The sequence below is a fragment of the Bombyx mori genome, chromosome 25 (assembly GCF_030269925.1).
Source record: "Bombyx mori chromosome 25, ASM3026992v2".
NCBI lineage: Eukaryota > Metazoa > Arthropoda > Insecta > Lepidoptera > Bombycidae > Bombyx > Bombyx mori.
Window position 1 is genome coordinate 6,763,061 of NC_085131.1, and position 144,179 is coordinate 6,907,239.

Here is a 144,179-nt window from a genome sequence, read left to right on the forward strand (position 1 = left end):
GAGTCCGCACGAGTAGGTACCACCGCCCTGCCTATTTCTGCCGTGAAGCAGTAATGTGTTTCGGTCCACCCAACTAAGCAATAAAAAAAAAGTACGCGTTCTGTTTGACGAAGCCTTAAGTTAACCCGTTGCCGTCGTATATTTTCTATCAGCAACTATTCTCATTACTTCACTACTTTATTCAACCATGTCAGTTTACGCCGAATTTAATGAACCTGAATGATCCCTAAAGTACCCATTCGCGAACTATTACAGCGCTGTGTTATTTCAATGGAAATTAATTTCGACCAGCAGGGAAACACGTTCAAAATTGATACGACCGCAAAGGGTTAAAACGTACCACGTGTTCACGAAGGACTTCCGCAATGCAGGAATAACATCGTGTATAATAAATTTAAAATCGCGTTGAATTTTCGAAATAGCCATTTATATTTTTTTTTTTTTTTTTTTTTATTGCTTAGATGGATGGACGAGCTCACAGCCCTCCTGGTGTTAAGTGGTTACTGGAGCCCATATACATCTACAACGTAAATGCGCCACCCACCTCGAGATATAAGTTCTAAGGTCTCAGTATAGTTATAACGGCTACCCCACCCTTCGAACCGAAACGCATTACTGCTTCACGGCGGAAATAGGCGGGGTGGTGGTACCTACCCGTGCGGACTCACAAGAGGTCCTACCACCAGTGATTACGCAAATTATAATTTTGCGGGCTTGGTTTTTATATCACGATGTTATTCCTTCACCGTGAAAGTCAATCGTGAACATTTGTTGAGTACGTATTTCATTAGAAAAATTGGTACCCGCCTGCGGGATTCGAACATCGGTGCATCGCTACATACGAATGCACCGGACGTCTTATCCTTTAGGCCACGACGACTTACTTATATAAGGTAATCATCAAATCTTGGTGCTTTATTACAACTGATTTCAGATTAACGCAGTGTCGGCATCCATGCCAATCAGTAGAGCCAAATATAGATGATACACAATTGAAATTTATTCCAAGAGCCATTTTTTAACATATATTTTTATGGTCAAAGTAAAAAATTGCTTACTCTTTTCGTACAAGGCAAGATGATATGTAATATTCCGTATTTGGACTAAAGATTTCGCGAGGAAGCAAAGAGCTGCATGAGAATCGCAAGCCGCGGGTTGCCGACCACTCAATTAACGTATTAAATTATTTTTAAGGCGATATTCTTGTAGATTTCGTATGTAAATCACTCAATAATTAAACATGTAAATAGAAACTATTGTAAATTTTATTATCGTAACAAATAAAAATGACTTCATTAATTAATTTTATTTTTTCATTCCTTATCCACAATGTCTTAACCTTGTAGTTGTAACACAATAGTTTTCGATATCAAATGAGACAAAGATCAAGACCTTAATGGTCACATTAGTAATTAGAGTATTATTTAGCAGCATTCATTACATTTTTTGTTGTCGTTTCGATCGATCGGCTATGTGGTTCGAACACAAACAAAAGTAGTTGACGTCATTCATAGTTATCTATAAATTTTTATGATATATAAAACGTTTTCTACGGTTTTCACGAGCCGTAGAGGTCATTGAAACTACTGTTACGGTTTAACTTTAAACATTTTTAAGCTGGGACTAAATCACGCGCAGTCATCCGGTCCCAAATTAAGATTCCCTGTGTTTTGGGCACTAAAGACTGACATACATACTTATTATACGTTTACGTAATCTTCTATTCATTTTAGACGCGAGGTATTGTCGTCATTTATATTTCAGCGGAACAAAAATTTCTTGGAAACGTTTTTCTATATTATGTCTTGAAGACGCTCAAAAGAGTTATAATAACTATAATACATTCACTACTAAGCCTCAGCGTGTTTGAAAAGATATACGATGTGAGTCAATTAATGGATTGCAAAATAAAAATACATGTTTAAGGTAATTGAATGATTTATTTAATGGAATCAATGAGGTTATGAGTTCGCGGCGTTCGGTTCATCGACTTCGTTGAGTATGTCGGTGGGGGTGAAGGCGTCCGACTCGTCGTCGCTGTCGGGCGCGGCGCCGGGGTGCGCGGGAACGTGCCCCCCCGCGCCCCGCGCACGCGCCGCCTCCCGCCCGCCTGGCGCCCGCCAGCCACTTTCCTGCAATACGTCACTCACTTTACAGACGAAGTTTCAAAGTATCTCTAAAGGTAGACAATAGGGTTTCGCATCGATGCTTTTAAGCATAATTCTATCACCGATATATCAGTTATATATCAGGCCGCCAGCGCAAAAGTGGCCCAAGCTTACCATAGCTAGTATGGAGGCAATTAAGTTTGAATTTTCATGAATTTGAATTTGAGTAGGCAAAAAACAATACACACAAAAATAATGTTTACAAAACTATCTGGTATCTATGGGTGAAACTATGGATAGGCCGGTTTTGCATCAAAATTTATTATATTTTAAATAAATTCCATTATACGTCATATAAGCTTGAATATAAAAAAATTGTGGGTTAGGCCACTTTTGCGCTGATGGCCTCATACACTAGTGTATTTTTTTAGGCTATTTATTAACATTGACATTGATCACGCGTTTTCCACACATCAATGCGCGGGATGATATCAACGGTGAGACAACATTTAAAATTGAGATCGTAAGCGCCAACAACGGCGACCTGTAATTTTATAACCTATGACTCATGCACAAACAACGTACGTAACCATAATAATATTAAAAAAATAATCAGATGCGAGTGATCACATCGTCAAATTTAACGGGCGAAGCACGCAATTATATTTAACATAAGGTCTCGCTTAATTTATTGTTCCTAATAAATTTGTTATGTATTCATTTTTAATAGGGTCACCACGTCTGCGATTCGATCTACTGTTTTTGTTAAAGTAATGAAATTAAAATTCGACTCATCCACGCTAGCTTGGAGCGATACGTGACTGACATATTATTTTGAATATTTATAACGGGTTTCGTATAGAAAAAATATAGTGTCTGCTTACTTGAGTGCTTCAATGGTAACAATATACATTTTATTGTGAAAATAAATGAAACCGTACTGTTATATTTTTATTGTACTAGATAGACTAGTTTGTGGTCACCCTACTGTAAAATTTTCTTTCTTCCTATTCGCTGTAGCGATGTAGCCTAAGGAGTTATTCCAATGAACACACGAGCTCATATTGAGGGAACTTACTAACACTAGCCGTAGCAAGAGCCGTGCTTCGCAGAATCTACCACCGGATCGGAATCGCGACTCACTGAGAAGAGTTCATCGAGAACGGCAACAAATTGATTGTGGAGGTCTACAGACATTAAAAGGAGACGCCGCCAGCCGCTTTGAGACATGAGGTCAATTCTGTTGCATAACGAATGTCTCACGCTTCAAACTGGAACGCAGGACTGTATTGCAGATAATTTTAATCAGTTTAATGATCTATATATTAATACGTGAACTTTGTACCCCTTTTTACGAAAATTGCGCTGAGGGTGGAGTATAAAATCTCCCACACTTATAAATAATATAGAGAAGGAGCGCAGAATGCTAATTAAAAATAAACATAATAAATAAATAAATAAAACATTACACATATTACCATGTATTAGACATACACACACGCATATATACTCTTTTGTCTATTGTTAAAGTCTTTGGTCAAATTGAGAATAGATTAATATTGTTTGTCTTTAATAATATTTGTCTATAGTGTTAGCAACATCGTCAGGTTTGAGCCCCGTGAGCTCACCTACTTGTTGAAATAGCCTCTCAAGACTATCAGCTTAGGTAGGAAAAAAAAACAAAAAGAAAAAGAAAATATGTAAATAGTTTTTTTTTTTGTTTCTGTTTTGGATGAATATGAATATGTTCTATCATGACGATCACAAGTTGACGCATGCGTCCGCACATCACAACGCGCGGCTCGTTGTCACCGCGTCCAGAGATACGACCTTCCGACTCTGGGATTTCCGTGAGCCTATTCACTCTGTTTCCGTGTTCCACCAGCTTAGGAAAAAAAAAAACAAAAAAAAAAAGTTCCATATTTAGGTACCGTACCTGTCGAGCGTCGGGTGCGTCGTTGACAATGTGCAGGTACATGTCGTAGACGTAGCGCGCCATGTGCGGCATGTCCCGGACGGACAGCAGCAGCTCCGGCGGCACGGCCACGCCCGCCGCGCGCTGCGCCGGGTACCGCTCGCCCGGGACTAGTTCAAGCTGCAGTGGACGCTCCACGAGCTGCCATACAAACACATTCGTCATTTCAAATAGATATAAATGCCCAGTAGTTGGATAACAAGGGATTCGGGGTTCAATAAGGGCTCATCCTTCATATCTAGTCCACTTGATACGTCTGCCCCAAGCCATTCGGGTCGTCGTGGCCCATGGATAAGATGTTCGAATCCCGCAACCAGGTACCAATTTTTTTAATGAAATACGTACTTAACAAATGTTTACGATTGACTTCCACGGTAAAGGAGTAATATGGTGTAATAAAAATCAACACCCGCAAAATTATAACTTGCGTAATTACTGATGGTAGGACCTCTCGTGAGTCCGCGCGGGTAGGTACCACCACCCTGCCTACCACTGAGTTTCTCGCCGAATCTTTTGAGTGGGTCGCGTTTCCGATCCGATGGTAGATTCTGCGAAGCCCTACTTTTGCTAGGGCCAGTGTTAGCAACACATTCGGTCTGAACCCTGTGAGCTCATCATTACGTATAATATTTTAGGTTTGAGGCTGTATGGTCTGAATATCCCTGAGCTTTATTTAGGGGCTTATTAAAAAAAATGTAAGTTCGAACCTGATTGAATGTAGGCTGTAGCTCGTAGCAGTTCCTGAAGAGGTTGGCCCTCGCGAATATGTATAGGCCGAGACGGGCTCTTGAGGCGGCGACGATGAGTCTCCGCAGGTCGCGCACGTGACCCACCGCCTTCGTACGGACCAGCGACACTAGAGCTATGTCGTTCTGCTGGCCCTGGTACTTGTCTACCGTCGTCACCTAGCGATTTTAAAACTCGTCACGTAATTATCTTCGTATTAAAGTAAATCATGATCGTATGATAAATTAATTTCTAGTGTGACGAAGAAATATAGTGTGATAGGCAAATATGAAAATTTTAAACAAAAAAACCCGTCTTCGACAAAATCAAATGAGAATATGATTAATAGTCATGACACATGAGAAGCATCAAATAAAAATAAAAAAATAGAAATCGCTTGACTTGGACAAATGAAAAACACACACACAAAAAATACATTCGAATTGATAACCTCCTCTTTTTTTAAAGTTTATTAATAAGTAAACAACAACATAGAAACAGATCATAAGACTCACCTTGTGAGGTCGACCGATGAGTGGATTATCGGCACATCGCTTATCTATGACGTCCCTGATGAGATGTTTCTGCCCGTTATATGTGGTCAGTATGGAGATGCGCTCTGCAGGCCATCCGATCAGGCGCATGTACATGAAAACCGCTACAACGTATTCTGCTTCCGCTAAATTCTGCAAACGTGAAGGGCTTCGTTATCCGGATTGCACGGAGGTATCAACGAAGGTAAGATCCACAAGAGAACGAGTAAGATTCTTTTTTTTGGCTACCTATTCTGGTAATTTCGAGGCGTTATATTAGATTCATCGAGCAAGTAGGGGACTTTTTGGCGGGAACGTGAGGAGTGAAGTTGTGTGATTTGTTTTATTTTGTCTATTTAGTGTTTCTTCAGGTTTAAATGTGTAATAACGGTGGTTTATTGACTGTTTAATATCTGTAAAAGTGCATAAATGTGGGAAACTGAAACAAAGCCGCTGGACATAGCTTCTCGGGATCCTCCAAAAAGCTCACTGAAAAAGTCTCAGTAAATAACCTGAAATTTACTGAGATTATATTTCGGGAATTTAGTTACCGGCGGCCACGATGAGAGAGGGTTCTCGTGTCGTGCCGCTATATCGAAATGTCATACTACCGGTATAAACAGCAGCGCCTCAAAATGGGCTATATACCCTTTCACTCAAATACCTTTTCCCTAGCTTCGACTCTTAGCATACCGTATTTCTCTGCCTAACATTCTTACGTACCAGTTCCAACAATAGTAGAACAGTCGTATTGACACTTTTTCGATGATATTATAAAGACTGCTGATATAACAAGAACAAGTTGGATGCATTTGGCCAAGGACAGGGAATGGTTAAAAAGCATGGAGGAGGCTTTTACCCAAGAAGGGGCAACATAACAAAGAAGAAATAAGTAGTTTATAATCTCATATACCTATATAGTTGCATTAAGTGGAAATAAAGCTATAATAATAATTGACACTTCCGTCAAATATCGCAGCAGTATGATGTTCACGGACTCAGGTAATCAAATGACATCAAGAGAGTCGTGATCTCATCTGTTCGTCGATTTAAAAATATGTGCATTTTTTAAACGCCACAGACAATGATTGCATCGCGCACAAATAAACAACAAATAAAACAGAATGTACATTAAATTATTCCCTATTTGAAATAGCTTCGCGACAGAATTACGAATAATTTACGAATAGTAATTACGCGAATCTATTAAATGGTTTTGTTAAGTCTTTAATTCGCGACCACCTGCGTGTTCGTTTGAGACAGGCGCCTTTATAAGAATTAAATTAACACGCGACCTTGGATATACAAATGAGCTTTAAACTTTCAATTTCGTTCATATAAAAACGGGTTTCATGGTAGTATGGTGTGGCGTGAGTATTCTGTGGCTATTTTTATTGTGTACAAAACAACGGAGGCAGCGTTATATTCGGAATAAATAACACGAATTTATTTGAAACGGGAGTTCTTATTAAAGACGCTATTATTTACCGGGTTCTTACCACGACATTTTTTTTAAATTGCTTATATGTTTGAACGAGCTCACGGCCCCCCTGATGTTAAATGGTCACCGGGTCCCAGAGACATCGACATCGTAAAACTCACATTGAGACATGAGTTCTAAGGTCTCCGTTTTTTACAGTACAACGGCTGCCTCATTTTTCAAACCGCAACGCGTTACTGCTTCAGGGTAGATATGGGCAGGGTGGTGGTACCTACCCGTGCGGGCTCACAAGACTCCCTACCACCAAACCGGCTTTCGCATTTTACGATTAATTTTTTTAACTGATAGAACACGTTTCTATAAGCCGTTCGAAGTATTTAATTCATTTTCTTAAAAAAATTTAGTTGACTTCCACTTTAGTTTTTAGCCACTGCAATTCTAAAGGTGCGATATTACAAACTAGTTCAGTTGATCGAATGGTAATTGCGTAATGTTTGAATAACCGCAATATGTAGACAAGCAGATAAAAATAATTTGGTGTCAATTATCGTCGTCCTTTTCTCGCGTCATTCATACAGTATAAATAAAAAAAAATATGAAACTGTAACTATGTAATGTAAAAGTTTCCATTTCAACAAAATTTAACTGACATAGCACAGTTATTCGCTTTTTACTTAGTTTTCTTTAAAAACACAGTTAGCTTATTGTTTTTTTTTACTGTTAACTTATGCTACGCCAAACAAAACGTTAGTATGTCATCTGTCTCAACAGTTTCCTATTCAATTTGAAAGTCTATTCTATATTTAGAGGTTACACAAATTCGTAAATGTTTAGAAGAATTATTTTCAGCCAGACTCGGCCGCGAGTAGGAAGAGTTTAAAGCAATCAATGTTGTTCTGCGTTCAATGTCAAGGAGGTATGCGTTCATTGACCCGTTTGTACAGTACACATACATTTATCATTGCGTTCTAACAAATTGATTCTAGGAAACGTTTTTATTTCTGCTAGAGCGTCTTGTGAGCCCGCACGCGTAGATACGACCAGAATGCCTAGATCTGCCGCATTGCGTTGTAACAAATTGATTCTAGGAAAACGTTTTTATTTCTGCTCGAGAGTCTTATGAGCCCACATGGGTAGATACGACCAGAATACCTAGATCTGCCGCGTAGCAGTAATGCGTTTTGAAGGGTCGGACAGCTGTTTTATTACAGAACTGAGACTTAGAACTAAAGGTTGAAGGTCGCTGGCGGAATTCGCGTTGTCGATATTCGTGTGCTCCGGTAACCAATCTATATTAATATTATAAAGCTGAAGAGTTTGTTTGTTTGAACGCGCTAATCTCAGGAACTATACTGGTCCGATTTGAAAAATTATTACAGTGTTAGATAGCCCATTTATCGTGGAAGGCTATAGGCTATATAACATCACACTAAGACCAATGCAGGCGGAGCACCAATAAAGAATGTTTCAAAATCGGGGCTTTTTCCCTTTTGAGGGCTTTCACTGCGTGCGCTGCTGAAACGCTTAAAGTTTCGCTAAAGTAATGTATGACAGAAATGTTCCCCTTTAAAAGATCTAAAAAAAAGTCCACGACAGCATATGTCTATATGTTAAGATTGGCTCACTATAACGTTTTGATGCTAACCAAATTTGTTCTAAAATAAAGCATTATTTGGAACTATTCCACGCGGACAAAGTCGCGGGCAAAAGCTAGTAAATCAATACAATAATAACAATAAAAAAGTCGATTGTATAACACGCATAATTTCTGATATTACGGCAATGTTTTTATATCATCAATTAAAAACTGCCAAAAAAAAGAGCGTTATCTATTTAGAATTAAACTTTTAACCCATAGAGCGGGAACAGTCGATAGATAGACTCTCTATTAAGGCGTAAAAACTGCGGAGCGCCGGAATACCGTCTATTGCGCAGTTTGATTATCTATATATTAATACGTGAAGCAAAAACTTTGTATCCCTTTTTACGAAAATTGAGCGGACGGAGGAGTATGAAATCTTCCACACTTATAAAGAATATAGAGAAGAAGTGCACAATGTTAATATTTTTTTAAAATAATGCATGAAAGATACATTAAATCAATAAAGAAAACATTACACACACTACATATCACGTATTGGACGCACACACGCATGCATACTATTTATTGTCAAACTTTTGTTCTTGACGTCTGTTGTCAAATTGAGAATAGATTAAGGTTTGTCTTTGTTAATATTTTTTATAGTGTAGTCTTGGCGAAATTTGTGATTATAGAAGTATAAATTACAATCATAATAGTGTACAAACCTACAATTCCAATTAATTATAGTCGAATTTCGACTGCTGCGGGACCTCTAGTAATAGGTTATTTAGCAATTATAATTAGGTGTGGACCTGTACGGACGTGCTTTAGTGCCCCATTTGGATAACGTTTTAATAGGTTATTAACATTTATATACAACCATTAAAAAATATTTTGCTGTGAATTTAGCATTGATTTTTGTATTTATTTTTAAGTTAAAATTTTGTATATGGTACTTTGTTTCAAATATTCTATTGTAATTTTTGCAAAATATGTAAAAATAAGCTCAGCATTAAAAGGGTTAAGCTATTGTGACGTAGTTTATAAAATATAATATATTATTTTAGATACGAAAGGTAATTAGACAATTGCGAAATTAATTGCGACATGTGTTTAACATGAAAGATTGTCAACAAATATTGAGAATGGTTTAAAATTGGTGGCGTGGTGTAGTAAAAAGTGAGGCATTTTTGTATTTATTTTTAAGTTAAAGTTTATTAAAAGTACTTTGTTTCAAATATTCTGTTTTAATTTTTGCAATATGTGAAAATAAGCTCATCACTAAAAGGGTTAAACTTTTGTTTGTGACATTTTTTTTTAATGGATTTTATGACCTGGTAACTAAGACCTTTAGGTCATGTCTTATTTTAATTTACTTTCTTATTTTTATCAAAAATAATAATATGGAATGAAATTAAATGAAGATGATTAATTTGAGACATTATTCAACTGGGATGAAATAAAATGAAATGAGATATGAGATGAAATATAATCTCAGTAAAGCGGTGGTCATTTACTGAGATTTTTTCAGTGAACTTTTTGGAGGATCTCGAGAAGTTACGTCCAGCGACTTTGTTTCATTTTCCACCATTTGTGCACTTTGACAGATATTAAATAGTTAATAAACTACCATTATTACACATTTGAACCTAAAGAAAAACTAAATAGACAAAATAAAACAAATCACACAACTTCATTTTTCGCGTTCCCGCCAAAAAGTCCTGTTTGACAGACATGTTTAACATTAAGGGTTGTCAACAAATATCGAGAACGGTTTAGAAGTTAGTAGCGTCGTGTAGTAAAAAGTGAGGTGGTCGGTAGATGCAAAGAGCCTCGCTGCCTCCTAGAGTACCTGATAGAAGTAAGGGCTGGGCTCGGTCTCGCCGACGCCGTTGAAGTCGTCCACGTTGACGAGCTGGAAGTCGTGTCGCAGGCCCGCGTTGGCGGCGCGGTACTCCGGGAGCTGCGTCACGTGGCACAGGTCGCCCAGCGCCCGGTAGCGCCAGCGGTACAGGTTGCAGATGCTGCGACGTACGGAAAGAAACCCACGTTGTATATATTGAGTATGGCAGAGCTGTGGTCGTTAGAGCCACACCGCAAAATCAAAACCGTAACGCCCCTACAGACATTATTAGGTGGCAGCTTTAAATATATCATAATAAAGTTGAGCTACCTTTCAGGCCTAAACGTATGCGCGTCAGTTTTTTTTTATTGCTTAGATGGGTGGACGAGCTCACAGCCCACCTGGTGTTAAGTGGTTACTGGAGCCCATGTACAATGCGCCACCCACCTTGAGATATAAGTTCTAAGGTCTCAGTATAGTTACAACAGCTGCCCCACCCTTCAAACCGAAACGCATTACTGCTTTACGGCAGAAATAGGCAGGATGGTGGTACTTACCCGCGCGAACTCACAAGAGGTTCTATCACCCTTTGATATTAACCATCTGAGGTCAAAAAATATCATTGTTACCAGAGAATCTGAAACTTTGAATGATTGAAATGATTTTGTTTTTATTTTGTTTAATAAATACCTGGGTCTAGCTCGACCTTGTGCGTCCAGTTCCACGTACGGAACACCCAGTCTGACCATTCTGGTGAACAGGCTCTGTTCCATGTTGCAGTACTTCTGGAACGCCATGTTCTTGACGACCGGGGGCAGCTGGTGGTGGTCGCCGATCATGATCCAACGCTTCAGCCGGGACCTGCCGTCCTGCGGGTTCTGCAGGAGCAGCGGTATGAACGTCTCGATCTCGAGGATTTGAGCTGATTCCTCCATCAGTATGTTGTCGTATTTGAAACCTAATGTGATAAAATTAAAAGTCACAATAACTGCCGGATGCCACTTCTAATCTATTTGTAAATCTGTGAAGCGAGAACTTAACGACTGTCTTCGGACTTTTTGGCGGGAACGCGAGAAGTGAAGTTGTGTGATTCGTTTTATTTTGTCTATTTAGTGTTTCTTCAGGTTTAAATGTGTAATAACCGTGGTCTATTAACTGTTTAATATCTGTGAAAGTGCACAAATGTGGGAAAATGATACAAAGCCGCTGGACATAACTTCTCGGGATCCTCGAAAAAGTCCACTGAAAAAATCTCAGTAAATAGCCTGAGATTTGCTGAGATTATATTTCATCCCATATCATCTCATTTCATTTCACTCCATATTATCATTTTTCATCAAAATAAGAATAAAAATTAAAATAAGACATGACCTAAAGGTCTTAGTTACCAGGTCATAAAATCTCAAAAAAAAAATCGACTGTCTTCAGCGATTTCGTGTGCTGTGAAAGGTCAAAAACCTTGGTTATGATTTCGCCGAAAAATTGATGTTGGAAAATTAATTATAAACTCACCCATTTGCACTAATTCGGAACGTTTGAGGGCGGCGTGCGTGCACGTCATCGCGATTATTTTCGCTTCTTTGACCAACAGGTACTTGGACCGATCCAGTCCGGACCTCAGTAGTTCGAAGGCTCGGAACTCTTCCAATTCCTCGAATATGTGATCAATATACCTGAATAGATAAAGTGAGTCGACTATTATCAAAGCCGGCAATCTGACTTTTGGACAATTATTGGTAAATCAGAAAAACGAATTATTGACTTTGTATTCCATTGGCAGTCGCAAAACTCTTCGGAACGACATTTTAGATAAATAACAGGTTAACTATTTAATGCAAGTTTTGAACCGTATTCTTTGAAGGAGACGATTATATTCAAACCAATCTGTATTGACATATCAATAACATTTTTTTTGTCCAAATGCACAGATTGCCACCTTTGATAATAGACGACTCAAGTATATTCGTTTTCGTTGCAAATAAATCGCACGCATCACAATCATCAATTGTTACGTGACATCCGGTCATGAAAAATAATAATTGGAAACCACTCACACACGGTCATCCGTTCCCGATTTAGGATTCCCGGCAAGACGACCAGTACGCTAAATAGCAACTAATTTAAAAAAGTTAGAACCCGATCCTTATTGAGCAACCGAATATCTCTTTACCGGAATACCTACGTGAGTTAAGGGTAAAACTGTTTACGAATGAAACATAAAAACAAACAGCGTACAAGTTTTGTTTATTTAACTTTAAAATTCCACGAGAGAACTTGGAAAACAGACATTTTTAACCTTGTCGACTCATACTTCCAGACTGACGCACGCGTTATGTTCTGATCTACATTAAATTCTCAGAACACAAGTCTCGGGGTAATCATCGCAATCAACGCTGTTAGCGGACCGATTGTAATTTACGTTCCACAGTTCATATCTTTGTTTGGCCACTGAGTTTCTCGCCGGATCATCTCAGTGCACGAAATGTATGCCAGTCTACAGTATATGTTTACTAATCACCACCTCATTTAAGTCCAGCCGTGAACTCGTTCCATGGAAAATAAAGACTTTTTCCCTCCTACATATGCTGAAGGCCTTGAGAGGCTTTACCCTAGCGTGTTTTTTTTTATTTGCTTAGTTCAGTGGACGGGCTCACAACCCAGCTCGTGTTAAGTGGTCATTGGAGCCCATAGACATCTACAGCGTAAATGTCGCCACCCACCTTGAGATATGAGTTTTAAGGTCCCATTATAGTTACAACGGCTGCCCCACCCTTCAAACCGAAACTCATTACTGCTTCACGGCAGAAATAGGCGGGGTGGTGGTACCTACCCGCAAGGACTCAGAAGACGTTCTACCATCAGTAATTACGCAAATTATAATTTTGCGGGTTTGATTTTTATTACACGATGCTAATTCCTTCGCCGTGGAAGTCGATCGTGAAAATTTGTCAAGTACGTATTTCATTGGAAAAATTGGTACCCGCCTGCGGGATTCGAACACCGGTGCATCGCAAGATACGAATGCACCGGACGTCTTATCCTTTAGGCCACGACGACTTCAACATACTGCTCAGTTATTCATTTAGCACGTTTATTTATATCTGTACTCATTATTGGCTGTATTAGTCACACAATAGTTCCTTCAGAGCTCCATTAACAAAGAGTCAGAAGTCAGCGTCACTGAAATGGTTACGGTCGATGGTTACAATTCAGCGTACCTGTAACAGCTTTTGGCTATTTCCATGTCCTCTTCGTGAGACTTCCTCAGGAACAAGGGTTTCGGGGCATCATCGAAGAATTCGTGGAACGGAAACTCCTTGCTGACTATCTCAATCGAGTTTGTCTGTAATTAAACTCATTTGTAGATTGACGTACATTTTAATATTCAGTAACAAAAGAAACAATTTTGAGTATCTTCGAATTTTGATCTTAATGCACTCTGATTGGTCTTTTATGTATACACGGGTGAATCTATATGAGCCCATGGACATCACAAAGTGGATGGCACCATCTACATTGAGACATGAGATCTAAGCCACAATTGTAAAGTACAACAGCTATCCCACCCTTCAAAACGAAACGCCTTGTGTGATATCTATGAGCTTCGGTAACCATTTAAGACCAGATGTGCTGTGAGCTCGTCCACCCATCTATGCAATAAAAATAATAATTGAAATTCAATTAAGTTTACTCCATTCAAATAGCTGAAAATTTTTGTCATTATGATTTATTTATTTATTTATTTATTTATACTTTAAATGGCTCTCCTGTAAAGTTGCAAAAATATCACTAAAGCAAATTGGCTTTCACCCACAACATATTTTTATGAAGCTGTAAAAATATATGTATAAAATTTCATGATATAGTCAATCATCATGTAGTATTGTGGTCTTTTGGTGTGGTTATAATATGCGACATGGTATACTATGCCAAAACAATCAAACTACAAACTACCACATCGCATGCACTGTAATCTTCGAACCGTCTAGAGCAGTGGCGGGCAAACATTTTTAATGGCGGGCCACAAAGTTTAAGAAATTCTAGAGGAGGGCCAGAATTATAGAAAAAATGTATTTTGTATTAGAGCTTTTTAATAAACAAAATACCTTTTACTTTTACCTACGCCTTATTAGGCGTGTGAGACGTGAGGCGTGTTATAGATAGGTGAAAAGAATGGTTTTTTTTTCCAATAAATAAACTAACAACTGCGGCAGACTGCCGAGGTAATTATAATGATGGCAAGCTAATTATGAGATAATGAAAGCTCAAAACACCCCTCATGAATTGGAGAAGATTTTCAATTAATCAATTCAAAGATTAGCGGTAGACAGCGGCTTGGCTCTGCATTGCTGAATTGCTGAAGTCCATGGGCGACGGTAACCACTCACCATCAGGTGGGCCGTATGCTCGTCTGCCTACAAGGGCAAAAAAAAAAACCTCGGTTGGCCGGATTAAATACTTCCGCGGGCCGTACTTTGCCTAGCACTGGTCTAGAAGGAGACGTCGGTACCAGAGGACGCATCAGAATGGTTAACGCGTGTGTAATGCTGACCTGTTGCTGGCAGTTCTCGAGGAAGGCTCGCCAGCGCGGCCGCACGTGGTAGACGTGGAAGTGGTGCGCCAGCTCGCACGTAGCGCCGGCGTCCGAGCCCGCGTCCAACGTTCGCTGCAGCCGCGACACCAGCTCGAGCAGCTCCAGACGCTTTGCCAACACATAGTTCACGCGGCCGTATCTGATTTGAAAATTTAAGCCCTCAATTTGAATTTTTTTTTGGAACGAATTTCCTTATGGAACGATGCGGAGGGGTACCCTAACCGGGAAAAAAAGTCCGTAACGTAAGATTTTTATTAGTAATGCACAGAGTGTACAACTTAACTTTGTAATAACGTATAAAAAATAACATATTTTTTATTATATATTTTTTATAAATCATTGTGAATAAAATAATGTTGATAGCTTTGTAAAGTAGTTTTTTTATCAATAAAAAATCATAATAAAAAATGTATACCCGAATAATTATTTTATTTATACCTCGAATAGAACTTAAAATTAATATTTTTATAATAAGGAACTTCGTTCCTATCCGGTGTCCCACGACACCACACATCTTTTTTTTTGCTTAGATGGATGCACGAGCTCACAGTCCACCTGGTGTTAAGTGGTTACTGGAGCCCATAGACATCTACAACGTAAATGCACCACCCACCTTGAGATATAAGTTCTAAGGTCTCGGTATAGTTACAACAGCTGCCACATCATTCAAACCGAAGCGCATTACTGCTTCACGGCAGAAATAGGCGGGGTGGTGGTACCTACCCGCGCGGACTCACAAGAGGTCCTATCACCAGTAAACGACAACTAACAACTACAAATCGACAACGACAACTAATTAGAATGTCATCAGCGATAAACTGATACAGCCCATTGGGTTTCTCGCCGGTTCTTCTCAGCGGGTCGCGATCCCCTCGTAGATTCTGCAAAGCACTGCTCTTGCTAAGGCCAGTATCAGAACATTCCCAGAATGACCCTGTTAGTTCACCTACCAGACACAGCCTGGCTAGAACAGCTACCAACCCTACCCTTAAGCAGCGAATAGTTAGGAAAGAAAGACTACAAACACTACCCTTATGCTACCAGCGAATAGTTAGGAAAGAAAGAAAAAAAAGGGTGCGTGTACTTATGTAAGCGTAAGAAGTTATTCTTTATTTGTATTAAATTTATTTCTTTTTTTTAAATATTAAATAATTAATAATAAATATTTAACGTTAAAAATTTAATAATATTTAGTATGAATTATATTAAATAATAATTTTGTCATTTATATTACTAAAAAATGAATGCTAATAACACTTTTTTTTACGAGTGTACATGCGCGAAAGTTCACCTGCGGCTATATTCAGACTCACCAGGTTACGTCGGTCGTATTGTAATGAGCGATTTAGTGGGCAACTTCACTTCTGTTAATTTTGTGTCACGGTACGCGCAAATCGTAAAATTTCACTCTCATCAATTTTTCATAACGCGCCTAAAGAAGTATAACTTCAAAAAGCATTTTTCATAACAAAAACAAACAAAACAATAACTGACGATCGATATGACCACGCACTTTTTAAATTACGTCATTTTTAATTAAAGTTCGACTCACGCAGGCCGTTGTAATTAAATAATATATTATAGATGTCAACATCCACATCAATTCTCAAGAACGATTAAGGGAGCAAGTAATTGAATGTATAGTTAGTCTAGCATTATTTACGTTGACATATTTATGTTCAATCAACATCATTGAATTAAATAAGCTAGCCGCGATCCCATTTATTCAACGTAGAGTTGAATTCGGCGCGAATTATTACGATATCATTCGATAATTTCTAAAAATACAGTTTTTGGGAAAATTAAGAATTTATCAAAAGTGAATATAATATTAGACATTGTTCCAAAACATTCCATGTTAACGTTATAACACATGTTTGATAACACTACATTACGTCCGCCTGGGAAGTTTACATTCATCGATAAGCAAACCTATTATTTTTCGTAGAAAAAATTATAAACTTAAATCTTGATAAGCATTTTTAAAGCAGCATCTTAAAATATTTTAAAGCTAGTCGAGGATCCGCACGATCCTTCGATTAAAATGCGACTGTTGAGCCAAAAAGTGGAACTGACTCTTTCCTCATTGAAATATCCCTATAGCATCTCCTGCTAGTCGTAGGGAGCGACTTGGATGTGTCCCTGGCATTGATGACCCTAAGCGACGATGACCATTTAACATGTTGACGGCGAGACCATTTGGAGGGATTTTCAGCCAGTGTGTATGAAGTATTCTCGATGCAAAAGTAGACTTCTATACGGCGCGTATGATACCTGGTAGGCCTCACTAAATTCCATTTTTTAACACGAAAGACATCTTTAGGTAAAGTTTGGTATTACAACATTGCTAAATGTCTGTAGCATCTATCAATATGTGAATAGATGACGCTATTTCATGTTTTATAACTATAGGAACGATTAAAGACAGTGTCCCACATATGAAACTTCGTGCCTTGTAAGGTTAATGCACCCTTGAACATGCGGACGTATTCGCCTCCTACATCGAGAAAAACGCGGCTTTGACTGCCGCACAATGGGACAGTTCATCATGAGGCTCTTTAAACCACATGACGCAGTCAACGTGTTAACAACAACTAAGCCGAAAGTTAGTCTCGTACATTTTAGTTTACTCATTGTGAATTAAAATAGAGAGTCTTAAATATGAGACTAAAATAGTACATAGTCTCACTAATGTGATCCCGTTAGAATCCTCTGGGCACAGTGTCTTAAAAAGGAAAAGTAATTACATGCTAAATACAGTCCATACGAGGACATTTGAAGTCAAAACGTGTCTGACCTTCATTAACAAGAGTTGGTGTACGCGAGTAGCCATAGGTGGCTAGAATATTAAGGACATCGTGTTTTTTTTAAATAGACATTTTTTATCACAATAATATGATCTCAAACAATGTTAGTCAGCAAGAACTGTTCGCGAATTTTTGCAGTTTTTATTTATTTATAGCTTAGATACCCATCTACGAGCTTAAGTGTTTACCGGAGCCCATATACATCTATAACGTAAATACCGCCACCAACCTTGAGACGATTTCTAAAGTTAGAACAATACAACGGCTGCCCCGCTCTTCAAACCGAAATTCAATACTGCTTCGCGGCCGAAATAGGCAGGGTGGTGATACCTACCACAAGACGCCCTACCACCAGTAATTTAGCACGTTTTTCAAAAACCAACGTAACTGAATTTTATAGTGGTACTAGCTGTTACGCTCGCCTTCACCTGCCGTGTTGAGGATAAGTGTCAGTATAGTTTCCCGTGGGAATTAGATAGATTTTGCGGAATAAAATGTAGCCTATCTAATTCTTCCGACCTAATATTATAACTACAAATAAGAACATGTCAATCTGTTGCTTCGTTTCGACATGAAACAAACAAACACACTTTCACATTTATAATAATAGTTTCCATTATCACTTTATAGACAATAATAACGCTGTATGTCGTAGAATGATCGCACAATTCGGATCATTGTCTAAAAATCCTGGGAGTACTGCAAATACCTTATAATCGGAATTTAAGGCAAGGTTTTCACGATCGTCGATTCCGAAAACCTGTCTTAGATTAGGTACAATTATCTTAGCAATTATGTTTGTATCCGATTTGTGTATTTATTCTGTGATATATTTACATGTTATGAATTTTTTATAGGTTTAAATAAATAAATAAATAAATATTTACTAACAATCACGTCACGTTAACTGGTCCCATGATAAGTTCGTAAAGAACTTGTGTTACAGGTACCAGATAATGGAAATAAATGTAAGATTTTTATTATACACATACATATATTTAATATACATCCATAACCCTGGAAAATACATTTATATTTATCATACAAATATCTTCCCTTGGCGGGATTCGAACCCGCAACCCCCTTGTGTAGTGACCATGTCACTTACCACTACACCAGACGGCCGTTAAATGTTGTATGTTAGTTCGTTGTCGTGCGTCAGTTATTCGATAGTTTTGTGAAGTCGTTGTGGCCTAAAGGATAAGACGTCCGGTGCATTCGTATGTAGCGATGCACCGGTGTTCGAATCCCGCAGTCGGGTACAAATTTTTCTAATGAAATACGTACTCAACAAATATTCACGATTGACTTCCACGGTGAAGGAATAACACCGTGTAATAAAAATCAAACCCGCAAAATTATAATTTGCGTAATCACTGGTAGTAGGACCTCTTGGGAGTCCACACGGGTAGGTACCACCACCCCGCCTATTTCCGCCGTGAAGCAGTAATGCGTTTCGGTTCGAAGGGTGGGGCAGCCGTTGTAACTATACTGAGATCTTAGAACTTATATCTCGAGGTGGGTGGCGCATTTACGTTGTAGATGTCTATGGGCTCCAGTAACCACTTAACACCAGGTGGGCTGTGAGCTCGTCCATCTATATAAGCAATAAAAGAAAAACTGATTTAAGCTTTGAACAAACACTTCATAGAATTTTCATATCCTGGTAACCCTAAACGTACGACAGATGCTATGCAATGCGTTTTTAACATACACGTGTGTGTTCAACATTAGCTATAGATGGATTATATCAACCGAATCTTTATTACATTTACAGACCGACGATCATACAGATAATTGAAGTTATACTTCTTTAGGCGCGTTATGATAAATTGATAAGAGTGAAATTTTACGATGCGCGCGCACCGTGACACAAAATTAACAGAAATGAAGTTGCCCACAAGTGCTCCAATACAATTGAGGTTAACCACCCGTATGTATTATTTAGTAATATAAATGACAAAATTATCTAATATATAAAATTCTCGTGTCACAGTTTTCGTTGCCATACTCCTCCGAAACGGCTTGACCGATTTTGATGAAATTTTTTGTGCTTATCCGGTATTTATGAGAATCGGCCAACATCTATTTTTCATCCCCCTAAATGTTAGGAGTAGTCCACCCCTAAATTTTTATTTTTATTTTTTATACAAAATTTTTAATTTATATTTTTTTATGATACAACATACAAAAATACATACAATCCTCAATTTTCACCCTTCTACGATCAACCCTTATTTTTTAATAGCCATTTTAGTAATTTAATCATTTTCTATCCCGCTCGATAACATCAATTATTATCACTTGGTAAGTTATCCCCTCCATGTGTCTACCGGTGTCACTTCTCACCCTGTAAACAGCACGGAGTAGGGATGTTACCTCTACAGTTTTCGGCTATTATTAGTGTTTATGCTTCAAGCGTAGTAGTTAAACATTTTTAGTTCATCGCCTTGCATGTCAGATGAAAAATGTACAAAAAATTTCCCTAAAGATTTCACTAACGATACGATCACAAATGTCAACGGATATCCAATATATCGTCGAAGGAATCCAGATAATGGCAGACAATCATTTATTAAAAACATCAGCAACACAGACATTTATATTGACAATCGTTGGGTCGTGCCATATTCGCCCCTGCTGAGCAAAACATACAATGCTCATATTAATGTTGAGTTCTGCAGTTCTGTGAAGAGCATCAAATACATTTGCAATTATGTCCATAAAGGCAGTGAGATGGCGGTGCTTAGAGTGGAAAATATGAATGTACACACACAAACATTAGCTTGAGGCGTTGAACAGGACATTGAAAGATATTAAAAACAACGACAAACTATTTGGTGGCACTCTGTTAGTCCTTTCAGGTGACTTCAGACAAACACTTCCCGTCAGTCCACATTCAACATACGCTGATGAAATCAACGCCTGTTTAAAATCATCGACATTGTGGCGTAATGTTGAAATAGTACAGCTGAAAGTAAATATGCGCGTTCAAATGCTTCAAGATCCATCCGCTGAAACATTCTCAAAACAACTCTTAGATATCGGCGATGGAAAAGTCACTATAGCTGAAACTGAATACATAAAATTAGCGAATGATTTCTGCACTATCATTGATTCGCAAGATGCTCTCATTGAACAAATATTTCCCGATGTACACACGAATTACATAAATCTCGAGTGGCTTGCAGAAAGAGCAATGTTAGCTGCAAAACATGTGGACGTTGACATTTTAAATCTGAAGATACAACAGTTATTGCCAGGGGACTTGGTATCATATAAATGTATTGATACAGTTTGCGATGACACTGAAGCTGTAAATTTTCCAACAGAGTTTTGAACTCACTGGATTTGCCAGGCATGCCACCACATAACTTACAATTAAAGGTGGTTCAATTAAATTCGAGGTGAAAATATATTGATACCACGACCAAACAATGTCTGTTTGTGGCTTAGATTTGAGCACACTATATTTTTCACACGGACAATTATGCGTTGCATGCTCTCAAGTGGGTAAACCATCAAGTTTGTTTGTATTAGCTAAAGACGGGCTAACAAAAAATATTGTTCACGCTGCAGCATTAAGAGATTAATATTATGTAATGAATTAATTATATATATAACTATTACTTTTAATAAATTAAAACAATTAATGTTTGGTGTTTTGTTATTTTTAAACAACATTCCCTCATCGTTCACAGCGCTCCAGGCCTTTTTCACTCATATTCCACATCCTTATACACTTCAAATAAGTTAGTTTTTTTTTTTCTACACTAGAAATTCTCTAGAAATCTTATATATGGTAAGACAACGTTTGCCGGGTCAGCTAGTTATTTAATATAATTCATACTAAATATTATTAAATTATTAACGTTAAATATTAATTATTAATTATTTAATATTTAAAAAAAGAAGAAGTAAATTTAATAAAAATAAAGTATAACTTCTTACGCGCGTACATAAGTACACGCACCCTTTTTTTCGATTATGAAAAGGATTTAGGTTATTAGGTAAAGGAAAAGGATTTAGGTATTGAGACTACCTTGCATTTTGATTTAATAATTAAATTCGATTGTAAGTGGTCACCGATGCTCATGATCGAAAACAAACTAATGGGCATATCCAAATCAAAACTTAAAATTGTGTCACAACCTAAGCGTCACATAGGTGTAGCGGTGACTTATATAATAGAATTTCAAAATGGTTGACTGACGTCATTTTCAAAATGAATTTTCATTTATTATATAATACAAATTCCGAGAAATATCATTCGAACCGTTGGACTATTGAGCAAAACCAGTCGCGCTGTGGAAATTCACATAAACATGTAATGTCCCACCACCTACGCAGTTCAGTTTAGGCATATGAAAACTTTTAATTGACCAAAAGCAAAATCGTCTTCTTCATATCAAGCGTTGAAATCTGCCGACGAGGTCTGTTATAAAGTGGACTAACCAAAACCGCTCGTCCATCCATCCACTCACGACCCATAGACGAAGCATGTCCCCCAGACCCAACAGACGGAGGGTCATTAAAATGTCGTATGTATTCTTCGAATTAATCATAAACGCATCCGATTTGGATTTAGGGCGTGACTCACGGTGAAGCGTGACTTGTATTCACTGGTTGAACACAAAAACGGAACTATCAAATAGATAATATCGATTTGCAAATAAAGTTTTTTGAACACGTACGTTTGCCTTTCGAAGCGATGGACGTACAGGGCGCGACCATAATACGATAAGTCTTTACACGCTACACGAATATTCAACAATTTGTCGGATTGAATCTATCTTAGGATAGACTAGGGCTCGACGAGTAAATTAACCCTCAGACACAGCCCACTGAGTTTCTTGCCGGATCTTCTCAGTGGGTCGCGTTTCCGATCCGTTGGTAGATTCTGCGAAGCACTGCTCTTGCTAGGGTTCGTGTTAGCATCGTCGTCAGGTGCGAGCCCCGTGAGCTCACCTACTAGTTAAGGTTACGCTGAAATAGCCTCTCAAGGCTCTCAGGTTAAGTAGGAAAAAAAAAGTTAGTACTGGCTTACCTCGGAATCGGGAGTGGAACAGGTTAAATATATGCTTAACGTGAACTGACCTGGAGAAGTCTTTGTCTGTCTGAAGAGCTTCCTCGCCGTGACCGAGACGCAGTAGATGCCTTTCGTCTACATCCAGCTCGGCGACCTTCTCGAATAGCTGATTCAGGGCCTGGTTGCTGTGCGTTACGACCAGGGTACGTTGCCACGGGAAGTTGTGGTATATGTTCGAAATTATTTGAACTGCCACGTCCGTTTTACCTGAAATCAAACACTCGTGGTAACGCATACCAAGACCCTGTAGGGAGGGGAGAGATTACACATCCATCTGCCGCTAAATATTATATTTAATTTTTTTATTTATATATTAGGCACATAATACACATTACAAGCTAAAAAGATACGCAAAAAATAACAACAAGCAAAAGTAAACAAATAATATGCATGCCTGTGTGTGTGTGTCAAATACATGACAGACATGTCTTTTTATTAAAAACTAACTATAATATGATATATTGTTCTTGCAAATTAATAATAATTAATAATATAATGCAAACACATTGTTTTAGTTGACCCTAAGAGCACTAAATTTAGTGTTTAATGAAATGTGTGATGGCAATTCAGGCGAATCTATCAGAGAGTGAATTATTTATTAATTATTTATTTAACGGCCGTCTGGTGTAGTGGTAAGTGACATGGTCACTACACAAGGGGGTCGCGGGTTCGAATCCCGCCAATGGAGGATATTTGTATGATCAATATAAAAACGTCTTTTCCAGAGTTATGGATGTATATTAAATATATGTATGTGTATAATAAAAATATTACATTTATTTCCGTTATCTGGTACCTGTAACAAAAGTTATTTACGAACTCACCACGGGACCAGTTAACGTGGCGTGATTGTTAGTAAATATTTATTTAAAAAGTATAAAAAAAAAAATATATATATATAAACATTTAAATTAGGCAAGACTTAGACACCACCCCCGCCCCCTCAACATAAGGCTTTGAAAACAAAAAGCGTTTTTCAAGAACATTATTTACCAGTTCCAGGTGGACCGACGACCAATGTGAGTCCAGGTTGCATTCCAGAACGTATAGCTTCCACTTGTGTCGGAGTGAATAGTATATTATTCCTGTACAAATAAAGGGATATTATTAGATCGTTTGTTTCGGAGCTGTCGAGACTTACGACAGACTACTAAAGCAGGTTGCGTCAACATCTTCATTACTGGTGGTAGGACCTCTTGTGAGTCCGCACGGATAGGTACCACCGCCCTGCCTATTTCTGCCGTGGAGTAGTAATGCGTTTCGGTTTGAAGGCTGGGGCAACCGTTGTAACTATACTGAGACCTTATTAGAACTTATATCTCAAGGTGGGTGGCGCATTTACGTCGTAGATGTCTACGGGTTCCAGTAACTATTTAGCACCAGGTGGGCTGTGAGCTGGTCCACCCATCTAAACAAAAAAAAAAGAATCATAAGGTTGGATTCTCATACTGTATTGTTTCTCTTGTGGCCTTGAGCTCTACTGTAAGCTCTTTAAAAAATATATTATAATTTACGTTTTTTTTTGTAATCCTGTAAACAGGCCTTTGTCTTTCTTTATTAGCTTAGCCATCTAAGCAATAAAAAAAAAACAAAATAAGAAAATATCGATACTCACTTCTTTGGTTCGTTGTACAAATACGGTCCCCTCTTCGGTTGTACGTGGGGTTCGACAATGATCGCTTTGCGGGGTTCGTCTTCGTCCATAGCTGCGTCCCCGACCTGCTGCTTCCGTACGACGTTTTCGAAAGTCAACCTAAACGGGTAATTTATACGAATCATTTTAATATGTACAACTTCGCCTTAGGGTCACCGCTGCACGCCGCAGTCATAACCACAAAACGCCGCCACTGGCATATTTCCTGTAATTTTCATACATTTTATATGGACTCGCCGCACACGGATGACGCCGGTGACCGCTACACGCTACATATAAAATGTGTGAAAATTACAAGAAATATTCCGGTGGCGGCTTTTTGTGATTGCGGCTGGTGGCCCGTGTGCGGCGACCCTTAATCGATCATCGTTGATTTCCATGTCCAAACACACATTAAAAGTTTAGACATAATATGACATAGTCCCCTCTGTAGAACTTGTATAGTAGCATATGGAAAAACAGTGCCATCAGAATTTCAGACTACCGGATAAAATACATTGATGCTCTAAGAACGTTGGCAACACCAACAGGCCTTAGAATCGAGATCCTACAGTGACAGATTTTAGAGTTACCCGCACGCAAGATAAACAAAAGTTAGTCAAAATGCTGAAAACAATCCATAAAGAATTTCAATAAGAATTATATTGAAACTACTTAACCGGTTTAATCATTTAGCGCGTTGTTATTATCACTAGTGGACCCCGCGGTCGTCGAAATTCTACTATAATTAATTAAAATTATAAGTTTGTACACTATTATGATTCTACTGTCAAAGACTATTTACTTCTATAATCACAGATTTCGTCAAGACTACACTTTAGACAAATATTAATAAAGACAAACAATGTTTAATCTATTCTCAATTTGACCATAGACTATGAGCAATAAGATTTTTTTTACAGTAAACAAATAATATGCATGCTTGTGTGTGTAATGTTTTTCTTATTGAGTTAATGTATTTTTATGCATAATTTAAAAAAAAATTAACATTCTACTGCACTACTTCTCTATATTCTCATATAAGTGTGGGAAAGGGGATTGCCCACTCTCCATAGTGTGCTAGGCCCAAGATGGACATCAAATATTACTATAAAAATGTACTGATTCAAATTCTTAAATGTATTGGATATCTAAAAAATATATTGAAATTGACGCCACTATTATAAAAAATACAATAAAAATAAAAACTCGTTTTGAGGTTAATTTTCTATATAAATAAGTGTCGGATTGTGAGATACTTCAAGAACTTTTCTTTTCTTAATGTTTAAGATGTTCCTAATGTATTTTTATCCAATAGGGTATAAAAACACACTTAATTCTTTAAATATCTATATTTTCTTCATCTTCATACACAATTAGTATCATCTAAAAATAGCAAAGGAGAGCATATACACGGTTTTAAATCTCGGTCAGGGTAAAACCACAATTCACACAATGTTTTTAGTCGTAGTATGAAACGTTATTGATAAAAGTATAATAAATCGAAGAAAAATCAAAACACATCCATTTTGTACGCAAGCACAACACCACAAGCAGCAAGCGAAGTGTCAGTCAGTCAGATTAAATTCAGTGTTGTCAGTATAAAGAAAAATAATTACATGAAATTCATATATCGATTATTTTTTTAAATAACCGATAATTGATTTATATCTTAATATTTTTTTTACGAGTACACATTATTTTTTATGTTTTTGTTTTAGTTGTACATATTTAAATAACAATACTAGTAAAGTTTTTTTTATTGCTTAGATGGGTGGGCGAGCTCACAGCCACCCTGGTGTTGCTAAGTGGTTACTCGAACCCACATACATCTACAACGTAAATGCGCCACCCACCTTGAGATATAAGTTCTAAGGTCTCAAGTATAGTTACAAGTTAAAGTCCAATGGGTATGTCTTAGATGTTATTTTATGTGCATAAAATCCATTAAAATCGTTTGATTAATGATAATACAGTCAAAATCTGTTATAACGACATCGAAGGGACTGCTCATATTCAGTCGTAAAAACCGATAGTCGTAACAACCGGTGATGTTTAATGTGTATCGTGCAAGTACAAACAAATCGATAGGGAATTATTGGAATAATATATTTATACAATACGCGATTTTTCTTCAATATTAATTTGTTTTATTTTTCTTTGCGCCATTTTGAAAGTTTCACGAATAACTCCACAAAGTTTTGGTGCGTCTCGTGTATAGATAAGTAACAAATAGTGAAGAGATATGAAGAAGCGGGCTTTGACTACCGCATGCACGTGTTTTGTTTCTAAGAATTAGAAAAGACCCTACACTAAACTAAATCCTATTGTTTTCTTTCCTGATTTTAAAAGCCATTGAAGACAAATGTGGATACCTATTCAAATTGTTTACAATACAGCTTAGCCGGTCGTTCTAACAGATCTAATTCTCCGAAATATTAGTTAAATGTGGTCGTTTTATGAGGTATGTCGTTATTACCAATGTCGTAGAAAGCAATATTTTTAATAAGGCGGTCATATGGCATTCAGCCGGGACCTTTGTTCTTGGTTATTATAACCGGCATGTTGTATTAAACGATGTCGCAGTAAACGGTTTTGACTGTACTTAAAATGATTTATTTATATGTTTTATTTATATACTCAAAATATTTACTTCATACGTAAAAGGATTTGAAGCTGGCAATATTTTTCCCGCAAAAATAAAAATCCTTGTTTTTTCAATAGAGTTACTTTTTTTAAACTACTTATTGTAAACTATAGTGGCGCTTATTTGCAAGAAAATAAATGCATATTTATTTATGACAAAATTAATGCACTAAGTATTTTTTCTATAATCTATTGTCCGCTTTGGGCCTAAAATGGGCCATCCCCTTTCATACTCCGTATGCGTCCGCGCAATTTTCGTAAGAAGGGGTACAAAGTTTTTGCTTCACGTACTAATATATAGATTATGTAGATATATCGTGTCTACATATTTATGTCTACGACTCTGAAAACTTAATATGCTTTTGTTAATTATTTTTATTAAATAATTTTAAAGTTATATTTCCATAGACAACTTGAGATATTAAATCTGAATTGTGTAATATGCTTCGTTGCTTCGTGGCAGAATCAGTCCAACACTCATATAAATATTAGCCTATCCATTAGGTACATGTGTTTTCTACATGGATACCAAGTTTCAAGTCAATCGGATGCACGGTTCAGTAGTTATAACGGAACAACCATAAAAACCCCGCCCCTGCCTATTTCTGCTTACTGGTGGTAGGACCTCTTGTGAGTCCGCACGGGTAGGTACCACCGCGCCTGCCTATTTCTGCCGTGAAGCAGTAATGCGTTTCGGTTTGAAGGGCGGGGCAGCCGTTGTAACTATAGTTGAGCCCTTAGAACTTATATCTCAAGGTGGGTGGCGCATTTACGTTGTGGATGTCTATGGGCTCCAGTAACCACTTAACATCAGGTGGGCTGTGAGCTCGTCCACCAATCTAAGCAATAAAAAAAAAACTTTATATATTAGTATAGATATAGATTACTTATTTGTATAGCGATAACGGAAGCATCGTGATTCCAAAAGATCAAAACGAGGTATGAAAATGAATCTCTAATGCCCATGTTTATTCTCAGTATTACAATGACGTCACGCCCGAAGAAGCACGTGACATTGACACATAACGTTTCTATTGTTTGCGGTTCAACGAATGCGCGGGACTTGAACAACGACTAGACTTTGGCCATTGCATAAACGAGTGGACGAGATCCCGACCCGTCTAGTGTTAAATAATCAAGGTCGTCAAGTCGCTAATCCCGCCACTCAAGGGCAAGGAGTAGTATCAAACTCCGGCCGCTACTCACAAAGGGACGCCAAACTGGTGGTAGGACCTCTTGTGAGTCCGCGCGGGTGGGTACCACCACCCTGCCTATTTCTGCCGTGAAGCAGTAATGCGTTTCGGTTTGAAGGGTGGGGCAGCCGTTGTAACTATACCTGAGACCTTAGAACTTATATCTCAAGGTGGGTGGCGCATTTACGTTGTGGAAGTCTATGGGCTCCAGTAACCACTAAACATCAGGTGGGCTGTGAGCTCGTCCACCCATCTAAGCAATAAAAAAAAAAAAAAATGATCCACAAAACAACTTGTAACTATACTTGAGACCTTAGAACTTATATCTCAAGGTGGGTGGCGCATTTACGGTGTAGATGTCTATGGGCTCCAGTAGCTACTTAACACCAGGTGGACTGTGAGTTCGTCGAACCATCTAAGCAACAAACAAAATATGGTGTATATATTTTTTTGTTATTCCCTTAGTCGTGTTGCATTTTATTTGCACACACAAATATTAACATAACAGATTCAAAATGATTTCTACCGACACCGTTATTACAATGAGCGGTTTCCTTATTTGATAACGAATTTTTCGCGTGCATTTATGAAAAGAACTCATAGAAAAAGTGACTTACAAGGGACACGATAAAGGTTCATTATTCATTTGTGGTTATGTGGACCCACCCGTCTTAAGTCAGAAAATCTGTTTCCTTTTTGTTTTTAAACAAAAAAAAAATATTGTGGACCGTATGAAACTACTTGAAGACATACAAACAAAAAAGGCCTATAAAAGGACTCCTCACACCCCTGGTGTGAGGAGTCCAACACTCATATAAATATTAGCCTATCCATCAGGTACATGTATTTTCTACATGGATACCAAGTTTCAAGTCAATCGGATGCGTGGTTCAGTAGTTATAACGGAACATCCGTAAAAACCACAGTAGATTTATATATTAGTATAGATATAGTTATATTAGTATAGATTTAGGATGCACTCTGCAAGTAAATTCTGAACTTACTTGAACGGCCTGACGAGCTTCCTTGGGTCGTTGGTCTGCACCTTGATTTCGTACCCCGGGAAGCTGTTCCGCAGATGATCCATGTTCAGGAATGTATCGTTGAAGTCCAGAGTAGCTATCTCGTTCGGCATCCTGTGGGAGTACACTGCGGTCACGAATTTCATACCGATAAATGGGACCAGACCTCTAGTGAGTCCGCGCGGGTAGGTACCACCACCCCGCCATGCGTTTCGGTTTGAAGGGTGGGGCAGCCGTTGTAACTATACCGAGACATTATCAGGTGGGCCGTATGCTCGTCTGCCTACATGGGCAATAAATAAAAAAGATACCAGCATTCTCTTAGTATTATACCAGCGTACTGCAATTTTAAATCAGCATATATGTATACTGATAAGGCGTATTTGAAAGCCTGCACGGTTAGGTACCAAAATTCAGGTCTTTTCTGCCACGAAGCAGTTATGCGATTGAGTCTTCGACCTCATGTCTCAAGGCGGATGGCGGCATCTTGTGATGCCTATAAGATGCCTATAGGTTGTGAGCACTCATTGAATGCTAATAGATCGTAAGATTTTCTTCTCATCTACATTAATATAATATGAAATTACATACATATTAAACGACGCATATGTACATATATTACCTACACTCAATACACGATAAAAGTAATTGTATCTAATTGACGTACATACGCTTCATCAGATCGCGTGGTTTTCTGGGAATTCAACAAGATAAATTCTGACGCATCATGACGAATTCTATTTTAAGATTTTTACTTTTAGTTTTTAACAAACAGTGCGAATGTCAATTTCTTGGACACTGTTAAATCCATTTCACAGTGTCAAAGAAATGTAGGTATCAATGTCTCAATATGAAGACATTTTAAGATAAGTTTATATAATATAGTAGATAAGTAAAGAGTGGAAAGTTATCGTTGTAAGGGGAATATATGCAGTAAGAGGATGCTCGTGTGGCCAAAAAGACCTTGGGTATAAAAGTAGACGGTAATATTCTGACGTCATCGAGTCAATAACTAGTCGGAACTATCTTACAGAGCGTTTAACGAAACAACACTCTCCTCAACGCATAAAGCAATTGTTATCACTCCTTTGGTACAAATAAAACTATTTATAAACCTAACAATTTAAAACTCAATGAAACGGAAAAGCGACACTGAAAAGAGACAAACATATATCTATACGATTTAGCATGCGAGAGAATGAGATAGAAACACTTCGGAAGGTTTCGCTTCTATGGCGCGTGAATTTTAGACGTGTTTTTTTTTTCAATCCATCTTCAGTTTGATTCGCAGACTCACGCTTCCCATGACCATGATACTACCAAGATAATAGAGATACGATTCCGATCGTGTAGTAGATTCATTCGCGAAGCTATTGCTCTTGAGTTGTTAGGTCTCCTTCGGAGGCGCTCGGGCAGTTGTTAGCAAATCCCACCCCTCCTGGCTGAGCCTTTGCTCGGCCACCTCACCTGGTGAAACTGGAAAGGCCTCCGGGCCACCAGTAATCTTTCAATCATATATAAAAAAAATATATACGAACCTCGTGTAATGAGCTTGACCGGGATCTCCGTAGCCCAAGACTATATCGTGAAGCCAGTCCGGTACAACGCATTCGGTGTTCATTAATTCTCGTATCGTTTCCAATACGGCCTTGAAGTTGTTCTCTTTCGGTTTACGACGCATAACTATATTGAAAGTCTCGTACACGTCCTGCGATAATCGTTTTAAAATAACGTCACCGATTTATTATATCGGTTTAATAAATCGGTGACGCTTTCGCGCCTTAACCAATAAATCGCGCATCACTAAGCACATACACGTACGTTGTCAGGGGTACATAAAAAGGACGCCTTTCATTCAAAAAGACAGTGCTGTTCCTGTTAGATATATGTAGACGTTACCAGATTCACGTAAAAGCTTTCATATTACTTTAAATCAATTATTTATTGGAATTTAAACGGTTACCAGTAACCAAATACATCACGCTTTGAATAATGACATCCACGATGAGTGAAGTCTCAATTATAATTGAAGACTTGAGTGGATGAAGGGGTTAAGTACCATTTTTAAGAATTTTGAGTTTTTACATTGAATGAAGGCGTTATGTGTCTATAAACCATATTAGAACTTAAAACTCCGGGTTTAGACGCTTTTTTTAGAAATTGCATGTTATGAAGGAGTTATGTTCGAATAAAAAGTACAAGTACCTAACAAAAATTTGATGCCCGTTTTCGCAAAATTATCAAATTATATCATATCCCCTTCATCCACTCATGTCCTCAATTCACGGCGGCTTTGTGGCGGAAATAGACTAGACGGTGTTACCATGCGACAATACGCCCCAACAACAGGTCAGATCCATGTGAGTTCACCTAGTCATTCGGCAAATCTAGTATGACCCCTCGGGGTCACTAGAGTATAAAAAAAAAACGCCACAACATTATCGTGCATTTTTTTAATTGATTTCATTTTATTAGCCCCGTTATTCTTTCATCTTGTATTCATTAGCGAACATGTAGTAAGTGCGTATTTCGTTAGAAAAATTAGTACCTACATGCGGGATTTGAACACCGGTATTATCGCATCGCTCGATACGAGTACACTAGGCGCCTTATCTTTTAGGCTACGACCACTATTTACTTGCGATCATCCGTCTCTTCTAGAAGGTCCCCACGATTGGGTCCCAGTAGATGCGAACAGGAGTTTGGTACAAAACCCAAAATAGAGTCCTGAACAATAATTGTTATAGTTACCTCATTCCCTTTACTAGCTCTGTCCAAGTCAAGTCTGTATTGGTTAGGATCGAGTAAGAGCCTGAAGGTCCTGGAATCTCCCTCTAACTCCGGCCGCGGTTCCGGCCCGTCCTCAATGACTCTGCCGGATGCGTCCAGCATACCTTCAACTTCGCAACCCCTCACGTACACTATCCCCGCCTGATCCACCATACTCTTTCTGTAGTCATACTTTGTACCTATAAGAATTTTCAAATCTGAAGCTGAATATGTCTATATAGTAGAGAGAACTATCTTATAACAATATGATATCAACGACTGATGTAATTTCAAATCAATCGGACGAATAATACGCAAACAGAAAAAAACGTGTTTTATTCTTTCTTCTTCTTCCTTTCCTTGTCCTACTTTAGGTGGGGTTGGGTCTTCTAATTCGTCTACACTGGGAATTTCTATCCTGTGTTGTCATGCTGTCAAGTCGGACCTCATTCAGAGGTCGGGATATATTGTTCCGCAATGTCCCCTTGCCTTTTTCAGACAGCTCCATTGCTTGGTGAACGGCATAGTCATTATGCGTACGCATCACTTATCCTTACTATCTATGACGAATCTCTGAGAGTTTTTGAGCAATTGGAGCAACAATTTCCTCGTATGTGCTTCACGTTTTATTTCACGTGTATTACTCAGTGAGATAATTTAAATTTTATTTCTTACAACGAATCGGATCGATTCTAGGAATGTCGATGGTCGGGACGTAAAAAACAGAAGCGCACTTGAATTTCAAAAACAGATGCCTCGAATTTATTATGGGAAAGACCTTGATTCCGTTCTAAGTCGGTGAGTCCCGACACCACATCATAGAAATTGGGGAAACCCAAACGTCGGGGCGCCGTGATAGTCGTCTAAATATTTCGGAGAGCATTTCTTGGCACAAATAGACAACATAAATACAATTATATCACAACAGCATAAAAAACAAATTTAAAAGTAACGTAAGCAGTCTATCAGAACACGATATTTTCTCAAAATCATCTATACTATAATATTCTAAAGCTGAAGAGTTTGTTTGTTTGAACGCGCTAATCTCAGAAACTACTGGTCCGATTTGAAAAACTATTTCAGTAATAGATAACTCATTTATTGAGGAAGGCTAGGCTATATAACATCACGGCAAGACAAGTGGCGCACCAATAAATAATGTTTCAAAATAGGGGTTTAAATAGCTCCTTAACATTCTATAATTCAAAAATATTTTCACTTTCTACGTAAATGAAGTGGGGGTAGAATTTAGCGTTATGCCAAAGTAACTATTCCACGCGGACGGAGTCGCGGGCAAAAGCTAGTATACGATAAAATCTTGACAAAAATGAACTAAATAAATTGCAGACGAATTTATTGTATTCGCAAACTTAATGGTTCTTAAAGTTACCTTACCTATGCCTTGTGTAGGTCTGACGGTTACCAGGAAGCAAACGTCATGCTTCCTGAGGTTTTCCCATTCGTGTTTTATCTCGTTTCTGAGGCTCAACGTGACGGTGACATCGGCTCGGACCCTCGACGGGGCCTTCTCGCCGATGTTCGGTTTGGCCACTTCGACAACTGCGAAGCTCTTTATAGGATGCGCCATCCGCGCCCAGCCCCCAAAATAAACGCTTCCGTCTTCTGAATTCCTGGTAGAATAAGGAAACATTTTGAGCTTTTACGCTTATTTAGATCATGAGACTCCTCCCAACATCCTAGCCACAGTCTACCCGTGACCGGGGCCCCTTCAACGGGCTAAACGGAAATATCGATTAGGTATTCATTAAAATTAAGAACCCGCTGAATAATAAATAGTAGGTACATACAAAGCATGAGGGATTTCGGTTTTATGAAAACAATCGATCTATTTAGTTTCGTTATTGTTGTTCGTTTTAGTCAAACTGCCACACTGTGTTTCGCACCTTTACGGTAAGATCCTGGTAATAGTATTGTTTTTTCGTAAGTGACCACGATCCTAACACCTGCTCACGACATTATCGATGAAATTTTACCTTTCATCAAAATATACTAGGTATAGTAAAGTAGGATATCTGTGTTTTTTTTTATTCCTAGATAGGTGGACCTGCTCACAACCCACCTGATGTTAAGTGGTTACCAGAGCCCATAGACATAATATATATAGCGTAAATGCCGGCAGCCACCTTGAGATATGAGTTCTAAGGTCTCAGTATAGTTACGACGGCTGCCCCACCCTTCAAACTGAAACGCATTACTGCTTTACGGCAGAAAAAGGCAGTGTGCTGGTTGGTACCTACCCGTGCGGACTCACAAGACGCTCTACCATCAGTAATTACGCAAATTATAATTTTGCGGGATTTATTTGGAATGAAATCTAAACTCTATAATCACGTAGTTATCTAATAGAGTCTATAAGCGTTGTTTCGTTTTAAGGTGATGTACTTGATTGCAATAATACACAATTATTCTGCAACACACGATGGTTAAAACACAATTACGTATTCCCGTAAAATCTTTGATAATACGATCCTTTACCCGACACTGATTACGGTCAGAGTTATAAACGTCTTGGCGTGGTCACGCCTAGATATGAGTAAGCGCTTGGGTAGGTTTGGGTACTGTTTATTCGCGGGTTTAATGCATATTTCGTTCACTTGTGTATGAGTCTATTTATTTTTGCACGGCACGTGCATGTTACAATGTTTCTATTGTGTGTTCGCCAAAATAACTATGATACTATTTCTGTTTTTTTTTTATAGCAGTCCATGGGAACATAGCGTGAAAGCCGCTACTGACTTTGAAACATAGCTTCAAGTATCAGTTGTATAGTATCGGCTGCCTCACCTTACAAGCCGGAATGCCTGACGGCAGAAATTGACCGGTGGGTGCAAGGGCGGATCCAGCTTTGGCGCCAGGAGGGGGTCACATAGTCAAATTTAGATGCGTTCGTTCTCAAACGTTTGCCATTATACAAAGTAATTATATTATATTAAATTAATTAAATATTAAAGGTATGTAGTTACATAAAATCTGTATGGTGACAAAATATATAAATAAAATCATTATATTCAATTAGTGGTCCACCTAAGTCCCTGGACCCAGCTCAGGGGGTGGTCATGACCCCCATGACCCTCCCCCTGGATCCGTCATTGGGTGGGTGTTGGCAACTCCAACATTTTAGTATGGAAAATAAAATTATATGACTGGCAACATTGATGATGTCAGTCTCTTCCTTTTTTTTACTTTTCACCGCAAGCGGACGTGTTTATCATATAAATAAAATATCAAGTGTATAAACATACAAATAAACCGTATTGCAGCACAAAGCACAAATTTTCTTTATCATCAGCAACTGGTTCATACAGCCCGCAACAAAACAGTGGATGCTGTTTACTTTTTTTTTTTTTTTTTTTTTTATGATTGAAACATTACTGGTGGCCCAGAGGCCTTTCCAGCTTCACCAGGACAGGTGGGCGAGCAAAGGCTCAGCCAGGAGGGGGGGAATTTGCTAACAACTGCCCGAGCGCCTCCGAAGGAGACCTAACAACTCAAGAGCAATTGCTTCGCGAATGAATCTACTACCGGATCGGAATCGCGACCCACTGAGAAGATCCGGCGAGAAACTCAGCGGGCTGATGCATGGGTTAGGTTGCACGTCGACCTCTTTGTCGAGTTCGACGAGTACGGTTACCGGGGTTCCTCAGCCTGCTCCTAGTGTTAGAGCTGAAGGTATCTAATGCAAGAGTTATTGGATCTGATGGATCCGTAAGGACGTGTCTAGGGCGACGACGGTGACTTGCTCCTGCGTGATCAGGATTCGGGGAGTAATCAGCGGCGGCAACGATAAGGCGATTATCATGACGCATAGCCTTATCGAAGTAACGTTCCGACACTAACTTCATATGTTTGCGGATCGATTCGAGGCCCAGGTCGTCGTGAAGGTCGACGTTCCTCACGAACCACGGAGCCCCGACGGCTAACCTGCAAAAGCGGGATTGTAGGGATTGGAGGGTGTCTATGTGTGTGCGGGCCGCGTGAGCGAACACCACACTCGCGTAAGTCATGACGGGCCTTATGCAAGTTTTGTAAAGTGTCACCTTGTTCCGAAGGGACATTTTACTCCGCTTACAGATCATGGGATAGAGTCTACCGAGAATAAATGCGGCACGGTCACGGACTGTTTTTATATGCGGACGGAATGTCATGGATGCATCCAGGGTTACTCCCAGGTACTTGACCTTCCTGGTCCAGGGTATAGGTTGGCCGAAGAGGGTGATCGGGGGTGTGATATTTCTCCTCCTAATGCGGGAGGAAATAAGCGGAGAGTTTCCCCTTTGAAATAACACTGCTGTGCTTTTCGCTGGGTTGATGTCTATGCGCCATTTTCGAAACCACTGTCCGAGGGTTAACGCTGCACTCTGGAGCTTACTCGCGATTAGGGACTTGTTTCTACTTGAGTAGTAAACGGTTGTGTCGTCAGCGAATAAGGCTAGCTGGGTCGGCGGCGACTGGGGAATATCATTGACAAATAAACTAAATAGGAGCGGAGAAAGAACGGAGCCTTGCGGGACTCCAGCCGTGAGTGGTCGCGGGGAGGAGCGGGTTCCCTCTACTCGATATCGAAAAGAGCGGTTAGACAAGAAGTCCCGTATGATGAGCACGAGACTATCCGGTACGCCCATGTTGAAAAGTTTGAAAATCAAACCGTTGTGCCAGACTTTGTCGAACGCTTTTGCGACGTCGAAGAAGAGGGCTCCCGTGTAGATCGGTTTTGGTCGGTTTACTTATCTTTGTTTACGATACACTCTAACAATGCGCAATTACGCAAATTAGAAAATCTTGTGGGTTAGATTTTTATTGACACGCTCTTATTCTTTCACCGTGGAAGTCATTCGTGAGCATGCGTTAACTCTTTGACTGCTATGTAGATCACCCGTGCCCTACGCGGCGCACTGAAGTAATTATGTCGATTACTGAAATATCTAGTGGATTCTCGGAGAGACAAATCCGAAGATAGCGCGAATGAACCTATTTCTAAACGATCTAAAATACTAAAACGTCCAATAACAAACAAATTAAAGCAAAGTTAGGCAGTGCAGGCGCTCTACAAACATAAATTGATATAATAAATTCAGTGCGCCATGTAAGGCATCGATGACCTACACGGCAGTAAAATGGGTTAAGGATGTATTTAATATTAAAAAAAATATCGGTATCTGCTGTGGGATTCGAACACTGGCATAGTCACATCGATCAACAGGAGTACACCGGACGTCTTATTCGTTAGGCCACGAAGATTTCGAACATTTTCTGAGGTCGTCGTTTAGTTTCAGTAATTTTAAAGAATATTTCTTGACATTATAGTTCGAACATCTACATCAACAATCAAATGTATTACAAGCTCTGTAATGCGACAATTTCTACAACTTTATTACTAGCCACTTTCTTTACTGGTGGTAGGACATCTTGTGAGTCCGCGCGGATAGGTACCAACACCCCGCCTATTTCTGCCGTGAAGCAGTAATGCGTTTCGGTTTGAAGGGTGGGGCAGCCGTTGTAACTTTTCTGAGACCATAGAACTTACATCTCAAAGTGGGAGGCGCATTTACGTTAAAGATATCTATGAGCTCCAGTAACCATTTAATACCAGGTGGTCTGTGAGCTCGTTCACCCATCTAAGCAATAAAAAAAGCCAACAGAATCATAAGGTTGGATTCTCATAGTTTATTGTTGTGACTTCGAGTTCGACTGTAAACTCTTTAAAAAAACCTTATCATTGCCGTTTTTTTTATCTGTAATTCCCACAAACGAGCCTTTGTCTTTCACATTAAAATATTCTCAGAATGGAAGTCGTTACTTAGCAAGAAATGGGTGACAATGAGTGCGCTAGATATAGACACACAAAGAGCTGGTAAAAAAATACATAGGTATTATCATACGTACCACGGCGCCAATCTGTATACGGCGTCTTCAATGTCTTGTCTTATCTCGTCTGCAAACAAACAAACAAAAATATCACAGTGGCCTGGATCGTTAAAATAATAAAGATGTAGTAGGGTAGCGAACTTGATCGAGACGACGAAGTTCTTATTTTGAGAATATACACGTGTATATGTAACAAAATATACGTGTATTTATAAACATAACAATAAATGTGTTATTATGAACATTTAGAGCACAAAGATAAATTTTTTTTGAGTCATATGTTTATAAACGACTTTAAGATATATTAAACACATCGCAATAAGTGTTTCCTCAGAAGGAAGAGTACTAGAGCATTAGGATTTGAATCCTAGAAAATGAACAACGGATTCGCATAATTCGAATTGAGTGCAAAATTCAATAAAATATTAAAAAAGTTTTTTTTTTTCGAGTATAATAATAATATGTACAGTGGGTTGCAAAAGTGGATGTATATAACATTAAAACAATCGTATGAATTTCTTAATTAGTTACTAGAAATGATTTAATTAAAATGTATATTTGTGTAGAAATGCAGCAAATAATGTTCTATTACTGAATGTGTCGAATTCGTAAGCATGTTTGTAAAATGATTACCTGTAATATCTATATATTAATACGTGAAAAAAAACTTTGTATCCCTTTTTACGAAAATTGCGCGGACGGAGGAGTATGTAATTTTCCACACTTATAGAGAATATAGAGAAGAAATGCACAATGCTAATATTTTTTTTAAATAATGCATATAAGGTACATTAAATCAATAAAGAAAACATTACACACACTACATACCATGTATTTGACGCACACACGCATGCATACTATTTATTGTCAAACTTTTTTTCTTGACGTCTGTTGTCAAATTGAGAATAGATTAAATATTGTTTGTCTTTGTTAATATTTTTTATAGTGTAGTCTTGGCGAAATTTATGATTACAGAAGTTTAAAATACAATCATAATAGTGTACAAACTTACAATTCCAATTAATTATAGTCGAATTTCGACTACTGCGGGACCTCTAGTTTTTTTAATAACGTAATGAATTGTAATATTATTTCTTATTCTAAAGTTATTGTAAAATTAATTGAAAAATATTAGATTTTGTTTAGATAAAAATCATCAATTGAACATGTTATTATAATGGGATTAGATATAATACTCACATGTGCTCTCCAAGCGGAACAAATTGAAGTTTCGTAACAGATAGTCGTGTAATGTTAAAAATTGTAGATTCAGCTTAGGCAGGGCTAGGCAATTCTCTCCGCTGTATATCTCTGTGGGCACTACATTCTCGTCCCAGATAATCTCTTCTGTAGGATACAGGGGCATTAAGTTCAATTCTTCCAATTGTGAAATTCGCCTCTCGTGACGCGAGATCTGATTGTGAAATTGTATGACGTAAGAATTTTTTTACATTTAGAGCTGGTTGAATGTGGTAAAGGCGGATATGGAGGAGCATAACCTCACCCGGAAGGATGCCGAAGACCGGACAAAGTAGAGGAGTTTAAATAGGAAAGCGGACCCTGGAACTAGACCGGGAAAAGGCCAGGCTTTACTGGTCTAGTGAGTCTGCACGGATGGGTATCACCGTCCTTCCTATTTCTGCCGTAAAGCAGTAATGAGTTTCGGTTTGAAGGGTGGGGCAGCCGTTGTAACTATACTTGAGACCTTCGAACTTATATCTCAAGGTGGGTGGCGCATTTACATTGTGGATATCTATGGGCTCCAGTAACCACTTAACACCAGGTGGGCTGTGAGCTCGTCCACCCATCTAAGCTATAAAAAAAAGAAGAAGAAGATACCTTTCAGGGCAGGGCGTGTTGTAAAAAATGTATATATATAGTAAAAAAAACTAGCTAATAATAATTAAACTGGGAACAAATCACGCGCGCTCAATCCGGTCTCAAATTAGGATTCCCTGTGTTAATGATGTGTGACTAACAGTCAGCTCTGTCTCTGAGCTTATGGGAGCTTCCCGGTGAGCTCGAAGAGTTCGACAAGCGACCTAAGCCATAGACGCAGTTCATTGAGTCTCTCGCCAGATCTACTCAATGGGCCGTAATTCCAACCCGGTGGGCACTGCGCTTGCTAGGGCTAGTGTTAGCAAGTCAAGTTAAGCCCGGTGAGCTCATCTACCAGTACACGTGTAGTTAGAATAGTCCCTTATGCTACCAACGGTAGGGCAGGAATAAAAAGGTGGGGAAAATGCTGTGCGATGGCAAAGTGGGCTCGAGTTTGATAAACATGTTTGTGGTCAAATATTTGGATTATCAACATACCAAAAAAATAATACCCACCAGGAAAAATTATACTAACGACAATAGGGCGTTATCTATAGGGTTTTATTAATAAAGTTATTATTAAAGGCCGCTTATCAATAGTTAATGAAGTTATTATATATTTTAAAAAAAACGGTTGAATTATTAATGTTGCAATTATTCTCGGGTTTTCCTACAGTCGTGCTCCATTGGTTAAGGTCATTGTTCATTGGACTTTCGGCCCAATGAACTCAATGTTCTTATCGAAACTTATGGATTTTTTAAAATCGTTTAAGACCAACTTATTATAATACAAAAATATTAACCTTTATGTGTCCATTGAGCCCTTCTGACACTAAGATAACAATAGTATTCATCAATAGTTGCGTGGGTCTCCTACAAGACGTACCGACGACCTACTGAGGTTCGCGGGGATCCGCTGGTTGCAAGCGGGGCAGGACCGATCTTTGTGGTGAGGCTTGGGGTGGCCAGGGGGTGGCTATGTCCAACAGTGGACGTCTGTGGGCTGATAGTAGTAGCAGTAGTAGTACTCACCAATAGCTCTCTGAGGAAATCTTTGTCGAGTCGGTGCCAAGGCGTCTCGTCTTCTTTTCCTTCAGGAGGAACCAGGTTCAGGTACGTGGCGATTGCTCTTAAAGCTTTGTCACTATGAGTTTAGAGAATAAAAATAATGTTTTTTAGTTAGTTTAGTTATTACCAAAGTTCTTCATCAGTCCGGAATTCATCTCTTCAAATGATTGCGTCGAGACATTATTAGGCAATGTGTCCCACAATTTTTGAAGTCAAACTTCTTTAGACGCCTTGAGAGTAAAATTTAACTCGCGACAGATTTGTTACGGCTAGAGAAAAAAGATACAATTTAGGAAGAGCGAGAGTGAGAAAATAGACAGAGCGTCTCGTGAACCACTTGATCGTGGAGAGAAGGAAAGGACAAAGCGAGCTAGGTCGTTTCTCTTATACACGACATTTCCTGTTACAAGAGAAATTTTATTTAAGGATGAAAAATGAAGAATACCACAATATTACACACTTCAAAAGAAGTTTAACTTCTTTCGTGTGCAACAAGTTGCACGCGCACCATTTTTGTTTATTTCTAATACCTACCCGCTAAAAGTCAACCACGGTACCTATTCCGCGTAAAATTTAATAAATAAAATATGTAGTATTTTTATGCGGATAATACCAAAGACATGTATGATAAAAGAAAATATGATGAAAAGCCGATGATCGAAAATTATCTAACAAAAAAACCGACTACGGGTCAATGCGTCAATATCTTTTCAGTTTTGATGACGTCACACCCGTCGATGAATATATTAATTGACAGATATAATACGAACTCGTATGTCCAAAATTGTGGGCGGGAGATTCCTTAAATTTTAAAATAATTATGTCAACGTGGGTCCAATATATTCCGACAATGCATCAGCTGCATCTTTGACGTTATCTGTTAAATTGTATGATGCTATTTTTAGTAATTAATCTTGTGTTAAATGCTCACACATTAATTCTATAAGGGACTATCTGACCCGGCAGACTTCGTAGTGCCTCAATCGATAAATAAAAGACACATCAAGGGGACACATCAAAGGAAAAACAAAATTGTTTGTTTTTATATAATTCCGAGCTTTTTTATATTTTTTCACATTTTAAACCTTCCCTGGACTTCCACGAATAATTCAAGACCAAAATTAGCCAAATCGGTCCAGCCGTTCTCGAGTTTTAGCGAGACTAACGAACAGCAATTCATTTTTGTATATATAGATTACCTCAAATTCTTGAAGTGCTTCTGCAACGTTTCTCTGGTGTCGACACTCGCTACATTCGCGAGGGCAAATAAACGAAGATCAGGAAACTTGGAAAATGCGGCTTTCTATACACAAATTGTTTACAATATTATTATCATTATTGACTTAGTTGAGCTCACGTCAATATTTTATTAAAAAGTGTATCACGGAGGTCAGAGATTACAACTACATATATCGACTAGTGAAAGACTATTTGTTTTAAACGACATTTCGCTTAATATTTAGCGACATTTATCTTTGTAATTAAAGGTCCGTTTTATTTGGCATTAGCATTAATAACTCGATGTTTTTAATTAAACTTTATAACGAACTAAAGCTATCAATCACTTTAGTTTAATGATGTGTGAACAACCAACAATAAATGTTTATTCACTAAAAGATAAGTAATTGAGGTAAACACAATTAAAACACTTTTCTTTATCTATTTTTAAGTAGTCGTGGACTAAAAGATAAAGACGTCCGGTGCATTCGTATCTAGCGATGCACCGGTGTTCGAATCCCGCTGGTAGGATCCCGCAGGATATGGAGATTTTAAATCCAAGTTTTAACTGATTTGTTTTACAGCTGCTCCATCCATAAAGCAGCGATGTACTTAAATAATAAACCAAACTAACTTTTAATTTCATTTTTTCTTATCCTGTTGATACCGTTCAGGATATTAGAGCGAAATTAAAGAATTATTGTAATCCAAAAATTAATTGAAATATTGATATGCCAGTAATGATGTTCGAATTTCGATCATTAGGGGGATACTAGCTTTTAAAAACTTAGGAGCTGCTGAAATACTTGAAACTATAATTTAACTTATACTTACAATAAGCTTATAGTCAAAATTAAATGATTACCTGTAGTGAGGTGATTTTTGAGTAGTGCTGTAATGTCATGTCACGGTCGGTCATAGGATCTCCGGTCTGATCGCTAATCTCAAATCTTGCGTAAAACTTCAGCATTTGTAGCAGCTGTGGAAAGAAAATTAATTAAAATTCACCACATCTAAAAATATCCTTTTAATTGGTATGTGTATTTTTTTGAAAATAGGTTTTTTTTTTTTTATACGTAAAATCTATGATATCGCTTTCTTTAGAATTTTTCAAAGGCATTGAAGCTTGTTACTGTTGGTAAGGTTTATTGTAAGCTCGCAGGGATAGGTACCATCATCCCGCCTATATGTGCCGCGAAGCAGTGATGAATTCCAGTTCGAAGGCACAGTAAAAGCCCACACAGCACACAAATGAGATTTCGACGAAGTCTCGAGGTGGATGGCTGCTTTCACGTTATGACAGTATCTACGATTTATAGTGACCATATTACGTCTTTAAAGGAATTGCTAAACGCGATGAGTCAGATAATTCTCAGATCATAATATATTTGATCAGTGTGCATACTGCGAGTTTTTTAACGTTCTCGATAGCGTGAAAGTTAACTCAAACTTGTATGCAGTTGAAACAACGCCCCTAGGAGCAAACGTAGGCAAACGTTCTAACCCCATACTTACTAAGTACACTGGTTTTTTTTTTTTGGAATACATAAAAACACTTTTACACTTTCTGTTCTGTAATTAGTTCGTAATCAAAATTACTAAGTTGAATTGAATGAATGAATAATTATTTTCCATTTACTAAGCCATGAATATTTGTTTCGTCGTAAACAAGATTCTTAAAATTGTACTGTAAACTATTGCGAAAATCTTAATTTTCGATCATTTTGTTTTGAGACTAATCACGCCATCTGTTGATATTCTGACGAGAATATAGTAGATTTTGAACGTGGCCTGCGTATGCTTAACGCGCGTTAGGTCGGAATTTACAAATAGTACTACGTATTTGCAAAAGGTGGCGTTGTCTCACTAATTTATACATGAGGCTGATTGCGATTTCTTTCGCATTGAAATTAATATCTACATGTGTTAAACGACAGAAATATTGAATTGATAACCTTCTAAATGGCAACAGGAAAAGAAAAAACCGTTATTAATTATTAAAGTCCGGATCTTTTCCTTTCAAAGATTGGCGACCGTGCCCGAATTACTTTTCAGTTTTATCTTTGTATAACCGTTGAAGGTAGATTTGTCTATCGCCCCCCAGATAGACATTAGGGGGCTCAGCTAAGCCATTCGCTATCACAAGTCTTAACATTATTAGTTGACAATAATTTATTACCATAAAAAGCAAAGCATTAAGCAATCTATTCAATATTCCTTGATTATGACACTAGAGTAAATATCATTCATGAGCTATTTTTCTTAAATTAAAATTGATTAAAACAAGGGTCAATATAGTAAATTATATTTTTAGTATAATTTTATACATTAATAGTGTATTCGGTGTAGTTTTAGAAGTAACAGGGGAACTATTCTTACTTTTTTATAGTATTTTATAGGTATTTTCTGTCAGAATTTTTGTGTTCAAGAAAACATAATATTATTATGTTCAAATATATTTTAATGCTTCAGATTCCTAAATGTCCGCACTATGGCTACTCGCATATCGGATTACGCACACCTAATTCTAGTCAAGACAATAATCACAATACAAAATTAAAACCGAAACTTTTGTTATATTTTATCGTCTCTAATTTATCTAATAAATCTCTGAACTCCAAAATTCTACGCATCTTTTAGGAACTATATTTCTTTGGAAGTTTGTGTTAAATTTTTTCTGGTATTGCATGGGTGGGAGAATCAACGTGCTCACGGCCCGCTTGGCGATTGATGGTAACTGGAGGCTGTAAGCATCACAATTTGAATACCACCGCCGTAATGTGGGCTGTACCATCTTGAAAATGGAAACTCAAAATTACCCGTGCGCGCTCACAATAAACTCACAATACAGTCTGTTAGTTTTGCTAATGGACTTCGATAACTATTCAACAAAGAGACAACTCATTCAGCTCAGTAAACAAAACTTCCGAATTACACCTGCATGCGTAAAACAGCACACATACATAAAGAAATTATAAGTGTTCCATTATGTGCAGCTTGGAAATCCATTCGTCCGATATTGTTTGTTATTCTCACAAAAAAAAAGGTAATTAAAATTTATGAAGAGACCAATAATTAAGTTTCGTTCGAAAATTTTGCTGCATCGGTCAATAGGAATGACGAGCACTTAGGGATGATAAGGCATCGGTAAAATGTTAGTGTTGTCAAATATAATTAATCGATTTTCCTCGTTTTTTGTATTAATCGTGTTTGATTTTATCGATTATCCATGTAATGTTTCAGTGGGCACTACAACAGTATAAAGTATTTTGAGTTAAAGTGAAATTGCGGCTATAAAAGTCTATTAAATATGAAAGTGCTCTAAATTTCGACTTTCTGTAGCGAATATTTTCAAACAATACAACAATAAACGGTTTTTTGTTTCAATATCAAAAACCACAATAATCCAAGTACAAGTATAGTAGTATCATAATAATACCTTTTTTTTCCTTGGAATTCGTAGTACCAATTTGTTACACCTACATGTCATCGTTAAGTTTTTTAATATATATTTTTGCATATTGGTGACAAGAGTTTATGGCTAACCTGACTTAAAGCGATTACCGGAGCGCCTAATCATCTAAACGGGAACGCATAGCTGCGTCACAGTGTATGGTAGTAGGAGTTATTCGAGTGGGCTTATAGTTTAGTCTAAGTCGTCGTGGCCTAAAGGATAAGGCGTCCGGTGCATTCGTGTTGAGCGATGCACCGGTGTTCGAATCTCAGGCGGGTACCAATTTTTCTAATGAAATATGTACTTAGCAAATGTTCACGATTGACTTCCACGGTGAAGGAATAACATCGTGTAATAAAAATCAAACCCGCAAAATTATAATTTGGGTAATTACTGGTGGTAGGACCTCTTGTGAGTCCGCACGGGTAGGTACCACCACCCTGCATATTTATGACGTGAAGCAGTAATGCGTGTCAGTTTGAAGGGCGGGGCAGCCGTTGTAACTATACTGAGACCTTAGAACTTTTAACTCAAGGTGGGTGGCGCATTTACGTTGTAGATGTCTATGGGCTCCAGTAACCACTTAACACCAGGTGGGCTGTGAGCTCGTCGACCCATCTAAGCAATAAATAAATAAAGTACTCCTTCAATACAATCTCCTACAATAATCATGAGAAAATACTTGCTATTGATACTTAAATGTTGACGGTTCGCGGGAGCCGCTTACAAAATTTAGGTAAACTTATTTTTTGGAAATCAAACTAGAAAAAGGAAACTCCAAAAACTGTTTTTCACTTCTTGATGATTACTAGTATTATTTGTTCTGGTGACACACAATTCGTGATGCAAAAGCCAAGGAACATTTATCCACTAAAACAAGACGAACCTACCATAATGTTCTCCGAATCGGCATAAAAACTTAAGTTTTAATAGTGACTCGATCATTTGTTTTGTTCAAAACGATGAGTACCTACATTCGTCAACGCGCATGCAACTCGCGACCCGATCGAACGAAAATCGATTCGATATTGCTGTATCTCGTATCGATGACAATTATTACTACAGTGTCGTCGGCAATACCAGCAATACTCGGTAGATAGTTAAAGACACTCACTCCGACACGCTCGTTCAAGTCATAAGCTCATAGTCGTATTGTTCTGTTGATCTCAACCAAGTGCATGTTGCAGCATATCGCCCGACTTTGATTATCGCTCGCATTCAAACAAAAAAAACATGAAGGTATGTTCTTCTAAGCTTATTTTTAACACCCCAATTTCTTTTTTTTTTGTACCATTTAAACAAAGATATACAATAAAAATTACGGGGGAAGGTAGATATCACTGTTTTTCTATGGTTAAGTCAGAGCTGTTGAGAAAATTAACGAAACTTTAAAACGATCGCTACGTTTATAATAAAGCTACTGTAAAAGAAATTTGGTTTTAACCGCTCATTAAAATATAATTCACTATCGTGATTTTTTACTTTTTTTTTGTGGGTAAATTTAATATTAATGAAATTTATTGTTGTATCGTATCTTTTTTAAATGAAGCAAACAAAATTTCTATAGGTTGAGAATATATTTAAAATATATTATTATGATCATAAAATTGAATTAGGCACAATATCGAATGAGGGTTTCTTACTTTTTTGATGTCAAAGAATGACAACTTCATTACATTTTTTTATTTATTTATTGCATAGGCTCAACGTGCTCACAACCCGCTTGATGCTAAATGGTTATACCGCAGCCCGTGTCATTACAACGTGAATATCGGCAGCCACCTTGAGACTTGAGGTCTATGCCTCAATTGTTTAGTAATTACGTATCTTACATATCTTTCTCACCATTCTGTTTTTTTTAAAAATATAACTACTGGTAGTGGGTGTATTATGCGCATGCATGGATAGGTACCGCCATTCCTTATCGAACTCATCGAGAAAGGGTTCGACGAGCGAACTAAGCCATAGACACAGCCCACTGAGTTTCTCACCGGATCTTCTCAGTGGGTCGCGATTCCGATCCGGTGGTAGATTCTGCGAAGCACGGCTCTTGCTACGTCTAGTGTTAGCAAATTCTCTCAGGTTGAGCCCGTGAGCTCGCCTACTCGTCCGGGCGTAGCTGAAATAGCCTCTTAGGATACCAGCGAATAGGTAGGGAAAAAAGAAGTGCCACCATCGTATCTCTTTCTGCGGCTACGTGCATTTTGCATTTCGGTTGGAATGGCGGAATAGCCATTATTCAATACAATTGTGTAAAAATGATGTATTTTCGGCATATTTCGGCGGCATATTAATATTTTGTTGCTCGGTTACATCAGTGTGCTTAATGTGAGTTTTTTAACATTCTCGATAGCGTAAAAGTTAACTCAAATTTGCATGGAGTTGAAACGTTTTTTTTTTTGTCTAGATGAGTAGACGAGCTCACAGCCCACCTGGTGTTAAGTAGTTACTGGAGCCCATAGACATCTACAACGTAAATGCGCCACCCACCTTGAGACATAAGTTTTTAGACCTCAGTATAGTTAAAACGGCTACGCCACCCTTCAAACCGAAACGCATTACTGCTTCACGGCAGAAATAGGCTTGGTGGTGGTACCTACCCGTGCGGACTCACAAGAGGTTCTAGCACTAGTAATTACGAAAATTATAATTTTGCGGGTTTGATTTTTATTACACGCTGTTATTCTTTCACCGTGGAAGTCAATCGTGAACATTTGTTAAGTAGGTATTTCATTAGAAAAATTAGTACCCGCCGGCGGGATTCGAACACCATTGCATCGCTCGATATGAATGCACCGGACGTCTTATCCTTTAGGCCACGACGACTTTACGTTTGCCTACGTTTGCCGCTAGGGGCGCTGTTCCAACTACATACAAATTTAAGGCAACTTTTATATTATCGAAAACGTTAAAAAACTCGCGTTAAGCACACAGATAACGTTGGACGTCCGCCTTCATACATGATGTCTTTTATGAAATTATTAACTGCTATTGTAGGTAGATAGGCATACGTCTTGTTGGTGAGCGGTGATCGTCGGTGGTGATTAGTCAAGCCGCTGTCTAAAATATTTTATTAGGGGTTAAAGTATGAAATTGACGACATATCGTCTAAAAAGTTGAAATTCGTTTTTATTTATTTAACATATATATTTAATCAAAATATCTACCATTTTATTATCTATAAATTGCTACCATGCATCTAATATGAAGATCATTTATGTCTTTGCTATAGAAATCTAGTGATCTAGATTCTATACAAGCTGTGTGAAAGCATTTTGTACTGCCTCCTGGGAAGAAAACTTTTTATCACGTAGAAAATTGTCCATATCACGAAAAAAATGGTAGTCCGTTGGGAAAATGGTTTTTCGGGCTGTATGAGGTCTCGCGTTATCATGGAGCAACAACGGTGAAGATCGATTAATGAGTCGGGGCTGTTTCACTGCAAGTTTTGCTATCATTGTTCGGAGTAGACATCTGCTTTTATTGCTTGACCAGTTCGGAGAAAACTATAGTGAATAACACCACGCTGAGACCGCCAAGCAGTTACCATTACCTTTTTATTGGTAAGCTTTGCTGTTGCGGCGTTTGACCTTCTTTTTTTTATTGCCTTTGTAGGCAGACGAGCATACAGCCCACCTGATGGTAAGTGGTCACTGTCGCTCATGGACGTCAGCAATGTCAGGGCCAGAGCCAAGCCGCTTATTTTTCGTTTACGGTTATCGTAAAGAACCCACTTTTCATCACATGTCACAATTCGATCCAATATTCCTTCATTTCTGTATCGATTCTATAAGGCAACACAAGTTTCAACACGCGTTTCTTTCTGTAGATCAGTCAAATCATGAAGCACCCATTTTTCATATTTTTTTATTTTATTGATTTGACGCAAATGCGTCAATATTGTTGGTAAGGTAACGTTAAACCATGCTGCTAATTCCTGGGTGGTTTGGCTCGGATCGGCGTCCACATTATTCACATGTGTGGGCGGTCTTCCACGTGGTTCGTTCTTCAAATCAAACTTTCCATCACGAAAGCGTTTAAACCAAAATCGCACGGTGCGTTCATTAGCAGTCCCCTCACTCCCCTCTCCGAACGCAACATTGATATTGGGAGCTGTTTCTGCAGCGTTAGTGCCGCGTCGGAACTAGTATTAAAAAATCACTCGAATTTTCGAAGTATTCATCTTTCTTGTTTAAGCTAAATAAAAAAAACAACTGAAAGTCGATAGTCGAATGTTGCATCTTTTTTAATAAGAAGAACCTCATAGGTACCAATTGAAAAAAGTTTCACTCAAAAATATCAAACCATGAAGTTTCTATGTCAATTCGAAGTACCTATTACAATAAAACGGCAATTTCATAATTTAATCCCTATTTATTATCTATAGGTATGTAAAGAAAAACCTTCATAGTCTAAAACTCTTTAGCTTTCAGTGAAGTTTGACATTCAGTAAAAAGAAAGTTCAGTTTGTTTAAAAATAAAAATTTTATTTGATTAATGACTTTAAATGTTGTTTTCTCATTATACATATAACAAAACGCAATTTGAAGTACCTATTACAATAAAACGGCAATTTCATACTTTAACCCCTATTATAATAAGAGCCGTGCTATGGTGCAGACTAAAATACCTACCTACCGGCCAACATTACTCTTAGGTCTGTCGCACGTCTTAGGACTACAGTAAATGTATAATACACATCAAGTTTGTTTATTACACTTAGCTCCATAAAAAACGAATCACGATTCAATTTAAATTTTAATTGTAAACAACTACTTTTTCTTTATAATACGACCGATGCTCTCGACTTATCTGCTGTTTACAGTTTAACTACGCTAAATACTAATTATATTGTTATCATTATCATTATCGTTTTACATGTAGACGCCACGATCTGTTTATCTAATTTAATAGCAGTTTAATTAGTTAATAATTAAATATTTTTTCTATTTTGTTGACGATAATAACTATTAGACAAGAAGAGGATGCCCCTAAATATATCAGAATATTATAATATATTATTCATTTGTAAAACACATTCCATTGATAAATTATTTATCGCATCTCTCTTCCGGTGGACTTTTGTTCTGTAAAGCTATTAATATTTTATTCACTGGCCGCTTAATTTCCTCTCAAAAGATTTAAAAATTTTGAAAATTCCTAAAGTATCAAGGCTAAATGTTAAAAAAATCGTACCAATTTAAGAGCTCATCCTTCTTTTTCTGTGAAGTCTGTTAAAGTTTAGTCCTTATGATTGTTTTCATTTATTGATTACATGTAGGGATTGCCATCAACTTATTTCGAATTTTATTAAATGGCACTACTTCTAAATTTCAACAATCAGGTGCGCAGATTCCATTGGAAATGGCTATCGATTCCTGCCTGAGTGTCGCATAAGTTATCAGGATACCATTAGCGATTTTCGGTTCGAAAATTAAAGAAAAGCTTCTATGATGTACCTATTTCGAAATATTTTATACTCATATTTAAAACTTATCGCGTTTTCATTGTTATTATATTATAACAATAACAGTTGCTAACTGTGAACATTAAAAGAATATTTAATTACCGTATGTGTCCGACTCGCGAAAACCGAAGAAAATCTATATATTAATACGTGAAGCAAAAACTTTGTACCCCTTTTTCCGAAGATTGCGCGGATGGAGGAGTATGCAAATTTCCACACTTATAGAGAATATAAAGAAGGAGTGCAGAATGCTAATATTTTTTGTAAATTATGCATTAAAAATACATTAAATCAATAAAAAGAACATTACACACACTACCATGTATTTGACACACACACACACACACTTAAACTCTTTGTTTATTGTCAAACTTTTGTTATTGCTTAAAGTCTGTGGTCAAATTGAGAGTAGATTAAATATTGTTTGTCTTTAATAATATTTTGTCTATAGTGTTGTCTTGGCAAAATCTGTGATTATAGAAGTATAATAGTCTTTGACCATAAAACCAAAATAATGTTGAAACATATAATTTGAATTAATTATTAGTCGAATTTCGGCTACTGCGGGACCACTAGTACTATATTACTAGTACTATACTCTTCACGTCTTTCGGACGCGTCTCATCGAATGTTATGATCTACGATAATCATAATCATTCGTTGAAACATTAAAACGCCTCTTTAGTAACGAAACGAGTTCATTGTATCGAATATCATTAACAGAGGAAACAGACACCTCGTTTGTCTATTGATTAGATCTGCGTAATTGCACACGGTAAAATTTGATCGGTAGCAGGACGCATTTCAAGATACTAGCCTGCCTATTTCTATTGCAAAACATCGGTTCTTAAGCCATTGGCACTTCGATCTCACGACTCAAGTTCATGGTATTGACGTTGTCTTTGGACCCTGGCGATCATTTTAAAGCAAGGTGTACTCTGAGCTCGGTCACCTATCTAGTGCTGTAAAATAAAGTATATTATGTTCTTATTTCAACATCTGTATCAGGTATATCTGTTAAAAATATTAGAAATCTCTAAAATTTGATATATTACGACACTCCACCGGCATTTTTATTGTTATAGTTTATTTATTTCAAAATGTCTTGCACCTGCTCTCCCTATTACCAAAACATAGCTATGCTTATTATTTATTAGTTTAAGCTCGACCATAACTGAAAGCTCAGACAAGCTCTCTTTTGTTTCGTATTGAATATTTTTGTTGCTGTATTTGTTTACAAATATTTTTTTAATGCACTTCAACTCGTCAATTTGTTATTAAAAAACATAAAAACAAAATCAATCAGAAGACCATAGAAAAAAAACACATACTATATATTGATAATCATTAGGGTAGTTTAATGTCGTTTCCGCTTAGATAACGGTCTTCCCACACCGTTTAAAAATATAACAATACACATCACACATATAGGTTTCGGATATTTTTCAAATACATCGGTTTGTTTGAGAATTCACAGAATCGTCTCGGCCGATGAATAAACAAACACAAATAAGAGATATTAACGAACGTTCAACGTGTAGTTGATAACCTTTATTGTTGACCCAACGAGTGCCGGTCTTCCTTTCTCGTAAATAAATTAAAGTTTTCGGTTTAGGGTTCGTCTCGTTTAAGTGTGCTCAGAGCGAGTTTCTTAACGTTCTCGATAGCGTAAAAGTTAACTCAATTTTGTATGCATTTGGAACAGCGCCCCTAGCGGCAAACGTACGACAATCTCATTCCATACAAATATGAGCTAACTTTTACGCTATGGAAAACGTTAAAAAACTAGCACTAAGCACAAAGGGCTGCGTAATCGTAATCTGGAATAACTTGCACTCGGTCACCCGACATAATGTGGCTATTAGACTTCGCATAGGGTTTTTAAGTAGGCATTTACTAATCTCCGATCTTTTTACGCAAAATATCTATAAATAAAATATGAAAAAAAAAAAAATATTTTCATCGTAATTTGTAAATCTAAATTTTGGTATAGCGTTTATATAATAATAAACTGCAAATCTTAGAACAACAAACGGATGAAATAAAAAATAGCAAAATAAAAAACGGCAATACCGAAAGGGACTTTACATATATACTATAGGATTATAGCACGTTACAATGAATATACTACTGGAGATAGGGGGATACCCAAGGAGGGTTGGTTGATGTTAGGCAGGTGGCCGGTCGTACAGCTCATGCCAAACTCCTAGGTACCATGATAAGAGGACATAATGCACCATCACATTTTAGGGGGGGTAGGACCTCTTGTCCACACGGGTAGGTACCACCGCCCTGCCTATTTCTGCCGTGAAGCAGTAATGCGTTTCTGTTTGAAGGGTGGGGCAGCCGTTGTAACTATACTGATACCTTAGAACTTATATCTCAAGATGGGTGGCGCATTTACGTTGTAGATGTCTATGAGCTCCAGTAATCAGTTTATAAATTAACGGTAAACAGCGGCTTAGCTCTGCCCCTGTCATTGCTGACGTCTGTCGGCGACAATAATCACTCATCATCAGGTGGACCGTGCCCTCATCTGCCCACAAAGGCCAATGCCCAAAAAAGATGTTGAATCAACTCGCTTGCTATCGTCGTAAGTTCACAGTATGACAAACTTTTTCTGTAATGTGAATGGCCAATGCACTCAATCGGACAGATCGTGTCGTAGGTTATCTATCAACCATACTAACATCCATTTTTAAAGTACGTAATGAAAAATATTGTGGCGCTCAAGATCTGCATGTGTGTGTGTGTGATTTCTACATTATTATTTTTTAAATAGATTACATCGGAATTCTACTGGATTCATATTATTACACGCTTTATTTTTTTAGTATTCTTTATCTTCTGCGTTTTAAAAAATTAAGCCGGAAGTTGCCGATTATAATTATATTAATTAAATTAACCGAGTAGATAACGCACATGTTATTATTACGCGTTTCCGGAAGCCAATAAATAGTCAGACACCACCACCGGAATGTACACTTTATGAGATGTTCAGTCAATTGATTTAGTACTCGACTGCCATATCCTTACAACTGAAGGGCATTACCTAGTCTCTAATCACAGGAACCTAAACCAGTTATGTAATACACGATTTTTCAGTAGGTATTCTTTAGTCTTACTTAGACTTAGGCTTAGGTAGAAGCGAAAGTTATATATACATTTATGTGTAAGTCGAATGAATAAGTAGCTCATATAAAAGTCTTAATTGTATTAAAACTGAAAGTTTGTCTATTTGTTTGTCCTCGAAACGAAGCAGCATTTTGACATGAATTTTTTGAAGCGATATTTCAGGAGAATTATATCGGCTACATTTTATTCCGAGAACATCTCATTCCTACCGAAAACTACTGACTTTTCCTTGGCCACACGGGCGAAGCCGCGAGTAACTGCTAGTTACCTAATAAATTTGAGAAGAGTTTACCGCTGCTGCTTGGAAGTATCAACAACAATAGTTCGAGAAATCGCTAAACCAGAAAGATCACTATGACGTCCATATAAAAGCATAGTTTTATATTGAAAAGATTAGCACGTCCTGATTTGCGTAATTAGGTATCAAACAAACAACAACCCATTTATGTACGTTACAGATACCGCGGAGCATTAATTCTTGTTTATGAAGTGTGATACCAGACTGACCTACGTTGCAAATGTTTAATCAAATTACCCTCCTTGCATAACATTAGTGATCGTTGATTGACGATTGGCCTACATCTTCGATCACATTAATATCATTCAATCTAGATGACACGAAACCTTGACATTTTGCATAAGAAATCTTTATCTGTATACTTAGTGCGAGTTTTTTAACGTTCTCGATAGCGTAAAAGTTAACTAAAATTTGTATGGAGTTGGAACGTTTGCCTACGTTTACCGCTAGGGGCGCTGTTCCAACTGCATACAAAATTGAGTTAACTTTTACGCTATCGAAAACGTTAAAAGACTCGTACTAAGCACACTGGATGGGTAAATGCTACAAACTACAAACCAGGTATTAAGAAGTAAGGTGATTATCGAAGCGGTATGGAGATCTCATCGCGAATACGTCCAGCCACCTGGAGGTTTGAGATTGAAATCTCAATGGTATTGTTTCTAGGATGTTTTACCAATCAAATGCAAAAATAATCTGACGTATTTCATTCTCATTATATTAGGTTCCGATGTTTCTAATACTTAACACTTTTTGTGGGCACGGACGAATTAGGTTTTCATCGACATTCGCATATTGTACTAACTACCGTAATTTCTCCATAAAAAAATATTCTTTTACGTTTCATTTCACACAGAATCAACTAATAGTATCTTGAGGTCTGAATGATTGTTTGACTTGAATACGGAATCTAGTATGATTCGAAATCTATTGAAGGGGTCAATGACTATTTGGTTTAAGCGACATTTCGCTTAATACGCGACATTTATCTTTGAAATTAAAGCTCCGATTTATTTGGTATTACCATTAACAATTCGATGCTTTTAATTGAACTTCAATTAAGTGTACTAAATTCAAATATCTGAAGAAGTTTTTTTGTTATGATTATTTTTCCAAATATTAAACTTTAAATGGCTCTCCTGGAAAATTCCAAAAATGTCGCTTAAGTCTTTCACCCCTTGATATGTAATTTTTTAATACACCTTGCTCTTCTTTCGTGATGGCAATCATTCGTAAATACGTGTTAACCATTATAAATACTAGTAATGTGTTGATCGGCAATTTTCTAACGATCTACCTATAGCAATTTCCTAACGATCTATAAGGTTTTCCCGTATGGGCATAGTTTGCGCCTGGGCGTAGCTCCTCTCCGGATGTAGCTGGGATAGCCTCTTAGGCTACCAGCGAAGAATAAAAAACAAGGTTTCATGGGCCCATGGGATTAGGTTTTATCCTAAATTGAACTTCAGAGTTAAAGAGAATACTTTTTTCAAATTTATTTATATTTTCTGTTGTTTCAGGAAATTACTTTATTCGTGTTATTGTGTTGTGGAATCGTTGTATTCGGGAAGCAATGCTGTCCCGATGGCATAATAATTTCACCACGGGGTAAATGCGGCACAGAGCCAATGGTCAGCATGAACTGCAGCAATGGAAGATTGCTATTGAAAGATATAATCTTGAATGGAAATAAGGTGTCCACTCAGGACACTCCAGATTTTGTTTTCGCCGAAGATCCTGATGAGTAAGCCTTTTTTATTATTATTTGTAAACAATAATATTTGAACGCCCCTCACGGTTCGAAAGGAAGGATCCGTTCGTTCGAATACAGACTTGGATGTCATGTCTATAAGAATTAGCGTTGTGCTATATAAGAAGAATAATCTACAACCAAAATTCTAATGTTCCATTTTATGGAAGCTATCCGTTTGTAAAACAATAAAAATAATTTTTATTGTCAATGCACAACTAGAAAACATTCAATCGTTAAGAGAACGTTTTCATATTATCTAGCGGCCTCCATAAAAGCTTTGAAATCTTGTATTTTTCTTTTACGTCTTTTGCTTGTTGTTCTTTTAGGTATTGTCTCGGTGCGATGTACAAAAACGGTACAGACTCTAGTTCGGGAATTATCTCCATTGCGCTTGTATGCTTCGAACCATCGCTTAAGGCCAACGACATTGAGACAAGCGGAATACTAACATTAATCTCTGTAGTGTTTCTTTTAGCGACTTTCGCTGTGTACACATATTTTCCAAATTTAAGGTTAGTATTTACCCTATTATTTGAGTCGACTATTATCAAAGCCGGCAATGTGACTTTTGGACAATTATTGGTAAATCAGAAAAACGAATTGTTGACTTTGTATTCCATTGGCAGTCACAAAACTCTTCTGAACGACATCTTAGATAAATAACAGGTTAAGTATTAACCTTTATTTAATGCAGGTTTTGAACCGTATTCTTTGAAGGAGACGATTATATTCAAATTAATCTGTATTGACATATCAATAACATTTTTTTGTCCAAATGCACAGATTGCCACCTTTGATAATAGACAACTCATTTGTACTCTAACTACATAGCTTGTAGTCTTAGAATATGATATTGTGAAACCTCCTTTTGGAATACCTTATATCTGCTATACTCACACATTATTAACATATGCCGGAGACATCGTGTTTTGTCAGACTCCGTAGACCTCACAAAGTTAACGACTTTAATATCCTTTCACATCTTTGTACCACTATGTGCGAATTACGGTTTGTCAAAGTTGTATACATAACGTTTATAACTGCAATGTATTAAGTAGGTAGATTCATCAAAAAATTCTTTTCAGAGACCTCCAAGGCCTATGTTACATGTCTATGAGCATAAGTATGGCACTTGGATTCTTGTCATTGGGAGTACTGCAACTGAATACCGGGTTCCGTCAAGATTTATGTACATTGACAGGTATAATTAAAACTTTTTATTAGCTTGACCTACATATATTTAACACGACTGATTAATTTGAAAATTAGATTATCGCTGACAATACCATAATTTTATTATTTGGCTTAATATCCTGACCCGGATTATCAAGATAAAAAAGGATTATTTTCATTATTAGTTCAACTTGTTACTAAAAAGTGTTTTTTTACATACATATATTTACATATACATATACGTACATATATTTACTTTGTTGATCATATTCAATATTGGCGAGCAAACTTTACAAATTTCGACTGATTGCAATTTTATTGGGGTTAGGGCCCAAATATACCATGGGTTAACTGTTCATACATTTTTACACAAAGATTAGCTACATCTGACACCATGGAAACGAATATTATAATTCTTATATTTGGTTTGCGATTTTTAACGAGAACTCTCTGGGCAGGTTTCCAAATGAGGGAAATTTAATTTAGTTCAACTTTAATATCTTCTACGATATTAAAATAAATAACGCGATTATCAATAACTACTGAAAACTTTAAAGCTTATTCCTCATTAAACATACATGTATAATATTTTAATGTAGAATTGGTAAGAATGAACGTATGAAAAGAGTGTGAAACGGAATGTTAAGATGTGAATGAAAGAAAACAGTAAGAAAGGAAAAAGAGAATGACAGACACAATGACAGAAAAGAAAAGGAAGATGGCGAAGACGGTTAAGGCGCACTGAAGTATGAAACCTATGGAAATGAAACGTATTTTAAAGGTCTATGTTAAGGCGTGAAAATGGTGTTATATATTTTTTTTAATTAAAATAACAGAAGATCTTATGCAATGCGCTCTCTATTCTACATTAATATCTCTTTAATTGTGCAGTTAATACGTTAAAATGTTTTAGGATTCGTCGTGTACACTTGGATGATAGCAACATTCTTTTGGATGAACGTGATTTGTATAAACGTATGTCGTTCAGTGCTGTGAGTATAAAACGAAATTTTATGTTTAAAACAAACTTTGAAGAATATTGTGGCCCATATAATCATGACGTTCGAACCATAAAATTTCGCATCGATATATAACACACCATTACAATTACCAAAAATACATTAAATAACATAATAATTGAGGTATTTAAAATATTCCGAATGGGTTAGTTATGATTTATATTTATCCTGTGTCAATTATGGGCACTCCAGTTTTAGGATCATGTACTAATAATGAAGTGGGTACGTTTACTATACGGGTGGATATTGTCATAGAAACTGAATCAATATTAGCATTTGAACAAGAGACGTATTTTTGGGTAATATTTTATGGACATTACTTCCTTGGTATATATTTTCCGTATCGACACTAAATGACACAACTTATCTATATATAATACGTGAAGCAAAAACTTTGTATCCCTTTTTACGAAATTTGCGCGGACGGAGAAGTATGAAATTTTCCACACTTATAGGGAATATAGAGAAGAAGTGCACAATGCTAATATTTTTTTAAAATAATGCATAAAATATACATTAAAACAATAAAGAAAACATTACACACACTACATACCATGTATTTGACGCACACACGCATGCATACTATTTATTGTCAAATTTTGTTCTTGACGTCTGTTGTCAAATTGAGATTAAATATTGTTTGTCTTCTATACTAATATTATAAAGAGGAAAGATTTGTTTGTTTGTTTGTTTCGAATAGGCTCCGAAACTACTGGACCGATTTGAATTCTTTTTCCATTAGAAGCCGACATTGTCCCTGATGAACATAGGCTACTTTTTTTTTTTTTTTTTTTGTTGGTTTCATGTGTGTTTTAATGTTTCCGAAGCGAAGCGAGGGCGGGTCGCTAGTTGTTAATATTTTTATAGTGTAGTCTTGGCGAAATTTGTGATTATAGAAGTATAAAATACAATCATAATAGTGTACAAACTTGCGATTCCAATTATAATCGAATTTCGACCACTGCGGGACCTCTAGTTTTTTTAAATACTTAAAAGTCTGTTAAGCGGTTTTCGAATCCCGCAGATGGGTACAAATTTTTCTAATGAAATACGTACTTGACAAATGTTCTCGATTGACTTCCACGGTGAAGGAATAACATCGTATAATAAAAATGAAACCCGCAAAATTAAAATTGCGTAATTACAGGTTGTAGGACCTGTTGTGAATCCGCACGGGTAGGTACCACCACTCTGCCTATTTTTGCCGTGAAGCAATAGTGCGTTTCGGTTTAAAGGGCGGGGCACCCGTTGGTAACTATACTGAGTCCTTAGAACTCATATCTCATTTCAATAAAAAAAAACTGGGGTTCGCGCATTAAATCAATTAGAGATCTACTTTAAGGTTCGTATTCACGAATATTATACGCGTGGGGCTCCCACGTGCAGATGTTAATAATTATTCTTGTCTACATTTTAGCAACGCTTCTCGCTTGGCAAAATCGGATAGAAAGCAATTTCTGTGGTACAGTTGTTACGCGTGGGGCGGTACTTTAGCACTACTCTTTGTGGCCATCATTACGACCTTCGTCGACGGAGACCACTGGAAACCAGGTTTTGGTGAATCGAGTTGTTGGTTCAACGGTCAGTACGGGATACTTTTGTATACTTAATTATTTATTAAGAAAATTTATATAAACCAGTCACTTATAAATAATTTGTAATTCTATACGTTATTATATCTATGGTATCTGCAATTTTTTTTTGTGTGAATATTAACGGTGGAGCGTATTCAGCGGCCGCACAATATAGTAACACCGTTCTGACCATTTCAGCTAGGGTTGCCACCCATACTTTATAATAAAGTATTGTACGTTATTTCAGGTAATTGTACTTTACTATACTTTATGTGAACAATAAAGTATACACGAAAATACTTTATTTGGCATGATTTGGTTTCTTTGGGATTTTGAAATGTTTAGTTATATGTATTGTTTCGTTAAGCGAAATACATCGATTGCCCAATCGATGTCGCCACTCGCCAAAGCCACATCACCTAAGCACTCGTTTTTTTTAACAAATATTTCTGACCGCAACTTAATCTCAAATGTCAACAATGTCACTGTCATGAATTGTCACAATGTCTCATTTAATTTGTTCAATGTTAATAAAAAATGTATTTAAACATAATAATAATAAATAAATTGTCCTTAATTTTGATACTATGTACTTTTTTTTCTTACCAATAATAACCAATGTACTTTATCTGCAAAAAAAAAGGTGGCAACCCTAATTTCAGCCCGCAAAACCATCACGATTTGTACTCAAACACGATTATTCTTTTTTTTTATTGCCAGCATACGGCCCACCTGATGGTGAGTGGTTACCGTCGCCCATGGACTTCGGCAATGCCAGGGGCAGAGCCAAGCCGCTGCCTAAATTCGCCTATTCGGATATTCGGATATAATTCAAGAATTTGATCATATATTTCAAGGTTATAATATGTTGCATCAGTTTTCATTTTACTTTTATCATTACACGAACGTTTTCATGTTTACATTAACGTAGCTTCTTTCACTGACAATTATTACTTTTTTCAGGTCGCACCGAAACATGGATCTTTTTCTACGGACCGATTGCGTGTTTGATAGCGTTGAATATTGGCCTATTCTTGTTGTCATTTGTTCATTTGTGGCTGCAGACTATTAAATACGAAGTCAATAAACTGAACAACTTGAAGTATAAGTAAGGTTTTTTTTGTTGTTGTTTGAATTGTACTTTTTTCTGTTGTGACATTCGACCACTGATTAAGATGTACTGACACTATTATGTAACGGGCTCTTATCACGATTTATAAATTTAATGAGTTCACCATAATTCAGCGCCATGATAACTGGTAGACTGAATACTTAGGGTGTTAGGAATAGACAAATCTACCTCTCTCTCTCTTTCTAACCAGTTTTTGGGTGGAACTCAATAACTCGCCCAGACGATATACCCTTGCGGTAAGCCCATGGTTAAGTTATAGTGTTTATAATGATCCATCAAAAGCTACGTTAATCCAATTTACTTGTTTTGGTGGCAAATCGATTTTATTTTAGTTTAACTCTATGGCATGTTTAGTATCTATTCAATTACTTGACTAGCTTACACTGTTAATGTTAAATAAGTATGTTAAATGAGGATTTCTCATAGATTTATTACTCTCTTCTTCATCGTTCCCTCACTGCTGAGCATCGCGACCACATGTCTTCTCGCATTAAATTGTATAATCTCAGAACTTACTAATTTTACAGGAGAGTGTTTTAAATGTTTAACATGTAATATTTTTAATATTAATCATATTTGCAACATTTTATTTTTATTTTTTAGCAGTTACATTATCTGTCTTTCAAATTATGATAAAATTATGTATTAATTTGGTTAACAGTAGTCAAAACATAGGTAAATTAAAAAAAACTAACCTACGCTCTTTTGACAGTATTTATGAGAAAAATACTGGTGATAGGTACCAAATGTTTACGCATGTTAACTCAATTTCGAATATTTTTGAAAATTTTACACTTTTAATGCGAAAAGGCGACGTGACTTTCCTCCATAGTGTTCGGTTATGGGTGGCATGGACCGCATGGTATAGACTACTACCAACCGCTTTCTTAACCAGATCTGACAATCTGACTAGTGTTCTGCACACGGCGCGCTTGTCTTCTATACGACCCAAAATATGAGCTTGTGTAATTCATCTCTGGGAGACCGCATGATATGACCGAAGAAGCTCATAAACACACTCTTGGCAGATGACAGAGAGGCTTTTTGGATGTTTAGCTCTATTAAGATGGACTCGTTAGGTCTCATACGTTAACTCTCTCTCTAATGACTAAAATACGTTACTAACAATTTTTTTTATTGCTTATATGGGTGGACGAGCTCACAGCCCTGGTGTTAAGTGGTTACTGGAGCCCATAGACATCCACGACGTAAATGCGCCACCCACCTTGAGATATAAGTTCTAAGGTCTCACGTATAGTTACAGTAGGTATAGTTATAGTTATAAATCAGAACATACATGTTTAATATAGGTACGTTGTTGTGCTATTTATCTAAAAATACTGAAAATATATGTATTGCAAATTAATTAGTAATATTAACGTGCATGCAAATAATGGGCGGCCTTATCGCTTATCACTGTTCGACACCAGAGTTGATGTCGATGTTTAAATGCATTTATTTATATCTTACACGTACTTTTCCCGAGCGCGCGGCAATAATTTGCGAGTACTCAGATCATTTAAACATTAATTGGACTTATTAATGCTAACATAATAAATAATAATTAGTAAATATTTCATTCATACCTCGTTACCATTCCAATTTATTAACACATTAATTATTATAATGTACATTATAAAATTACTAGTATCCCTTGGCGGTATACACCTTAAGTCCTTTCCAGAATGTTCTTTTTCCTAAGATCGACCTTTTTGGTGTAGTATTGTATCTACTAGGAAGGCAAAGTCAAGTAAGCCTCAAACTATTACGTCTACTACTATTACACGCCTATTTCACGCCTAGAAAATGACTTGCATTAGACAAGTTCGGACTCGGGTGGAGGGGTGGGGTGGTCTCTCCTAATTAACAGCGACTTGTATTTAACTCCAAGCTGCAAAGTCGCGTTATACAGCGGTATGTCCTTGAACAAGGGTGATCGCAACCATGTGGACTGCGTCTGCCTTCTGAAGCAAAAAACAAACTGGACGGACCGATTGGTGATAATTTCATTTTTAAATTTCAGATTCCTGCTATCATTGAAACTCTTTTTGGTCATGGGGATATCCTGGATATTTGAAATCGCCAGTTTCGCTCACGGAAAGTCGCATATTATCTGGTTCGTAAAAATAAATAATTATAATCTTCGAAAATTTTACTATTCCTTTGATTTTATTTATATCATTTCAAAATAAATACTCTACTAAATACGACAAGGCAGTTTAAAATCTTTTACAATATACAATAAACAATTACCGACGGTACCCACTCACCACTCACCATCAGGTGGGCCGTATGCCCGTCTGCCTACAAAGGCAATAAAAAAAAAAAAAAAAAATTTACGTTTTTTTTTTTCTTTTTTTTTCAGGAAAATCATGGATATTTTCAACTGCCTCCAAGGCGTTATTATATTCTTATTGCTCGTAGTGCTGAGAAAGAAAGTAATCCAAAATCTAGCGAATGAAAACTGTTGTGTTTTCTTAACACGCCGGCTCTCGGATAAACTTAGCCCACATGATGATTCCGATGATCAACAGAACATACTGGGCGATGAAACCGTCGAAGTCCGATTAAATTAATTAGTTACAAACAAATAATAATCAAATTCGTAATCATTGTCTATACATAAAAGGATATGTGATCTGTAAAAATGGAAACGATAACTCATTTAAATAATTTTTTTTTTTTTAGATTATAAATACTTTGTTAATAAAAAGTAATCTCTAATGGATGTAATCTCTAATCACGGATATTTTTTATGTATTTTATTGTATAGGCAATTTTATGCATATTATTATATCTTTATGATAATAATACTCAATAAGATTTTAATTTTTAAGTCTAAAATTTGTTTATCTGTTTTGGAAGCTTCTTGCTTCTGCTCCTAAACGAACAAAAAACAAAATTTATATTCTCACTACATACAAGTTTAATTTTGATTTTTGTTTGTTAGTAATCATAATTTGTTACTAAATGATGCAATGTAGATATTTAAAGGTGTCCTTAATTTTAAAATACGTGACTTGTTTGCGTAATAGTGCCATTGTGTTAAATTACTTGGATAATATAATAATTTTACCTACAATATCCTGTTTTGTACGGTTATTAATAATATTAAAATAATAAACAATAATAAAATTAAGTTTTATTAACAATTTATAAAACTCCACATGTTTTCTTTTTACTGCATAGACTTTCTGGTTAAACGTTATTTCCGGTGTAGCTAGTTAAGACCAGTCATTAACATCGTTAACAATACGATAGTACAAGGGGAAATAAAATAAACAAATTAGGAACCCCTTTATATATATTTATTCTATTTTATATAACAAATTACGGTAATTGTAGGATAATATGATTTTTACAGTATTATCCATGCGCTTTGGCAGTTCAATGTTCAATTAGTTTATTAATTTATATTTTACCTTCGACAAATTGAACCGCGTATTAGGATTCCTGCCCGAGAACAAACATTTTCATGGATTCCGAAAATTCAAGAAATTCATTTCAATTTTAATCAAGATTTTTTTGCCTCCAACTACTGTAATATTTATACAACAATACGTTTTCCGCCTCGCTTTGCTCATACCTACCCTTAATCATAGACCATAATGCCTACAACGGACAATATGTCAAATTATGACAATTTTCAAACGTCACCCGTCATTTTGTCAAAGGAAGCACTGATACAACATGTTTGGTTTGTTTAATTTGTTTGTAGTTAATGATTTATTGAAAGAAATGCGATTTAATCTGAAGCTAGAAAGACAACATTGACAGAAACATATAGATGCATCACTAGTCAAATATACCAAGCTCGAGCAAGCATTTCAACGCGACAACAAATTATTGTTCCGGTCACTAACAAAGATCGATAACTGAATCTCGGTGCTACGAAACGCCGACACGATGTATCTCTTGATTGTTTTTACGCTTTTAGTTTTATCACCAAAGACTATGCATGCTAAAGTAGCTGATTCAGATTTAAACGAAATATCCGAACGACAATACGCTGTTAGAATAAACAAATGCTGTGAGCACAACGAGATCATGGTCGACTTCGTCTGTAGATTGGCCGTAAACTATAATCAAAGTAAGTACTTCGTTCACAGATAAATAAACCAATTCCAAGAAGGTTTGATGAATGTTAGAAGAGAATGATAATTTTTTTTTTATAAGAAATGGACTGTGGGTTTGGTAAAGATTACTTGGTGGTAGTTAATATCTCTTACCACCATTTAAATATAGTACTAGCCTTAACTTAATTGCTATGTTTTTTCTATTGTCTGGTGTCTAGGCCCAAGATTAATTTTGATGTACCAGCAAAATAGTAACTGTATCAAAATCTTAATAAAGACAACCTTCAAACATAAATTTAAGGTGTATGGGAGCCACATTTTAAAACCGAAGATGGACAAGATGGAAAGGTGAAATATTACAATTACACATATGGATTACCAGACTGTGAGGCTACACAGTGGAGGCCAATTTTAGATTTTGGAGATTCCGAGGATAAGTATGCATATACTAATCTGTCATTTATTTCTAAAAACCTTTCTGGATCTTATGTATTTAAAAGTAATTTTAAGAAAAGACAGCCTTATTTACATAAAAATGGTGAAATGTTTTTCTATTGCTTTCTTAAATCAGTTCAGCCCTTCGTATGTATCACTACCTGCTCATGTATAAATATAAAGGACATGGCCCATTTTCGGCCCAGCTACTCAGACACGAATGAAATATCTATAGAATAAAACATATCATTTTTACATACTTATTATAAAATTTAAGGGCTTTTTAATGGTGGGATAATTAAAATCATAAGTAAAAAGAAATTAGCATGACCAAGCTACATTGATAATATTGTAGGAGTTGCCATAGGTAAAATATACTTATATTTTAAACAATTCACATTAAATCTTCTTAAAAAAGACATTATATTGCAAAAAATTAGCAAAATATATTAACATATTTAATTAATGGATTTTAAAACTAATATAAAACATTATATCTAAACAAAAATCTATTTTTATACTTTTAAATCCGTAAAATAAATAATTATTGATCAATGTAATGATCATGAAGTAAAAAAAAAAAAACTACGCTTGTCTAATGTTTATTGACGTTTTACATTTGATGAGTCGTTTTCGCACTCGTGCGCATTGTGGATATTATTGTGTTTTGTTACGATATACCTTGCTTATTATATTTTGTTGTGCATAAAATTAAGTCTTGGCGTTCATTGAATTAGGTACATGTTATAAAGTATAGTAATATAAATAATATTTAAGCTAATGATGATTTTAAATTGTAAGTGTATTGACAGCAAATCATATGATATAGGTAACCTAAAAATCTTACCTTATTTTTTAAATATCTCTGTATCCCCATGAAAAATATTGATTTTAATTTGTTTATAATAAAAGGGATATATAGTCTGTTTTTTAAACTTAATTACATTACTGTCCTTGAACTTCGTTTAGTGGGCCGTGCAATGTATGGAGAGTGGCCCATGTCCTTTCGTATACCCTTTCAACCTTTGCATATTTCAGATTGAACTTATTAACTGATGGTCGATTACGTCATCTGATATATCATAAGCATATCGCTGATAGCATGAAAGAGGACATTCAATATAGTGGAACATTCAGTTTGCATGGTAATATACCTATTCCTGTGGAAAATGAACCATCTTCATACATTCATATGCAAAACAAATACTGCATGGACAAGGTAAATAGATTATTTGTTATTGTTAGTTGGTGAATGAACATAAGGATAAAAGCTTTGGCAGTAGTGCCATAAGCATTAAATACAAAAGTCTCCCAACCTGCATAAAATTAACAAATTCTATCAAATGATTTGAAAGTTGTCTATTATCAATTTTAAGGCATACATTATCTTGTAGATTATTTTTAATAATTGGTATTGTCATCATTAAAAAGTATCACACAGCAACATATATGGGTTATATGCATAACACTGCTTAATTATTATAATTATTTTGTTTTATTTAAACGTTTTAGGAGATAAAATACCAGACTTATAATTTTACTGAAGTCGTCGTGGCCTAAAGGATAAGACGCCCGGTGCATTCGTATGTAGCGATGCACCGGTGTTCGAATCCCGCAGGCGGGTACCAATTTTTCTAATGAAATACGTACTCAACAAATGTTCACGATTGACTTCCACGGTGAAGGAATAACATCGTATAATAAAAACCAAACCCGCAAAATTATAATTTGCGTAATCACTGGTGGTAGGACCTCTTGGGAGTCCGCACGGGTAGGTACCACCACCCCGCCTATTTCCGCCGTGAAGCAGTAATGCGTTTCGGTTCGAAGGGTGGGGTAGCCGTTGTAACTATACTGAGACCTTAGAACTTATATCTCGAGGTGGGTGGCGCATTTACGTTGTAGATGTCTATGGGCTCCAGTAACCACTTAACACCAGGTGGGCTGTGAGCTCGTCCATCCATATAAGCAATAAAAAAATTAAAAAATATTTTACTAGATACACTAGTAAGCACACCAATGCATTGAGTCTTTGACCTGTAAAGTTAAAAGTGAAAACTTAAAAGTTTTTAATAAATGTTGTAATAAAATCAAATATGAGAATACAAAATATAGATTGTATGTTAGAGATTGGCAACATTTAACAAAGTTCTTCTAACTCATTTGCCCATATTAATGGTTAAATGGTTTGCAAAATTAATATCAAATATATAGAATTCAAAAACCAACCACCACTATATTTTTATATATTTTTTTATTATAAAAGGTAATAGAATAGTAATAATAAAGCATGAATGAAGCAAATATCCCATTTTCACCATGTGTTGTAGTATTTTTTCTATTATGATGTTAATTCTAATCTCAACTTTTTTTTAGATATTAATGAACAAGGAAAACACTACCGTACTTGGGCTTTATGCACATGTATGCATACCTGATGTAAAAGCAAATTGGAAATATTTCAGTTTTCTTATGAAAAGAGTTATGAATCCAGCATTTCATGCCATTGCTATTATCATATATCTTATTGTGGCGATCATATACTTTGTTTTGCCGACTCTGAGAGACCTGTCTGGGAATATGATAACAACTATAAATCTGTGTCTGATTATCAGCCAAGCTGCTGGTTTGGTTAGGATATTTACAGAATTTAGTAACCACATCAGTTTCATGATCACAGGTGAATACATTTTTTTTAAATATTATTTAGAACAATCTTCAGAACCGGAAGGTAACCTTTGTTTGTAAATATATTTTTTTAATTGCAGATATTGTTTTATACATAAGCCTACTTGCTGCATTCTTCTGGTTGAATAGCTTCGGTTTCTACATATGGAAAACATTCAAGTATGAAATATTGTTATTGCATATCCTTCTACATATTGTAAAAAGTGTGAAGAAATATTACTTCTTATTATATTATTTCAGATCAAGAAATGTATTTCTACGCGTAACCGACGTGCGCAAATATTGCTACTATTCAAGTGTTGTCTGGTTGTGTGTGGCAGTAATGACCGCAATGGCAATGTGCGCACATTTCCTCCTTGATATAGGAACGAACACTGATCGAAAAACTATGCAGTCCTCATCATCAATATATGTTGATGATGCGGAACAGGAAACCATAGGTATTGTATTTGTATTTTGCTATTTAAATTAGGCTTTATTTCCAAAAAGCCATGATTTAGTCGAATGGTTACTAATACACAAATTCATTTACATGAATGTATCGTATAAAGTACTCAAGAGAATATAACCGACATCTAAAGAAACCCAAATGCTCTAGCTTTAAAAGTTCTACCACAGTACTTTGAAAATATACAAAAATTACTAAAAGCCAAAAGTCCTTACTGTATTTATGATCAGTAGTTTCACTGTATTTCAGGATTACTCGGGATTGCTATATTTTTTACACCGGTGGCATTCACAATACTGTTTAATATGTTCTTCTATATTACAACATTGAAAATAATTAAAAGAATCAACATTTATGGAAGAATCCACTACAAACTCAAGGGATGGTATGTAATTTATTATTTTATTTAAGGACATATTTTAATTTACTTTTTAGTTATTTAACATTGACACAAAGACATAGTTGGGTATGTATGAAAGATACTTAATGAATTGTTTTACTCTATGGTAAGTTTGTAATGTTGTTACCTAACTAACACCTTTTCTGTATTTTGATATCGAATCAAAAAGAGTCAGATAATTTTTTACTTTTATTAAAATTAGTTAAAATTAAAATTTAATGAATATTGTAAACTTTTATTAAACGCATATTTACGCGCGCATTTACAGTTTTCTTTTTTCAAATTTTACTTTGGGGCTAAGTAGTCCGGTGTAGATGAAATAATTATAAATCAATAGACGATTTATAATTATTATATATAAATGAAATAATTATAAACCGCCTATTGATTTATAATTATTTCATTTACACGCAATTGTCATTTAAGAGATTTAAATAATAAAAATATTCTGTTTTGTTTCAGCTTCACCCTGTTCTTGCAGTTATTCGTTATTATGACAACGGCTTGGCTATTCCTCCTGTTGTCTTGGCTCAACTTCGACGAACTACTGTACGCGCACATTTTCGTGAATCTCCTTCAAGCTATATTAATATTTTACGTTTGCATATTACGACAACCGCACGTGACGTTCTTGTTGCGCAAGAGCTGCTGTTACGCGGAACCCGTACCGACGGGAGAATGGGGCGACGAGATGACTCATATGAACGGCGGAAATTACGATAACTACTAACCCTGACGTGTTCTCGAATAATTATCGAACGATATTAATGACGAAACACAAACGTGATACGAGTGTATGTTGAATTATAGGATTTCTGTGATTTACTAGACAACACACATAGTGGAGCACGTTTATAGAATAGATAAGAATAATTTTAAATATTATATTGTAGTGATAATGAGAAGTGCCTTTCGTGTAACTGAAATCAGATTTATAACTATTTTATGTTACATTCAATTTGAAACTCGAAATTTTGATCTCTTACAAGTTTAATGCTCACAAAAGATACTTAATTTTTCTCTTTTAATAAAAAAATCCTATTATATTTCATTAAGCTTCCTCGTTCGTGTAATCAATATTATATAATTCTACTTATTTGTAGCATAATTAGAAGAAACCGCACAAAATATTCCACTTTTTAACGGTATGTAATTTCGTTAATATTGAATTTAAATATTGCGCTAGCCACAGTTTAATAATAGTATAAACAAAAAAAAATATCTATCTATCTCACGCCGTGCATCCAGTGGTTTCTATTTATATTCATAATAAGTAAAAATTTATAGTATGTCTATTCAGAATATTTTCATTTTTGGAAAAACGATGGCTGAGTTTAAAAGTATTCATCACTGAAATAAGGCTAACATTCCAAAAATTAATAGAACTTAGGAGCCGAGACTTTATAATAGTATTAAATATAAGACTGTAATCATATTATATAAGACACTATTATTAAAAACCAGTGCCTTTATATCCGTCCTCTCGATAATCGGCAGCTAGACCGGGGGTTCGTGAATTTACAAATAAATGCTCTCTTCATTAACGTTTTATTTTTGAGACTTTCTTTTTATTATTCTGACATGTTTATATCAGTCATTTAATTATATTACTTTTTTTTTAACTCTATCGATAAATATATCGAATAAAGATTATAATTACACACATATTGTTTTTATTACACTTCAGAAGGCATTCACTTTCACAGTAAAACAAATTACCTTTTATACCTAGTCTTGCCATAAATACTGAGATAAAGGTAAAAACAAAAAATTCTATTGCAAATAACATTTATTACTTTTACAGTGTGTTAGTTTAATACGTAAATATAAAACAATTTAAAATATAAAAATATTCGAAGTGGTCTTCATTGGCTGCAATACAGTTCTTTAAACGTTGAGGCCAGTTATCAATAGAAGTACGCACTCTTTCCATGGAAAAATTTTTCACTGCCAATCGCACGGATTGTTTTAGGGACTCCAAATTATCATGGCGTTTAGAGCAAGCCGTACTCTCTAAAACTGACCATAAATCATAATCGGATTAAGAGCGGATTAAGATCGGGACTAGACGACGGCCAGTCTTCAGCTCTGATGAAGTCCGAAACATTCGTTTCCAACCAAGACTGCGTAGACCGAGCTTTATGACCTGGCGCCGAGTCTTGCTGGAAGGACCATTCTTGATTATTGAACATGGTGTTGTTAAGGGGCTTCACTACCTTCTCAAGAATGGTATCTTGATACACTTGTGCCGAAGTTTTGATACCTTTTTCACAAAAGTATGGCTCAGTCACTCCTTCATAGCTAATACCCCACCAAACCAAGTCGGATAGTGCCCACATTGCACTCTGTCGACTAATTGAGACGCTTCCTTAGGGCTTTGAGCATAAATACGGTCATTTTGTTTGTTAAAATGTTGCTCAATTGTAAAAATATTCTCATCCGTAAAAAAAAAACCGTTTTCAAAATCTTTGCGTACCGCTTCAGTAGTTGTTTCGATTTTACCACCCTATTCTCTTTTAAATTATTAGTTAAGAAATGACCAGTACGTCTCTTATAGGCTGCAAGTCCTAAGTCATATTTTAAAATACGCGACATGGTTCTAGGTGCTATCTTGATCTCCCGAGATAAAATCTTTTGCTTTCGGACAGGATTTCTTCAAATTTTTTCCCTTACTGCTTTGACCACCTTTTTCGTACGAACACTACGTGGACGGCCAGATCTTTTTCTGTCACAAACAGAGGAGGTCTCATTACACCTATTAATAGCCCGGTACACAAACATTTTACTAATACCAAGCGTATGGAGAGTTTTAAAAATTGCATTTGGCTCCATACCTACTTTGTGTAATGCAATCACAGCGATTCGGTTCTCTTTATCACCCCACTCCATTTTAATATCGCAAAATATTGTACAATGTATTGGCGCCAAAATGAGAAAACTCAATGAGCAATCATATAAAAATGACAGATTCCAAATTCAAATGTAATATTGTGTTTATTTTTAATTGTAACAGTATTTATGGCTTGACTAAGTATACACCTTTTGAATATGCAATTTCGAAAAGGGCACATCTCTGAAAATGTAAAATGTTCAGGAAAAAAACTAATTATTTTCTAAAGCAGTGTAAAATTTAAAATATTAACTTTTGAGATATATTTTAGTGTTAATTAGCAATTGAAAATTACTGGAATTATTATAAAATGGGTGTACGTAAGCCTCAAAACTACATGTACATGAAAAAACGTATTTGACAAAATATGCGACATGTGCCCTTTTCGAAATTGCATATTCAATTAAATATTGCATTACTTACTTGTGTAAAGAGTTGCCCCTCTGGTCTCTGGGCGAGTGCTGACATCTGACAGCGCACCACGAGATGACAGTCGTCCATCACCGTGTTGAAGAAACGGCGCGTCGGCAGTAAAGCCTCCAGGTCTATCATCAATTCCAGGAAACGTTCGCAGTACCTATTGTACCGAATACGTAGTCATTATATTATTGATTAATGAAACTGGGTCATACGTCAAAAACGTCAAAAAACAAAACGTCGCTGGTGAAGTAAAACAATAAAATTGTCTTAGTAACAAAGGGTCAAAGATAGTGTGAGTTATGCTGAAAGCAGAACTTTTGAAGTCGTTGTGACCTAAAGGATAAGACGTCCGGTGCATTTCGTGTTGAGCACCGGTGTTCGAATCCCACCATTTTTTGTAATGAAATATGTACTTAGCAAATGTTCACGATTGACTTCCACGGTGAATGAATAACATCGTGTAATAAAAATCAAACCCGCAAAATTATAATTTGCGTAATTACTGGTGGTAGGACCTCTTATGAGTCCGCACGGGTAGGTACCCTGCCGTGAAGCAGTAATGCGTTTCGCTTTGAAGGGCGAAGCAACCGCTGTAACTATACTGAGACCTTAAAACTCATATCTCAAGGTGGGTGGCAGCATTTACGTTGTTGACGTCTACTGGCTCCAGTAACCACTTAACACCAGGTGGGCTGTGAGCTCGTCCACCCGTCTATGCAATAAAAACAAAAAAAAACTTCAAATTAGAAACTTTGTAATTTATTTTGAGTTATTTTAAAAAGGACCCTGCGTTTCTAGCCGTTTCGTCGAGTTCTAAGCTGCATGCGGAATCAGTGTTAAAATCATAATTTTAACTCTTGTACAGACCTAATTAAAAAAAAAAAACTGACTGATATCTAGCGCCATTCTCGTCCATCCATCGAATACACTTTTTCTACCTTCAAGAATACCTATAGGCTAGCCCTCATGAACATGTGTTTTGTCCATTCGTAAATTCCTTTCAGATATTAATAGTACATCTCTCTGTCTCAATCGTCTGCCTCATAATATTGTAGCTTATTAATAATATATGTACTCAATTTACCTCACAACATACGAATCAATTTCCCCGTTTTCGGGTATTTTCTCTAGAATTCCCATAAACTTGATCATCAGTCTTTGCAAATATCTTCGTTCCCAGTTCAATTTTTCCAATAACTCTGGCTTGTCCTTTTTCTGTATGGCTCTCCAATATTTACGCCACTTTGGTACCGCTTTGAATTCCTGATTTCTTCTGCCTGCGATAAAATAATAATAAAGAATCAAGAAGTAGTTGAATTAGTTAAAGCATCTACTACAAAAAATAAAGTATAGAGACAAGTGAAAAGTGGTCACACATCCACTGCCACTTCCTTCATATTAAAGAAATAAAGTAGTAACTTTCAATTAATATTAAAATACAATTATTATTTAGTACACAATCGGTTAGTATTATTATGAGATATATTTAGTTAACAAGCTAGTTAGGTGAAGAAATTTTATTTTTATTGGCTGAAGATCTCTCTACGAGCATTCGTTACAGCTGCAAGTAAAATTCTTTTAAACTTAATTCATCAGCACAGCTGGACATATCGAGGGGTGAAAATATATTTGGTTTAAGCGACAATTATCTTTGTAATTAAAGGATCGTTTTATTTAGTATTAGCATCAACAATTCGATGTATTTTTATCGACTTCAATTATGTTTAGACCATTCAAATTGCTGCAGAAGTTGTTTTTTTCATGTTATTTCTTCCAAATTTTAAACTTTAAATGGCTTCTTTTATAATGTTTCAAAAACGTCGCTTAAAGCCTCTCGATATGGTTTAAAAAAACCTGGTAATAATTTGGACAAATACTTTTTTTTTATTCCTTAGATGGTTGGGCGAGCTCACAGCCCACCTGGTGTTAAGTGGTTATTGGAGCCCATAAACATCTACAACGTAAATGCGCCACCCACCTTGAAATGAGTCGACTATTATCAAAACCGGCAATGTGACTTTTGGATAATTATTGGTAAATCAGAAAAAACGAATTATTGACTTTGTATTCCATTGGAAGTCACAAAACTCTTCTGAACGACATCTTAGATAAATAACAGGTTAAGTATTAACCTTTATTTAATGTAGGTTTTGAACCGTATTCTTTGAAGGAGACGATTATATTCAAATCAATCTGTATTGAAATATCAATTTATTTTTTTTGTCCAAATGCACAGATTGCCACCTTTGATAATAGATGACTCAAATATAAGTTCTAAGTTCTCAGTATAGTTACAACGACTACCCCACTCTTCAAATCGATACGCATTACTGCTTCACGGTAGAAATATGCAGGGTGGTGGTACCTACCCGTGCGGACTCACAAAAGGTCCTTCCACCAGTAATTACGCAGATTATAATTTTGCGGGTTTGATTTTTATTACACGATGTTATTCCTTCACCGTGGAAGTCAATCGTTTACATTTGTTAAGTACGTATTTCATTAGAAAAATTGGTACCCGCCTGCGGGATTCGAACACCGGTGCATCGCTCAACACGAATGCACTGGACGTCTTATCCTTTAGGCCACGACGACTTCAAACGTGCCCATGTAATCAATATTGAATGAATGTCAAGAGAACTTACCTTCTTGTAAACTAATCCACATACTAAGGGACACAAGCCTCTTGACTTGATCCCTGCAGAGCTCTACTTCCATGCTGCCGAAGCAATGATTCAGGAATAGCAGTAATGCAGTCTGATCCCTCATGTTACGACTAGTGTCGTCTTCAGCAATACTGGCACGAAGGACTTGTTCAAAGAAGGCCGGAAAGTGCTCCGGTTGCTTTAAAAATGCCTAAAAGAATGAAATAGAAGTATAATTCAAAATTAAACCGTTTGTAAAGCAAATTCTAAACAATAAAAAAATAATTTAAAATTTAATTTATTGTTCAAAATATATCACGGGCTATGTATGATTACCAGATATGTAAATAAAATTTTATGATGTTAATGAAGAATACAAATAATAGGTTATCTACAAGTTTTAATAGTTTCAGTGTTGGTTATGTGGAAATCTTAATTTAACAATCAGAATGGAGGTACATGCCTGATCTACTGTATTAGGTATAAAGTATTTTGCAAAAGATTATCATAAGTTCAAATTTTTTAAAACATAATTGTAGATGCTCTTATATAGGAATCTGCCATCCTTGGTTCGAAACTGATGTTTTTTATTGCCTAGGAGGGTGGACGAGACGACGAAGACGTCGTACCACCACTAATTACGCAATTACAATTTTGCGAGTTTGGTTTTTATTACACTATGTTATTGCTTCACTGTGGGAGTCGATTGAAAACATTTGCTAAGTATGTATTTCATTAAAAAAATTTGTATCTGCCTGCAGGGTTCAAACACTGTTGCAATGCACCGAGCGTCTTATTCTTTAAACCACAACAACCTTAACTGATAACTCTGAGGTACTGGTACATTCACAATCAATTAATTCACTACAATCAACTAAATATAATTAAGTCATACCTGCCAAGCGGGAACTCGCTCACGGAACTTCTCATTTATCATCACTATTATAGACATCATGTGTGAGTGAGATGCCTTGCCAGCTTCATAGTATGGCCACAGATAGTTCTCGAGGTATTGTGAGAACTCTAACATCATGATGCGTCGAACTGAGAAACTGAAAATGTATACATGGAGACATTTTTTTCATATTCATTTCAGTTATAGTGGTTACTGTAACTTATATACATTAAAAATTGTGCATCCCTCGGTAAGACCGACTATCCCTTACTACAACTACCTAAGTTGTCAACAACAACAAACAGAAACATCAATTTTTCCAAGTACTTATACAATATTATGATAATTTTTTAAAAGAAGTGATTCAAAAATCTTAAACCTATCTTAAAGCAAGTCATAACACATAACAATAAAATTCTAACTTTAAAAAGTTTTTTAATTGAGTTAATAAATTCAGGGGAAAAAAGCATTTTTTTCTATCACACTCAAGAAAAACATTTGATTTAATCAAAACCTTAACAAAATGTGTTAAGGCAGTAAATCATTTATAACTGGCATATAATATTTTAAAAAAATATAGGTCATTGCACCCACTCTATTAGGTCAATCACCTTTTGTACTCATTTGTTTGAATCAGTTAGGCTAAGACTTGCTTTAAGGTGTTGTGATATTTTGACAAAACTATTAATTTCATTTTTATTCACCTTGAACCCTGGATTTCTGCATGGTATATTGACTCCACAATAGAAGCATCATAAGGTAAGTGAGATTCCTTGGTTTGCGGTGACCAGTACTGATTTGCAAGCTGAAAAATTCAACCATGGTGATTATTGATAAAATTCAATGAGGGCTGTTGCATAGATTTTAAGGTTGTGTAGTCCAGTAGGCTCATAAGTGCATGAATATATAAAATGATGACAAACCAAACATTACACATATTTTCTTTTTTACATTTACACAATGCTGACTTTATACAATTTTATTACAATCTTTATTTATTATAGACTGAACCAAAAACTAACAACAGAATATGAATACTCAGTTTTGAAAAATCTCATGTCTTATTTATTAATATTCATTTTTATAAATGACAATTTATGGATTGTACAAGAAATGCCTATAGTGGAAAAACTGTTACTTAAAATCGGAGTCAAGTTTCCCACTAATGTTTTGGTAGTAAGTCTGTAGTGTTGCTTTTCAAATTGCAAATTTATACATTTTTACATTTACACATTTTTTATTTGTCATTGTATTATTAGAAGAAATATAAAAATTAAAGATAGATTTTTATATTATATATTATTATAAGTTCTTATTATCTAAGGGCAGAGAAATGAGCTTCTGTATCATATTCTTAATTCTTCAAATTTGAAATTAAAAATGTGAATGTTGCATCAAGGCTTGAGGTGATAATCATAAGCAGAAAGCTTGCTTGTTGCTTTAACTTGTGTTAATCAGTTTGTTTATAATTCTTCTTTTTAGTTAACATTATTACTCTATGCTACTTTTGTATCACAGTTTTTTTTTTGTAGATAAGGGAGCATGCTAGGAAACTACTTTTGGGGGTAACTAAAGTCCATAGACATGTCACAATATTAATATCCATCTTAAGACAAGTCAGCCTCAATGACATCAAATTAATGCTGTCCTTCCTACACATCAAAGTTCTAACTATTCAGCAAGCCAGAAATAATAAGCTTTGCACTTGTCAGAAAACAAATGGGGATGTAATAACGCAAAATTTTAGACTATTTATTAACTACGTTTTCGGATTAAAGCTCATTTACGGTATATTGCAAATATGTGAAACTGAGTGTTTTGTTAACAATTTGTTTTTAGTTTGCAGAATGTATTGGTAATTTTTTATTTAAAAATAAGACAATTAATTTCGGTTCTTTATTAAGAAAACCAATGTTTACCGGCAATTTTAACTAAAATTAGATATTTGAGATTTCTTTTGAAACACTTTTTGAGGTTACTCAACAGAGATGATTTGTAATCTATTAAAATTTTATGAACAATATTAAGTGTAATATGATTCGAAAGTATCATTTGCTTCAGCTTTTAGTTATAAGTTATTGAGATTAAATGTAATTTATTTTAACTTAACAATGTTTTGAAATTGTAACATAACCTAATTTACCTGTGTTATTCTATCCGCGTTAATCTGTGATAGTGTCGGTAATGGTATTTTAAGTTTATCCGTAGGCTGTGGGGTTTCAGTCTTCATCTTGTAGCTATTTAAAAGTAATTATTATTGTGCCAAATGTCATCAAAACAAGTACTATTGTTTTTGACAATGGGGCATTTGTTGTGACATTAATAGTGATACCAGACAGATGAAATGAACAAAATTAAAACGAAATTTTGTGATTTAAGTACTAGGTAACTATTGCTTTATTGCTTATTGTGATTAAAAGTCTTTACTCTTATTCTTTAATTAATTAAAATATCCATTAAATTTGAAATGTGTAATTTCAGAAGAATTTACCCACTGTTTGAACATGGATTTTTTATAGTTCTGACTTATTTGGAAACATAATTCTTTGAGATTCATTTAAGTTTAATATAGGTTTTAACGCAATTAAATGCAAGGAAAATTGAAAAAATATCATTTCTCTAAAATTAAATATTAAAGAATAATTAACATTGATCAATTGGATTGGTCCATTTTTTTAAATATTAATCAATCAATATTACGTTATTTTCATATTTTTGTTTGTAATGAAAGACACTGAAAGATATAATAATAATATATAAGCAGACTTGGAGCAGGCATAAAAATATTATTCCTTTGCATTCTTGAACTCAACATGGTGACATGATCAAAAAATTCCATTTGAGTAGTAGTAGCTTTATTTTTCCAATTAGAACGGCAATGGTATCACAACATACAGCCTAATCTTTTATTTATATATTTTTTTATGAAATATGATATTATGAAATAAAATGAAGCTGATTAATATGAAACATGGCATGGCATGGCATGAAATGAAATGAAATGAATTGAAATGGGGTGAGATGATATGATATGGGATATTTTTATGAAACATGATAATATAGAGTGAAATGAATTTTTTTATTTTTTATTTCTTAGATGGGTGGACGAGCTCACAGCCCACCTGGTGTTAAGTGGTTACTGGAGCCCATAGACATCTACAACGTAAATGCGCCACCCACCATAACGAATTTGAGACATTAACCAACTGGGATAAAATTAAATGAAGTGAGATGAGATGATATGGGATGAAATATAAAATGGTGGTCGTTTACTGAGATTTTTTCAGTGGACTTTGTTTAATTTTCCCACATTTGTGCACTTTCACAGATACTAAACAGTTAATAAACCACCGTTATTACACATTTAAACCTGAAGAAACACTAAATAGACAAAATAAAACAAATCGCACAACTTCACACCTCGCGTTCCCGCCAAAAAGTCAATTCCATTTGAATAAACTTTTTAATTCAATATTGTTGCAGATTAAATATGATGTTCGATCCACCGGACTATCCCTATAAAGAACTAGCTGAAGTTTATGAGACCCAGAGTCTCTTATTTAGTGGCAATAACGAGACTAAAACCTTAGAAGCGCCATCTATCGATACCACAGATAATCAACTAACTTTAGAATCGAATGTTAGCGGGCAATACTTTAACGTTGAAAGTATATTGGTCCGAGAATCAGAAAATTTAATGGAACAAGCTACAGAATGTTATGTTGTCCAAGATGATAATTTATTTAATTTCGAATCAACTTTACTTGACGAAAACACTGTTAACCAATTTCTTTTACCAGCTAAAGGTTCCACAGAAGCAAATAGAGTAAGACAAAAATATTTAAAAAGTAATATCTGAGTTAAATTTTATTATTATACGGCTGATTTTTTAGGATGAACAGAATGGACCCGATGTGCTGGCTTTACACTCATGTGTGATTTGTCATGAAATTTTTACAACTGAAAGTGACTTGCTTGATCACACTATTTTGTTACATGCTTCTTCACAGACTGATAGTGGTATTCTCGAACATCCTACTGAAGCCACGAAAAAAGGTGATATTACCTTAACATTAGTCTAAGGCTATCTTTAGATATAGTTTATGAGCCTATAATTACATTCCAGGTACAAACGACTTTGATTTTGAAGCTGAGTGGCTTGTTTGCCGAATCTGTGAACGTGTTTTATCAACAATCTTAGAAAAGGAGCCAAACGGTGAGAAACCACTGAAAGAATCGATAAACTCTATGTCCATCATTTAAAAAAGCAAATAGTTTGTTATATTTAATAAAACGAATGTTTAGATAACTTACTATCCTTTACTACTTCGTCTACCACGTTTTCTTCTTCGTCTATGATAATAACCCATTATATTTTCAAAATATTTGAAATCTATAGGTCTAGTGAAACAACATTTGATGTTGACACTAAAATGACTTTTATACATATTGGCTTAGTGAGCTACTTATAAATGCTTGTACAAAAAGAATTGTTTTGTAATTACGATTTTTTCTTTATCGATTTAACATCAAAATGTATCTTTTAAACCGTAACGCTTTTCAATTCGCTAGGTCAGAGTTAGATTAACGTTAATTAAAGATAATATTGATAATATAAATAATATAGACGTAAAACATATTTAATAGAAAATAAACCATAACAGAATCTAGCTCCCTACACTAATAATAATTGTGCTAAATACGCACGTACATTATTTAAAACACAATATGAATTTTAAACGATGATTATGTTATTTTAACTATTTTTTATTTAGTATATGCTATTTTATTATTTTATAATTTTCTTCAAGTCGTAATATTTTTTAATGAAAAGATTTTTATATAGTCAAAACATTATTTTTTCGAGAAAGAATGCAGTCTAAGCTACTATCCGTTTCACAAACTACGTTCGTAAAAAATATGTAATTATACCTAGAATAGAACTTAAAATTAATATTTTTATAATAAGGAACTTCGTTCCTATCCGGTGTCCCACGACACTACACATCTTTTTTTATTGCTTAGATGGATAGACGAGCTCACAGCCCACCTGGTGTTAAGTGGTCACTGGAGCCCAAAGACATCTACAACGTAAATGCGCCACCCATCTTGAGATATAAGTTCTAAGGCCTCAAGCATAGTTACAACGGCTGCCCCGCCCTTCAAACCGAAACGCATTACTGCTTCACGGCAGAAATAGACAGGGTGGTGTTACCTACCCGCGCGGACTCACAAGACGTCCTACCACCAGTTTAATTACAATTTAAACTTCACAAAACATTCCCTGCAAATATTTATTTCAGAACAATTATGTTGTCTTGATTATGATGGCGTAAGTAAGGTTGCATCACGAAAATTGACCACGATGTACGTCTGTGACGTTTGCAATGGCCTCTTTGCTGACTGCGATGCTCTAGATAAACACCGCCAAAATTGCTACATTGAAGAATTAACAAAACAACAAAACGTAAGACAATATTTTGTTCAAAACATGGTGCAACAAAGTACACCACTTGTCTTTTGTATTAATTCTCGCATTCCTCATGTCTGAGGGTCGTGAACGTCTTCTTCAAAAACGATAGAAATAATCAAAAGTCTAAAAAATAATAAAAAAAATAATAATAAATAATAATAATAATAAAAAAAGCCTACATTTAATAAATTAACATCACCGTGTTTATTTATATTGTTCGTATTTCATCTTTATTAAGTTTCTGTAATAAATATGTCGGTTTTATAGAGTTACTTTAAAATTCATTTGTCTTTGTAAGCAACGCGCGAATTATCTATCATTTCTATCAATGAACAACCGCTGTAATATCAAAAGCAACTTTCGATGAAAATAACCTAAAAGGAAAATTTCAAACGCTTTATACTCGTACAGGACCTAGAACTTAGATCGTGAGAGATGCGGAAAAAAAAATTATAATAAATTTTGTCACATTCGATTCGACCCAGGTGATACAGAGTAAAGTAAAGTCGCCGGCACCCGAAACATGTTTTATTGTATCTCCTGGATTCACTCTGGATGCCTTTAGACTCTTCAAGCAACTTTTACCGTCCTCGTCGAAATCGTTGATCACTACGAGCTCAATGAGCGAACTAGCCCATAGACACAACCCGCTGAGTTTCTTGCCGGACCTCTCATGGGTTGCAATGTGGACCCGGCGGTAGATTCTGCAAAGCACTGCTCTCGCTAGGGCTAGTGGTAGTAAATTCTTTCAGGTTGAATTCGTGAGCCCACCCATCCATCCTCGTGTAACTGGAAGAGCCCCTTAGGCTACCAACGAATAGGTAGGGAAAAAATTGTGAATTACGGGTGTCTACACTTATTTACAGTTCTCTGTAAGTCCCGAAGCGACTTTTTCTTGCGACATTTGCGACAAACAATATTACACTAACGAAGACCTTAAAATTCATTCGTTGGACTGTCGCAAGAACTTTCCTCCAAGAACCAGAAAACAGAACTATACGAGCGCTGGCAATACCAAGATGTGGAACTGCGGTTCATGTAATCAACTCTTTACAACTGCTAGGTACCATAAAACAACCGATTCCTTGTAGCGAATAAAAGTTTGAGCCGTGAATTATTCATTGGTAGCCTACAATGTACCCATTGCAGAATCGGTAGATATATTAATATCTAGATTGTACTTAGTGGAACTATGAACTTTGAATAGATTTCGCTAGATGTCGCTAGTTGTAAGACGCAATGAGTAGTTAAAACAAAATTTTGTTGTATCTTACGAAACATAAAATCCGTATTAATTTTTAAGAAATTTTTCCTAAATGGTTTATGTGTTGTTTATTTTTGTCTATTTCGTAGTTTTTTTGTTTATTTTTACATTCTTATTTTTACACCAATTATTGTGTCTAGTTATCGAGTGAATATTGCCGCGGCTAATAAATAGACTGTTGGGTACACCCAAATACATTTTAAAATCGCCGGGTATTACTCCTGCCTATTTCTGCCGAGAAGTAGTCCTGCGTTCCGGTAAAAAGGCGAACCCAGATTTCTACCTATTTTCCAGAGAGCTTTACCGCCACAAGCGGGGTGAAGATCGCCCCGAAGGAGCACCCCTGCTGGCTTACGTTTGTGATGAGTGCGACAAGGTGCTCGGAAGTATGTGCGCGCTTCACACTCACAAGAAGATGCACAAAGTTTCTAAGCCTGTAAATATTAAAAAAACCTAACTATTCCTAACCTAATTGAATATGCAATTTCGAAAAGGGCACATGTCGCATATTTTGTCAAATACGTTTTTTTCATATACATGTAGTTTTGAGGCTTACCTACACCCATTTTATAGTAATTCCAGTAATTTTCAATTGCTAATTAACACTAAAATATATCTCAAAATTTAATATTTTAAATTGTACACTGCTTTAGAAAAATAATCAGTTTTTTTCATTTCCTGAACATTTTACATTTTCAGTGATGTGCCCTTTTCGAAATTGCATATTCAATTCTAACGGAAGCTTGTATTGGTGTTGATTTTGAACACAAAAGATCCTCAAGATCTTAGTGTCGGGTAATTATTTGCACAGCTTCTAAAATCTAAGTTACAGTTCTGGTCATTGACATGATAATGTTTACCGATCTTTATTTTTTACTTACTAAATGTTTTTGCACCACATAATTAAAATAAAATACGTGCCAATGCCACAATTCTGAGTGACGCGAGCTATCTCCACTTAAATTTCAGGTTTAATTCGAGTGTACATTTACAAAAACTTCACACTTACATCTAACTTAGCAAATGCACGCTTATATGAGATTATCTCAATTTCCCTTTCGGTTTTAGAAGCCCTGATCTTGAACGATGTATGCACAATTATTATTAAGACTATTATTTAGAATCAACATTTAGGACTTAAACTTAAGTTAAATTATTTTGGTTCACGCTTAATTTAAAAATTAAAAAACAAGTAGTGCTCGTTTATGATCGAATTTCGACCGTATACACTGATATCCCAAGATTTCGATTCGTTTGTGAACTATCTACATTTTCGGTATTGTTTTGAAAACAAAAAGACTAAAAATCTCAAATTTTACTGATAACACGAAAGCTATAAATACTTAAAAAATATACTTAATAAAAATAATTAATCGTTCGACAAACAAACTTAGCTGTTGTTTTTAAATGTATTTGTCTACTTATATATAATACATACATTATCTAAGTTTGTCTTTACCTTCGAAATTGGCGTTTATTATACATAAACCTAGTCTATTTTTCTTTATTTCTGTCAATCAAAAAGCATCCATAGGCAAATTCATAGGTATAATTATTAGGTATTCACTGAAACATCCTGAAGAACACGGTGAATTATTTTCAGATTATCAATCCGAATAATTTCCATGTAAACGTATTAATGTTTTGGAGTGCTCCCGCCTAAAGGACACAAGTCCACAGACGACCGCCAGATTACGGCGTTTTACCTCAAATCATTATTGTCCGTGTCCTTTGATCTTGGGAATTAACGAGAGAAACGATTTCAATATTCTATGTATAGGATGTTTAATCGTGATTTTATTTTTATTTGTTAATGCCTAGATGGGTTGATGAGCTCACCTGGTGTTAAATAGTTATCGGAGCCCATAGACATCAGCAACGTAGATGCCGCCACCCATCTTGAGATATGAGTTCTGAGGCTCAACCATTCAAACCGAAACGCATTACTGCTTCATGACAGTAATAGGCAGAGTGGTACCTACCCGCGCGGACTCACACCACGCCCATCACACCATAAGTAATGTAATAAAAAAGTTATGTTATTAGGATAAGACACCGTATTCGTGTTGATTGATGCAACTATGCCGGGGATTAAATCTGGCAGGCAGGTGCCAATTTTCGATGGAAAATACTCAGATACCTAATGCGTGTCCAAGAATTACTTTCACAGTGAAGGTTCATACCATAATAAATTATAAATGCGTTTTCTATGAGCTCTGGTAACCACTTAAAACATCAGGGGTCCTCGTGACCATCTGTTGTGAAAAACGCTTACGCGGCTAAGCTTCCCAAATGAATAAAATCACCTTGCACATAATTATTAGGTTATGCCGTTCTTGTTCAGGGCTACCCCTGTCGAGTTTGCGGACGTCGCTTCAATCAGTCCGGTCATCTCGCTATACACATGAGGATGCACACTGGAGAACGACCCTACCCCTGCGATCTTTGCCCGAAAGCTTTCAAAGTAAAGGTAAGTCTAAACTACCCTACCGCTATGTAAATTGTATCGTTACCTCACTGGTACCTCAACCAGCTTTTTGTGGCTCACTAATAGAATTTGATCACCGAGATCAGGTCCACATGCCTAATCGTTTATCACCATTCTCTGAGATGCTACTGAAATCAATCAAATGCGTATTTCATTCAGATTGTCTATTAAATTTTAAGCTCACGTTAACATGACGTCTTTATGCCTTACTCTTGACATGGTAGAACGTTGTAGTGATTGATCCTTTATGCTGTAGATAGCACTGCGGGAACATTCTTAAACATTGCACTCCCAATCAATCATCAATCCCCCCTGTCCTCGTGCAACTGGAAAGGCCTCAGAGTCACCAGTAGGTAATCCTACAACCATAAAAAAAAAACTCAATCAGATCTGTCCACCGCAATGGTACATTTGTTTTCTAGCCGTCAAATCCAATGTTTTTAATTACCAATTCTAATAAACATAGACATGAACAGTTCCTACAAATATTCACCGGTCATCGTTCACGTCGAACCTTTCGCTTGCGACGAAGGGCTCGACGAGTAAATTAACCCTCAGACACAGCCCACTGAATTTCTCGCCGGATCTTCTCAGTGGATCGCGTTTCCGATCCAGCGGTAGATTCTGCGAAGCACGGCTCCTGTTAGGGTTCGTGTTAGCAACGTCGTCAGGTTTGAGCCCCGTGAGCTCACCTACCAGTTAAGGTTGCGCTGAAATAGCCTCTCAAGGCTCTCAGCTTAAAAAAAACAAATATTCCCCTTAGTTTCATTATAGAGGCAAAAAGTTAAATGAGTGCACGACCCGAATAGTTCCCAGTGTGTTTTCGTTGTTATAACGTATGCGGAATGGTGTCGGTGGCAGGTGGAGCGCGACGATCACCGTCGGACGCACACCGGGGAGCGTCCCTTCGCGTGCGCCGCCTGCCACAAGACGTTCACCGCCGCGGCACGGTTGCGTGAACACGCACGCATCCACACCGATCAAAGGTCTTCAATGTATTCCTTTGTAGCATTACAGATCCTCCAGATCCATTAACGGTGATATTAGATACCTCAAGCACCGGTCACCACTCGACGAGTAAATTAACCCATGGACCCAGCCCACTAAGTTTCTCACTGGATCTTCTTGGTGGGTCGCGTTTCCGATCCGGTGGTAGATTCTGCGAAACACAGCTTTTGCTAGGGCCAGCGTTAGCAACATTCCCGGTTTGAGCCTCGTAAGCTCATTTACTAGCTCGGTGAATCTAGAATAACCCCTCGAGGTTACTAGAATACCTAGAAAGCAACAAAGGCTCATGCCTTAAAAGACTACTAGAGGTCCCGCAGTAGTCGAAATTCGACTATAATTAATTGGAATTCTAAGTTTGTACACTATTATGATTGTATTTTATACGTCTATAATCACAAAATTCGCCAAGGCTACACTATAAACAATATTAATAAAGACAAACAATATTTAATCTATTCTCAATTTGACCACAGACGTCAAGAACAAAAGTTTGACAATAAATAGTATGCATGCATGTGTGCGTCAGATACACGGTATATAGTATGTGTAATTTTTTCTTAATTGATTTAATGTATCTTTTATGCATTATATTAAAAAAATATTAGCATTGTGCACTTCTTCTCTATATTCTCTATAAGTGTGGAAAATTTCATACTCCTCCGTGCGCGCAATTTTTGTAAAAAGGGATACAAAGTTTTTGCTTTACGTATTAATATATAGATATCATACATTATTGTATAAAATGACTTAATAGTAACATTTTAGATGAATGTGGTAATTGGCGGTTTTATGAAGCGGTATGAATGTGGACGCATGTCTTGAACCTTTGAACTCTCCCCTGCCATGTATGCGTGATACCGCTGTAGCTTAAGTACAATTATAGCTCTATAAGGATTTTCGTTAGAAACCAAACATTTTTGAAACTATTGCAGTTTAATTAGCTGTTAAATTTTAGTTTAATTTTTGGGTATGCCCAAACTGTTTACCCAACCAACTAACATTACGTACCCAACCTTTTATAAAAGGTATTCGAATTGCGGGCCACAGCCAACAGTTCTAAGATAGATCCTCTGATCTTAATAGCAAAAGCAGTGTACGATAGCATTCTGCGAGTATCTTAGTATTAAGCTCCGGATAGAATACCCTTCAGATATATAAGGGGACATATACATATATGTACGCTGTGCGAACTGTTAAGATTCGTTTTCATTTCTTAAGCGGGTGAATGAGCCATCACGGCTCATCTGGTGTAATGGGATTACCGAAGCTCATAAATAACAACAAAGTAAATGCCCTCACCCAATTTGGGACATGAGTTTTAAGTCTCAGTTATATAGTAGTTACTAATCCACCCTTCAAACCTTATGCTTGGCCTTAAAACAGGTAGAAATGGGCTATCTACCTACCAACGTTCACGCAAAATATAAGTTATTATGTGTTTTGTTTTTTATTACACTATGTTATTCCTTCATAGCGGAAATCATCCCTAAATAAAAGTTAGTTTGAATAGGCTAACAACGAATAGGTAGGGAAAAATAAAAAACAACAAAATATAAGTACGTATTTCTTTAGAAAATATCTGGTTGTGGGATTCGAACATCAACATGCTTGATGAGTGAGGAGCCGGATGTCTTCTTATCCTTTAGGCCACGACGACTTCGCCCGCCTATGTTTTGCAGGATTTAAAATGTCGCTTAATTTTGATAATCATTTTAAGACGATTTTATGCTATAATAACAAGTTTTAAGTTTTTAAGTAGAACCCACGAAATATATGGCAAAATAGGAAAAAATTAAAACAATTTGAAATAGAGTTTACGTATTTTAAATAGTGTCGCGATTTTCCCGGGTTATTCGAGAGATAGTAGCTTGAACACTACCTGTCGTTTTTATTTTTTCTTGTTTATCTTTTTTTATCTAAAGGCAACACTAGCGTCACATGAGAACGTTGACCCCGCGTCTCACCTGTTTTTCAATCGTTTTACATTGCAGTTTAAAAAACATTGCTATTGTTTTCTAAACGACTCTATTGGGGTATAATCCTTAGGAGTGGAAGCGATGGAGAGGTCTTGAAATGCGCAAACAATTAAAAAGCCATTTATATGACACTTCTTGCAAATTCCAAATAAAACTTTATTTATGGCGAGATTACAGCCCACTCAGTTTCTCGCCGGATCTTCTCAGTGGGTCACGTTTCCGATCCGGTGGTAAATTCTGCGAAGCACTGCTCTTGCTAGGGCCAGTGTTAGCAACACTCCGGCTTGAGCCCCATGAACTCACCTACAAACGTTAGGGCGAAGCTGAAATAGCCTCTCAAGGCTATCAGCATAGGTAGGAAAAAAAAGGTAGGTTTAGTGAAGCACTGCTCTTGCTAGGGCCGGTGCTGGCAAACTTTCTCAAATTGAGCCCATCAGCTCACCTACTAGTCTGTGAGTAGCTAGAATATCCATTAGAGTACCAGAACGATAAGGTAGAGGAACAAAAATGGTGGTGTAACGATTTCTGGAATATTCTTATTAGTGTTTAGTGATAGAATTAAATCTGCCGAGAAATGATTGACGAACATCTTTAGCAAAAATCCCGTATCTAACGAGGAATTTAATCCAAAATCCGTCGCAGTCAGTCTTACTGACAGATGAGGCATAAAATTGTAAAAAGTATATCTCTAATACACTAACGTCATACATAAAATATTACTGTTGTCAAAATAATGAAAACTGCAGGACCCAGTGACGATCGGACTCCGTGTTTACGCGTGTGTTACCCACTCAATAACGTGAAATGATTCCCAAACGTGACATTAATTGTGTTTGTAGTTGCGTTGATAATTTGATACCACCAATTAATTGACCAATCCGTCTGTACGTGGATTGCGTGTTGTTATAAACAAATCAATTACATAATGTAACAATGTAGCTTAATTTATCCGCTTACACGAGCAGATGAACAAGACGTTTAAAAATCAACATCATTTAAACTAATAGCATTGTTAATACCACACGCTACATTTGTTCCTGATTCTAGTCGTGTTCAATTTAAAATATTGGTCCTTAAAATGGTTGTCTATACTATATATTATATATATATATATATATATATATATATATATATATATATAATATTATAAAGAGGAAAGATTTGTTTGTTTGTTTGTTTCGAATAGGCTCCGAAACTACTGGTCCGATTTGAAAAATTCTTTTTCCATTAGAAGCCGACATTGTCCCTGATGAACATAGGCTACTTTTTTTTTATTTTTTTATTTTTTTTTTGGTTTCATGTGTGTTTTAATGTTTCCGAAGCGAAGCGAGGGCGGGTCGCTAGTTCTTTATATTTTAAGTCCAATCATCGTTATTGTCATTGAGTCAAAATAAATACATCAATTTTTGGGTGTAGCGATGAATCTAAGTCCTCACGGCCCAGACATTCAGACGATGTGAATGCGATTACGTGTACTTAATTCATGACATGTGATTGGAGCCTCATTTTTTTAGTTATTTAATAGTATTTATCTATGGCTAGATTGTGTCTATAACTTACTGAATTTCCTATAAGTAATTAAACACAAAATGTTAACCGTGTTTCAGACTATACACTGGTTGACCTCTGTATAATTTGAGGCTCCACACAGTACAGTTCATGAACCGGTTACGTGGATACGAATCGATTAATTTCGACGCGGGTCTTACAACGACTTCGAGTCGAAAAGTATTTCAAATAAACAAACTCAGATTTTGGAGTTCACTAGTACATTTCTTTAACCCTTTCAGAAGCTTCGTATTCTTCTGTTTCCACTGCACTAGGTAGGTTTTGCATAGCATCCTTAATATATTTGTTTTAAAGTTCAAATCGGCCTGCTTGACATCCGCGAGATTTTACTGGTGGTAGGACCTCTTGTGAGTCCGCGCGGGTGGGTACCACCACCCTGCCTATTTCTGCCGTGAAGCAGTAATGCGTTTCGGTTTGAAGGCTGGGGCAGCCGTTGTAACTATACTGAGATCTTAGAACTTATATCTCAAGGTGGGTGGCGCATTTACGTTGTAGATGTCCATGGGCTCCAGTAACCACATAGCACCAGGTGGGCTGTGAGCTCGTCCACCCACCAAAGCACTAAAAGAAATTAAAAAAGAGATTCAGAAATACAGTATAACACTTAAGTCTTATATGAACGTTGCAGAGAATGTACCAGTAGCTAAAGGATAGAATACCCATGTAGTTTGATATTTATAGAATTTTATTGAAGAAATCCGACAAAACAGTAATCGCGCTAATGATAAATGCAATAAATCTTGCAAATACAATATATGTACAAAGGCTCTGCTCAGCTGTTGTCGGTCTACCGAGGAACACCAGCCTCCATGGAAGATCTTCCCTTTGCAGTGCGAGCCCGACCAATTTGGTCAAGTCTACAAATTCATAGCCGTGACATGTTAATTTCCAAGTTTCCAGAGTTACTCTCATCTGAGGTATTTAGGCTTACCGAACTATTTGAAGGAGTATAAGGTTCAATCGCATGCAATGGCAGCCAACTAGAAATTATGTATTATCCACGTATTATTGTTGGTAAGGCGATATTTGGTAACATTGATCTGGTTGCTTTTTCTGCCAAGCCATAATAAACGGTTATCGCATTTTATGAGCCTCTTGCGTTAAAATATATGAGAAGAAGAAACAACGAATATTATGAGATGAAAAGGCAACGAGAGGGAGCAGATAATGTTGTCCAAAAGATATATTTCGAACAGTTTTGCGTTCCCGCCATTTCCAATTGAGCTGTTTTGTTCTGGATCTAAAGTATGAAAGGTCTAAGCAGCCACCTGCGAATAGCGCCAGCATACAATAGTAAAGAATCAATACTTACAATATAAATGAATTAAAATAGGCAATATAAAAAATAACATTACCATTTTTGAGCATCATTAATCATATGCCGATACTTCAGAAGATACAGATAGAAAATCGAACTTCTACAACAACTTTCTCATCGTCTGTACTGTAAAAACTGAGGCTTTAGAACTCATGTCTCAAGGTGGGTGGCGGCATTTATGTTGTAGATGTGTATGGAGTCCGGTAACTATTTAACAACAAGTGGGCCGTGAGCTCGTCCACCCATCGAAGCGATAAAAATTTTTTTTTGTAGTTTTCGGTCTCAGTAGCTCGTTAGCATCACAATGTCTGTTTATTACCCAGGACTCCCTTCCTTAAAAGAAGTAGTACATTAAACCCTTTTTATTACCTTCTTATTACTAAGTTATTAACGCACTTGCGTGCTGGTAGTGCGGCAAATTTTGAGCCGGTATGTGTTTTAGTGACACATGCATTTTGGGGTGAGAATTTAACTATTTTTAAACTATGAAGACAGGCTTCGAAGCAGCGAATATAGAGGTAGCCAACTAGCACGCCTATTTCTACCTTTTTTTTCCTACCTAAGCCTTGAGAGGCTATTTCAGCGTAGCCTTAACTAGTAGGTGAGCTCACGGGGCTCAAACCTGTCTTCTATCGTAAAGCGGTTATACCGTCCACTTTGAAGGCCGTTGCAGCCGTCATAAATATACGGATTGCACATTGCAAGGCTACGATAACTTCACACATCTACGAGCTCCATTGCTCATCCACCAATAGGAAAAACTCTAAGAACAAAGTTCTAAAGTTGAGACTTCATATGTATGTATATAATATGCATATTATGTCTAGTGATCGAATGATGTCACCTCCCGGCTAGGTTATTGACACGGTACGTGTCACGGCTAGCATAGTTCTTCGAGAAAATATACATTTTACACAACTTTATACCGTATTATCTTGCGTATTTAATTTTTATATTCCACTCTGATGTGTGTTGTGTACATTTTAAACATAAGCTTAGCGAAATGAATGTTCTTCTTTCGTGTTATGCTGTTCTGACTGATTTTGTTTTCTCCAGATAGATGAGCTCTCACCCAATCGCGAGTTAAGTTGGTATTGAAGTCCATAGACAATCTCTACGTGAATGCGACCACCCTATGGAAGTGGAAGTCTCAGTTGGATAGCTGCTAGACAATACTAACTTCACGTCCTTACGAATCCATCAGATCCAATAACTCTTGCATTAGACTTCTTACGCTCTAACGCTAGGAATAGAGCGCCCGGTAACCGTACTCGTCGAACTCGGCAAAAAGAGGTCGACGTGCAACCTAACCGAAGCATCAACCCGTAGAGTTTCTCACCGGATCTTTTTTTTTTATTGCTTAGGTGTGTGGACGAGCTCACAGCCCACCTGATGTTAAGTGGTTACTGGAGCCCATAGACATCTACAACGTAAATGCGCCACACACCTTGAGATATAATTCTAAGGTCTCAGTATAGTCACAACGGCTGCCCCACCCTTCAAACCGAAACGCATTACTACTTCACGGCAGAAATAGGCGGGGCGGTGGTACCTACCCGTGCGGACTCATAAGAGGCCCTACCACCAGTAATTACGCAAATTATAATTTTGCGGGTTTCATTTTTATTACACGATGTTATTCCTTCACCGTGGAAGTCAATCGTGAACATTTGTTGAGTACGTATTTCATTAGAAAAATTGGTACCCGCCTGCGGGATTCGAACACCGGTACATCGCTTCAACACGAATGCACCGGACGTCTTATCCGTTAGGCCACGACGTCGCGATTCGCGGGTCGCGATTCCGACCCGGTAGTAGATTCATTCGCGAAGCAGCTACTCTTAAGTTCTTAGGTCTCTCTTGGAGGCGTTCGGGTAGCTGTTAGCAAATCCCGCCCCTTCTGGTTGAGCCCTTGCTCGCCTACCTGTCCTTGTGAAACTGGAAAAGCCTCCAGGCCACCAGTAAACCCTCAATCATAAAAAAACAATACTAACAGCCATCAACGTCTTCAAACCAGAATGCATGTCTGATTCGTTGCACAAACAGGCGGTATCGAGCCGTTATACGTCTTTGCACTTTGTTAAAACTTCCTCTATCCTTAAAGTCGTTCATTCATGTTAGGTATGCAGTTCCTTAGAAATTGGTCGTCGTGGCCTAAAGGATAAGACGTCCGGTGCATTCGTATGTAGCGATGCACCGGTGTTCGAATCCCGCAGGCGGGTACCAATTTTTCTAATGAAATACTTACTCAACAAATGTTCACGATTGACTTCCACGGTGAAGGAATAACATCGTGTAATAAAAACCAAATCCAAAACCAAATATAATTTGCGTAATCACTGGTGGTAGGACCTCCTGTGAGTCTGCACGGGTAGGTACCACCACCCCGCCTATTTCCGTCGTGAAGCAGTAATGCGTTTCGGTTCGAAGGGTGGGGTAGCCGTTGTAACTATACTGAGACCTTAGAACTTATATCTCGAGGTGGGTGGCGCATTTACGTTGTAGATGTCTATGGGCTCCAGTAACCACTTAACACCAGGTGAGCTGTGAGCTCGTCCATCCATCTAAGCAATAAAAAACAAAAAAAATTGGTATCTCTGGTATTTGACGAGTATACCGAACGGCTTGTCCTTATGTCCATGACGTCGTGTCTCATCAAACATCTTTGTTAGGCCGTACCGTTGCGACATATGCGGAGCAGCGTTCAGAAGACCTTATGCAAGAACTGTGCACACTCTGATACACACAGGAGAAAAGCCACATGAATGCGATGTCTGCGGAACCGCTTTCAGGTAAAATTTTTCCTTTTTTTCCCTAACTATTCGGTAGTGGTCTCGAAGGATTATTCCAGATTCACATGGTAGGTGAGCTCACGGGTATTAGCGTTGAAGAGATTGCTAACACTAGCAGTAACAGGAGCGACCTACTGAGAAGATCCAGTCAGAAACTCATTGTATTGTGTCTATGGGAGTTGTCATAACGCACCGTCAAAACTACATGTTGATATTCATGATACTTTTAAAACCAGTCCATTTGAGTTTTCATAGAAGAATGTACTTAAATAAATTAAAAATCCTTGTTAATTCCCTGTCATCTTATATAAAGCGCAAAAATGTATACTCATTTAAATTTCAATAGGAAAATACGAAACAGCTTAGTACCATATTTTCTGCTGATGTGATTCGACTTACTTTTTTTTTCGTTGATTTAATTTTTTTGTTTTTGTAGACAGTTCTTTCTATGTGCAAAAAAAAACTCTATCATGTAGTAAAAAGATTCAAAGTCTTGAGATGTCGATGATAATGGTCGAATTTCGATCATCGTTTTCAATCAAAATCGTATCGTACATTTTGATATAAAAGTAATTTTGAAAATAGTTTTGTACAGCAAGTCTTATTTTACCACAACACAGAAGGTCGGGGGACATGTGGAAGCACAAGAGAACGCTTCACGGAATCCGAACGAACTGTACAGATACAAAACGAGATGTTGAATAGGCGCCGCTTTTGAAAATACCCCGACCCAGGTAGAGACTGCGCACAGGTACGAAGCCCTCCATCCATTGCCGCACGTTCGGTCGTGTAGCGAGGAAAAAATGGCAAAAACCTACTACGTAAAGGTACCCACCCGTTCCAGGAATCAAAACGGGAATAAAGATAGAATAAAACCGATGCAAAATGTATGACTAAGACCAGCATGTATACCCATCGTTTTAGGAGCATTCTAAAGAAATCCTCGCAGAACACGATAAGTGCAGCGTAATAGTTATTGAAATTTTTGAACTAATTAACTAGTGGTAGAACCTCTTGTGAGTCGGCAGGGGTAAGTACCACCGCCCTACCTATTTCTGCCGTGAAGCAGTAATGCGTTTCGGTTTGAAGGGTAGGGCAGCCGTTGTAACTACTCATATCTTTTTTTATTTTTTATTGCTTAGATGGGTGGACGAGCTCGCAGCCCACCGACATCTACAACACAAATGCGCCACCCATCTTGAGATATAAGTTCTAAGATCTCAGTATAGTTACAACGGCTGCCCCACCCTTCAAACCGAAACGCATTACTGCTTCACGGCAGAAATAGGCAGGGTGGAGGTACCTACCCGTGCGGACTCATAAGAGGACCTACCACTAGTAAATATCTTAAGGTGGATGACGCATTTACGTTATAGATGTCTATGGGCTCCAGTAACCACTTAACACCAGGTGGGCTGTGAGCTCGTCCACCCGTCTAAGCAATAAATAAAAAAAATACTGTGTCTATGTAAGTTTGAGGGAAGCGGTATCCTTACATTGTTATAAAATAAATTTATTATAAACAATTTTGATGGACGCGGTGTTTTTTTTTATATCTTTTCTAAAGCTAAAACCACTGTCGTTTTAATTTTTGTGAACTGAATGGAAAGGGGGCGTTATTTTGTTGTTAATTTTTCCGTATTTAAATATCATTTCAGTAAAAATAATGTAACTTCTCGTGGATTTAGAATTCAAGACTCGGTCAATAGTTAAACAGAAAGAGCTTAAGTGTATTTTTATTGCCTTAGACAGTCGAACGAGCTCACGGGTCACCTCATGTTAAGCTGGGCGTATTTTATAAGCCCGGGTAATTTCTTATTTGAAAGGCGGGACAGTTGTTCTTTAAATACAATTAAGAACTCATGTTTTAAGGTAAATGGCGACATCACATCACATTCAACACCAGTTATTGAAGAATTTAATAAAATTTTAGAGGTATTATATAAAAATAAAAAGCTGTTACGAAACTTTTGTGGTGTAATTTATTTTTTATTTTTCGGTGGATATCGAGAGGGGATACGCTGTGTCTTTCCCACAAGTTGACTCTTGGTGCAAGCTTTGTATGGCCCATACGCGTCACGACGTCATCATTAATTTTAAATAGTTTGCTCCTTGTTTATTATAAGGAACTAAAAGGCTTCCTTCTCAGTTCTGTTTGCATGCGTTGATCCGTTTAGTTTTTGAACGGAAATTAAAAATACTTTAATTTAAATGCCTAAAGGTTGTGTAGTTAAGGTTTTTAATAAAAAAATCTATTTAATACTAAAGCATTGGAACGACGATAAACCGTTCTCTGCACAGCGCTTGTTTTCTATACTAATATTATAAAGAGGAAAGATTTGTTTATTTGTTTGTTTCGAATAGGCTCCGAAACTACTGGACCGATTTGAAAAATTCTTTTTCCATTAGAAGCCGACATTGTCCCTGATGAACATAGGCTACTTTTTTTTTTTTTGGTTTCATGTGTGTTTTAATGTTTCCGAAGCGAAGCGAGGGCGGGTCGCTAGTGTTATATAACGAGGTAGGACGACGGTACCAACCCGTGTGGGCACAAGTCAATTTAGTCGTAATCTATATATGTATATAAAAATGAATTGCTGTTCGTTAGTTTCGCTAAAACTCGAGAACGGCTGGACACATTTGGCTAATTTTGGTCTTGAATTATTTGTGGAAGTCCAGGGAAGGTTTGAAAGGTGAGAAAATATAAAAAATCTCGGAATTATATAAAAACAAACAATTTTGTTTTTCCTTTGATGTGTACCCTTGATGTGTCTTTTATATATCGTTTGAGGCACTACGAAGTCTGCCGGGTCAGCTAGTATTAAATAAAAGTCTTTAAATTTCTTCAACAGTAAATATTTATTATAAAAATTGCTCTTATAGCCACATTTCTGTTTCTATAATATATATATATATATAATATTTTATGTTCATTCTTTGTGCCATTGTTTTACAAAATTATTCCTGTTCTTGTTATTTTCGACACAACGGCTTAAAATTATATTACAATTACATTATCGTACATTAGACAATAACAGAAACGATTTCGAACGTATCCCTCAACGGAAACATATTAACAATTCGATGTGCTTTATGAGCTCGCCCAAAATCCGTTTCACAATCATCTAACGAGAGTATTCTTTGACAATATATATTCACATTAATTTTAATTATAAACTCCTGTCATTTTTGGTAACCAATGGCAATGAGAGACCTTAATGAGGACACGTTTATTCGAAGATCCGAGTTACGTATGGGAGTGAGCGGTCGCGAAAATTTCTTTGAAAGTCGCGCGACTTCGAATCATTAGACGGAATTAGACGAAAAATTCGAACTCTTAACAATGACTGGTTGAGTTTACTATGCGACCGCGCCTCGCAGCGTGGTCTTCGCGATTTGAACGAGATCATAACTTTTGTTTTAAGGACCGCGCACGTTGCAACTGGTGCAACGATCCAATAAGACTCGTAACTTGTTAGTGAATTCAAATTTGAGAACAGTGGACGAAGTGTGTGCAAGCCTTTAATAGTATTTCAATAAAGATACAAACAAGTGCTCAACGATCGATTTTTTACAAAAATTTACAACAATAAGATTATTGAATTAGAAAAAAGGTTGACTTATTAATCTCGACAAGTCCTATTCCGGCAAATGAATATAATTTCGAGGGTCAGGCGAGTGTAACGACGAAAATGACAGGATAAGTATTTTGTACATTATATTTGCAAGCACACGGGACGAATTACATTTTTGTCGTATTGTATTCGAAAAAAAAAAAAAAATTTATAATAATAACAAAATAGAAAAACTTTTTACAAATTATTTTAAAGTTTCGAACCGACTCAATCTCTCAGGTCGAATATTAAATACGACAAAAACGCAAAATAAACATTTTTCGCTACAAACTTTTAGTACAAATTCGTGACACAGAACAGTCGCCGAAAAGTCCCTAACTTACTTAAGTAAATCTTCACAACCAACCGTGCGGACACCTTTAACAAAACAGTATGCTACAAGAAATAAAACGTATTGAGCCGATACACTTGATCAGTGCATCGCGAGTTTAGAACCCAAAATTAATAGCTAAACCTCGATGTATTCTATTAGTCTGTACTGGCGATTAAATTTTGTGACATCTTAATTATTAAAATGCAACTTTTAAAACGTGTACTTGTTGAGTGTATTGGACAGAATAGAGGTCACCTTATACAAGACGAAGTGCGGGTCGGCTTCGGGGCCCAACGGAACAGAGCTGCCGCCCGTCATACCACATCGATATCGATAAAATTATTAATTTACATAATATATTTACAAACGGCCGCGATCACCCGGCCATAATGCCCATCTCCATATAATATACTATGTACACTTAATTTAAGAACATAGAATTTTCTCTCATTAGCTACCGAATCACAATTCAAATATTTAAGTAATTGACGACTGTGGACAAACATGCGCCTGAGCACTAATGAATATCATTGAAATTTGTACTTTGTTCTATTGTAATGTCGAGCTAGGGTATGTTTGGTCCATGCGGTCCCGCTTCCACGCGGAGAGCGGCCCGCAGCTTCCGATATACAATCGAACAACTAATACGTTATCAGTCGAATTAAATTTATTAAATTATTTCATGAGTCCAGGACCTCAGGTCCGCGTGGTGCTCGATTCATTCATAGTTTCCGCGTCCGACAACCATTTATTACGAATCACAGAACCAGAACACGTTCTGATATTTCACATTTATTTTTAAATTGGTATCTTTAAAATTTTCTATCCACAGCAGAAACAACAGATTTTCAGTACATTAACAAAATTATATTGTCGACATATATTATCATGAATCGGAGAAATAATGCTATTGAATTATTAATGTTCTAAAAATAAAATAATCGGATGCCCTTCAATAAATGTTTCGTAAAAAACTTGCAAATAAATTATCGTTTTGTATATTTGTTTTATTAATTATTAGGAACTGTTTATTTAGTGTTCTATAAATAAATAGCTTCGTGAGAATGTATCGTTTGACTGAACGGCGTAAGCTTCAATAAAAAAGTGCTTAGTCTACGAGCTTAAAATGTAATAAACAGTTCATTGAAAGGCAACCGGATCACAATTTAAGATTTCAATTCCGACAGTAGTAGGAGGGTTTTAAGTACGATTCGCCACGAATTTGTCGCGATTTTTTTTTAAATTCCAAATTTCACATGCTCATACTTTCATAGTAGCGGTTGTAAGGCTTCTTTAATTGACGTACAGTACATGCCGCCATAGACGAACAGCTGATTATGAAAGTACATCACAAGTTAAGTACCAAGGAACTAACTGGCTTACATTTGTTCGTCGTTTTAAATCTACATAGTTGGAGCAGCGGCAGCGCGCAACATTGAGCCGCTTTTGTCAAACGTTCGGTACATTGTCCACACATTTACTTTAGTATTTTTGTCTTTTATTTGAAATCTTATTCGTCGAAGTGTCCTCATCATTGGCAATATTAAAATGAGCTGAGCTATGGGCAGTTTCACCGATGAGTCCACCCCGACGATTTAAGTTTCTGTCTCAACATAATCGGATTAAAATTAATTATTTTAAAGTTAACATCGTTGTTCAATGAAAATCCCAAGACAGAAATAATTTCAAACTATCACGTTTTTGTTTCAACGAAATAATAAATATACTATTCACCTAATTAATTACATAATAATTTCAACAAAATTTTAAACACCCGAGTCTCATCAAACGATAATAACGTCATCGGTTAAGTCACTAGTTTTCAGTTCGGAATCACTTAAACGAAATAAAACTATCAAAAATAACTCGGCTCGCTTTCAAGTCCAGCGTCACGTCCGAAGCTAGCACCTTCCCTTTTGCAATTACATAATACTAACTAGTGCGTGCGTGCGTGCGTCGCGTCGGCTCGGCGCCTGCAGCACAGGGCCGGCCGCTCCGCCGCCCTCAGCTCGGCGTATCACAGGCGCTCAGGGGGGCGCGGGCCACTCCTGCCCGCGCGACAACCACTAACTCGTCGGCACCAGTAGCCGCACAAAGCTGTCCTCGCTCCAGCCCCAGTCGTCGGGCCACGCGTCTTCGGGCGGGTCCAGCGCCGACCGCGACGACAGGCTCAGCACCGAGCCCCAGTCGATCGTGCGCTGCTCCTCGTCGCCGTAGCCCGAGTCTCGGTCGGGGGCGGCTGGCGCGGGAAACGGGGTGGCTCGTCCGGCGGCCGGGTCTCGCGCGCTCAGCAGCTCGCAACGACTCACGTTGCCTCCGGCGCACCCGACCGGTTCGAACGGTGCTTCTTCCACACTCTCCCTCTCCATCTCCCTTTCGATGCCTCGCAGGGTATTGCACACTAGCACGGATCGTCTCAAAGAAGGGTCCGCGGTTTGGCGTAATCTGGCCAACTTCAAAGCACACAAGTTCATCATTTTGAAACGTCTCTCGCGGTAGCAGCGTCGAGAAGCACAGCGACCGGCCGCGCGACCGTCGCAGCAGGCGCGAGCGGCAGCACCGCCCAACTCCAAGTAAGACTTGCCGTTCTCGGCACGGATGGTGTCGTGCGCTCCGCACCAGCCGCCGCACCAGCGCCTGCGACATGCGCGCCTCTCCTCCTCCTCGGTTCGCCAGCAGTCTCCGCCGCCAGCGCCGGCGGCCACGGCCTCGAGTCGCGCTATGGAGTCCTCCCAGCGCGCGACTTTGCCGCCGCCCTCGCACGGGGAGCCGGCACGCCTTTTGGCGCCGCAACCGCCGCCCGAGCCCTGCAATTGGATAAATACAACATTTTAACTTCAAGTTTTTAAAAGTAATTATCAATTAATGGAACAAAATTAATGTCAAATAAGATTATAAAACGCCACATCTAAATGGTAGTATTCACCATTTACTGTTGTATACAGAATGGAACTTTGAATCATAATACAAATTAAAAATGGATAGAGTCATTGTGCATTACTTGATATACTGCATACTCGACAATTCAATCCAAATTACAAACAATCAAAATTATTTTCGTACTTCGTGGAATAACCCCGTACCATATCAAATTTTCCTTTAGTAATATTATAAGTTTGTTTTATGAATCGTAAATAGTTCGACATTATTTATTGGGTCTATAGAAATAATGTACATCAATAACTTTTAACGTAGGCAAATTTGAAAGTAATATAAATAAATAATAAACACAAATATGAAATACTAACAAGGACAAAAAGGGAAATGTTGAAATTAAAAAAAATAGTCTTATTCCTCTACAATTTTTCCCATACACATTACCAGTTTCCGAAAGCACGCGACTGTTGTAAACAGTGCTTGTTTATGTACAATCACTTTAGGCAAACACTACTAAAGTCTCAGTTTCGTGAAATAAAACTACTAAAGATTCCGGTACTTTAAGCTTACAATTCAACCTGTTCTGATTAGATCGCTAGTAATATAAAAATGACAATGACTTATGATGAATGATCGATTTGTTTTGAACTTTAATCATTATTGTGTTCTTATAATTTAGACTAAAGAAGTTTATATTCGGTCTATAAAAAATAAGCAAAGATAAAATAGTTAATCTTTTTCTATTAACAAATCCAACACAAAGAAAATTTAATTTAAAAAGAATCTCGTAGTTTTGCTTCGACTGTATCAGTTGGTCTAGTGGCTAGTCGCGTTGACTACTGTACTAGAGCTAGTTTCGATTTACGATCGGAAACAGTACATCAGTATTCATAACACAAGAGAATACTATATTTTTTTCGTAATAAAATAAAATAAATACATTAAAGAAACATTATAATAATGTTTGTCTATCAAATGTTTTTTAGAAACCCGTAGCCAAATTGCGAAAAAAAAACTGCTGATATATTTGCACTATTAAATTTTGGAAGATTGCTGTAAATCGTGTTACGAAAGTGTATTGAAATTAAGAAATTATAAGTGTTTACGATATATTTTGAACTTTAATTGTGTGGGTTAATATCGATTTTTAAAAAATCCTCGATTTGTTGTTGTCTGGCACGCACTTGTTCGATTCATTAGTAAAGAATGGGACAACAACTATGAACTGGTTTTCTTTTTATTTTTTTCACTAAATAACAGTTTTAGATTTCAATTCGTTCTATTCGTCAATCAATCGTTACGTGAAGGACGAACAATGTAAAAATTTCTCAGATTTTGCATAGTTCAAGTTCATATGAAGAAAGATAAGAGTGCAGAACCTTAAGAATATGTGATAAGTAAGTTTGCTTACTGTAAAAATTAAAATAATGTTTTACAACTACCAACCAGTACCGATGATTTTCAAAGGATCAAGATCTATCAGTCGATGCATCTGGATTAATTGCGTCCATGCGAATATAGTTATTAAATTAACGGTCAAAAGGCTGAAAACGGTGTGTCGGCAAACAGCAGGTTCGGGTGTGGTATGTTCGGTCGAAGCCGGTACAGCGCTTTCGAAGTACCGTAATTCGCTGGTACTTTCGTCATCTATACCAAATATTTTCTACATTCTTGTTCTAAGTCTCTACTACCTAGTCTGTATGTCGATACTAACTGTAGCTTTTTATTTGTCTTTACCAAATGACAGTGTGATACAAAATTACTACTCTATCATTTCTTTGCATTCAAAAAAATGCATCGCACTGCTGATGCTGGCATATGGGCGCCGAAATGAGGTACCTGGTAGGGTGAGACCCAAGTCGGATCTCTATTATGTTCTTTCCGACCCTTCTCAGTTTTTTTTTTGGGGTACAAAGCTCTCCCGGAGCGCAACCCCTATGTTCAGGACCCAACTCAGGTATACGTTCGTGATTCCTAATGCAGTTAAGAGATTTCACCGCTACCTATGAATTCTTTGAACAAAACAGCGCAAAAAGCTTTAAGCGTTTTGTATGACCAAAATTTTAGGCATTATACAACAAATTATGTTTAATATCAAATACAAGACCATTTTAATTTATTGAGTGATTAATAAGTTTTATTTACAAAAATACTTAGTACAATTGACAATGTGTGATTGTTTTAAAGGTAACCTATTAATTGATTGGCCTCGAAAGATCTTGCACCTAAATTATACTAGATTAAGTTTCCCATAGATTAAGAGTAGATAGATTAAGCAAACTAAAAGTAGAAACACGATTTTTGGAATGTACCTAATTGCACATTGTTCTGGACAGCAGTCAAGTCGTCCGGCAATGCAAGCCCTTACAATAAAATAGTAAAGTCGACGTCCAGCAGGCGGCAGATGCCTCCGCACCTGCGCTGCAATTAACCGGCACATGCGTCTTCGAAGAACTCTATGTATGTACTTAAGAGTTGACGATTACATGTGCTATTATGTACGCTTTATAAAACACCGATTATACTATAACCATAAAATGCATAATCTGTTTTTTAGCTAACGTCAAAGTCTATAGTCTCTTATTTTTATAAGCCTAACGAGCCTAACTAAATTTCTTAAGCAACTCCAAGTACCAGGTCAGTCTTTATAACTACACAGTAAAATTATTGTATAGCGTGACGGTCACTTGACAGCGAGCTCCGTGGCGTTGCGTTGACTCAGCGACTACTCATCGTAACGCTGCAAATAATCGTTTTGCGTCACCCTTTATCACTCTATGGAAAACGTGTCGCTCCATTGTGTGCTTATTCCAGCATATTTAGTTGATTAGAGCTAGAAAACTATCAAGCATACCAGTCTCTGTATAATGCAGAACTAGATAATTCGAAGAGTCGTGCAGATATCACGCGGTGCCGTTGGCTTTAATAGTCTGTATGTAGCGGTGTCGTCGCCAGCGCTGGCGCTCATGAAAATAAATTTAGTAAATGACGTTGGCGCCCGACGTTGCCGCTCCGCGCCTTTGGAACGCGGCTTCGCGACGTTGCCGCTCCGTACGCTCTTTCTAATCTTGTCGTAAAGTTCTTTTTCTGATGCGCAGCGCGTCGCTCGTTCTCTCCGCTAGAAACTTGGAAACGTCTGACGTTTATTTTATCACAAGTCTCGAATGTGCGGCATTTTGAAAACGTTTGTACTCGAACGGGAAAATGTTTGTGCTTATTGTTCATTTCAAATAACATTTATAATGAAACTCAGTATACGTATCGAGTATGATGAGACTCACAAATGTCGAAGAATCTAATGTAGCGGTGTAATAATGGCCCCTCTCGCTCGAGATGGTAGGAAAAGTTCGGTCGGCGAGGCGAGTCGAACGGAGACTTTCTATGGCATTGTGAAGAACGAACGGGTGGCACGGCAACGATATTGCCTCACAGTAAAATACGGCACAGGCGAGTCGAGCGACGAGGGTCGCCGGGGAGAGGCGCGGGCGGGGAGGGCGTCGCGCCAGTGTGCGAGCACGTTGTGCACGTGCATACACTCACACACGCGCATCCTATAATAATATCGCGTAGCGGCCGCTTCTATCTAGCGCTACAGCTACCTACGCTCCACACCGAACAACGTTATAAAATAACTAACAAACCGTAGGGTAATAATACTCTGGATAAATTATAATTTTTTACTAACGTTAAAGGGAAAATTAACAAAAAGCTTAGTATTTTGATGTAGTATTTCGTATCTCAATATTTTCAAAATTGGTAGACATTTTATTGTTACCAAAATTACATGCACACCGCATACATCAAATGGATTTTTTTTGTTGGTAGGATACCTAGTTAAATCTTATAGATCTGAATTAGCGAAATAATTGCTCACGGATAATTTTCACGGTTATGTTTATTAAAAATAAACATTTCATTATGGAGTGGAGCAATAAATAGGTCACATGAACGTACAGAGTAACATTTTTGTGAAAGAATAAGCGCGTGTACGTCATCTGTGTGACGTCTTTTTATTTTGTTGAGTTACCTACAAGCATATAGCTTTAAATTCAACTTAATTGGTATTAATTACGTAATCCAGTATATGGCGGGCTTAAAAATAATAGTCATGGCGTAATCGAGAAATAGTTACGCACTGTCTTTTTCTTAGATAATTTACTTTAGACAGTTTCATAAATGATCGAAATAAAGTAAAAACTGTGTGAGATGTGATCAGATAAAGTGCATGTATGTATAAAACAAGGTACTGTGCTAGATTAGTCTTCTCAACAAGGCAAATTTTTTCTTCTATAATTTAGGCTAGATCAGAAGCGAAAATTTAAACTGCTTACAAGTCATGACTCGAAATCAAATGAGTTCAGCTTAAACGCAAAAAGGCAGCAGGTAATTCGAAAGAAAAAACAATAAAAACTCATTTTTCAATTGACTTCGGTTATTTTAATAATGAAAACTAAGTTTATTAGTTAAAAAATTCTGAAGGCAGAAGCAGAAGTGGCCAAACAGCGGGCGTATAGTTTATTCGCAAAGCGACGAAAGCAACCGTAGCAAGTCTGCAGGGTCACCACCCGTCTACATTATTTTAAACTAGCTGACCCGGCAGACTTCGTAGTGCCTCAGTCGATAAATAAAAGACCTAAACTTTTGTATAAAATAAACTTAAAACAAACAAAAGGAATCCGTCCGACGGGGGACACATCCGAGGAAAAATACAATTGTTATTTTTATTGAATTCCGAGCATTTTCATATTTGTCTACCTTTTAAACCTTCTCTGGGCTTCCACAAATAATTCAAGACCAAAATTAGCCAAATCGGTCCAGCCGTTCTCGAGTTTTAGCGAGACTAACGAACAGCAATTCATTTTTATATATATTTTAAATGATGTCTATGAGCTCTGATAACCAATGAACACCAGGTGGGCCGTGAGTTCAACTGTCTACGCAATAAGTAAGACATTTTCAGTACTAATACCATTTACATTTTTATTATAATATGTTTGCTAATAATTAGAAGAATGCGTATTTGAATTGTTATATCAACATTTGCATGACTATTCTATTCTATTAACAAACTTTAGTTCTTTCTCGCTCTTCAATCTGATACTCCTCTTGTGGGTTAGCTGAAAAAGGTTTATAAAAAAATATTTACCTCCCTAGGAAGTTACATAAAAATTCTATTATTATATACTATTATATTTATTGCGTAAATAAATTTGCCTGCACCCTATAGTTCTATTTTACGAAGAATGCACTCTTTAAGTATTTTGCTAAGAAACGAAGGAAATAATCATCTTTGAAGCTTTGCTAGGAAAAGGCGGCATAAGTTCAAAACAGCTAATCATAATTAGTAAGTGATGAAATGTAATAATATTGATGATATGAGACGCCTAATTTAAATGTGATCTTACGTTTCTTATTCCTACAAATTAGTACAAAGCTGGGTTTTTTTTAATTGCTTATATGAGTGTACGAGCTCACAGCCCACCTGTTTTAAGTGGTTACTGGAGCCTATAGATATCTACGACGTAAATACGTCACCCACCTTGAGATATAAGTTCTAAGATCTCAGTATAGTTACAACGGCTGCCCCACCCTTCAAACCGAAACGCATTACTGCTCCACGGCAGAAATAGGCAGGGTGGTGGTACCTACCCGTGCGGACTCACAAGAGGTCCTACCACCAGTTGTTGTTGGATGTACTTGTTAATCAAAGACGAAATAATTTAGTTACAAAAATATTAGTGTAATAGCAGCCCTGATCGGCGCACATTTCCGTGAGCGGCGCGGCGAGTGGCGAGCGGCGAGGCCGTTGGCGCATGTGTGCGTGTGTGTATCTACACACAGTACGTCTGTGTGTGCACAACCAGTCCCACATCCTGTTTGGTGGCCCGTCGCTTGCGCACCTCACCGGGCTTCTCTGCCGCGAGCTTTTTATTCGACGCCTTTGCCACTTTAAAATTTCATTTTAATCTCGTTTTTTCACTTTGATATCGTCTGATGTATTATTTTGAGATTTGTTTTTATCTCGTTTATTCATAGGAAATTTATTTGTACGCCGATACCAACTCGTATATGTAAAATTACGGTATAATTGTGTAACATTATAGTTTCAAGAGAATTTATTTTTGTCATAAATTACCATCATACGCATCAATATTCTATGTACATACGTACTTAATTTATATTTTAGTTATTTTTGAAGAAATGCTATCTGTTTCTTAGGACCGTTACAAAAAATAAATTACGAATGGTAAAAGACATGATAACTCGACAGAGAAGAAATACATAAATAACCACTCTAGTGTTATAGTAAACTTACTTATGAATGGGCATTGTTAGAGCGTAATCTATGCGTGCGTTATGCAAGTGTCAATAGCGTGAAGAATTCCGAGATGCGGACGAAAAAAATAAACCGTTGAAAGGCAAACAAAAGGAATCCCTCAGGAATGCAATCCGACACATAAAAAACGGAGGGAATTCCCGAAAGGTATTGTTTACAGAGTGCGCGGCGAGTGCAAGATGTGGCGCTATGTGTTTATTGCAGTGCGCAGTGGTGCGCGGCTCAATGCAATGAAAGGGAAAATTTTGTAGTTTTTGCCGAGAGAGATGACGCACGCTTCCCCGAACGCCGAGATCGGAATGTCGGACCAGCGCCGCGTGGCTAGCTATGTTATTTGTTCTTAGATCCGGATTTTTGGCACTAATGGTCAGACGAGCTCGTGGCTCAGGTGTTGGTAAAATGCAGCCGGTCCTCTAAGCTGGACTGTCACTTGGATATCAAATAAAAAAACTGGCATAGGTTTGACACTAAAAGTAGAATAGGTATTGCCTAAGATTCCTGTCGCTTCCAATATAATTGTCTGGTATTTATTATATCAGTTGCAGACACAGGTGAAATGTTTTAGCGAATAATATATTTTAAACTTTTGTTAGATATGCTCAATCTGATTGGCGATTTACCCTAATAAACATTTGAGTGTGAATTCCTGCTCCAATTAAGCCGCATGAGAATTGTTGTTATTTTTATAAGGAGTTATGAAAATATCAGCATTCTAAGTCGTAATCACTTAGCCTGAACATTTAATAGTCAGTCACTGAGTGAATCAAAACTTTAATACGTTTTGATGATTCCGGAAGTAATCTCAGACTAGCGAATTTAAAATTTAAACACCCTTGAAAATCAACAGATTTTCTACATAAAAATATCACTATTTTTTTGGCTTCGTCTTGTATTTTCAACACTACAATTGCAGCAATTCGTATTCTAAAGCCCATTTTAATGGCATGTTGAAAAATTACTTGTATAAAATCGTTCTTGATTTTGCATTATTATAAATAACATTTTAATCCGGGATAGTCGACATGGATTTACGGTACATAGCCGTCGCATGGCAGAGATCGACCTTAAGTGAACAGGGTGTGAAGATACGCGACGTATTTGTGAAAATAAATCAGAGAAAGCGGGCGTACGCGGGCAGATAATGACGTCACCGGCACGTATCTCGGAGAATCCCCGGAAGTGAGCGAATAAAATAAAAATGTCACGTAGCGATCAGCTGTTGGGCGGCGTGAGCGTGACGGCCGGGACCGCGCCGCACCGATACGCATAACGACGCCGCAATAAACTTATTTTTATGTTTTTCGCTCACAATGGCCGCGCGAAGGTCGAGCTATCTAAATGGGTCAATACACTCGGCGTAGTACGAGCGTCGAACACGTGCTCCCGCGTTTGTAAATAGCGAGATATCGGCCGATTGTTGCAGTGATTAATGGGGGCGCGTAATGACTCGCCGCCGCCGCCCGCGCCGCTCACTAATGTGCCCATTCATCGCTTCGACACTATTATTATTTGTCGGTCGGAGATGGTTTTGTTCGCATTCCGACAATCGATACGACGACATTAGGGCGAGCCGCGGTCAATGTCAAGGCTGCACTTGCTATGCGCCCGCCCGTTCCGCGCCGACCATACTAAATGCTAATTGCCTACCACTACCGACCCCGTGAAGGTAATTAACAAAAGAGAATTGTTCTCAGTTTCGTTCATTATATTGTCAGCTGTTACCACACCTTCTTTTGTGCTTTATTATGCACTTACACCACAACCATACCAAATCGGTCCAATTGAGAGTTTTGCATCGCATATTATTCAACATTGGACACAAGATGACAATCTTAAGCGGGCAGTCTTATTTTCGAGGATCTTAAGCTCGCTAAGTTCATTTTTGTGACGTTTACAAAGACATTTGTTAAATTTCTGGAAGGTGAAGGTGCATGAGTGCGGAGGCTCGTCTGAAATGTATGCGGGCGTCATCGAGAGGCGGCGTTAAGGGCGAGGTCACGGTTATCAATGGAGGCATCTCCATACGAGCACGTGGTGGCCGGCCACGACATCTCGCGCCCATTCACTATGAAGACGCCCCCCCGCGACGCCGCGCCCCCTTCGCCTCACCCCCGCACCCTCACGATGCATTCATGCAACAAGTTAGGCTCTGTCTTGTAAGGAGTTCCGGAAATAAGTGCATCATGTAAACTACAGCTTAACTTTTCGTATCTCAATCCGAGCCGCTACTTTTTAAGTACGGAATGAAATATGTCAACGTAACCTAATATAGAAACTCAGATCACTTTTTCAACGCTTAAAGTTACGGGTATCTCTATATCGACACCAAAATGCACAAGGCCTTTTCTAATATTATACAAAGCTCCGCATAAAACAAAACACAAACATATTTCCCGGTTTTGTGATGCCCAATTAAATATGGATGTGATTGAAAAACGCGTGTCCAGTAACGAGCGTGTACATAATTGGGGGGCGGTGGTGGGGCAGCCCAGAGTGACCCAGTTGCCGTTGCCGGGCGACCCGGGGCCGCAGCCCGGGCCACCCCCTACCTCCGCACTAAATAACCTGCCCGAAACCGACACCTTACTAAAGGTCATTCAACCATCTATAGTCACTAGCAATCACGCTTATCACTGAACAATTGGAAGAGTGCAGTGACTATAAAAAATTAAAATCTAATATCGACGAAACATACTTACGTAAAGATGAAAAGTAACAAAAGACATAACGGCGGTCATTGCTTCAAGAATTATATCTGAACATACATAATGTTTTTGTGTTACACTTCGAGAAGACTAGTTTCAACTTTCCAAAAACGAATTTAAGTAATTGTTAACGAGTTAAGTTTTTTAGAAAAGAAAAACGTACCGATGTGCAGTTTATACGCAAACAAACGATAATCTATTTTTATTCAACATGTAACTTTTTTGTTGTTATAATAGAAATCTGCGAACGAATAAACTTAATTGTTGTAAGCCGCGATCGCGGAGCTCCACCCTGAAAGTTCGGTAGGGTGAGGTAGCACCGTCTACGGTTGTATTTCTTCGAACTTGTGCTAAATTTCACTTTCTCCGAAGACGCTGTGCGTAGACTTAGAGCCACCCACTGCACCCCAGCCCTCCTGTAAACTTCGCGAAATAGTTTCAGACAGCGCCTACTTCAAACTAAGTTTCTATTCAGTCGCAACTCTGCAGTCGTATCTGATACACATAAATGTTTGGAATTTAAAACATTTGTATGTTCTTCGAGAGATTCGTTTGCTCTGTCCATTATCTCTGCAATGTCTAAGCAAACTAATACAGAAAAAAACATTTGCTAAAAAAAAAAGTAAAGTCCTTCCACTCGCAAAAACTCAGTTGCCTCCTCGCCCTCTGAAGTTATAAAATACTGAAAACAGGCGGAGCGAACCGAGCACGGGGCTCGTGACCTTATCCCCTCGTCTTAGAGTCGAGAGCGCCTCGTGTAGGAGAAGCACACTACACCGACTCGACTGAAAGACGAACACACAGCCGTGCAAGCTTTAGCGAAATGAAAGCCGACTCGCTCTTAATTCACCAGCACATAGACAGTACGTACACGGACGTCGATAGAGCCTCCCCAAACCGCCCTGCGCCCAAACACCACCCGGCATAAATAAGGGAGGCGAACTCGGGTTAACGAGAGAGTGAGCGCCTCCCTCGTGGCATTGCTACAAGGGAGAATTAAGGGGGTTGTGGCGAAGGACGAATTAAGGAGATGAGAGAGCACACGCTCTCTAGACGCGCCACCTTGCGTCGGTTAGGGAATTAGCAAAGATACCGACAGGGATCACTTCTACATGGTACCTAGAATATTTTCTAAAACATATTTTTGATGTGGTAAATTTTAAGACTTTCCAAAAAGAACACTTTTCCTAAAATGAATTTTTGTAGTATTTCAGGTGTTTTTTTTTAATTTTTTATTTCAACATAAATCGTGATTATAACCTGTTTATTTTAATAATAGTTTTCAAAAATAAATACCCGTCATTGGCATTGATAATGTTAAGATAACCAAATTGGAGAACTAATACATTTTATGACGTCACTGCTGCGTTTTCCTAGCATGTGAGCGTCGTCACATAAATTACCAGCTATATCTCTCTAGAGTTAGAGTTTGTTTTCGGTGAAATTGGTGCGGCTTCTTTGTCTTGCTGCTCCCGGAGTCACGAAATTGGTTCTTACCGCCTCCCAAATAAGGCTGAATTTAGTTAGAGTAAATGTAATGATCTGGGAGGGTGGGTATAAATTTTATGTGGAGGCAGACGGGGCGACGTCGCACGAGGGCGCCGCTGAGTCACGGCGGCGGCGGCGTCGTCAGCGGGTTCAACTCGCGGCGGGGAGGGTATCACATATTGTAAGTATCTACCGCTCACATGTCACAAAGTTTTCTCTTCATCCCCGCGAAACTTTGTTAACGTCAGCCGAGCACGTGGCCGTGGTGATATTATAAGTAATTGCGCGGGAGTTGCGTCCAAATGAAAACTTGTCCGATAAGTTTGTTTTTACTCGCTCAAATGACGGTATGTTTTATTCAATTTAATATAAAATTACTATACCAAATTCAAATTTGTACTGTAATTTACCAGAATTTGAAAGACTGGTGGTAGGACCTCCTATGAGTCCGCACGGGTAGGTACACACTACCTTGCCTATTTCTGCCGTGAAGCAGTAATGCGTTTCGGTTCGAAGGCTGGAGCAGCTGTTCTAACTATACTGAGACCTTAGAACTTATGTCTCAAGATGGGTGGCGCATTTACGTTGTAGATGTCTATGGGCTCCAGTAACCACTTAACAGGTGGGCTGTGAGCTCGTGCACCCAACTAAGCAAAAAAAAATTTGAAAGATAAGTTAGCATTGAGCTATGGCTTTCTACAGAGAATACAGATGCGACTTTATTTTTTTTCTTTTTCAAGCACAGAACTGTCGTGTTCAACAATTACGATTAATATTTTGGCATCAGAAGAAGTCGCACTTAATAATTGTGGACGATATCAGAGAGCGCGCGCAATCATTACATCGCGCCGTCACCTTGAAGGCTGATAACGCTGGTAAATCGCGATAACCGATAGGAACCATTGCACACTTGCTACACATATTCAAGGAGTAATTATTATATTAGGACTACGTTTTAACAATCATTTGTAATTATCAATATATTTCTTCGATAAACTATCACTACATTAAACAGGGTACTTCTGAATATTTCGTTCAACAATAAATGATCGATATTGCTTCGTAACTTATGAACGTTCAATTGAAAATATGATCGACATCTTCCCCTAGTTTTATTTAGAAAAAGAAACAAATTCGAGAGAACATCGTGCTTAAATACGTTATGAGTGAGTTCACGAGTTCTAAACAAAGAAGCGAATGTGAACAGCAAACACTCGAATTAGAATCTTCCCCACTAACTGATGCACCTAAAAGAAAAAAAGTCGCTGCAGACTCCAGTCCAACGTCATTTGCTCCAAAGTTAGCTTTTCAGTATGAAACAAGCATATTATGTACAAGAGTCAGAGGGGATTGTGGGGAGCGGCGGGCGGCGAGGGCTTATATAAAGACCCCTCCCCATTACGGTATGGAAACTCAGAGGTTATAAAGCGCGGGAATGAGTTTTCTCTCGAAAACTTTATGCGAATGCTCTCGCTGAGTTAGAACGACGCTGGTCTCGTTCATGAGACGAGTTTAGTTTCTTAAAGTATATTAAAAATAATCTAGGCATTGAATGATTTGTGAGCGTGATATTAAGAACGAATAGAACGTTAATTAAAATAAAAGAAAAGACAAAGGGAGACAAAACATAGATGTCGTCCGAAGTAGACATCCCAGTCATTATATTCAACAGATTTTCTTTGTTTATTGAAAATTGTTACATTTAGATTTAAGTTGTCATTTTTAAAATCCTATTTTAATAATTTTAGATTTTTTCTGTACAGCAAATGAATGTCAGTTGAATACTCTGCGTGTACAAAAGTCAGGGGTGACCCTTTTGTAACATAGTCGAAGGGCTTGCTGCGAAGGGAGCGGACAAAGAAAAACCATAGGGGCTTTCCAGCTATGAGCCCCGGTTCCGTTAGCTCATTGCCGACTGACAGATTAGGGTCTCTCTACTCTTTACAACTACGAATCAACTTTTGTATCAACTTCTAACTTTTATTTTGAATCTGCATCCATTTTCGCATTAGCGGTCAATAAATCGACGTCTAAGGTCAAGCCGGTCTGAGATGGCAGCGTGGTCTGCTGGTAATGAACGTGGTGGTGAGGGTCGGTAGCTGGTGCTTTGCCAGTACTGCTTTGCATAAGTAATGACCGGCGCCGCCCCCGCTCCGCGCCTGTAGGCCTATCGATTGAGGCGGCGCGGGGCGGGCCGCATCGCCGTAATTGTCACACTGAGCGAGCTGAATTTCGCTCTGCCCTCGCGTTATCGTCCTTACTACCCACGCATAAAATCCATTCTTCGCTGGCAACAAACTCTGATTGAATACCAAATGCTATAGTCCACTCTAAGTTTGGAGGCGGCTCGTAATAGAGCCTTCGAAGAGTCTATGACATAGCTTAATTAGACAGCCGCTCGACGGCTACGAATGGATTTTACTTGTTCGATATTTCGAAGCGAATTAAAGCGCGAATTATTCGCCGCTGATAAAAATACGAACAGCGCATACACTCCACGGAGTCGAGCCTTCGTGTTGACGTGGTGTGTTTGAACGAAATATTAGCATTTATAGTTTGCTTTGTGCAAACGAATTTGACACGAAGTCTTCTAGACGTGGTATTAGATGGATACGGTTTTAGCCATCTTGTATATTAGTTAGCGAGAGTGGTTTCTCCGATGATGCACAGTCGAGCACGCCGGTTATATGCACGCGCGACGCGAGTCTCATGCGACGAAGCGTGCAACGTCGCATCGCTTTAGCTCTTCATAGTTCTCGACCAACGTTTTTTTAGCGCACAAACAACGACGAAAGTGTAGAGAAAGTGGCGCATTGACGTCACACACACACACGCGCAGCACACGCATATGCCGTCGACGTGAGAGCGCTGCTACTCCACGCAGAAATACCTTCGTCGTTGCCAAACGCCGTTGCAACACAGCGGCTGGTCTGAGAAATACACACAGCCGTACCGGAGCGATACGTATTGCCCTCTGCCGCCACGTTCTCTTACTCAACATGCACTTCGAAAGAAAAAAAACAAGCGCATATTTTTATTCCAAGTAAACTTAGAGAAACGTGATTTTACAAATTAATTTTATGTTTGTAGGTTTGTTTATATGTATTGTAGGCGTTCTTGCGCTGATTTTCCAATTAATAAAAACATGTACTTGTTGACATTTGAGAGAACGCTTCTGATATAGGGCATTCGCGAAGCAGATGCCTTTGTTAGGTCTACTCCGCAGGCGTTGGAGCAGTTACCAATCCCCCCTCACATCTATGCTCTCGATTTATTTCTGGTGATGCTCGACAGTCTTCCAGTCACCAAAAATTCCTATACCCGAAATTGATATACTACAATCAACAATACCGGCATATAATTCACACGTTTAGGACTAGTTACAGCGAGGCTCATCCGGGATTATTTCTACGGAATTGTTAATAAAAGATAATAATTATATCAAAGTAGCTACCCTCCATAGAAGTACAAAGGTATAAGAACGGACGCTTCTTTATTTTTAATAACAACAGGTGTTGTTATTACATCTTTGGTCACGAGAGAATTATTTTTTTGTGATAAACGATAAGACAGGTTACGATGACATTAAGTACAAGACGAGAGTCGGAAGTGTATTACGATACTCACAAACACGACTCATTCATAATCTGATCACGTTGATAAATGTAGTAGTTTATAGAGGGTTTAGTTCAGCGGTTAGTCGGCTGAGGCACATGCCGCCCGCGGCGACCGATTAATTAAATCGAGTGCAAGATGAAAAGGAAAACGGCCTACTCACCGATCAGCTGATTTGTGATTGATGTGCGCGCAGCTTCCTCGCGGACCGGTTTAGGGCAGTTATCATAAAAAAAATCTCGTCTCGTTTACGACCGATCATATCACGTTTAAAACGATATCTCGATTTGTGCTTCAAGTAATTACTTCGTTTGTAAACTTTAATTTGTGAATGTCTTTTTTTTTTATTGCCCTTACGCCCACCTGATGGTGAGTGGTTACCGTCGCCCATTGACTTCAGCAATGCCAGGGGCAGAGCCAAGCCGCTGCCTACCGAAATTACCTACCGTAATTTGATATTATGCATATACAAATTTATAGTTATCGAGTTTTAAATGAAAATCATTGTCGCTTTTTCACAGCCAAAATAAAAACCCTTAAGTGGTGACGTCACGAGTTCAAGCCCACAGGGGGACTAAAGGAGATTAGGACGGGGGTTGGGCTGTATGCGGGGGTGGACCCCTCAATGTTTCGCCCTTAACACAAGAACTCGAATGATAATTTTTTTTTTACTTTATACAACATATATGATGAAAACTTTTATATCAATTAAACGTGTTACTGAAGTACTTCATTTTCATTGTTATAAGTTACATTGTTACAACAGAAGTTACTGAACAACTAATTTTAACTAGAAAACTGATCGATTGTGTATCTTTTGTGATCTAGAAAAAAATAAAAACTGTTTTCTTATACTCGTACAAAAGAAGTTTTCCACTATGATTTGAATAGTGTAGCGTACTTCCAGGAATATTGAACAATACAACGATCCCTACAGTAAATAAGTTTATTACATTCGTTATCGAGTCTTGTTCGAGAAACTCGTGGTAGCGGACTCGACGGAGAATCGTATGGGATGAGACGGTGGCAGCCCACTCGTCTCCCCACGAGAAAATATGTATGTCGAAACCCACACTCTCGCAACTACATTACTGTAATTATCCAATTATACACACACAAAAAAAAAATTAACCGTTTTTCATTAGAATAGGAAGATCTGAGGTTAATGCCACCAAAATAAAATTGTGACGAAACGATAATTACACAAACGCCTTAGTACTTTGTAAGTCATTATTTCAAATTATTTTCAATGATAAATGTTAGTAAATTTCAAACTGAGGATCGGTTTATGCTAGAGTTGATGGTGGTAAGCCTCCCTCTGTGGCTGCCTACATCCGAGAGGAACGAATAAGAATGAATTTTTAATGAACCACCCGCCGGTTGCTGCCGTTCTCTGCCTTCCGAACGCACTTAGAAGATTAGTCCCAAGAGCGTTACACTCTCCGACGATTCCCTATTTCGCTAATATTCTACTTATCTTAATAAATAAACACTCAACAAATATGTTTCGATAATTCCAGTTGAGAATAGTTAAGTTACTTTTACAGCACAATGATTATTAAATTATATTCCGATCGCACAAAATATGTATTTATATAGGTACACTTATTTTCAGTATTACGAGATCGATTCAAACTCAATACAGTTTGTTATGCAAGGACGAGCCATTCATACAAATTCTAAAACACAGGTGGCACCCAAACAAACGATCCATAAAGCAATAAAGAGATAAGGCGATGACCCCGCAAAACAATAACAATGTAAGTAGAGTTTTATAGTGTAAACAAAAAAGTGTAATAAATGTATTACGTAGGCGCGACGTCAGCGAGGGAACGGGGCGGACGTCACGGGTGCGACGTCACGACCGGAACTCCGTGTAGATGTATATTTACTGTGGCTGTGCAGTGCACGCGGGACGGGTTCAATGTCGGCCGCGACTATCTATCGGCCATCAATCACCGACACTCCCGCACCCGAGCACAGACTAGACGCATCAGTCTCAGCGCTTTGCACATTCCGACGCTCATTCGAATCCATCCAATCGAATCACTTATCGATACCAAACAAAAAAACTGCGCTTTTTGTGTACGATCTTCGGAACTCGGCACGTGATCGTTCTGTGTGTAGCGATTCTAGTAATCTACCTGTCGTAATTCATAGATATGAATCAAATCGATTGTTACGCTCGATTAGGGGTCGGATTTCATTCATAAAACGAAATATAATATTAGTGAAGCGGTTCGTTTGTACGTGAAGGCGAGCGGTGAGCGAGTGCGCGGATGCAACGGGCCGCGTCCGGGAGCAAGGCCGGCGCTGTTTACAAACTTCCGTCACGACTTACGAGCACTTGTCACTCAGGCCGGCGTTCCTCGGCCGAGACACACACGTGTCTACGCAAATAATACAGAGCCCTCGCCGTTGACATTGTCCCACTTAGACCCGACGGGGCACTCGCTGAGTTTACACTTGAGATAATATCGCCGTTACGTTCATTGTTACGGACGTTTAAGATTTTGCATAGAACTGAGTACCTACGTAGATTGTTGCCTTCAATTTGTATACTATGCACCCCAGTGTAAGCGGTGCCCTAAACGAGAGGGGCCGAGGGGTGAATGCAACGGGGTGGCAGGGCCCTCTTCGGCCGTCGTCACCCCCGGCTGCACAGTAGGCGCGTAGTAGCTGCAATAACGGAGCAGTGAAAGTGTCGCGGGACGTTTCAACCGTCAATGGGTGAAGATATACACACCCTTCACCCCTGCGTCTTGTACCTACTCAAACTTCGCCTAATAGCGATCTTCATTGTGACGTAACGCGTTCACACGTGTTTACAAATAAACAAGATGGATATGATTCAATCGCAGAACTACGGCACTGGAATGTAATTTGCAATATGAATGTCAGTTAATAACCGAAACACTCTCACATGACAGACTACGCCAGAGCATGTTACACGTACGTAAACGACGACAAGCAAAGGTAAAACGTAAATGAGCGGAACAAGTATGTCGTCATTATCTCGAGTCATGAATGAATCGGAACGTAAATTGAAATGTATCGCGTGCCATAATCCGCGCGCATTAATCTCACTCAAATGCCGATCGTTGCGTAACTCGGTACACAACAAACGGCTCAAGTTCATTGATCCACTTAATGACCGAGCTAAATGTGTCGTTGTTGTTGAATGTCAAAACATTGTTACGTAATTATCGGCGCGTTTACACGTTATGTTGCGCCGGCGTCGCCGCCTCTAGCTGCCCACTTCCGACTCGGAACCGTCATCCCGCCATGCGTCAAACTTATGATTATAGAATTACGTTTAAAACGCGCCGATATCGTTGACCGGTCGCCGTATAATAATAACATTCATTCATAAGTGATTAATGGCTTTAACCTACGAAATAGATTTGTAGCGCTATTTAATAAAGCTATTATCATAATTAGAAACACGATTTTACGCTACTTTGCCGCGCGTAGTAAATTTTTGTTTGTAAACATTGAATTTTACAAAACCAAAATCTCGTAATCTATGCTGTGACAGCTATTAAATTGTGTACAGGACTTATTCGAATATATTTGAATCATATTTTGTTTAGACGCCTTTCATATAAAGAGCGCCTTATCACAGCGCTATCGGAAGATACGGTCCGACAAATCAGGTAGTGGAAAATATCTCCACGTTCAATTGTTTTATCGTAGTAGTGGATCATACAAGCTCTGCCGGAACTGTGAACTTGACCGTCAGTAAACCGATTGCAATAAACTATTCTCTTATACAATGAGGTGAATTTACATAAATTATTGGCGGAGTCGTCTCCGGTTTTGGCGGGCGCGTCCGTGTTCAGAAATGCGGTATTGTTTTTATTAGTATAGCTTGTATGAAAATGCGAGAGAGTTCAACAACACAGATATTGTTTTATAGCAACACGTAATTGGGTCGGACAAGATTCGGAACACTCGAATATATTTGGATCAGAATCGGGAGACACTTTGCGAATGCCAAACATTTTATTATTGTCGTCGTGTTCTCGTTTCTGTTTTGATTGTGAAAGGTCTAAATTATTTCAGTATTTCACGCTATATTTTTTTTTTATTGCCCTTGTAGGCAGACGAGCATACGGCCCACCTGATGGTGAGTGGTTACCGTCGCCCATGGACTTCAGCAACGCTAGGGGCAGAGCCAAGCCACTGCCTACCGTTACTTTGAGTATTAAAGTATTACCGCTAATTTGAGTATTTTTGTATACGGTAGTATTATTTACATTGTTCAATTTAAATCACATCGGTGTGCTATTATAATATGAATTTTCCAATATCAGACATTGAAATACGATAATGTAATCCGATAAACAAAATCTGTTTGATAACGCAGGTAGATAGACGGTAAACTTATTCTTTTTATTTACCACGTACATAGGTACATTGCTTCGACAATAGCTAAAAGAATTTAGGCAGAACGCGCATAGCCTTACAAAATATATTAAATACGACACTTGTAAATATATAATCGGATAGCTATTTTTTATTTTTTTATTGCTTAGATGGGTGGACGAGATCGCAGACCACTTGGAGTTAAGTGGTTATTGGATCGCTTAGACATCTACAACGTAAATACGCCACCCATCTTGAGGTATAAGTTCTAAAGCCTATAGTTAACATATGACTTTATCATTTGTACAGAGTATCCGTTGCACCTGACATTCGTCCGCATCTATTTTTTTTTCTAAACAGGTGTTGTGACAAGGCACGACATTCACGCGACGTGTCGATGGCCTATATTATTATAATGTCTCTCAAGTTCACCGAGGCACACAATGAACATATAATTGGTCGTTAGCGTATGTCAAAACACGCCGCCGCACTTCATAATGCTTTACATAATTAGGCTCGTTTGCATAAAAGCGATTATTATGCGTGTCTTCACCGATATGCGGCGCTATGGCTAATTCATTCATTTGTTTACGAGTGTACTATTGCTTTTACTCCACGTGGTCGATTGTTTACGTCGCGAACGCGAATTTAACGGCAAACATGTAATAAAAAATGTTATTATTACGTGATGTGATTATTGGTTGTGGCGCGCGAGACCGACGGCAACATCTCGGCGTTTCTCGAAGTGTGTTTTTGTAGTTTTATTAATAACAAAACACGACCGTAGCAATGCGATTACAATCCGTCACTAGCAACTAGCAAGCGAATCCCCCGTAAAACGGAAAATAAACAAAGTCGACCTTGTTTCATACATAAATTGCCTTATCATTATGATTCGAACATTATTTTTGTATAACGCGAACTTTTTTTTTATGTTAAGACAGCCAAGTATTAGATTATTCATTACAGAGGTTAATAACACCGTTACTATGTTGTTTCAAAGTAATTTACTTTTACTATTTATTCAATGATAATGGCATGAATTGTATACAAGCATCGTAGCATGTGTTTCCTGCACTTCTTACAATGACCACGCTAATCTTGAAACTACTGTTCTATATGGTATACCTAATAATTGATTTCCTAAATACGAACACTGTTCGCGGTGTTGATTATACACGTAACTCTTACAGTAGCAAAGTAAACTGGAAGCTTAAAGCTGAGTAAAAATACATACTTTTAACAAGGCCGTAAACCTTAAAACTTCTCTGTTCATTAAATAGTATGTAAAGTAAAATTAATTCTCAATAACTTATCGTTAACTTGACTTTAAATGTAAGTTAAGCTATTTATACACAATCTAAATGCTATAATTAAAGTTGGCTCAATCAAAATTCATTTTAAGGACATAAAAAATTGTGTTTGCGTACTACCAATACCAATAGGATTTTTATTTCAGACTATACGTTGATGGGTTGTTACTATTTCTTAAACTCATTTCGATAATAAAGACAATGTGCGTCTCACACACAGTGTGCTTTTGCAATTGTACTTAATCAAGGAGTACAAAGGTTTAAAATCCTGTAACCGTAAATCTACTTATGTCATTTTAATACGTATTTAAAAACGTGTTAGACGTAACATTGAGTATATTCTAAAAAGAAAACAGCTTAAAACATCGCAAAACTTAAAACTACGGTAAGTTGAAGAGAATCTGTTTTCGTTGTATATATTTGAAGTGCGATAGTTTGCGAATAGTTCCTTGGGGGTGCACGTGACTGCAACAAGTTCCGCTGCACCCTGTTCCACCCCCACCCGCGGGGATAGGCCTACGGTTTACAAACATCCTCACTTTGCATACAAACTTTGAACACGTGGTTTCGGGTGAGGCTTCGTGATAGCGACGAAGCTTTTAAAGTTTGTCTCATTTTTATTTTCAGCTGTTCCGAAGGCGGCTGTTTTCGGGTGTTCAAGAAAAATTGCTGTAGATGGATAGACTAATTCACGGTCTATTTAAGTGTTAAGTGATTATCAATTTATTCGATACATAGATAGATCAGTTGTTTCGAAGGCGGTTGTTTTTGGATGTTCAAGAAAAAATGCTGTAGATGGATAGACTAATTCACGGTCTATTTAAGTGACTACCAATTTATTAGATACATTAGGTAGGTAAGGCGGGAAGTCGTTGGATGCGGAAGGCGGAGGACCGCATTATGTGGAAGGCATTGGGGAAGGCCTATGTCCAGCAGTGGGCAGATAAAAGCTGATGATGATGATGATGATGATGATTAGGTAGATATGTAGATGTCGAGTGAAACTCCCACTCTGGGACATTAAGTCGAAGACTGAACCCAATCATTAGTACTGGTTGTTAGTACCGATCATCTCCCTATTCAGAATTCTCTCCCTAATTATAATACTAGTTGGGTAAGTTCTATATGAATACTGGACCAAGATTTTGGGATGTCAATACAGGAATAATCTCATTTCTCGATAGACACACCGATAAGTGTTGAGGCGCTGACGTAAAAATTAGTTACTTTTACAGAATATATATTGCTACTTAAATGTTTTAATAAAATCTAAATATGTATAATTCTGCTTCTGACCGTGTGTATGTTAGTGAACTCCTTCTAAAGGCTGGGTCGTATTTGATTGTTCTTTATTGTGTGAATTTGAAAATAATTTAGATTCAGTATTGAATATTGTAATAACATTTTTTTTTAATTCATCAAAACGAACTAAATCATTACAATAACTTATTTAAAGAACTGAAATTTTCGAATTTAAGACCTTATGTTAAGTGGTTATAAATTTATAAGTGTGGTTAACGAAACTTTGTATTTTATCAAGACTTTCCCGGATTTTAAAATAGTATCCTTGATTTTTTTCTCTTATCGTACCTTGATATTATTATATTGTTTTTAAAGTACCTAATCAAAAGACTTTGATTCTCCTTTAGATATATCGATAATTAATTGGAAACTCTTATCTTTCTTTATATACGCTTAGATTTTTTGGCGTAGGCCGGGTGATGAGCGTACGACTCAACTGTTGTTAAGCGGTTACGCTGGGACATGACTTCGAAGCCCGATATGCATCGGAATCAAAATATACTAACTTAACGGGAACGCATGGTAGATTCGTGCTAGAAACAGAAAGGATGATGATAGCTTCAGGGTTGTCAACATGTATTAATACCCGTACTAAAATTAGGGTTGAGCTAGTAGGGAATTAAGTAGAATGCTATTCTTCCTAGCCTTATCCTTATCCTATCCCTATCCTTCGTAATCCTTACGACTACGACTGGACTCACTTCTAGATCTTCTAGTCGAAATTTCTCGTTATCGATAGAAATACAATGTCCGATTGGTTTAGTAGATAAAAATATTGTTTTTGTATATTGCCGTTATAATGACAACGCTCAATGTATACTGCATTCTATCAAAAGAGTACTTTTCCTAGTTTTAGCATAATTTGATTGGCGAAACATCAAGTGTAGTGTGGAATTTGTCGAGCTAGGTATATTTTCAACAGTTGCGTGACGAAGCGATAAGCGTTCTCCGTGGATCCGTGTTAACATTAGCGATTCCATGCAAGGAATAAACTAAATCTCGATAAGTTGTTCGAAGGAGGCGCAGGGGGCTGGTGCTGGGCGGGGCGCCCTAGCCGTCGCCATGGCAACGCGCCCTAACGCTTTACACGCGCTGCCTACCGGACCGCGTATTAAAACGAACAGTGATCTAACTCCTACTCAGGTTCCACTAACGATATCAGAAACAATGTTCTTAGAACAAAGATGACGTTGGAAAAGACTAAGCTTACATCAACATATTTTATTAAAAATCTAAACTTTAAATGTATCATAAAAGTCTTAAAAGGTCTGAAAATGGTTGGTTTTGTTTTAAATAGTCCGTAATAACGTAAGGAATATAGAAAGTAATGTGCGTTCGCGTTGTGTGTGGATGGCGAGCCAACTCTGCTATAATTAATGTAGAGTCGGTCGAGTCGAGCGAGCGCCAGCCTCGCAACGCAACGTTCACAAAAAACCCGCCTCGACACAAAAACACCCGCCGCCAGAGAGCGAGACGGCTGCACGCGCCAGAGCGAGACGGGCATAACGTACTTATTTCTCTGACGAGTCTCGCTTGCCTCGAGCCTCGAACGTCGTGCAGTTATCGAGATTCCGAATACCGCGCTTTGATTTAAAACTCCGTCGAATGCGCCCTTCTATCTATCACATGGCATTTGACAGGTCGCCGGAAACGAGCCCAACTGTCAGATTCAAAAAAGGCGCGCTCACAGTTTCCGAATATTTTTTGAGGAAAATATAGAAAATATTCACGATTTATAATTAAATATGCGAACGGTAGCACGTTTACGAATTTTGCACGTTGCCTAAATCTAACGATACGGAAGAAAAGAATATACCTACTCGTTGTTTCTGTACGATTTGTTTTGTTGTCTACTACTTATTTAAAGGCACGTCTAACAAAGAAATAAGAATATCGGTATCACCAGTGATACACGAAGAAGTAAAGTCAAATGACAAACACATTAAATGAAGTTTACTCTTTTTTAATTTAATCAAGAAGGTCTAACTGAACCTAAATATTTATTGAATCTACCTTCCATTCAATATATCAAATTGTCATTGTTTCAATCTTAAGTCGATAACATTAAACTTAATTTTTTTTTTTGAAAATGCACTCAAAAGCCAATTCTAATTTTGGCGGGCTAAATATTACTTACATAAGTAGAAATCAAATTTATTAAAAAGTTAATATAAAGAAGAGAATATTTTTATTAACAAAGTTTGAATTTATTATATAATTTGAAAATAGTTACAGAACGTTTAAGACTGATATAAATGTAGCACTAACCTGAAAATCACTCCACATTTTCATGAGGATACACCATAGTTCCGACACGAAAACATCACTCGTTCACGATCACAACTGTCAATTTGTCACAGCACGGCGTCACTAACACAAGCGTACAGAGTGGAAGCCGAGCGCTGACTGAGGCGAGCGGCGCTCCACGCTCCAAGCGACCGGCCGCCGCGGACACAACGTTCGGCCTCGGCTCGACTTCGTTTCCACTCGGCACACATCGGCGCCCACCTGCGACCCGCGCCAACACCAACGATCCTGGGCTCCTTCTACCATCACCACACAATGCCCCACTGGAAATACCTCTGAAATCTGGAAATTCCTATGATATCAGCTCTCAATGTTATCTCACTTTCGAATTCGAAGCTGACTGAAGTAGAATTTTATTCGTTTGTAACGTAACTATACTGAGACCTTAGAACTTATATCTCAAGGTGGGTGGCGCGTTTACGTTGTAGATGTCTATGGGCTCCAGTAACCACTTAACAACAGATGGGCTGTGAGCTCGTCCACCTAACTAAGCAATAAAAAAATAATTCTGAAGTTATACAAAAAATAATTCTTAATACTTCAGAGTTCTTCTGGAAGGTGCTCTTCACATATGTGCTAAAAGAAGGAATAGTAAATAGACTTATTAGAAACGAGATGATTAATATCAGGTGAGTACTTGCGATAACTCAAGTGATTCGTGAAAAGTTAACGCACACAGAGCTCATGTATCAGTCGTCTGATAACAGAAAGTGACAAATAAAAAGCTTTTTGAACAAAGTTTTGAGTGCGGCGCTACGATCCGTGTAGCAGGAAGTTCGTAGCTCTAAAACTTCGTAGCGCTCCGTAGCGTGAAAGTTTTGATTTCAACGATTTGCGTTGCGACGAAGAGAGGGCGATGAGGCCGCACTAGCTCTGCGGCTCTGCGGCCCTGCGCTCGGTACAAGCCAACCGATGTCGCTATCGTCACGTACGACGACGCTGTAATGTACGCAATACATGGCCCAGTTATTAAGTATCGGTGCGTTGTACAACAATACAAAAGCTTCCGTGTAAATGTTTTAGATTCTACAAAATTTCAATAGTTATCTGTTCGTTTGTCTTTCACGAGAGTGCGCCACTCGACTGTCGGCTGCCTACGCCCTTATCTCGTTTGGCTAGGTTTTACAAGTCCGTTCTCGGGTAATGTTACTTTTAACTTTTGTATTTCATTTCGTGTGCAGTATGGGTTGCGATGCGTGGCGGTTCTTGTACCGCGGCAATGGATCGTCGGTCGACCGATATTATTGCTGAGAACTAACGGTTGACGCAGTGGAAATTCTTTCGGCGGTAATTTTAAAACAGTCCATACTTTTTTAAATAGAAACGGTGAATATAGTTTAGAATAAACTAAAATTCGGTTACACATACATTTCAATCATTCGAATGAACTCTGCTAAAATCAGTGCCGTTCTTACTGTACATGATAGAATTATGCTGGTCAGCATGAGCAAGCGTTTTCGCTGCGTCACGTCGAGACTGACTGCGTCGGGGATTGTTCCGTGAGGTATTAAAAGTGTTTTTGTGCGTTAATGCATTTTACATTAAAATTTATTGCACTGTTCTTCATTTTCAGCCATTCAATAATATTACAAAAAATTTAAGATCTCAAGAAAAATCGATAAAATCTATTTGTTATATTTCATTGAAGTAAGAAATGTCAATTTGGTGAGTGTTAATTAGATTAAGTTTTTACTGGTGGTAGGACTTCGTAGGGTAGGTAGCCTATTTCTGCCCTGAATCAGTAATGCGTTTCGGTTTGAAGGGCAGGGCAGTTTTTGTACTGTTAAAAGTCAGACCTTAGAACTCATGTCTTAAGGTGGGTGGCGGCGTTTACTTTGTAGAAGTCTATGGGCTCCGGTAACCACTTAATAGCAGGTGGGCCGTGAGCTCGTCCAGCAAAGCTATAAAAAAAAATATCTGACTAGCCACAGACAATATTGTTTTTTAAAGTACAAAGTTGGCGCTTGAGTCTTTTTAACCCATGTGTGTATTTTATAAATTAAGATTAATTTTAATAATACATTAATAACAATAAAATATAAATTATATTAGTATCCTATTTTCTAGAAATTTAAATTTTAAAATTAGTTACGTATTCAATTTCTAGAAGATTCATTTGATATTATTTGACTCGAGATTATACTCCTATATATCTTACTATCAACCAGTACGATCTTAAGCTGTTTCATGATTTATTGGGCTCTTCGAAATATAAAAAAAATATATACCCGGATCAATTTAAAAAAAAAACATTCTAAATACAACGAGCTAAGTAGAAAACCTGATAAGTTTCAATATGTTTAAAAAACGCAAGGTGTACGAAGCAACGCGCATGCGCCAACCTGCACATAAACACGGTTCGTGTTATGCTTTTAATTCAAGCCACAGTATTATAAATGATATTACACAGACCTTTTATTGGATTTATAATTTACAGTCAATTAATTTATTTTTTGATTGCCATAAATGAACCTACTTTTACGACCCACCTGATTTTAAGTAGTTACGGGAGGTTAAAATCTCAATTGTAATGTTTATTGACTATCAAATCGAAATGCGTGACAACTTCGCGCGACTAAACTATGCGGAATGGTAGTATTTGCCATTCGAAATTTGCTGGTTCGAAATACGCTTTAATATTTTTTTATTTGAACCAAAACGTATAGGACCTATATAGCCTTGTTTCAGTGGTAACTCAACTTGTATTTAAGTTGTCCTACTCTTTGAATTCATATAAATATATCTTTGCATTCAGTGTCCATGGAGTTGTAACGTTTGCCTACATTTGCCGCTAGGGGCGCTGTTCCAACTCCATACAAATCTGAGTTAACTTTTACGCGGTCGAGAACGTTAAAAAACTCACACTAAGCACACTGCAATGAGCTCTTAACAGCTGCAAACTAACGCGTCAAGGTGGACAGAGGCGACTTCACTATCGATGCCGTGTCTCAACAACGAGTCACGTGATGTGAACAAATGCATTTAGCTATAGCCGTTTTTCTTTTTATCTCACAATCGCTGTATGGAAAAAAACGTTTCAGTGCATTAGACCAGACGATACCTAGCTGCGATTTTCTTTGATAAGCGAATTCAGTCATACGTTTGTCGATTAAAATATTGTTTAGAGTCTGGGTTAGTTTGTGAAATAATCGCTTTTGTTTGCATAGCTTTTTGGTTTTTTTTTGACTGTAATATCTATATATTAAATACGTGAAGCAAAATTTTTGTACCCCTTTTTACGAAAATTGCGCAGACGGAGTAGTATGAAATTTCTCACACTTATAGAGAATATAGAGAAGGAGTGCAGACTGCTAATTTAAATAAAATATTACACACACTACCATGTATTTGACACAACACATACATATAAATATACTCTTTGTTTATTATCAATTGTCAAACTTTTTTGGTGTTTAAAGTCTGTGGTCAAATTGAGAATAGATTGATATTCTTTGTCTTTAATATTATTTATCTATAGTGTAGTTTTGGCGAAATCTTTAATTATATTACAGAAGTACAATAGTGTTTGACAATAGAACGATAATAATGTTTATACATAAAATTTCAACTAATTATAAACGAATTTCGACTACTGCGGGACCACTAGTTCAGATAGTTTACTACAAGACTGCAAGAAATAATGTCTCATTAGCAACCGACGCAACGCATTGGTTCAAATGAAAAGACTTTATTTTTTAAATTGCCCTTGGCAAGGCCAAAGTCAGACGATAATACCACTCCCTGATGAGTGATTACCGTCGCCCATGGACTTCAGCAACGCCAGAGGCAGAGCCAAGCCGCTGCCTAACAAGATCATAGTTATAGAGATATCTTTTAAAATTTTACTCGATCAATTTATCGAGATTTATTTATTATACGACGGGTATCATATTCGATGCTCTTGCGCATGTGTTGATGCATCGAATACCGGTAAACTGTATGGCCATTGATGATAATGCAATTTCTACAGAAGCTGACCACGTACGTGGTGTCATTTTACTGAACAACTTAAAGAGGACAGAGCTCACTGACGAATGTTGTTTTTAATTATATTAAATAATCTTATTTCAAAAGTATTACATTCGATATGTAAGATTATAATTAAAACTAATATTGCATTTTAATCTTGCCTTTTTTATTGTCATTTATATTATTTCCGACGTTTCAAATATCGAAATCAAAACATGAAGCGTAGTTTTTTTATATTAAAGTAAACAATAAATATTTTCTAAAAATTAGTATTATAATATGAAATCAATACATTTGTTTCTCTACCTAGTTGTCGGTAGTTTAAGCCGATATTCCAACTACTCACGGACTGATAGGTGAGCTCACGGGCTCAACCTGAGATAATTGCTAACACTGACCCTAGTAAGAGCAGTGCTTCACTGAATGCACCACCGGATCGGAATCACGACCCACTGAGAAGATCCGGCGAAAAACTCAGTGGGCTGTGTTTATGGGCTAATTCGCACGTCGAACTCTTCGTCGTGATCGACAAGATCGACGAGGGCGCTGACCAATGCCTGAAGAGCCTTAAAGCACCAACAATACAATAAATATTTTATTACACAGCTACGTTTGTTCAGTCTCAGTCTCCCTTAAAAACTAAACGATAAAGTTTAAAACCGCTCACACCAAGTATATCGGGATGCTTTTTGTTTTTCAAGACATAACATGTACCTACTTTCATGAAATAAAAACTTATTTGTACCAACTAAATCGATGGTAGTTCTGAATTCAAAATGAGTGTTTTATAAGTTAGTAGCTGTTGGATAGTGAGATTAACGATCTTCTGTGAATATCTTGATTTAACTAATGGTGATTTATATTGAAAAACTTGAAGAAAATGATTTATTCATTCCTACAATTTCGCATTTGAACGTCTAACAAACACATAATATAGTTTAAGTCACTAGAAATATTCCAATCTGATTTTGTGAGGTACCACACCCGCGTTCCCATATCTTCAATAAGCGAGTGCAACTCTTGGGCAAAGTATTTGAAATCTTGCAAAACGGGCACACCTTCGCGACTTGAAGACAAGGCGCCTCTTTCGCGTGTAATAATTACCAATCTTCAAATGGTGTGAAACAAGATTTTTTAAAGTATTTCTCTCGAGGGTCGCTTGGTTTCCTTGAGACACTTGAATTTTTGAGTGTAGAAATAAAAAAGGATAAATTATTAACTATTTCAAGGGTTGCTTTCAAAATAAAAATGAGTTAGTGTAAGTTACACATCCAACTTTTTATTTTTAAGAACAGTTTTTTGCTTGTTGAAAAACCCAATATTTTGTAGATTGACTAACAAAGTCGGTTTGTATAGAACGTATGGCTCGGGAAGCTAAAATAGTAGCAGCGCACGTAACTCACAAAATTGTAATAACTTTAAATCCAAGACGCTGTAACTTTTCGTGGTTTGATAGTTCACGAGGCCGCATTGGAAAGCGTACAAAACTCGGTAATCAATGACGGCTCTTGATCGCCGGGCTACGTCTTACATTGAAGACACCAAAACTTTTAATCACCTAAACATAACTTCAATTGACACATAAATCATGTTTTCCGATTAATTTAAAATACAATTTAATGGTGGTAAGATCTCTTAAGAGTCCACACGGATAGGTACTACCACCCCGCCTATTTCTGCCGTGAAGCAGTAATGCGTTTCGGTATGAAGGGTGGGGCAGCCGTTGTAACTATACTGAGACCTTAGAATTTATATCTCAAGGTGGGTGGCGCATTTACGTTGTAGGTGTCTATGGGCTCCAGTAACACCAGGTGGGCTGTGAGCTCGTCCACCCATTTAAGCAATAAAAAAAAATACTGTATCATTATTACCGAGATTAAATGATTCCCTTTACACCGTGTAATGAGCGACTGAACTAAGCGATTTACTGTAAACATTTTGTGAAGAAAGTCATTAAAATTTCTACCCTGAACCGTTCGACTCATTAACTCTTCGATACTAAGCCTGTGAGTTAACAACCGCTAAAAGCATCAGTAGAAATTATGAAATAACATACAGGGAAATGAATTAACGCAGTTCGATGCAGATTTTAATAATTCGCCGTGCTATTTCGGTTATATCAGAACATAATGAGGGTTCCGGGAATAAAACACAACCTGCAAATACATGGTAGTTTTCAGAAACGAATACAGTATTTTGTATATACGAATGTGCTTGAAAATTCAAATGTAACAGTTTGTATTTTTTAGAGATTAAATATGTTCAGTAGTCATCCTCTTGTGACTGCAACGTTGGTGATAAGTCTTCAGCTATGCATAGATTTGTAAATAAAGTTAGATAAGCATCAGAACGTGTACATGTCATTTCGGATCCTCCCGATCCACTAACGGTGCTTTTAGGTACTTTAAGCACCGGTCACCGTTCTCGTCGAACCCGTCGCTTGCGACGAAGGGCTGGACGAGTAAATTAACCCTCAGACACAGCCCACTGAGTTTCTCGCCGGATCTTCTCAGTGGGTCGCGTTTCCGATCCGGTGGTAGATTCTGCGAAGCACGGCTCTTGCTAGGGTTCGTGTTAGCAACGTCGTCAGGTTTGAGCCCATGAGCTCACCTACTAGTTAAGGTTACGCTGGAATAGCCTCTCAAGGCTACCAGCTTAGGTAGGAAAAAAAAAAGAACGTGTATGCCGCGCGGCTTTCCTTGTGACAGGAAATCTTTTTTTTTTTTGTTTAAGGGATTTTATGACCTGGCAACTAAGACCTTTAAGTCATATCTTATATTAATTTATATTCTTAATTTTATGAAAAATTATAATATGGAGTAAAATGAAATGAAGATGATTAATTTGAGACATTAATGAACTGGGATGAAATTAAATGAAATGAGATGAGATTATATTGGATGAAATATAATCTCAGTAAAATAGTGGTCATTTACTGAGATTTTTTCAATTGACTTTTTCGAGGATCCGAGAAGTTACGTCCAGCCGCTTTGTTTGATTTTCCCACATTTGTGCACTTTCACAGATATTAAACAGTTAATAAACTACCATTAATACACATTTAAACCTTAAGAAACACTAAAAAGACAAAATAAAACAAATCACACAATTTCATTCCTCGTGTTCCCGCCAAAAAGTCCTTCGACAGGAAATCTCAATACTGTAGAATAGGGATCGCAGCACGTGAAATAAAGGTTCCACTATTCCAAACTCTTCTGTCATAATAATAATAAAAAAATAATTAACACTTTTATTACGCCTTGCTCATATTTCAACCATCTTCGCCATCTTCCTTTTCTCTGTCATTCTGCCAATCATTCTCTTTTCTCTTTCTTACCGTTTTCTGTCACTCACATCTTAACGCTCCGTTCCACATTCATCACTTTTCATATGTTCCGTTCTTATCAATCCCACATTCTGTAGGTATACGATTTGTTGAATTTTTATTTATTTTATTACTTCGATGTATGGTCGAACTCACGGCCCATCTGATATTAAACCACGGCTGAAACAGCTGAAAACTTAAGGTCACGTGAGGTGAGAGGAGAGTTGAAAGTCTCAATTGGAACTAAGTTTTTTCCTATTGAAGCGACGCTTAAATGTTTTGAAGTTAAAATGGATAGGACCACAATGCCGTGTGATAGTACGCAGTATGTACACGTCCGATAGTGAGTTGCTCTGTTATAGAAAGGCCATTAATGACATCACCTCCAAGAATCCGACAAAGTTTAACAATATTTTTATTAAATAAAATCTATTTTTAGTATAGTTATGATTAATAAACACGTGATTTACGAAGCGCTTGATTTTTTATTATTTTAAATAAATACTTTTTGCGTGTGCACTCTCTCTCATAATTTATTAATTTATGTTTTTATTTATTTATTTTGATAGTGATTATGGTTTCTTTATAGATAATTTAGAATCAACTAGACATTTAGGGTTGGAAATGGAAATTAATTTGTAATCTTTTTAAAAATCGCATGCTTAGACTCTTATTTTATTGAATGAAAATGTTTCAGTACTATTTATACTAGCAATAAAGGAGGATTAGCTTCGAATACCAAAACGTCTCCTCCACTTGGGTTATTCAACATTTTTCCTCAATCATGGCCACGAAACACCTGCAAACTCGAGGTACCTTAAGAGACTCGAAGAATATTATTAATGTTGGTGGCACTAGCAGCAGTATTCCCAAGAACCTAATTTGTTTTGCAACATCTTTTCAGTCCAGGGGCTCAACACAACGAAAAGACCCGATCATAACAGTAACTAAGCATCGAGATATCCTCGAGGTGATCATTAACGCAAGATCGATTGAGTCGAGGTCAAGGAAGTTTCGAGGTAATGTCTTAAAGTACCAGTGAAAGATCAGCAATATATAATATATCGGTAGGCAGCGGCTTGGTCGGTAGGCAGCGGCTTGGCTCTGCCCCTGGCATTGCTGAAGTCCATGGGCGACGGTAACCACTCACCATCAGGTGGGCCGTATGCCCGTCTGCCTACAAAGGCAATAAAAAAAAAATAAAAAAAAATACAAAGGTCTTCGCAGCACTGGTTTTGAAACCAGGCGAGAGCTCGTTATTTTTACTTAACTAGTAATAATCATGTTCGATATCACGGGCAAAAAGTCGTAAGTACATGATTAGGAATGGAACAATTCGAATTGTAATTACATACTTCTAATGTATTATATAAATAATACAAGCTTTTGCCCGCGACTTCGTCCGCGTGGAATAGTTACTTTGGCATAACGCTAAATTTTACACCCCCCCCCCCCCACTTCATTTACGTAGAAAGTGAAAATATTTTTGAAATAGATAATGTTAAGGAAGCTATTTAAACCCCTATTTGAAACATTATTTATTGGTGCTCCACTTGTATTGGTCTTACCGTGATGCTATATAGCCTATAGCCTTCCTCAATAAATGGGCCATCTAACACTGAAAGAATATTTCAAACCAGACCAGTAGTTTCCTGAGATTAGCGCGTTCAAACAAACAAACTCTTCCGCTTTATAATATTAGTATAGATAATAGTGAAGCAGAGGGAAGGTTTTCTCAAGTTGAGCCCGTGAGCTGACCCGCCCGTCCGGGCGTAGTTTGAATAGCCCCGCTACCAGCGAATAGGTACGAAAAAACAGAGGAGAGAAAGAGAGATATAAACCTATATATAAACCATCATAAGGTGAGACTTACACAAAATACCTAAAAAAAAATTAAATCCGCATATAAAAGTTGATTAGTACTAGTACGAGTATAATCTACTTAAATACGTGGCGGAACCTTTTACTAAACTTCAAGACATCGGGTTAACTTGACACTTGTCAAGGACCAATGGCAATACAATCATGTCATCAATTTTATCTGATCAAGATCACCAACATTTTTTTTTATTTTTTTTATTGCTTAGATGGACGGACGAGCTCACAGCCCACCTGGTGTTAAGTGGTTACTGGAGCCCATAGACATCTACAACGTAAATGCGCCACCCACCTCGAGATATAAGTTCTAAGGTCTCAGTATATTTACAACGGCTACCCCACCCTTCGAACCGAAACGCATTACTGCTTCACGGCGGAAATAGGCGGGGTGGTGGTACCTACCCATGCAGACTCACAAGAGGTCCTACCACCAGTGAACATTGATAGAAATGATTAATTAAATTTTTTATATGGCTAATTTTTTTTTTAATACTTTTTTTTAAATCTTTATGAGCGCTTATATCCGTGAGATCAAGTAACATTTCTGTACACTTAAAACCAATTCTCAATAGGATTTCATGCTGCACTTAAGTAGTAAGTCATCGAGGCGTCAAGTTCACAAGTAGTGAGAATTATTCCCATAGACGACGTCCGACCCACAGTCGTGTTGATTACTCCATGCTGTCAACGCCCTCTCATATATATATACACAATGAGCATTCGACAAAATAAAAGTCATAGAAAAAACGATTCTGCTAATCAGTGTAATAAAATTGATTACCCACATGTGACGTCACACTTTGAGTTTGTGGCATATAAAAGGTGTTAAACTATTTGTTGCAATTGAAAACTCTCAATCATGTTAAACTTCACAATTTTCAGCTTATCATAATAACGCGTGGACTGTATTAAAGTAACAATAATGAAAGAAAGATATAGCAGATGGCGGCGCGCAAATAGTTTCAAGAAATTGTCGTTTTTCATACAATCAGAATTGTCACAGCCGAGCGACATTTGCTTTCCTTAATATTACGTAAATGATTGGATGTAATCTTGAATTTAAAGAAAATCCCTTGTAAATGCTTTTTAGATTTCGCTCCGCATTACCAAACATGCCCCAGTACATCGAAAGAGGGAAAATAATGTTATTAAATTAATTCAAACGAAACATAAAATATGTTATCTATCAAAAAATGACTACACATTAAGATATCGTATCATGGCTGTGTTGTGTCAGCGTAGAATAGCGTACTCTTCCCGTGGGTGTCGTAAAAGGCGCCTAAGGGATTCGTCGGCAAACCGGCAACAGCATTCTCTGAGTATCACAGCAGTATACTGTATGCAGTATACTATGTTGGTTGGGGTATGCCCCAACCAATAATCACTGGTGGTAGGACCAATTATAAATCTGCCTATTTCTGCCGCGAAGCAGTTTGAAGAGCTAAACAGACATAGCGCAATTATGATGACGTCATCATATTCACAGTGTGACTTATGTCCTCCGGTAATCACTTAACACCAGTAAATATTTACTGGTGGTAGGACCAATTATAAATCTGCCTATTTCTGCCGCAAAGCAGTTTGAAGAGCTAAACAGACATAGCGCAATTATGATGACGTCATCATATTCCCGGTGTGACTTATGTCCTCCGGTAATCACTTAACACCAGTAAATATTTACTGGTGGTAGGACCAATTATAAATCTGCCTATTTCTGCCGCGAAGCAGTTTGAAGAGCTAAACAGACATAGCGCAATTATGATGACGTCATCATATTCACGGTGTGACTTATGTCCTCGGGTAATCACTTAACACCAGTAAATATTTACTGGTGGTAGGATCAATTACAAATCTGCCTATTTCTGCCGCGAAGGAGGCGCAATTATGATGACGTCATCATATTCACTTAACACCAGAAACTTCGTGGAGTCGCTCACGCATCTATCTACGCAATGAAAATATAAATAAATAATAAACAGTCACTTTTTAACGGGAAACTGCAGGTCTCCTATTGACATAATTGTCGGCATCCTTGAGCTTTATTCGCTTTGTTAATCATTGCTCGGGACTAAAGTTAGCGCGATGACGTCACGTCGCAGCGACTCAGAACGCACATACATGAGCATCTGTCTCCCGCGTTGAGTTACAACGCGCCATGTTCATGATCATAAGACCCGACAAAACGGCTCCAATCCGAGACGATCGGGGAAGGTCTCTTACCAAACTTTGTTCTATGGTATACATTGAAATTAATTAAATACTCTCTGATTATGCATATAGTGACGAAGCGTAGCGTGCTCGAGTTATTACCCCCGTACAACGTTTTGAAGTGCAAAGGAATCATACTCTTTCGCCTGAAGACAAGGATACCAGCAATGTAATGAAAATAAGAAAAAAAAAACAATTGATATCACTTTAACTACGATTGTTAGAACACGAAGTTCTGAAAGAACAAAATCTACTATCGATTCAAAAATGGACCATAGTGCTTAATAATAAATATATATATTTTTCAAAAAGTTTTCAAAATTAATCTTTTCTGATTTTAATACAAAAAAATCAAACATAATCTTGAGAGCATTGCTAACGAGTTTTTAAAGCTCTAAGAACCACCCGAGAAATTTTTTAAACATATCTATCAATGAAGTACTGAATACTGCTGGCAAGACCTCTTGTAAGTCCGCACGGGTAGGCCACCCCGCCTATTACTGCCATGAAGCAGTAATGCGTTTCGGTTTGAAGGGTGGGGTAGCCGTTATAACTATACTCAGACCTTAGAACTTATTTCCATTGTAACTATACTGAGACCTTAGACCTTATTTCTCCAGATGAGTGGCGCATTTACGTTGTAGATGTCTATGGGCTCCAGTTACCACTTAACACCAGGTGGGCTGTGAGCTCGTCCACCCATCTAAGCAATAACAAAAAGTCCGAGCTTGAACCCGCGAATCTTACATCAAGACAGGCTTGGTACCGTCGCCCCTACCTTGGAGGTCCTGATCGGTACTAGCTGAAATACGTAAAAGGCACGTAACTACTTCCTTCAAAATCAAAACGGCTTTCCAAAATACAAATATCTAAAGTAAAATTGGCTTCAGAACAGAGCACAATCAAGTTAACTTATGAAGGTGTAGCTACGCCTACAAGGATTTTATTTTAGATCGCAGTCGAAGCAGATTTTTAAAAATAAATCTTTAGTAGTTTCAGGTTATTCCTGAATAATTGGCTCAGATTGAAACGGACTTTAATGTTATCGTTTTGTATGACGATCCTAAAACGATAAGTTTTTCGTAATTTAAGTAACTGACCGTAAAACTGATTACAGTGGCTTTAAAAACAACAAAAAACAAAAGAAAATCGTGGCGCTTCCTTTTAGTTATACGACTTTTTAAACGCACGATACATATGTGAACTATTTAAAAAAAAAAAATAACAATTGCTTCAACTAATTCCGACTGAAAAATTCATAAAATAGCTGTAATACAAAAGTGCATTTTCGAACTTATTGAAACTACAATATTCAAAATAAAGAAAATATATTTGTAACCAGCCAGTAACCGACTACCAAAAACAATGTAAACTCGTCAGAAATCACTCAAAGAAGACATATAATTTAATTATGTTAATTAAATATTTGATCATAGCTTAATTACTTTTGGAGGTTTTTACTAAGTTATGGGATACCTAGCTATGAAAGCTATGACGAATCTAGGGCCTAAGAAACTGTCGAGAAAAATATACAAGCTTTTTTTCACCTCATGGTTATTTGGTGTGAGTCCACGGCGTGAGCACCGTTGTACATACATCATGAGGCTTGATGATCATATCCCGATCGTGATATAATCACGTATATATATTATAATATCACGTCATATGTATTTATATATTAAACAATACATGAAAATGAATTTACGACGAATTTGGCATTTATTTACTTCTTGAAGCGAGAAAGTGAATTAGCTAAAAAATTGCTTAGTACAATAAATATGGTTAGATTTTATGTAAATATAATAATTTGTTAATACTTTTTATGTAAGCAAAACTTCTAAGCTTAGCATCGACCAATTTACACACAATTCCGAATACTTTTTTCTAATTTATAAGCTAGCTATTAGCAAAGTGGATCTGGCATAAGAATTTGATTAAAATTATTCAACAACATTTTCAAGAACTACAAACATTAAAAGTAGGTAAGTAAAACTTGAAACAAGATAGTATATCCACATATTAAGCATGGAAAACGACAAATTAAAGACGAGGAGATAACAGTCCCATTCTTTCGTGCGCGTACAAAACCTAATTCATTGCTTCATTTGAATAGACGACGTACATCGGTAAGTAGCGGGCCAGCAAGCTACATCGACGTCGGAAATAGCCTCCTACGACGAGGCAAAAGGCGCCGTATTCTTCTTATAACTTTACGTGTTTCTATCCAGTCGAGACGAGCTGTGTACATCTCCAGTCGAGAACGTACCCTTCCGAGTTTAAGAACCCCATCAAATACCAAGAAGCTACAACTTTAGGTGTCTTCTGAATTTTGGCGTGTTATACTTTACGGAATGTTTTCCTACGGCGTTTTATCTCTCTCTGCTTCTCTGCTCTTTGACTTCGCCTGACGTAGTTGACCTCAAATTCTTAATATCGTTCTTATAAAGAGAATTCTAAGGAATAAACTTCCGCGACAAGCGTCGAGAGCGGACTGGTTGTCTCGGATGTTTTAGGGCTCATTAAGATACCAGAAATTATGGTTTTCGCAAAGAGGAATATAGAGAATGAAAATCGAGAAAGTGTAATAAAATTCTCGGTTTCGAAATTAAAGTTATTTTTATGGAGACAAGTATTTGCCGCTTAGTACCTACTACTATTTTTCGTCTGAACCTAGTATTTATAAAGCTCCTAACGGTGTTATTACTTCAAATAATTCAGCTCCCTTTTCTTTACATTGATATTAATGTGAAATAGAGTTAATTATGTTAGTGCGGAAACATAACTAGAAGCGAGCATTTGGTAATGTTGCGGGTAGTGTCATTCAAGGCTGGCGTATATTTCGGCAGTGTATGTGAAATGCGGGCGAGTGAGTGAGGGCGGCGCGGGCGGCGTCGACGCGCGATTGTCAAACCGGCGGCCGCTGACGCAACGCGCGACCTCTTTGTCCGGAGTCCGACGGAATGGCCGCGGAGCCGGCCTCGCCTGCGCCACACCGCTGTCCGCGCTCGAGTAATTACGAATGTCAAATGTTATCGCACGCAACCGTCCGCCGCACCGTCCGCACTCCGCTGCGCCGCTCTTCATAATAATAAAACCTGATATTTAAAACGGAACGTCCTTCTAACGCCGTGTAGTTGCGCCGACGCCAATCTACGATAATAATAAGCTGACTGCCTAGAAAGCTTTACGCTGAACCGCTGCACACTCTTGTATGAATAGACGGTCTCGAATGCGAAGCGCTGTAGCGCTGAGTGCGCGCGCCACGTAGCGCTCACATAAGTACGGCCAGTTCTATGCGCGCCTGTATAGCTATTAAATGTATATAGAATATATAGTAGTAATCGCTCGACGCAGCGGTATTATGTCGGAAATATACCGGCGGCCCCGCGCCTCAAGCCGATTCACCATTTCACGATTTAGTTTGTATGGGAAGTTTAATTTCGATTTTTAAAAGCATTGGTAAGAGTTATCGAATTGGTTCTTTTGGTAAAATATAAAGCATAACTTAAGCCTTCCTTAATGCTATATAGAGTGAGTCTAGTGTATCGAATTTTAGAAATAAATACATCAGGCGAGCTTTTTTGTAGGGTTTTTTTTTACTATTTTCAAGACTATTTTGACTTTACTATGCATATCACATATATTTAATTTAATATTTAAGCATTTTTTTGTTTTTTCAAAACTTAATACACAATGCCTATAATTATTTTTAATCAGAGAAAACAGTATAGGAAACCTATATACATTAAATACATATGAACAAAAAAATACTTTTAAATCACTTCTATATTGGACATAATATAACCACGTATTTTGATAGTACCTTGTAACATTGATTCTTCTGAAAAAGCTATAATATTGGATATTATAGCATTAATGAGTCAAACATTTATTAATATTATTATTTATTATTATTGTCTTTATTAACAATCTTAATTCATATTTAGGTGCATACTATTAATGTAATTTTCTAAACGTTTGACATCAACAAAGATTGTTTTGTTTTTGCATAGGCCTCCCCCAAATCCTGCCATAAGCCCCGGTCGTGGCATTTCCTCTTCCACGTAGAGATCTGCAATGGCCTTTATGTCATCTACCCACACTCGGAACGGTCGTCTTTTTAATCTTTTCCCCTCTCGAGGTTACCATTCAGTTACTAATTTAGCCAATTTTTCTGTTTTGCCTCTTATTAGATGAAGTGCCCATTTCCACTTTATTTTTTTAATTGTGTATGATACGTCCAATATTTTTGTTTTTGGAACGAAGTTCCTTATCGCGCGTTGTGAAAGGGGGCTAGACGGAAAAAATTCTTACGAAAATTGTTACGACACTTTTTGTTATAAATTCTTACGAAAAGTTGTCACGACACTTTTTGCTATAAATTCTTACGAAAAGTTGTCACGACACTTTTTAGATCCGTCATTCTGACCAATCAACGTGTAGGCGCTTATCGCGTGACATTGCTCGTATCCGATTGGTCCGCGTAATGAGTACAGTTTCTCGAGATAGCGTTTCAACAATAGTAATTTAGTTCATAGTATTGTGTTTTTTTTCTTCATAATGCCGTAATTTATTATTATAACTTTAAAAAAAAATTACAATTCCTTCACTAATTAATCGAAAGGAACTTCGTTCCATCCGGGTGTCCCTTGACACCTCTGAAGTTTTCATCCAGATATATTTTAATTATGTTTTATCCTTTCTTTTACCATTTAACATGCTTCTCTTCTTCTCTTATCATTTAGCATTTAACATGCTTCTCTTTCTTCGCTCTACATTTATTATATGTAGTATAAATTTTTCTGACTGTGAATACACAGATGTGGTTTCGACTCACTCGTTGCTAATTGGCTAATGAATCCCATGAACGTATTTTGTTTTAAAGTGGTTTTCGTTATTTTATTAAAATCAGTCCTTTATAACTAAAAGTTATTTACACTATTCACCCGTGAGTAAAGTCTGAATCTCTTTGATTATTTCGTTAAAAATAAATAATGAAAATGAATATTAGATATTATTTTCCTTGCATTATTAAAATAGCAATAATACTAAAGAATTTAAAATTATGGTGCAAAGATTTTCGCGAGTTAGGCACAATGTTCAATTCAGCTATAAGTGCTACAAAAAGGTACAATTGTCATCGAATTTAGTAATAAACCCAAGATTAAAATGTCAATTTGTCATAACAACGAACATGATTGCTTATATTAATTCTTAAATAATGATTTATATTCGTTTTAAATACACACAGTGGTTCATTTCGTTAATTTCCAGGAGTCTAACGATTTTAGTAAAAGTAATATAAATATGTGTACTATAATATAATGCTAAGAGAGAGTCGGCCTGTGTCGCGGCGCAGCTCTCTGTCAGCTATAGCGTGGCCTTATAGATGGTTGTTTGCGCTCACAGAGTGCGGTGAACAGCGCTCACCGGCGCCACGTCTGTGTGAGTGTGTCGGTACAGACGCACACAGCGGGCCGGCGCACACAGACGCAGCCCCTGTACGGGTGCGTTCCGAAACCGCTCTCTATTCTATCTATGCGAAGGCGTCGTATAGCGGGCACGCTCGGGGCGAGGAATTTAGAGGCGGGGGTCGTATCGTTAATTGTTATGAAGTTGATTTCGGTCCTGAAATTCCGAAATAGGTATTTTGAAATAACGCCTCTTTTTCGTAAACAAGACTGCGACATTTCGCTTTGCCTACTCACTGCTAACAATCAAATTGTATTTCAGAATTTGAATCGTCGCTTTGGAACTCGCTATCCGAGCTCTGGGTCGCACGTCTGAGCATATGTTTTCGTTTACAAGTGTACATCAACGTTCGGCTCAGTATTTACGGTGTTATCACTGACTGATAACAGCACCGTTGACTTCGAATGTCTGCCGTCTGCTTAAGGCTTAGAATCGCGTGATTTTCTGTGTAGAGTCGGTCGTCAAACAAGTCCATGGTTAGCGATTCGACTGACCATGCGGGGTTCTCGGGTCACGGCATTGGTTGCTGGTGATTTACTCAATACAAAACGCTTGAGAAAGAAGAATAAGAACTCAAGAATATTGTGGAAAATCATCAATGACACAGTTGTATAAATACAGACGATACTATTGAAAAATAGTTTACTTGTTTAATTATTTCAAAATATTCCATGTTTTGTGCTTTTTTTTTATTTCAATACTTGGAGCTGTCAGATATACTCTATGCTAGAATTGACTATAGCATTAAGTGAATTTCGAAATTTAAATAAGGAAAAATACATTACTGACTGTCACCGGACTATGGTTCTCGGTAGTGCTACGCGCCGTTCAATGTACTTCGTAACTTTTTAGGCTAACATCTGGCAACAACATGTTGGCCCGAAAAAGGTGTCATTCCCCTTCGTTCGCTTCGACTCCGACTATCATTCAAAGTCGACACTCGACGGCCTCTATGCGCTCGCCCGAACAACAACTCCTACCATTTATTTCTCACTCGAAATATCATATATGTTTGAGAGTCAATTAACTATCTACTATCAAAAATACGTTATTTCAGTATTTTATGATATTGCAACATTATGAAATACGCTTTAAATTTAATTAATAAGGTTAATTCGATTTTTTTTGGACTAGAACCATATCCCACGCTGCGTGAAAAGGATCGCTTTCTTGCACAATATAACGAACGGTACAATTAATTATAGTTTTTAGCGATTTATTTACTATAACTAAAAATGTCAAATTTAAAAGATAGTTTGTCTTAGATTTGTAGTAAACCTTTGCAATTTCGATCGACATTTTAACGTAAATGTGTTCAAGAAACAGAAAAGAATTTTGAAAACAAACATTCATTTACTTGCGCATCGTACGCGAGTGAATAACCAGACCAGTGGTAAGGGAGATGTAGTGTTTTCATAAAGTTCTTTGCTTACAATCAGATCGAGTTCGCGTCAAGTGTTTCAGCGGTTTTCTGAAAGCAGTGTGGCCAACTGAACGGCAAACGTTAACCCGTACTGAATGGAAATTTTAACGTGCCTTCAATAAAAAGAATGATGTTGTTCTTCAAAACTATCATTGACTTGTTAGATTGTTAGCTTTTTAAACCGCCTGACTAGTTCTACTATTGAGTTGCTAGTGCATTAAAAAGTTTTTTTTTGTATAGTGTATCAATCATAGAAAACTACGCAAATAAATATTCCTTGATAGAGTAAGGGTTGAAATCGATATATTTAGAAAAAAGATTAGAAGAACCTATTAACAAAATTCCTTTGTTTTCATAATAATTAGGAATGAGGACAAGTCAACGATTTATACTAAGACAGAAAAATGTAATCACTACACTATGTTTTTCCATCCAATTTACGAACACTCACAATTCTCTAAAATATGTAACGCAAAAACTAACCATACAGACGCTTTGTGATAATTCGAGATAAAACTCGTTTCTGTTGAATTACGAGTCAGCGCCATCTCTTGGCGTTTTATAGGAACTTACCTTAATTCGATTCACAATTCGTATAAAGTTTTATATAGATACTCGATTTTATTTTAATGAAATCGAAATGTTGCATAAAATGACTTTTATTAGCTTAGAATTACATACTATTTCAGATTCTCAAATCCTGGGAAACTGAAAAAAAAAAGAATTGACGTCGAGCAAGCGATACCTATGATTAATAAATAGTTAATACTTTGACGTCAATTGTTACCAGACTAAATAAATTATTTAAGAATATTAGTATGTCTGTACCTTGCTCAATATTCCTAGTCTCACAAGACTAGTATTATTCAAATTATTTATCTAATATAAGATTTTCTAGAAACCTGGCGAAGGTTGTATTAGCAATATTAATGTATAACAGTAGTTCTTTACTGAATACGACAAAGAACATTTAGTCTTTAGCTTAATTAATTTAGCTTATATTTTGTTCCAGATGGGCAGATGATTTTTTTTTGTCATTATTGGAGACCATTGATAATAACAAAGTGATTGTGGCCATCCACGTGGACAATTGGAGTAGAAGACAGAATAGTCCTAGTAGCAGAAGAGAAAAGACATGTTCAGTACCCCGGACATCTCATCCTTAAACGACTTCAAGGTGGTGAAAATTTCGTTGTGACGTCGATGGGTCTTAATAACCTTTTAGGCTGCGAGCTTGTTTTTTTTTTTTTTTTTATTGCTTAGATGTGTGGACGAGCTCACAGCCCACCCGGTGTTAAGTGGTTACTGGAACCCATAAACATCTACAACCGTAAATGCGCCACCCACCTTGAGATACAAGTTCTACGGTCTCAAGTATAGTTACAACGGCTGCCCCACCCTTCAAACCGAAACGCATTACTGCTTCACGGCAGAAATAGGCAGGGTGGTGGTACCCACCCGCGCGGACTCAGAAGAGGTCCTACCACCAGTAAAACTACAATGATAGAAGGAACGAACCACAGATGGCGCGCCAATAGCTTTACCAAACTTATACCATAAATACACTTAACGATAGTCGCACCGGAGCGTGGCCAGGATTAACTTGTACCAAAAAACAAATTCAATATTTCAGATTCAACTCCTGGGAAAGGAGCATAGGTATTTTTCGTATAACAATACGTAATTTACGCCGTAACATTATCATTGTGTTTAATTATCACAAAAACGGGCAACGCTCGTTATTTTGCTTTCGTATTAAGAGCTGTAATGATTTTAAATGAATCTGTTCTTACATTACTCTTTGTTGACCTGACGATCATACTTAATGATAGTCAGCGCAGTTGCGAAACAGAAGATTACAATCGACACTCCCTTTGTTATCGGAGCTGAATTTGAATGCGCC

The 144,179-nt window shown here is 37.3% G+C and overlaps 5 protein-coding genes and 2 long non-coding RNA genes across 12 annotated transcripts; 4 read left to right on the top strand and 3 right to left on the bottom strand.

Annotated features, from left to right (window-relative positions):
- Positions 1-1,920: 1,920 nt before the first annotated feature.
- On the bottom strand, positions 1,921-78,190 carry LOC101743352 (RNA helicase aquarius). 5 transcript variants are annotated; one of them, XM_004924522.5, is made up of 27 exons: positions 77,997-78,190; positions 76,558-76,658; positions 75,854-76,010; positions 74,959-75,169; positions 73,398-73,590; positions 72,317-72,470; positions 42,817-42,930; positions 41,933-42,036; positions 40,698-40,809; positions 39,048-39,261; positions 37,866-37,914; positions 33,357-33,592; positions 31,944-32,161; positions 30,731-30,900; positions 29,175-29,306; positions 24,314-24,451; positions 23,692-23,783; positions 22,707-22,905; positions 14,761-14,941; positions 13,427-13,551; positions 11,721-11,881; positions 10,899-11,166; positions 10,218-10,389; positions 5,325-5,495; positions 4,791-4,988; positions 4,045-4,224; positions 1,921-2,132 (listed from the first exon to the last, which is right to left on the bottom strand). In XM_004924522.5, exons 1-27 carry the CDS (start codon positions 78,081-78,083, stop codon positions 1,962-1,964), a joined length of 4,308 nt encoding a protein of 1,435 aa, XP_004924579.1. In that variant the 5' UTR covers positions 78,084-78,190; the 3' UTR covers positions 1,921-1,961. The 5 variants fall into 5 exon arrangements, with proteins under 5 accessions (XP_004924579.1, XP_037876417.1, XP_037876416.1 ...); XM_038020489.2 differs by lacking the exons at positions 72,317-72,470; positions 73,398-73,590; positions 74,959-75,169; ... (1 more) ...; positions 76,558-76,658; positions 77,997-78,190 and adding an exon at positions 44,915-45,028; XM_038020488.2 differs by lacking the exons at positions 72,317-72,470; positions 73,398-73,590; positions 74,959-75,169; ... (1 more) ...; positions 76,558-76,658; positions 77,997-78,190 and adding an exon at positions 43,467-43,609.
- On the bottom strand, positions 44,241-44,909 carry LOC134201410 (uncharacterized). Its single transcript, XR_009976686.1, has 2 exons — positions 44,771-44,909; positions 44,241-44,695 (listed from the first exon to the last, which is right to left on the bottom strand). It is a non-coding gene; the product is annotated as an uncharacterized LOC134201410 (long non-coding RNA).
- On the top strand, positions 46,459-64,091 carry LOC101742928 (probable G-protein coupled receptor Mth-like 2). Its single transcript, XM_004924432.4, has 9 exons — positions 46,459-46,644; positions 55,826-56,049; positions 56,385-56,570; positions 57,144-57,259; positions 58,145-58,223; positions 59,668-59,831; positions 60,788-60,932; positions 62,980-63,072; positions 63,322-64,091. Exons 1-9 carry the CDS (start codon positions 46,639-46,641, stop codon positions 63,530-63,532), a joined length of 1,224 nt encoding a protein of 407 aa, XP_004924489.1. The 5' UTR covers positions 46,459-46,638; the 3' UTR covers positions 63,533-64,091.
- Positions 64,605-70,666, top strand: LOC101743070 (probable G-protein coupled receptor Mth-like 5). Its single transcript, XM_004924433.3, has 8 exons — positions 64,605-65,046; positions 65,334-65,469; positions 66,506-66,686; positions 67,844-68,147; positions 68,236-68,314; positions 68,396-68,595; positions 68,853-68,988; positions 69,466-70,666. The coding sequence occupies exons 1-8, from the start codon at positions 64,863-64,865 to the stop codon at positions 69,731-69,733; spliced, it is 1,488 nt and encodes a 495-aa protein (XP_004924490.1). The 5' UTR covers positions 64,605-64,862; the 3' UTR covers positions 69,734-70,666.
- Positions 76,792-95,712, top strand: LOC101743215 (zinc finger protein 28). Of its 2 annotated transcripts, none has more exons than XM_038020491.2 (12): positions 76,792-77,029; positions 79,337-79,679; positions 79,747-79,909; positions 79,980-80,069; positions 81,157-81,320; positions 82,193-82,389; positions 82,885-83,026; positions 84,935-85,060; positions 85,940-86,064; positions 93,622-93,741; positions 94,362-94,492; positions 95,599-95,712. In XM_038020491.2, exons 2-11 carry the CDS (start codon positions 79,344-79,346, stop codon positions 94,444-94,446), a joined length of 1,548 nt encoding a protein of 515 aa, XP_037876419.1. In that variant the 5' UTR covers positions 76,792-77,029; positions 79,337-79,343; the 3' UTR covers positions 94,447-94,492; positions 95,599-95,712. The 2 variants fall into 2 exon arrangements, with proteins under 2 accessions (XP_037876419.1, XP_004924491.1); XM_004924434.4 differs by having other exon boundaries at positions 95,614-95,712.
- Positions 95,713-96,581: 869 nt separating this feature from the next.
- LOC101742777 (uncharacterized) lies at positions 96,582-124,157 on the bottom strand. The gene is made up of 2 exons (XM_004924431.5): positions 123,963-124,157; positions 96,582-100,496 (listed from the first exon to the last, which is right to left on the bottom strand). The coding sequence occupies exons 1-2, from the start codon at positions 123,984-123,986 to the stop codon at positions 99,756-99,758; spliced, it is 765 nt and encodes a 254-aa protein (XP_004924488.1). The 5' UTR covers positions 123,987-124,157; the 3' UTR covers positions 96,582-99,755.
- Positions 124,158-140,804: 16,647 nt separating this feature from the next.
- LOC134201361 (uncharacterized) lies at positions 140,805-141,493 on the top strand. The gene is made up of 2 exons (XR_009976617.1): positions 140,805-141,026; positions 141,115-141,493. It is a non-coding gene; the product is annotated as an uncharacterized LOC134201361 (long non-coding RNA).
- Positions 141,494-144,179: the final 2,686 nt, after the last annotated feature.

What these genes read in the sequence shown, in the direction of transcription:
- LOC101743215 (XM_038020491.2), top strand. Translation starts at nt 79,344, where the DNA reads ATGATGTTCGATCCACCGGACTATCCCTATAAAGAACTAGCTGAAGTT. An exon ending in GTTCCACAGAAGCAAATAGA is followed by an intron (nt 79,680 to 79,746) that starts GTAAGACAAAAA and finishes CTGATTTTTTAG; the next exon opens with GATGAACAGAATGGACCCGA. An exon ending in AATTAACAAAACAACAAAAC is followed by an intron (nt 81,321 to 82,192) that starts GTAAGACAATAT and finishes ACTTATTTACAG; the next exon opens with TTCTCTGTAAGTCCCGAAGC.
- LOC101743070 (XM_004924433.3), top strand. Translation starts at nt 64,863, where the DNA reads ATGTATCTCTTGATTGTTTTTACGCTTTTAGTTTTATCACCAAAGACT. An exon ending in GGCCGTAAACTATAATCAAA is followed by an intron (nt 65,047 to 65,333) that starts GTAAGTACTTCG and finishes CATAAATTTAAG; the next exon opens with GTGTATGGGAGCCACATTTT. An exon ending in CATCAGTTTCATGATCACAG is followed by an intron (nt 68,148 to 68,235) that starts GTGAATACATTT and finishes TTTTAATTGCAG; the next exon opens with ATATTGTTTTATACATAAGC.
- LOC101743352 (XM_004924522.5), bottom strand. Translation starts at nt 78,083, where the DNA reads ATGAAGACTGAAACCCCACAGCCTACGGATAAACTTAAAATACCATTA. An exon ending in GGTCAAGCTCATTACACGAG is followed by an intron (nt 29,307 to 30,730) that starts GTTCGTATATAT and finishes GTACTCCCACAG; the next exon opens with GATGCCGAACGAGATAGCTA. An exon ending in ATAGCCAAAAGCTGTTACAG is followed by an intron (nt 11,882 to 13,426) that starts GTACGCTGAATT and finishes TTATCTATTCAG; the next exon opens with GTATATTGATCACATATTCG.
- LOC101742777 (XM_004924431.5), bottom strand. Translation starts at nt 123,986, where the DNA reads ATGAAAATGTGGAGTGATTTTCAG. An exon ending in AAATGTGGAGTGATTTTCAG is followed by an intron (nt 100,497 to 123,962) that starts GTTAGTGCTACA and finishes ATCCAATTGCAG; the next exon opens with GGCTCGGGCGGCGGTTGCGG.
- LOC101742928 (XM_004924432.4), top strand. An exon ending in TTCGCCGAAGATCCTGATGA is followed by an intron (nt 56,050 to 56,384) that starts GTAAGCCTTTTT and finishes TTGTTCTTTTAG; the next exon opens with GTATTGTCTCGGTGCGATGT. An exon ending in CTGAACAACTTGAAGTATAA is followed by an intron (nt 60,933 to 62,979) that starts GTAAGGTTTTTT and finishes TTTAAATTTCAG; the next exon opens with ATTCCTGCTATCATTGAAAC.